The 144179-nt window shown below is 39.2% G+C and overlaps 4 protein-coding genes across 7 annotated transcripts; 3 read left to right on the plus strand and 1 right to left on the minus strand.

The window, feature by feature from the left end:
• The first annotated feature begins 16455 nt into the window (after window positions 1-16455).
• On the plus strand, window positions 16456-20882 carry LOC139590672 (alpha-1-antitrypsin-like). The gene is made up of 4 exons (XM_071428410.1): window positions 16456-17137; window positions 18068-18338; window positions 19969-20116; window positions 20694-20882. Exons 1-4 carry the CDS (start codon window positions 16489-16491, stop codon window positions 20880-20882), a joined length of 1257 nt encoding a protein of 418 aa, XP_071284511.1. The 5' UTR covers window positions 16456-16488.
• Window positions 20883-39041: 18159 nt separating this feature from the next.
• Window positions 39042-45005, plus strand: SERPINA10 (serpin family A member 10). The gene is made up of 4 exons (XM_071426557.1): window positions 39042-39830; window positions 40853-41126; window positions 41825-41972; window positions 44814-45005. Exons 1-4 carry the CDS (start codon window positions 39110-39112, stop codon window positions 45003-45005), a joined length of 1335 nt encoding a protein of 444 aa, XP_071282658.1. The 5' UTR covers window positions 39042-39109.
• Window positions 45006-47382: 2377 nt separating this feature from the next.
• On the minus strand, window positions 47383-106562 carry PPP4R4 (protein phosphatase 4 regulatory subunit 4). 4 transcript variants are annotated; one of them, XM_071426553.1, is made up of 25 exons: window positions 105726-106525; window positions 105139-105212; window positions 83673-83775; window positions 76794-76941; window positions 76026-76099; window positions 74933-75039; window positions 72275-72382; window positions 70127-70248; window positions 68465-68587; window positions 66206-66375; window positions 65060-65179; window positions 63522-63599; window positions 62615-62698; window positions 61319-61501; window positions 60498-60603; window positions 59591-59738; window positions 58948-59092; window positions 58026-58067; window positions 57860-57934; window positions 55897-55972; window positions 55399-55479; window positions 54968-55061; window positions 54463-54533; window positions 53544-53682; window positions 47383-48570 (listed from the first exon to the last, which is right to left on the minus strand). In XM_071426553.1, the coding sequence occupies exons 1-25, from the start codon at window positions 105837-105839 to the stop codon at window positions 48546-48548; spliced, it is 2610 nt and encodes an 869-aa protein (XP_071282654.1). In that variant the 5' UTR covers window positions 105840-106525; the 3' UTR covers window positions 47383-48545. The 4 variants fall into 4 exon arrangements, 3 of the variants coding, with proteins under 3 accessions (XP_071282654.1, XP_071282656.1, XP_071282657.1); XM_071426555.1 differs by lacking the exon at window positions 57860-57934 and having other exon boundaries at window positions 105726-106521; XM_071426556.1 differs by lacking the exons at window positions 105139-105212; window positions 105726-106525 and adding an exon at window positions 79117-79214 and having other exon boundaries at window positions 83673-83687.
• A 10286-nt stretch (window positions 106563-116848) lies between these two features.
• On the plus strand, window positions 116849-132075 carry DDX24 (DEAD-box helicase 24). Its single transcript, XM_071426558.1, has 9 exons — window positions 116849-117014; window positions 117428-118167; window positions 121131-121508; window positions 123168-123321; window positions 123686-124201; window positions 126292-126367; window positions 126719-126907; window positions 129346-129479; window positions 130934-132075. The coding sequence occupies exons 2-9, from the start codon at window positions 117435-117437 to the stop codon at window positions 131151-131153; spliced, it is 2400 nt and encodes a 799-aa protein (XP_071282659.1). The 5' UTR covers window positions 116849-117014; window positions 117428-117434; the 3' UTR covers window positions 131154-132075.
• Window positions 132076-144179: the final 12104 nt, after the last annotated feature.

The raw sequence follows: 144179 nt of genomic DNA on the forward strand, positions 1-144179 counted from the left end.
AATTACCCAGGATCATGGCAAAACATCAGTTAAAGCCCAAATGAAGACCAAACTAAGTAAATATTATAGTTAGCCTCATAAGCACTGAGTGGCTGCCTGCCTGGGTGGTGAAATCCCATAGACATAGTAAATCTCTTGTTTATCTTACAGAAATGAAATGTAGGAGGAATAGAAGGCCCTTTGGAATTACATGCTATAAAACCCAGAAAAAATTCATTGGAATACAAATTTTTATTGGTTGCTATGTTTACATACACTAGAGGCCAGAAGAGGACAAATGCCTTAGCAATACAAATGTAGTCTGGTCTCTTGTTTTTCATACAATACTACAAAGACAAGACATCACTCACTCTTCTTGAAAATAGCCCTTTTGCCTCCAAAGGTCTACTCTGAAAGTGAGAAGTTCTTCTTCCCTAGTTTTACTTCAAGTAAATGGCATACAACTACTGAATGGCCGATACAGAATGGAAGCTCTTTCTTCTGGGGTATTTCTCCCCTTGTGCTGTGACATCAAGGTTTACAATTCCCTCAAAGGTGGAAACTTCAGCATGTTCCAGAATTGGTGGGAAGGAGCGGGCTGAATCATCCTTTCAGGATTTTCCTCAGAATGGTCATGTTTAAGGAGCCATTATACCCCAACTGAAATAAGACAATTTCCCTTTCTTCTTACCAGAACAGAGCCTGATAATTCCTACTCCACTATGGAAAACTATAAATCTCCCTACTTAACTCCTTCAACACTCTAAGGAGCAGTTTAATTGTGAAATAGTAGTGTGTGGGGGGAGATTTTGAAAGAATAATTAGAGACATTATCTTAAAATAAGTTTGTGAATTAGTGAATAAGGGGAGAAAAAAAAAAGTAATGGTCTGGTAGTATAAACTGAAATTATCATAATAGGTGAATAAAAAGTGGGAGATGATTTCTTCATACCAAATAGGAGAAAATAGAAAAGTCAGAGTTTGGAAACAAAAAGAAGCAATCACCAGTGCAGTAATCACAAAGAAAAGCCAGTTCCAGTTCAGCCTTCAAAGGGTGAAAAAAACCCTTGGGTCTGAAGGGGTAAAAATGTATTTCTGAAGCCCTGGCAAAAAAAAAATGTGCCCCTCACATTCTGTTGTTTTAGTCATTTTCACAACAGCCTGGCTGCTCCTCCCAGAGGCAGTGGCAGCCTGGGCTCCAGGGGGGCTGGCACAGGCACACAGAGGTCCCCAAAGCAGTGAGCATCCTCCCGTGGGGGTCAGGACTGGAAACAGATGCTGTGTGTGCCAGATCACACTGTTCAGACAGCTGAACTCACAATTATTTCTGCACATGGACACCCAGGTTTCCCAGTCACATACTGGATCACTCTAATTAACCACTCTGTGTTCTCCTAACTGAGTATCTGGTATAAAGCTCCTCACATTGCACTGTGTTCTTACCAGTGAGTGCCATCCTGGCCAGCAGTTACCCTGCCTGCTCCTCTGGGCTGCTCTTCCCCAGCTGGTCTCCAAGAGTTTTTACCAGACCCTGCATATAGTTTTGCTCTCTGGGAACTCTGGGCTGTTTCCTTGTAGTCTTCATCATGCTGAGCCCTATGGGATACAGGAAGCAAAATTCTTAGGGACGTTTTAGAGTGGGCATAGTCAGACTAAGTAACTCTAGCAATATTCACCATACTGAACATCATTTATCAACATACCACTTTGAGGCTTCCTATTTAGCCTTAACTGAAGAGCCTCTCATCATGACACCTTTGGCCTAAAGGCTTAATTAATCTTAAAACCACAAACTAGGAAGTTGTTCAACACTCAAATAGAAAATAAAATAGGCATGATTTGTTATTTGTGATCAGGTTAGTGTCTGTCATTAAGTTAATTCAAAATGCCACATACAGTATGGCTTCAACTTTGTAATTATTATTTTAATTAATCCTAATATTTCTCTATAGTTGGAAATGTAACTGACTGAAGTATTGTCTTTCTAGTAATCAGACATGTGGAAGAGAATAAAAGTGATACAGCTTCAAAGGAGAGGTTGATTTTTCAAGCATGAAATGCAATTTAGAAAAGATGTCTCAGGAAGAAATGTCGCATCTGTAACAGGCAACTAGCACTATAGCTTGTCAGGATTTATGAAGGAAACAACTTTATTTGATATGTCTGAATTTTGAGCCATGCTGCTGTTGGCTTTCCTCTGAAGGACTTTAAATCAGAAAAGCAGGGGAAAGAGAGAATTTGCTACATCCTACCAGCCTTTTGCTTGAGAAGCGCTGTGAAAATCCCTCCACCCTTCATTTCTGGCATGAACCTTAGGAGACAGCAAGAAACAGCAGAGCCATTGGGACCCAGGAGCCCTCAGTGTTATTTTTGCTCTCTTGTGCTGGCATGCAGCTGTGCCCACAAGAGCAATGTCACTGCTTGCTCTACAGCAACTGTATAAACTTTATTTGCTGTTTAATGTATAACTGTGTTCACTGTGTAAGCCTGTTCAAACAATATAAAAACAGCACAAAAAGCAATAAAGGTCGGATGAATGTGATGGGGTCCTTCTGAAAGTGCCATGGATACCATTAGGTTTTAGTAGCTAAGGACATTAAACTCACATTAGTGATCTGTGTCATAGATTAACTCACTCATTTAATTAATTCATGCCCAGCTGAAGCTCATTAGGGCAATGACAATCTACTCTGTACAAAGAAGCTCTTCTTTATCCAGCTAAGAAGGCAGATGACATTTTCACTACCATGAAGATGATTTTTAAGTTAAACTTTTAAAGAAAGCAATAAAGTAAATATGGATCACTGAGCACAAATTGTAGAAAGATATAGTATTTTTGGGAAAGTCTAATTCCCATCATTAGTATATAACTAGGGTATCTATTTCTTTGGTACCCAAATGGCTTCCACAGACTTCAGCTGGTCAGAACAGAGGCATTCATGTAGCATGAAAAAGATCCAGGAAGTCTCATATCAGAAAACCTGAAGGGAGAATCAGGAAACTCAAAAGCAAATCTGCAGCTTCCAATGAATGGGCATCCTTCCTCTGGCTGGTTTGGGGTCAGAGTGCAGGGGTCTGAGGTGCATGAAAGAATTTCTGCCAATGTGGAAAATTATGATAAGGGCCTTTTCTGTGAAGGTGACTGAGAAGTGGGGAGGAAAAGGAGGGGTGGAGGGAAGATGGAAATGTTTAAGGGATAAAGATGCTTTGCCACCTCTGGGCCCATTTAACCGTTCCCAGGAAGACCATCTGACACTACAGGGGCAGCTCAGGTAAGGGAGAAGAGAGTTTCTTCCCCTGGGACATCTTCCTAAGGTTTCTGTTGCAGCTAGACTCCTGCCACAGTGCAGCTTTCACCCTCTGCCTATCTGCCCAAAGTCACACACACAGATGATCCCACTGCTCTTCTTTTTAATTCCTTTTCAATTGGGTTCAGATCCACCAGCTAAATCAATCTTCCTTCTGACCACATCTCCCAGCTCCCTTCTTATACCCAGCTCAGAAGTGTCCATCCTAAAGCCCCATCCTCTTCAGGATGAAAAAGAAAAGCTGCTTAGCAATAATTGCATTTTTCTGGAAGAATGATGTACACAAATATCCACTTTCCACTCTCAATTTCTTTCATCATATATCATCTGAATTTCAGATCACAAGCTGAGAAGAATTGAGAGCATATGGCATTCCTGGCTGTATATAAACTCATGATGCATACAGGGCACTACCAAGACAAAATAGTGTTTGTAGTCAGTGGAATCTGACAAAATCAGATTCCATGATTATTGCATGGGGACACTACTGGTACCTGCTTCCTCTACTGCTGCTATCTGAACACCTGTAGGTAGCTTCCCATTTTGTGCAACTCCACAAAACCCTTCTCCTGCAGGAATAGCTATCTGCATTTGACCCAGAGTCCTTTACAATCACCTTTGCCTAAAGAAGCTCCTATTCCCAACACCTGTGGAGTAGTGTGCTGACTGGTCAAAACATGGAATATCTAGGTAGCTGATCTGCAAATATTAAAGAAAAGAGAGGAAATAGAAAAGAACAGAGGGAACCCTCACTGGCGTCACAACAAGCCAGAACAAACACATGGAAATTCCTGATGGAGTTCAAGGTGAAAAGGTTGGCTTTGTGGTATCCTCAGTACTTGCAAATAATGCTAGAATGTTGCACTTTGCAATTATTCCTTACATCTTGTGATTCTGGTGGGGAATAGAGTCCAGGTGAGCAAACAACACCTACAGGAGAAAGAGGGGTTTGTAGCTGACAGGTCAGAAGGTTGCCAGGTAAGAAGGCTCAAGGGGTCCCACATGTTTTTACTACACTGGCAAGGCAGCACCGCATGAATTACAGTTCCACTGGTCCTTCCCTTTCTCTTTGCTCACAACCAACTGTAGGACCACTACCAGCTGGTTATTGCCAGGGAGGAGAGGGGACTATAAAAAAGTGTTATGTTTCATGTCTAAGGGCAACAAAGGATATAAATTATGTGCTTTAGATACCTACAGGTTCTACACTGCAGTCCATCGTCTTACAGGCTATCTCTGGTATCTTGTTGGCTTTCTCCCATTTCAGTTTTACTGGAAATTTCACTTCTTGATCCTAACCAGAAACACAGGCTTCTTCCTGCACTGTTTTTTTCCAAATGTGAATTTAATTTATTGAGCAAACAACTGCACATTTCACATTAGTAGATCACCTGCCTCTGCAGGTGGATAATGGAAAAACCCCAAAATGCAAATAGGTTTCATAAGAACACTACTAAAAATCTTTCATAGCAATTGATTACTACAATATTACATGCATCAGTTGTGTCAACTATTCCTTGTACTTCCATGGCATTCAGGAGTTTCAGTCCCCAGAAGCAGGACTCAGCTCTGCTGAAGTGAGTGTGCGTGGGATGGGAGCCTTTCCCCTTGGAGGCAGGCTGGTGCCTGTACACAGTCCTCCACACCCTTCCCTAACTCCCACTGGTCTCATCCCCAGATCTGCTCTTGAGAGAATGAAACACCATGCCAGAGCAGTTCTAACAACTAGTTTCAGATTTGCCCTTTGGATGAAAAATATTGTCAGAAAACCACTTTTCATTTTGTGAGTAAATGAGCTGAAAGTTTCTCCAAGAGATCAGCAGGTTTTGTCTGACCCCAGCTGAAAAGCAGCAAATTACTGAGCTGAGGGAGGTATTTTAAGAGTCAGACAACATTTTAAAGAAGCTTCTAAAATACTGTTCCAGTTCAGAAACTATCAAATTTAAATGCTTTCGTTTTCATCTAAAAAGTATTTGGGAAGAAACTATTCAGCAGATTCAGCAAAAGCTTCAGAAGTTGCTCTGGGCAGCCTGACACAACATGTCTGGATGAAGATGAGTTTTGACAGGAGTATTTCACCCTGTCAGAGCCTCTTCCCTCTTCACCATGCAGCTGACCTTCCTCCAACTAGAAATTCTCTCGGATTTTGTGAAAAAAGAAACACAGGCAATATCTGCATTATTTGCTGTTCCTCAGGAATGATTACCTGTCCCTGATCTGGTTAATGTTTATGATAGAGTCTGGGTTTATAACACTGTTCAACAGCTGAAAGAATATGAAGACAGGACACACTCTGTGCTTTGGAGATAATTGACTAGAGCAGGAATAAATATCTCCAAAAACCAGCCATATTTTGAAACAGTTACTGAGCATCAGATCTTTCACAAACTAAAAATTCAGAGCCCCAAACCCTGGCTTTTCCTTTTAGCTTGCCATCTCCAGCCACCTCCACGGCCACCATCTCCCAAAAGCCATGCTAGTTTCTGAGGAGTAATAAAGAAGGTAGAAGTAAAAATAAAACCATACAAGTCTTCTCATTATAAGCATTACAAGACTAGCAATGAAACTTGGCATGAAAATGCATTTTTACTGTGTAAGAGCTATTTCAAGTCATTTTTCTTCATCAAAAGACACAGGGTAACTCCTGTCTGCTAATATCAGTGCACTATTTGGCCAGATTGGGTTGGATGTATCTGGGTATGCCCAGGTTACTTGTGGGGATGGTCAAGAATTGCTGGGTGTGTTTGCCACATGCCCATGATCACCATCATGTAAATTGCAAAGTATACTCAATGTCAGCTAAAAACTGAGCTAAATCAGTGCTGAATTTGCACAGCTGTCTGTTTAAGTGTTAGGAAATGCAGAAATTCATGTGGCACTGCAAATGCATCTCAAGACGCTCTGCACAGATATCTTTATATTTTCCTTTGGGAAAAGCCTTTTTTGTTGAAAAAAACGCTGAATATTGCTTCTTTCAATTATATGAATATCTGTGCTTGGAAGTAACACTGAGGCCTCAGAGTTTTACCTCTGGAGAAATATCATGCCAAATCACTGTCAGTGGAGCAGGACTCCACCAGTCCCATCCTTCACCAAAAAGCACAGCACTGCCATCTTCATCCTGGCATTTCCTAACAGCAGGAGTTTGCAGTTAATGTGTCCCCCTGAGGGGTCTGGCATGTGACAGCCCTTTCAAGAGTTCCAGGTTTTATCACCTGCAGTGTCCCATTTCTGAGGTGTCTAAGTGCCTAATAATCACTAGATATGGAAGATGTACATGTACAGAAGTTGATAACCCCTGAGCAGCTTCCAGAGTTTAAATCTCTTACGGACCACATCTCACAGCTCAGGGCAAGAGGTGTGCAGACATTTTAAACCTGCAGAAGCCCAGGACCTTCCTTTGGTGAAAGAAGCAACCATTACTAAAATAAAGATCTAACACTGAGTATGTTCAGACCACATAATTTTAGAACATAGAAACAACAGGATCACTGAATCTTCCTCTTTCCTGTGGTTCTCCATAGGGAGCAATTGCAAACAGACACAGAGGGGAAGGAGATTTGTCCCCGTGAAAGGTAAAGAACTGTCAACAATTGTTCTCAAACCCACTCACATATATTTTCTATTCATTGCTCAAGAAAGAACATAAATCTACTCAATAATAAATGTATATGTGCAAGACAAACGAGTGTGTACTTGAACATTTTCCAAACCATGTTCTCCTGCGCTAAAGGATTTTATCAGAGATAGCTCTCCCCACTGCAATCACACAACTTCATCTTGGGAGATGCTTTAGCTTGTCCTAAGAGAAGACAGCAAACAATCAGACTTGTTGAGACACTTGCAGTTAAGCTTTTTGCACCCTTAGAAAGTAAATGGAATTAAATCCCAACTTCTTGAGCCCCACCACTAAGAACACATCTGAAAACTTACCATCTTAACAGACACATGAGAAAGAAAATAGCCATATCAAATATTTCTTTCATATCAACTTTTTAAAGTAGCCCATTCAAGCTCACCTTCTCCAAGGTTCACCAGTTTCCATCTGTCCACTTCGTAGGCTACAGAAAGTGTATCATTAGCAGGCTTGAAATACAGGCAGGACTAGGGAAATCAAGGCAGCTACATGGATTCCTACTGAGATTCAGTCAGTACTGGGAAGTGTCAAGGTCTCTGAGGAGAAGAGCACAGTCCTGTGCAGTGCTGCAAGTCTGAGCACAGGCAGCACCATGGAGGGGTGTGAGCCACCTGCCATGGCTGTGGCGTGCTGGAGCACGGCAGATGGCCCAGCAGATTTGTTTGTTCTCAGTGTGCATTTTGTGTGCTGAGCTCTGGCAGAGCCTGTGTCTGGGCAGCCAGGAGGGAGCCTGCCTGCTTCCCTTGTGCTGGCTCTGCTGGGGCATGCCTGAGGACCAGGGAGATGACACCTTCCCAGGAGCTGAGTGTTTCAGGGAAAAGCCTCTGGACTCGTGGTGAGAAGCAGAGAGGAGTTTCCCTGCAAGATGAAATGAAAACCTGCAGTGTAAGTGGAGACAGGGACTCCTGAGATCATGGCTTCAGAGTAATTTCTTGTTAGAAAAGTAGAATGATTTATGTTGGAAGGTATCTCCAATGTTGGAAGGTCATCCAATCCCACCACCTGCTCACAGCAGCACCAGCCTGGAATCTAGCTCAGGTTGCTCAGGGCCATGTCCAGCAGGTTTTGGATGTCTTCAAGGACAGCAGTTTCATGGCCTCACACAGAGATGTGTCCTTGTATTTCACCTCCCTGTGAACACTGCTTTTCATAGATCTCATTGGTGTTTCGCTTGCTACAGCCTGCATCCCACAACTTGCTTCTACCACTGAGCACCTCTGGCTCCATCTGCTCTCTAGCATAGTCCATTATGTAGAAGAGGACAGCAAGTGCAGTCTCTCCCTTAGCCTTCTCTTCTCCAGGCTGGAAAAGATCTGTTCCTCCAGCCTCTCCCCACTTGTCCTGGGCTCCAGCCCCCAGAGACCATCAGCCATCCTGGAGAGATGGCACGGATGCAGGGGGATGACACATCTCTGGCAGCAGCATCCTGTACTTTGGTCAGGGTAGAGCAACTGTGCACCCCAGCCTAAGAGAAGGAATCAGACTCCAAGCTGGATTTTGGAAGTGATAGAACATAACTCTCCTCAGGACCCAGAAGGTCTTGACTGCATTGCAGAAAGGAACTGATGCTGGACTGGCAATAAGGGAAGGGACTCACTGCAGGGGCTCAGGGGACAGTACCACATGTGCTTTCCCTCATTGGAGCTGGAATTCTTGTCTGAGCAAGACATTCCCCCTTGGAGTGAGCCCAGACCTACTCTGAGGGGCTGGCAGGGGGCAAGACCAGTGCACAACATGAAAGCAAAGAAGAAGGAATTTGAAGGTGAAGGTCTGCTGTATTCTCACTTGGAAGCACTGGAGAAGGCACTTGGCACAATTGCACCTGATCTGTATTAGCACCTGCTCCAGCAGGTCACTACTGACCTGTTTCATGTAACCACTCAGAGTGCCTTTCCTCTTGAAACACAGAGCTCCACAAATTAAATCTAGCCTGGCAGGGCAGAGTGGGATGCAGCTTTCACCAGCTCCATGTTGACATTTACTCTCAGAACTCTCGTAGGAGGGACTCTGTGCTCTCTGTACTCCAGAGGGCATCAGCAGAACAGCAACAACCCATTGTGTTTTAAAATGGCTTTTAGGGAAATTAGTCAAATATTTTAAAAATATGAAAGTGTTTCTCTACTAGAGAAGCAAGCATACAGTTCTTCTAATTTACATAAATAATTCTTTTTGGACTACAGTCAACCTGATTTCAAGGGAATTCATACTGGATGACTCCTGTTAATGTTGTTGATTCACTAAAAAATGATATAGTATTATTAAGATCTTTCAATAATAATAATACTTTAAAAACTCCAGAGTAACTTAGGGTTCAAAGTAATGACACCTAATATTGCAGACCAAGAGGACCAAATTGAAGGATTTCTGTCTTTCAGAATGCCACAGCAGTGCCTATCTAATCCTACTGCCTGCATAAAAAGAGAGCTACAAGTTCCTATGCAACATATTCTGATATAAAATATCGAAAAAGAGTCTCAGCAAATTTCAGGATGGCTTACATGATTGGATGAAACTGTTATATAGATGAGGAAAAAGAAAATAGCTATCACATTGGATATAACATTGGAGATTGATATAGATTAGATTTTATTTACTTCATTTTCCCTCTTGCACTCCCACACAAATTTCAGCAGGTGAATGGCACTTCCAATTGCAAGAATAAATTGCTCTTAAATAAAGTCATATTAAGTTGATTTGGTTTTCCTCCACTTTTTTTTTTTTTCCTTTGGTAGCTTTACTCATAGCTGAACTTTTGTTACTCATCTTCAGTCTGAATATGTTTTGGGTAGCTTCTGTAAGCTGAGAAGCTATTGTTCATTTGTTTACAGAAAAATGGGCTGCATATGCCTAGCTGCTTTTTTCAGTCTGTAAACAATTCAAACATTTGCTAGCAGTCTGGATCAAAACTTCTACTGAACTATTGTGCTTACCTTTGCACAGGTAAGAGGCAGAAGCCATGAGGGAAAGGATTTGCAGAAGCTCCAACAGCCCTAAATGCACAGAACCTTCCATGCTGTACCTACTGGTAGTTTCACATGTGCAGGCATACAGGCTGGAAAAGAGAGGAGAAGAAATGCTTCCATCCATTGCTAACCCCTGAGGAATGGCCCAGAGAAAAATTCTTCCAAAACATTTATCCTGTAATTGTAAAGCTTTTCTTTCTGAAAGATTCCTTCTTTAACATGCACTACAAGAAAAGGCATTTTCTTTACAAGAAGGACATTGAGGTGCTTCAGCTTTTCCAGAGAAAGGCAACAGAGCTGGTGAAGGGTCTGGAGCACAAGTTTTAGGAGGAGCAGCTGGAGGAGTTAGGGTAGTTTATGCTGGGGAAAAGGAGGCTCAGGGAAGACCTAATCCCTCCCCAGAACTATCTGAAAGGAAGTTGCATCAAGGTGGGTGTTGGTCTCTTCTCTCAAGTAACAAGTGACAGAAAAAGAGGAAATGGCCTCAAGTTGTGCTAGGACACATTCAGATTGGATATTCAAAAAAATTTCTTCACCAAAAGGATTATGAACACTGGAACAGGCTGCCCAGGGAAGTGGTGGCATTACCATCCTTGGAGGTATTTAACAGATGTGTAGATCTGGTCCTTAACTACAAGGTTTAGTATGGAGTTCTCAGTGCTGGATTAATGGTTGGACTGGATGGTGTTGGATTTATTTACCAACCTAAATGATTCTAGGATGTATAGCATCTTTCCTCCTTGAATCCCCTGCCTCCTAAGGGGATGATCCTCCAGGATGGAAGGTGTTCACTGGGGCCTGTGAGTTTTCCAGGCCCTCAGTCATACCCACATTAGCACAGCCCCTGTGGCTGCTGCAGGGGCACACCCTCACAGGGGGTCATGTATAACACAGGTGTCCTGGCCATAGGGTCCAGCTCTGTGTGAGAGCAGGCTCTGGTGTGCTGCCTGCCCTTCCCTGTCTGCCTTTTGGCAGTGCTTGCACTTTGTGCCAGCCCACACTGTGAGTACAACAGTTTGTCCTTCAATCCATTGCTGCATGAGGCATCAGGTGACACCACTCTGGCTGAGGTGTGCTGAGTGCCACGGGGTCCTGGATGCACATCTCTGCCACCATCCTGCCATCCCTACAGCAACCCCCAGCCACTACAAACATCAGTGCTGCAGCCTTAACTTTAAAGGGATGTCCCCAGAAATTGGCCCCTATTAATGGCAATGTAGGTAATTAAGTAATAGTGTATCATTTAAAACAAATATGCCAAATAAAAACTATTAAAAGTCCAGTATAGAGGAAGCAAAATACCTCATTGAAAAATACTAAATTGAGATCTGGCAGCAGCATGCATCCACAGCTGTCTTTTCCTTAGGTTCATGTCTAGTATTATGTATATGTTTCATTTCACTCACTTCAGTTACTTCTTCTGTATGAACTCATGCAGTTTACAGAAGTTAATGATGCACATGAAGCATTTCCCAGAGTGAGTAGCTAGATTTCCATTAGGAGGATGTGTAGAAATGCAGGCAACTCTTAGGACTGTTGTAAGAAAAGGCCAGGTCTGGCCATGCATATACAGCAAAAATCAAGTGCCTGCCCAGAAAAATTGTCTTCACTGTTTACTCTGCACCATTCCTAAAGTAATAACACTTGTCTGTCCTGGTTAATGTTTTCTAGAGGACGTTTTGCTTTCATAATGCTATTCAACTGTATAAATAAGGGAGGGAGCTGCAGAGTAGTCCTGGTGAAGAAAGCAGGATCCTAGGGAGCTGCTGTAAGTAGTGATTTTTTTGCTTCCTATAGAGACTTTAAAAGTGTCTCCTCTTGTTGAAGGCAATCAATTTTAAATCTATTCTAGGGTTGTATCTTATACTGACATCTGTCCTATATAATGAGGTTTTTATTGTGGCACCTGGATATAAAGGACATAGGCATCACAACTGAGGGAATGAGTTGCCCACACATTGTCAGGTCACTGGAGGAAGGATTGAGAATCTAAAAGCAGAGCAAAGTGTCTTGTCAGAAAACAAGCAATTCCTGGAGCCAAGGAATCCTAAAAGGGGGACTTTCCTTGATGTACCTCCTGCTAGAAATAGGCCCTGATTCATTAAAAGTATGACGATGGGTGCTTAGAACTTTTTTTAATATATTGGTGCTTATTTTTAAGTAATTCTGGTGATTTTTATCCTGAAGGGCTACAAGAAATACCATTGCTTAGGGAATGGTGCATCTATTGTCTACTTCTGTTTTAGATGAGCCATCATTGAGGTAATCATCAGGCCCATTGAGAGGGAAGTGGAGAAACTGGTGATTTTTCACATGTTCAGAAGATCACAGGGAGGTCAACATTTTTAATGAGCCAGAAACCAGTCTGTGGTTAGGTGTACACTGGAATGTAGAAACTGAGAACCTGGTCTGATCTGTTCTTGCAGAGAGAAGAAAATCCCCTCTATCCTAACCACTGCACTTTTTTGTCTACTTTTTTATTCTTTTGGAGTCAGTGATGCTCCATCCCTGAGTGTGTGCAGTGACTCTGGTTCAACAGCAAACACTCATGGTGGCCTGGTAGAAGAGTGAGAGCTTATGTTCACCTGTTTCCAGGTAAAAGGAGTCTTGGAGGTGAGTGATGCCACTTTCTGGGTGAGTTCTCCAATGCTAAGCTGGCTCACAGAAGATAGAAAAAACACAAAACAGCCCAGGGAATGAACAGTCACATGCATTTCTAAAGGATAATGTAAACTAGGCAACTAGGTTTCCACATTTCTGCTGCAAAAGGAATTATTTTGATGAAATATTCACAGTGGTTGGATTCTTTAAACAGTGCAATAGCCTTGGCTTGTGTTTGCAATCTCCTCAGGGGCTCAGGCATAGAGGTATCAAAACTCTGAATGACAAGAGAAGTGAATGTCTAGATGATCATTTGGAACAGGCCCTGAACCTGTTCAGGTGCATATGATTAAATAAGCAGAGCTTTCTGGCCAGCCAGGAAGGCACAGGTGAGTTTGTGGTGCTCCTTTGAATAGGTGGCCCTGGACCTATCAAGCCTGGACCTATGAAGCTTCATCACCTCAGAAGCCTAGCCAGGCTTCTGAGGTCATGGTCTCAGACCCAGGTATGGCTAGTCAAATCATTCTTTTGTGATTTTTGTGTGCTTAGGTGATTCTTTTTACAAGTCTCTAAATAGCTGATATTTAGTTCAGCAGACACCACTGGTGGTTGTGGTGCTGTAACTTGATGTGCCTGGTGCCCCCACAGTGCTTTCAGGAAACAAATTTCTCAGATTTCCTTCTTCAGAAACAATCAGGAGGGAAGCAGCACCATCTGGTGAGCAAACAGCTTTTCTAGTTATGCCTTCATATGTTTTTGAGTAGTGCAAATTTTCATGTTGCCTAAAATGAGATTATCAGTGAGGACCTCCTATGGGAGTAGTATGGGATGAATATTCATTTCCTGGAATATTACATGGGACTCTAAAGGCAGAAGGTTATCTCCAGAATCTCTTCAATCATAGAGAAAGAAATCAGCCCTAAAAAGGACAAAATACCTATATCCATAAAGAAGCAAGTTCTGTCAGTCAGAAAACTGAGTCCAGCCCACTCCCACGTTTTCTGGTGGAATTATTCTAAGGCAACTTTAGCTATTCCCAGTGTTCTCCGTTTTCTTTCTGAGTTGCACAGTGGGGCATATTGTGCTAGGGAAGAGGTAATATATTCAGCAAATGTTATCACCAAGTCTATTACAGATAAATTGCTGCAAACACTGTCTTCCAAGTGCTGGCATGCTCTTGTATCATTGTCTGGTTTGATTGAAAGCTCTTCTTTGAAGACACCTATTCTTGAACACCACAAAGAAACTGTCCTTGTGTAACACACACAAAGAAAAGAGGCAGAGGTTAATGTGTTTCCTTCAGGCTATTCAACAAGTCAGACTAGATTTGGAACTAGAATTGAAGTGCTTTTCACTCCTACTGCCATGTTGATGGATAAACTGTTTTGTGGTTTGTTTTTTTTTTTTTTGGAAATTATAGAAGTAAAGGTCTTAAAGAGCTTTCTGCAAACTTAACTCCTCCTGTCTGGAAATTTCCTAAAGACTTTACTGCACAGGTTCTCAGCCCTTTGCTTTTTAATAAATCATTAGCAACTATGCTCCATAGGAAAATCCATCAGTCTTTAAGACCATATGAGAATCTGCATCTTCAGTTTCCTCCTGAAATGGTGTCTGTTGTCAATTTGTCAGTGGTTGATCGCTTGCTAACCCAGAAGCCACAATAACATGCAATGAAATAGTAAGTATCAAATATGAAATAACAATCCACAATCATATTCTGAAGGTTGAGAAAGTGCAAATCTTATTATAAAAGTACCTTTAGGTTTCAAAACAGGGACTAATGAAGAGGACCATTTGTATCTTGAAAGCTTAAACAACAAAACAAGACCTCTACAAATCACAGCTGCTAAGTCTTTTATAATCTTATGCCTTTAAAACTAACCATTATCAAGATTTTTGTGAGGTCTGACTCATGAGTCTTGACTGTTTGTGATTGGCCAGTACTGAGTAACAGATGGATGATTCAGATTGTATTTAATTATCTGTGAATTCAGAACTGTAATAAAATGAAATTAATTCCATGAAAGTACATAAATTAACTACAAAATGTGAACATGTTGTAACTACATAGAGAAAAATATATCAGGATAAGGAAAATTGCCTTCAGAAACTGTAATTAATATTTTACAGAATCCTTACAGCAAAACCATTATGTATCCTTTCACCATAATTTTGAGGTCAAGCCAGTTAAAATCCCTATCTGCTTTGCATTCCAAATAAATAGAATTGGCATTTTGAGGCAAATAGAAAAGCCAAACTATCAGGTGTTGTCATATTTTGTAATAAATATTAAATGTGATGAGATAGAGAACAGGTGGCAACTTATGTTTAAAATGAAATGTTTCTCTTTTTTGGTATTCATGTTCTTCTTAACAAATTATGACTGCAGCTGAGTAAATAGTTCATAGTAAATAATTTATCCACAGGCAGCTTCTGAATCAGCCTGCTGGGTATGTGGAAATAGATTAGGCTTAGTTCTGATGCTTTTGTTTGGGAGTTGATTTGTCTTCACAGTCTGACTAATACACTGGCTCACTGATAATAGTTCTTAAAACTCAGAACTGGAGCTCTTGTGTTGAGTTACAAGTATCTAGATACATCAAGAATTATTTCAATGTCAAAATCAGAAGAGATCAAACTATAACTTAAAACTACTGTGTACAGTAATTGAAAATGTAGCTACCAAGAACCCAACCATTACAGTTCTTACACTTGTCAGTAATGCTGTTATTGCAAATAGGCCTTCTTTTTAAAATTACTTATAACAAACATATAAATGTTTGATTATAGCTTGAAAATGTTTTGTTTTTCTCATGAGTCTATCTGTAAGTGGATATTCAACTACTAATACAAATTGCTCCCTCTGATGATGTAGAGAAAGCAGGACCATAAGCATAGCACTTTTTGACGAGGCTCTCAAGTTGAGTCATGCCAGAGATGAAAGGTGCAATTGGTGTAATATGTCTCTCTGTGCACAATTTTAGCAAATCTGGCTCATTATCTCCTCAAACCCTGTGCAACTCTTGCACCATTTCTTTGCCCTAGATTCCTCCTCAGAAATGAGGCCTATTGGGACATTCATACCCCATTTCCAAGGTCTCTTTTTAAGAGCTTATGGAGTACAGAGTGTCAGCTCTGCAATGAAACGTGGCTACCACAGCCAAGTGTAACACATTGATAATCCCTTCACCCTTTCACCAGTGGAACAGCTGATAAAAATAAGGCCTTGTTCTTTGTAAATGGCATTGATTACTTCTGCTGTGCTGAAAATGAACCCACTCCAACAGTTTTGTGTAAGAGACAGCATGTTATTTCAAGTTCTTATTTAAAACATTACATTATTTCTATTCAGAAAAAAACCCACCTATTCCTTAGAGAGGTAGGTGCTTATATCTGGTTTGCTACTGAAGAACAGCCCCCATTATTTGTCCTTTTTTTAAATAGGACACCTTATCAGCCTGACCAAAAGTTTATTTAAAGATCTCCTGCCTGCCTGTTTGCTCAGATTCTGTTTCCAGGTAGCTACTGATTGCTGCTCACTTGCATGAATTTCCTCTTTCTCCCCTAACTCACAAGACACCAGACCTCTTCTAAGATGAAATTTTAATAAATTATTCAGACCATTAATGTCAAAAGCAGAGTTGCACCACAGCCTTTCAGCAATTAGCCAAGAGGTGTTTTGTGATGGGATATGCTCCATTCTCCAGCCTGCTGAGGGTGCTGTGTATTCAACTAATCCATGCTGAATTTTGTCTTTGCAGGTATTTAGGGTGGGGGTGGCAGAAAGAGTTGGCAGAGACTTGCCAGGAGGCCTGGGAAAATTTAAAAAAAAAAAAATCTGGCAAGAATTGGAGATCATGGAAACTGAGGACAAAAGAAAGAGATAAGACTTTTTGATTCAGTGGTAATGAGAGAATAACTCTTTCTACTTAATTAATTACTTACCTCAGTAACATCATGTCCTTTTTTTTTTTTTTCTGTAGGATTTTAATACAAGAACATGAAGACCACATTCTACCTAAGTTTGCTGCTGGCTGGGTTTCACACTGCTGCCCACAGTCAGCTCCCACCCAGTGACCACAATGGACATGACCCAAATGACCCTAAACACCACATACATCATGGAGGTGAAGCAATGGCTTGCCTCAGACTTGTGCCAAACAATGCTGACTTTGCATTCCAGTTTTTTAGGGAGGTTGCACAGGAGGCACCAAATAAGAACATTTTCTTCTCTCCTGTGAGCATCTCCACTGCCTTTGCAATGCTGGCCCTTGGGGCTAGATCAGCCACAAAGTCTCAGATCCTGGAAGGACTCGCCTTCAACCTTACAGAGATTCAGGAGAAGGAGATACATGAAGGCTTCCACAACCTAATCCACATGCTGAACCACCCTGAGGGTGGAGTCCAGCTCAACATGGGGAATGCCATCTTTGTAACAGAGAAGCTGAAACTCCTAAAAAAGTTTTCAGATGATGCCAAGGCTCTGTATCAGCTGGATGCCTTTACAACTGACTTTACCAAACCCACAGAAGCTGAAAAGCAGATCAATGATTATATAGAGAAGAAAACACATGGGAAAATTGCTAATTTGGTCAAGGACATGGACCCACAAACTGTAATGCTTCTGGCTAGCTTTGTTTTCTTTAAAGGTAAGTCTCCTCTAGGGTTCACATTCTCCCTATTCATTCTTATCAACAACCCTAATGTCGCCTACCTCAACTAAAAACTGGTCTGGGGAAAATTTCCAATGCTCCTTGCTGAAGGCCAGAAGATCCCCTAATGGCACAGTGGAGGTGGTGGAGGGGTAACAGGAGGCAGGTAATGGGCAGGCAACTGGAGGCCACACAGTCTTGTTTCTCTCTGTGACAGCTCCAGGAGCTCTGTTCCAAGCCACAGCCTTCCAAGCTGGGTTTAACTGTAACTCCAATTGTCCCATATTCTTCTCATTTTCAGTGAAGGCACTGAGACTTATATAGGACCTCATGCCTCTTTTTAAATTATGCATGATTCAATAGCCTAATTTACTACATACTCCTTTTTTTCTCCCTATCAGAGTCCTTTATACAGGCACACTAACATTTATATATGGGAGAAGCTAGTGACGAATGGGGGGAACATTTTAAGGAACAAAGCAGAAACAATGTGCATTTCTGATGTGGGTTAGATGTGCCCTTAAGCCCAACATAACACCAGTCAGATATGAGATCCTACAATATTTTATCTACAAATATGATTAAAGTCAGTAGAAATTATTGCATGCAGTATATGAGTACACAGATGATATTTACAGAAAGCCCACAAAGATCTCCTGAACAGAAAAGCTGTGGTAGGTACAAAAAACCCCATCTAATTATTTCATTACTGGCATCTGAATTATAAATTGAAAGTGGAATACAATGCACTTTTTTGAACAGGTAAAAGATCCTTGCATTACTGTGATACACATTCTAAAGTGTCACATTTGAAAATTCAGTATTTAATGCATGGAGAAACAGGTAAATATTACTAGCTATAAAAAACTTAGACTATGATGAGATAAAACATTGGATATTCAGTTAAATTCTCCTTCTCTGTATCAGGCAGCTGGGAAAAGCCTTTCAAACCAGAGCATACTGAAGACAGGGAGTTCTTTGTGGATGCTGAAACAACTGTGAAAGTCCCCATGATGTACCAGATGGGCAGATTTGACTTCTACTTTGATGAGGAGCTGTCATGCACTGTGGTACGGCTGCATTATAATGGCAGTGCTACTGCATTTCTGGTTCTGCCTGCAAAAGGGGAAATGAAGAGTTTAGAGCAAACTCTGGACAAGGAAACCATCCAGAAATGGTCAGACCATCTCTTCCAGAGGTAATCTTCTGCCAGTCAGCTGCAGTGGCACCTAATTTGTAGTATTTCTTCTTTTTGGGGAATGCAAACACTGTGATTGTGGTGATTCTGGGAACTGAGTGGGTTATTTTTGGCTCATATGCCCTAGTTGTAAAAATCTTGCATCTGGTTGGTATTTAACTATTCTTTTGTTGGTGGATGAGTGACTTGCTGCTCTCCCAACCAAAGCAGAGACCATCCTATTCCTACCTAAGGAATAGCAAGCCTAGACTAGTGTTTCTAAAATACTCCATGGACTGAAAGGAATGGTTGCAATTTTAAGTCAAATCTTCTATACTGAGATTTCAGCTAGTGTGTTTTTCCTCTCTTATGTCACTGATACACTGTGACTCAGGCATAAGTATGAACCTTAAATAAACCATAACTTACACAGTTTGTAGTAGTGCTTACAGGCATGATATGTCCTACACAATTATCTTGCAGCATTCAGTTGTTGTTAGAACAGGCAAGTGATTAATTGTGGATGTCCTGATTTTCTGGCATTTTGTTTTGAAACTATAAATATCTAATGAGTTTCTGTTAGCTTCAACCATTGACACCAACATCACCTAATGCATTTTACAACCTTGTTTGTCTGGGAGAGATCTTAGCAACAGTAGATGAGTAATATCAAGTTAATATATGCTTAATTTACCAAGCTCTGCCCTAATTCACAATTAATAAGGCTGTGCAGTTCACACCCATCTATCTCAGTGCATCATCACAGAAATACCAGCACAGTTAGTAAAAACATAATGGATAGCAAACTGAATATGAGCTAATAATGTGATACCTCAAATATCAAAATTAGAATGTATCATTTTCAGCTGCAATATCAGAAAAACCCTTATCTAAATGAATTTGTTGTGCAAGGTCATTGAGGATGAATATAGGAATAAGTTCTCCATGGGAGAAACTGTGAGAACCAAATGGCAATTTCTGTTTTACTGTTTTGTTGCAAAGCAGCAAAAGACTTGAGCTACCTAAAGGGTAATCACTGCTGTGGGTGACTGAGGACCCCTGGACAGGGTGTGAAAAGAAACCCAAGATAAATCATACTGAGCAGGAGCTGCCTGCAGACAGCTCACAGTCAAAGGCAAACTTGATCATGGCCAGCCCACAGGAGGAAGACAATTAGAGGACATGGAATCCAAATGTGCAGGCAGCAGACTTTTCCTGGGGCCATGCCAAATGCCCCAGTTATGCCAAAAATACTTATTTGATTTGAAATGCTGGGATTTGCCACACTTCTCCCCAGGCAGACTTTGTCAGGACTTCTCTTCAGCTGTCCACCTTCCTGAGCATCATGGGCTATCCTTTGTCTCTGCCTGTAAAGAGGGGCTCTTGCTACTGTTCTACTTGACAGAGTGCTCTCAGATTTCCTGAAAAAAACACCAGATAAATACTATTATGATTGCTATTTTTATTATTAAGTATGATATTGCTTCTATCACCATGAGAAGCACCAGCAATTGAATTGGTGCTCACTGTACATTCAGGGTCCAAACCCCTGGGATTTGATGCTCATGGGAATTAAACAGATTTCTCACCATCCTTTATATTGCTGAGAAATCCTTCTCACCACACTTTGTGTTTCTCCTCTATCTAACAGATCTATGAACTTGTATTTCCCCAAATTTTCTATTTCTGGGAGCTATGAAATAAGTAACACCCTTAGGAAGATGGGAATTGTGGATGTGTTCACCAACCAGGCAGATCTCTCTGGCATCACTGGCACCCCAGATCTGAAGGTTTCCAAAGTAAGTATTTTCCATTCATGCAGGAAAATCCATCAGTGGTAGCATCCAGCAACACCAGGTATCTACAGCTCCCAGCTTCCCACCTTGCCTGCAGCTGGGTCACCCAGGCCTCAGCCTGCAAGCTTAGAAAAGGAGATTGGCTCTTGGTGACACTGGAGATCAGATTGGATTCCTGCATGTCTGTTTTTTACCAAGAATAGTATTGGCCAAAATTTTTTGGGCAGTATCTGAAACATGGGAGGAGCATCAACCCCTGACTCCTCAAGGAAAACCACTAATGCTCCCAAGCACAGCACAACCTGTCCTTCTCACCCTGGAGACTCAGTTTTGGAGGTACAGACACACAATTACAGGTGGAGCCTCTATCCTTCATCCAGTACTTTGGGCTTTTTTTAGGAGATCTCCATAGTCCCATCCTAACTCTCATTTAAGCAGCCATGACCACAACAATAGAGCTCTTCTGCCTCTACTCACTTCTCAGTGGATCCCCCAAAGCAAGGCTGCTTTAAAAGGACTCTGATTAATTTCTCAAGAGGCTGTTGACTGCCCAGAGTGACTCTATTTTCCTTTTTCCTAGGTTGTCCACAAGGCTTCTCTGGATGTTGATGAGAAAGGCACTGAGGCAGCAGCAGCAACTGCTGTTGAAATAATGCCAATGTCTCTTCCTCCAACCATTGAATTCAGCCATCCCTTCCTCATGCTGATTTTTGACAGAGATACAAACAGTACACTCTTCATAGGAAAAATAGTTAACCCAACTAGTTGAAGTGACATGTGAATTTTGTTTGCTACTACTAATTAAAGATGTGAAAATGCATTACATGATTTATTTCCATTTGTACCAGCTCATATATGGTTCTTTGTTAGTAACAGTTTTTATTTTATGTCATCATCAAAAACTGTTGGTATTGACACTTGCTGAAGAGGAAGGAAGAAATTGTTTTAAATTCAGCTAGAAAATAATGCCTTTTTTACCTGACTGAAAGACCTAAGCTTTGCCAGCATTTGGAAAGAAATGTTTATATTATAATGGAAGACTCCTGCTTAATACGAGGTAGTCACAGGTAAAATTATGAACATCCTTGCAAACAAAGCAGAAGTGGTTGCAATTTACCATAAGTAAATCTGAGATGGGAAAAGTTGGATCAACATTGCAGGGTCACAGAAAGCTGAAGCTCCTAATAGATTCAGCACTGGGAATGTGAAAAGCGGCCTTCAACAGCCTTCTGTACCAGACACCTTTTATCTTTCTTAGTATCAATCTAGCAGCAAATCTTCCTGAGTTTCTTGCAGATTACAAGAGAGCAGGAGGATCAAATCTGCCTTGAATCTGATTTTCACCACATGTTACCAATTTGACAGATTTAGATGGAGTTACTGGCTCCTCACATATGTATCCATCAGTGGTGAGGAGGAGGGTGTAGCTGAATGGGAAGGTGAGGTATTTGGATGGCAATTACTCAAGCATACTGTCAGCAGAGATTTGTGGAAAACCTAAAAGGAGACTCTGGAAAATTAGAGATCTTTCAAATGCTTTTGTCCTTTTACAGACAACAATGTAAGTCAGGAGCATGCAATAAGCAAATCATCTGACCCAGGTGGGGGTGCCAGGCACGTAGGTAGAACATAGGGCAGCTTGAAGGCTGGCTGGGAACCACCTTCAATGGACTTGCCTTGGCACCTGGTATCAGAGGGAGTACAATTGGCTCTGTTTTCCCTAAAGTTGTGGGGTTTGGGAAGAAATGAAATGGTGTCATGTCATTGCCAATGATGCTGGGAGCAGTCAAAGGCTTGGGAAGCCAACACAACTTCAGCAAGTTCTTGTGTGCTTGCTGTGAAATTAAGAGCAAGTGTGATTTTATTAGTGTGGTGCAAAGCATTGTCTCCCCTGTTGCAGTCTAAAGGAAAGCTCCCTTTCTGCTCTGTGTTCCTAGTAAATACCCTCTGTTAACAGGATGCTTGAAGGTGTTTTTTGACTAAATATAGTCTCAGTATAGGTGAACATACGTATCAACAACTCACAGTATTGAAGGCAGGACTCACAGTGACAGAAATCCAGGTACTTTTCCAGCACATTCCTGCATGCTCCTCTATCTGTTTGGGTGCCTTTGTAGCCCACTGCCCACACAGCAGTAATTAATGAGACCTCTTAAATACAGCTGGAGGGTGCAGCCCCAGTGGGGTCAGTTTCAGCTGTTCTCACTCCTGCTAAACAACGGGCATCCAGTAAAGTCACAGTAAAACCTTTGGGGGGTAGAGAGCTCAGAGGCAAGATCCGTACTTATGAATTTAATTCCCTAGAGTTGCAGTTAAAAAATGGAAATAATTGATTTCAGTAGGGTGATTCTCAGTTGACATCAAGAAGTGTGGAAGAAGCAGAGGCCACAGATGAATTAAATATTCCTTGCCTTGTAAACCACTTTGAACTGGATGAAGACATAAACATAGAAATACAGCATAGTAGGAGGAAAGTTGTCTCCATGTGGTTCTGGGAGAAAATTGAAGATAATTTCTCACCTAAGCTCAATCAGCTTTTGCAGGCTGTTAATCCTTATTTTTGGAAGGAGATTCCTACCTCTTCTACTGTTAGTGCCTTGGTGCCCTGACAGACGTGCCCCCTTGGCAAGCAGGATGCTGGAATTGCGTTTCCCTCACGTATTCCAGGGAGCAGAGCCCGCTGGGCAGCAGGAGGGAGGCACAGGAGCAGCTGCGCTGCTGCCAAGAGCCGGCACTTCTAGTTTGTGCTTCTCCTCTCACTGCATCTCCTTCTTACCCGATCTCTGCGTGTCTGTAAATGCGTGGGGAGGTTACGGGGACACCGAGCGGTGCCAGCCGTGGGAGGACAAGGTGGCAGCGGTGCGGAGGGGCCTGCCGCTCCCACAGGGGATTCCTGTCCATCAGTCGGCGTCCAGGAGCTGTTTGCTAGACTTGCTTCATCAGGCAATAGCTCCTGCTGTACTGACATCATGCTGTGATTTTCCACTGCGGGATTTGCCAGAGACAGTGCTGAGAAGAGGCAGGCACCACACTTAGCACAAAAGAGCAGCAGACAGCTTGCTCTCTGCCTACAGCCGTACTGTGCTGCTGGTTATGTGGCCCCTTCTCATCTCTGCCCCCATCCGCCAAGTCCTACTCTCTTAATCCTGCTCTCGTCGCTGCAAGCAACAAAACAGGTTTTCCTCATTACTCTCCCTCTTCCCATTTCCTCTCCGGACGGGCTCCTTTTCGCAGCCTCCCACTCTCCCTCCTGCAGGCTAACATCATTTCGTCCCTCCCACTCGCCGGCGCCGTTTGTTCACGCAGGAGGGGAATGCTGCCGCCTCAGCTGTGGCGGCGGCCCCGCCAGCAGGCCCTCCTCTCTCCTGCCCAAAAAATGGAGGGCAGGAGGAAACAGGGTCCTCTGCCTTCCACAAAACACCTCCAGGGCACTAGGAAGGCAGGGCTTCAGGTCACTAGGCTATTGCCATTTGCTGCGATGGGTAGTGTGGGAATGTAAATGAGCCACAGACACATCTCAGGGACAATTAGCGACCAGGTTCATTAGCCATTGAAACAGCTGATACAGCTATAGAGTGAAAGGATGGAACTGACGGCTGTGCTTGTGGTCATCCCAGGTTTGGGTGGCCTGCCTGTCACTGGGCCGGGTGCCAGCCCTGTTTCTGTGACTGCACCCGGCAATGCCATGGGCAGCAGCCTCCAGGTGGTCCCAATGGCCCATCCCGAGGCTGCCACAGCCTCCTGGGCTCACACACTGCTTGTTGAAGCAGGCACTGAGGGATCTGCTCTTCCCTCACCATCACTGAGGCTGTACCTCCAGGAAGGGAGCCAAAAATCCCCTCACTTCCCACCCCACACCGTTCAGCCTCCCTCCAAAGAGGAGTTAAGGGAAAGATGCCCTATTCATGCTTCAGGCAGGTGTGAGCTGATAGCTCTTGCTCAGCAGGAGGAAAGACACAGGTCAGCAAAACCTCTAACTTTACAAATACAGCAGTGTTGTTGTTTCTTGTAGCCCAGTGGCCTCCTTTTTGTTAAACTAACAGTACAGGCCTTGATTCTTTGCACTTGCCAGGCTGTGCTTGGACCTGGCTGGCTGTGCTTGGACCTGCCCAGGCCTGCCTGGGGTTGTGTTTTAGCTACTTTTTGTGTAACAGTAACTATGCAGCAATTAGGTGCTATAACCCACTTTGTTTAAATTTTCCCTTAGCTTTGGATGATTGTATACAGATATTTGTGTAACCAGGAGATATTAAGAACAAGGAGTTCTGCATGAATGAAGTGCCTGTGGCCCTAGAATGAAAAATGAAGGTATGCAGACATGGTAGAATGATAGCAGGGGACTGGAGAGTACAAGCAGAGGATGATGCTGGACACCACAGAGCTGAAATAATCTTGCCAGTGGTCAGTCACTGGTCATCAAAGCTTTACAGACCTGGGAGCTGGGTGAAAACAGTTTGGGGCTGTTTACCTAGGAATAACTAGGAACTATGAGAACAGAGATTGAGTACGCAGTGTATGTGAAACACAGCCCAGGTACTGTATCCAAGAGTACTGTGGACTTGTGAAACATTGAAGAAAATCAAGGGGAAGAACAGGTGAGCAAATGTGTAACAGTGATCCCAAGCAGACCCCAGAGCACAGAGGTTACATTTGCCCCTTGTACTCCTGCTGGCAAGGATGTATTCATCCCTTTCCTGAGGTTGATGGTAGGTGAAAAACTGATGTTTTGGAAAGAAAGCATCCCCCCCAAAACACCCCTTTATAGTCAGTCGGTGAGCTCTGCCAAGTGCTTCAAACCTTGTGGATCAATGTTGGACAAAAGGCAAAAGCTGGTGCAACAGGGGGAAGAGGAATCAGAGGCAAGGAGCCAGCCCTGGGTGGCAGTCCTGATCCTCTCCCAAAGACCCTCCCCTGACCTGCCCTCCCACCAAGCCTGCTGCTGAGCGTGGGGCCACAGGATGCTCAGCTCTTGCCCACAGCTGGGCAGCAAGACCGTGAGGAGGGCTGGCAGAGGGGCAAGAGAGCAAGGCCCCAGGGAAGGAGCTGTGATCTGCAGCCCAAGGACCTCCTGGGTGACCACTCTGGGGCTAACAGGCACAGAGCTCTGTTGAGGAGATCTGTCCCACAGACAGAATTTCACACTGCTTTCTTTGTTAGTCCAGAAACTGAAGAGAGCAGTACAACAGGCATCAGCAGGACTCCTTTTTCTGTGCCTCCTTATCTTATCTATTATGCTGATACTCTGTTATTCAGTCACTAGATGTTTAGCAACTTGACCAAAGCACTTTTTTTTTTCCCCTGGATAGCTAATGATGTCATCATTATTTATTCTGTCTTATCTTCAGGAGCTGAGCTAGTCAGCTACAGATTACTGGAAGGCATGAGCATGACTCTACTCATTGACAAAGGAGAGGAGCTCACTAAAAAGAGGTGAAATCAAAGCTTAAAACTCTAGTTTGTTGCTTTCTTCATGGTTACAGAGAAAAACTATTTTAAAACAAATCTTCACATCTGTAAATGACTGTCAGTCCTGTGACAGCAACAGACAAGCTTCTGTGGCAAAACCCCTGTGTGCTCATTCACATGTGTCAGAGCTCCCAGCCTCTGGCCAGAACTGAAACATCCAGTGTTGTTGGTGTTGGGGCACTGAAAACAGGCAGCATTTTTAAGGGCACCTTGTTGCAGGCCACATGTGAATGTGGTTGTGCAGGTTATTGGTTGTAGGAGACAAGCATGAGAGTCTGGTTTGGTTTGTCATCGCTCCCTAGGATATCTGGGTATAATTTGAAGCGCTTAGATTACAGCTTGATCTAGTTCTATCCATTATTTTATATCCCTGGGTTGGCTATGTTAATTTACACAGAGAAATTATTTGCCTGGTAAATGATGCAGCTGAGAGATTATCAGACTACCTGCTGTGTTGAAATAGCTGGCTTCAAAGCACAGGAAATAACTGTTTAATCAATTTAACATGTTTGGCCACAGGTAGAAGTCTAGCATGACTTAATAATTGTATAACATTTAAAACTTTAACAAAAGCTTGGGGGATTTATTTTGTTTTATTTTATTTTATCTTATTTCTTGGTCAATTTAACTTTCAATATTCTCAAAATATATCCTCAATCCCTTATACAGTCATATGGAAAAGACCTACTACTGGAGTGGCTCTGCAGTGGAAATGAGCTCAGCCTGTCATGCTGGCCAGTGAGGGTGATGCCATCCCACAGAGCCCAGCAGCATCAGCCAAGAAAACCTGTCTGAATCAGCAGTGTTCCCAAACAGGCAGATTTTGTGTGCATGTTTCTTTGTCAAGCTTGCATCCTTTGAAGAAAACAGAAGAAAAACTTCCTAATGATTCCAGACTTCAGTAAAATACAAATGCAAAGTTCAAGGATGTGTTTAAGCTGGTGTCTGCAGGAAAGCTCAGCCTCTTTGGATAGCACAGGAGGTCATCTCACTCTGCTTCTGCCCATGGCCACCAGAACTGGCAGTGCTGGGGCTCAGCCTGGCCATGTGTGAGGCCACTTGGACAGAGAAAATGGGGGTATCCCTCCAGGGGGGCTGATGATAAGCAGGAGTTGAGGTGAAAGGAGCCTTGGGTTTGTAGCTCTCAGCCTCACTGCCAGGCAGAGAGCCACTGATCATGATACAGAATCCCAGTGCCATCCGTGGGGTGTCCCTGAGTGTGCTGTCCTTCCTTGTGTAGCACACACAAGCACATGAGGGGAAAGGAAAGATTTCCATGAAGCTGGAAGTCTGAAGTCAGGAATGTGTTTTTGCTGCCATATTTGTAGGCATGATCTCCCCTGCAGATAAAGCACCAATTTCCAAATGTGCCCTTTAACATGATACAAGCAAACCCCACAATTTTTAGGATATAACAGCTGAGATCACCTTATCACTGCAGAATCAAGAATTGACACTTGAAGACAACCAGTGCATTTTGTTTCAGTTCAGCTCTGCCTACCATGTATATCATATTGTAACCCATGCAGGTCACATTTACCAACACAGGGCATATCTCCACACCTCCCAAAGTGCATCAAGAAGAGATGAGTCTCAGACCCCTGCAGCTGGAGAAGTGAACAAAACCACACATCAAGATGGCACAAAATCTGGACATTTTTGAAATTACTGGGAGACTGTGATGACAGCACTTTATAATACAGATTTCTCCCCAGGTCAATGCATCACTGTTGAGATGACAAAAGCAACAATGGGGTTTAGGTCTCTGCTCCCTCCTGGCTGTTTCCCCACACCACTGAGCAGTGCTGGGGCTGCTTGACATATCAGCAGGGCTCCCCATGTGGGCTGTGCTCCAGCAAGGCATATTGTCTTCTGATTCCTTCCCAAGATCTGCACACAGGCTGACTTCAATTTGCCATTGTTCCTAAGCAAACCCTGGCTAATGGACAGAGAGACACAGCCCAGGTCCTCCCAGCTCTGCATCTGTTTGCTAAAGTCCTGGCACTCAGGCTCAGTGTCCTATTTCTTTCCTACAGATGCACCCACACACAGATACACTTGCACACACTGGCACACACTGATCTTTACTGTATGGTTTGGGGACATCAAAGTGTTAAATTACACTGTTAGTGTAATTGAACCAAATTACTCTAAAGGAGATGGTGGGTAAGGTCCTCAGTGCACAGAGGAGGTTCCATGAGAAAATGCTTTGCTAGCTTATACCTTTGTTTTCTGCTCTCTCAGGGCAAATTTAAGATAAGGCTCATGTTTGCTTTGCAGTGAGCATGCTGACGTTGCATTGTTCTTCCACCCCGACTCCCTATTGCTTGATTTTAAACTAGGAGATAAAACTCTGGGCAAAGACTCCATTGCACAGCTCATTTTTCTTTTCAGCAGAGCTGAAAAGAGATGAGGCATTTGCATTTCATATGTGCTTAGGACAAAATTTCTAGCCAGGCTTCAGCTTTTGCTTTTGCAGCCTCATCTGTTAGAGCTTGTTTGCTGGCAGGCTTTCAGTGTCACGCTGTGGACTGGCCTCAGCAGCTGAATCTATCACAACTTCTTGAACTAGACATGCTGTTACCAACATAAACTGTAGCATGTGCATAATTAATTACTGAAATGGTCCTTGCCTGAGCAAGGGCATTAAACCCACAGCCTGCTCAGTGGAGTGATGGAGTTATGTCATTGTACCACTGCCTCGTAGGGAGACTGTTTCTGTCACCTCCCTGAGCTGCTGAGCTGCACTGCTACAGGCACAGCTGTAGTGGTGTAATTGCTCCTACAGGGAGTCTCCCCTGGCTCAGCTCTCAGTGAGAACTCAAAACACCATGGCAGGTCTGGGCATGCCAAGAGTAAGAGCTGCTGTGCAAGTCAGCTGAGTATGGAAGTACACAGCCACAGAGGGACAACAGACTCAATCCTGTGGTGCTAGCTAGCAGTGGAAGCTGTGAGTTTTACAAGGCTTCATGTGTTGAATTTTGGTCAAAAAGGCAGAAAGAGTTAAATCAATTTCCCAAAATTATATTCAGTGATGTGCTGAATCATTCCATCTTCCATTTAACTTGATGCACACAGAACCAATGTTCTGCTATGATCTAAAGGATTGGTTTAAAATAATATAGTTCTAGATTGAAAAATATCTGTACATAAACTTTTGTTCTGACATAAGAAATCTTTTTTTATTTGTCATCTGTTGAAGAGTTTGCGAGTTTAAGCTCACCGAAGAAGTCAGTCATGCTAGAACAGAAATTCACATAAGGATTTAGGATAGTAACACTTTCCCATCACAATTCCACTGCATTATTTCCTCAGGTAAAAAGCCCTATGTCAGTTAAAATTTACTGCTATAACAATGAAACATCCACAGAGAAGGCACTGGTAGTTTTTGTCCCCTTACTATTGGAACTGTCTGTATCTTGTATGTTTCTTTTTCATATGAAGAACAGTTCTCTAGTTTTGATGTTCTGTTTCATGCTCCTGATCTGCTGCAGCCCATGGTGTCACACTTACCTGGGAGGAGCAATTTGATCTGGTCACAGCAGCAGGAGAATGAGCATCTGAGCATATTGTCACACATGATCCACATTGCTGGCACACAAACCCAAGGAGCTGAGACAGGATGCCTGCAGCAGGTTAAAAGCAAAGATGTTTGCCAGACCAATCTATATGGAGTGGTAGGGTGGATTATCATTGGGTCTGACCTCCCACAAGCATCACAGTACAATGCAATGACTGTATTCTGCCTTTAGAATGGGAGCATCTTTGTGTCTAAGCTTAGATCTTCCAATGCCTACCATGGCTACCTTGTGCTTAAGTTGTAAGATAGCTACAGTCAAGCAAAAGATACAGGTTTGGGTGGCAAGTGTAGGAACCATGATTTTAAAAAGTCTTTTCTCTTACAGTCTCTTGATAGAGTCCTCAATTCTTCGCTATTACTGCACTGTGTGTTCACATGAGCACTTGTTTGCTTTTTGGTCAGAGAGAGCAAAGTCTTGTTAAATATAGCCACTTGCTCAATAAAATGTAGCTGAAATATCATATTCACCCCACGCTTATCTTCTACTGAACAGAAATGTTGGCTGACAAGAAGTCTGACCACAGGACTGGCTGTCCTTTAGAAGGACAGTGACTGGAACTTGAAGACACCACTGCTCACTGAAGAAGAATGGGTGGTGGCTTGTAATTTAAGCCTCCTGTCAATGCAAATGCTTCCATGCTCATTACAATGCCAAAAAGAAAAATGAATACCTCCATCAAAAGCAAATTATATGATGCAGAAATCTTGCATTCATTCTATAATCACATGCTGACCAAGGTTACTATCATTTACTATAGAGCGACTTCAGTGGGATCCAAAAATTGCTTCATTATATAGGGAGCAAAATAGGTGCTTTCAATCAAAAATGCCTAAGAGGGAACAAGTAAAGATGCTAGATGAGGCCTTCTGGAAGGTAAGAAGGATGGCTTGGATGTGTTCAGGCACTTATTCTGATCTGGCCACAGCCCCAGGAAGTGTCTGAAGTAAGACTGCTCCCACACTAGAGATACCACTCTCTTTAAAGGAATATATAATACAGTGTATTATAGGCTTTTAAATGCTTCAGTTTGGCACAAAATCCTGACTGTAGGAGGCTAGGAATCTTTCCAAGAAAAGGCATAAAGAACAGTGCTGATACTGTAGTTATGACCGTAGCACAGAAAAGCAAGACTAACCTGCAGCTGAATTGCCACCGGGGTCCTGACAGTGCAGGTGCTTTGAGCTGACCCATGGTCCACATCCTGTGGGAACACAACTCTCTACTCCAAGTGACCCAGAGAGTTCCCTGAGAGACTGCATTGTCCATGCCAACCTCTTGGGAATGTGCTAGTACTAGCCAAGAAACAGACCTTGAACAGCCATGTTTAATGGATTGATGGAATCTTGGGCCATGCTTTGAGTGCCTACAAGGTTCCTTTTTCTGAGCTCTGTTTGATAAAGTCTCAGCTTTCTGCAGCCTTGATTGTCATCCTTTTCTTCTCCTTTCAGCTGTCCTATCACCCTATAGGAATGGATACTTATACAAAAACTGTTAATCATGAACATGTCTCATTACTCTTTGTTATCCTGGAAGTGAGTATTAAGATTTTATCTGCCTCTGACACATTGATGGGATTAATTTACCAGCATAAAAATAAGTATCTGAAAGCAAATGTATTTGCACTTTTTTGGTACATACAAAGAGTTATCTGGCCTGCAGATTCAGTGAAACCTGGCTTCCATAACTTCTCTGGTGTGGATTATCTGATGTCTGACAAGGATGAGCTCACCACTTCCTCCCACAGTACAGGCTGTAAAAATATCTGCCCTGGATCAGGTCATTCAGCTTCATGAGCTTGGTATATTTCAGACCTTTATCATTTTGTCATGATGGATGCAAAAAGAATACTTTCAAAATACATAAAATGCAATTGAGAGAAGGCAAGAGAGAGAGAATGAGATAAAGAAAATATAACCTAAATCTCAAAAAACCCAAGCAGAAAATGTATTGACTCAAAGTTCAGAGTTGGATGGCATTTTAACCAGAAAACATCAGGAACTGGGAAGAGCAGTTCTGGGAGGAGTAGCAGGCTAAAAGAAACCTCTCAAAAGAACTTTAAACTTAGCACCTGGTTTCCATCAGGACTGAAAGTGGTTCATGCATTTTCTCCATTTGCCAAATTTTTTTCCAATACAAATTATCCTCTCACTAGCAATGTATGTGCATCCTTAAGAAGTTCCATTTCAAAGATGAGTAAGGTTGCTAAGTGACATGAGCGCCTAAATCAAGGAAGTGAAAAATTAACACCTCACATCTGGCACTGCCCACATATTAAATGGAATATTTTTATGAAACATCAAGAAAGCCACATTTGAGTACCTATACTCAAATAGAGGTTGCTGTCCACTTAATTATTTCTCTGTCTAAATAATTTTCCTTATGAGAAAGAAAATGGAAATGTAGATACTGTAGATACTGTCTTCAAAATATAGATACATAGATCACAACACGGATACTGTCTTTAAAAACCTCAGGAAGGGCCTGGTCACAGACCAGCATGCATAATGAGTAGAATCAGAGAGGCATGGACATGTCTCATGGAAAAACAGGTAGTATAAAGTGCTGGAGCAGCTTAAACAAAGTCACCAAGTCCTGTATGAAAACTGATTCCTGCTTAAATACTTCATGAGAGCAGAGCCAAGTAGATACAAACTTTCTTGAGGAAGAAGTGTTGCTTTTGAATATCCAATCCATGCATCCTCCAACAGGAAGAGCACACTCAGTGCCAGGCCTGCACTGGTTACTGCGTTGCTAATTCTGTTCAAATGGAAAAACCCCTGAGAAGCACAAGTACCCAACCCCACAATGCAGAGCTCTGCCAGTCGCTCTGGACAATGCAGGTAGCACTAATTTGCACTCATTTGGTGCTTAGTAACCCTCAGCACATTTCACAGGTGCCAGAGGGCACCTTTTGCATGTCTGCTACAGAGGCCACAGTGCAGAGATTTCGTCATTACATCAGATAATTGCTTCAGGCCAGACAGTCAAACACTGCAAGTCCCAGGGACTTAGATTGATTATCACAGCAGTAAGGAGATGTATGTGCAGTGCATGCAAATATAGAATTTGGATAAGAAATAGTGGGCAAATATATAACTTTTCAAGTTCAGGTCATCAGAGGTTATTGAGTGTAAAATTATCTGCCATTCTGAAGGTGCAAAAATAAGGGGGTTTTTTTCCCCTTAGACACGCCAGTCTCTTACACACTTTGTCATTCCAGCCTTTTGAATTGGATTTTTTCCAGGAATTTAAAATAGAAATGCACTTGCATTTCACATCTCCTGGAGAAACTTTGAAATGCCCTCCCTGGAGAACAGAAATATCCACCAGTACCATTTTCTTAAGTTTGTGTCTCCTGCCTGCTCAAGTCCGGTCTCATGACAAAAACTTAGTAAGGCACAGAGAAGGGCAGCTGTCCAAACACACAAAATTATCCTTCTTCCCATCTGAGAACTAAAGGTTGTGATGACACCTGCTGGCTCCATGGGGACTCAGCAAACACCAGCCAGCCCCTTCTAGAGCTTTGCAATACTTGCAGGTAAAAACGGAGAATAAATAAATATTAAAATTTTTCATTGCTGCAAGCCGGAAAATCACAGGAAACAAGGCTAGGCTAACTTTAAAAGGTCATTTACTCAATTTCCTGGAAAAAACCAGGGTTTGTGCTACTTCCATCATACATCATGAATGATTGCCTCTTTTTACCTCTTACTGAAAATTGATAGTACCTCTCTGGACACAGTGTTAGTGTTTCATCATTTTTGCATTTCCTATAAAAGATTCCACAGTAAGATGTGTTATTAACATACAATTATACTTTCATTTGTGTGTTCAAGGACAGTTAGACAGCCCTTGACTGTGAAGTTGAAAGCATCATGGAGATACTTCTGCCCTATTTATGAGCTACTGCAGCTTTGCTGCTTTGTCCAGCTTGTACAGTAGTACACCCATCCCACCCCAGGTGACAGGCAGCAATAGGTGCCTTCCAAAGAGGCTTTCACTACAGCAATCCTGTCACATGAACAGTGGCACAGTTGTACAAAAGGGCTCAAGCTTATGAACAGCGTAGGCCTGGAGCCACGGTTGCATCCTGATGATTTCAATTATTATTGTGCGTTCTTGGAGTGGGAGAAGCAGCAGTCACCTTGATGAATCAGCTCGTTGACAAACCAAGTGTGTTCAGAAGACTGTATAAGGAGCTGTTTCATAACTGCTGGAGCATGTTAGTTTATGTGTTATGAGTAATTTCACAGTGAGACTTCAGAAGAAGTCCCTGCAAATCATCCCTGAAAGTCATCCATCCCCTGCACCATTCCTGGGATTTTGTTTAGTCTAAGAAATGTGGAAGAGGTTAGATCACATTCAGCCTAAATATTTTCCTGAACTGACACTTTTTACTTTCTCATCACTCCCGAGTATGGTCAGTATTTCTGACTGATTTCACCTAGATCCCTCAAGACAGTTGTAAATGCCCTGTGTCTGCCCTTGAGAACCAAATGTGTAGCCATTAGCTGGGGACAAACATTGCCTTGTTTGAGCAAGGCAAGAAATTCAGTTCCAAAAATCTCTCACTGGGAAGCTGGTACAGATACAAGTAATTAAACCACCCATCTCCTTCCTGGAACCTGCTCTCAGTAGTGCAATCGTGCCCACCATATCTCATAGCCCACTTTGAATCTCAGCTGTGGTCGAGTTACAAACTGCTAAAATGGGTCATGGAGTGTGGAACAGAGGCATTACTTAGTCAAGAACTATTGCTGCTCCAAGGAGATCATAACTGGGAGGAATCAGACTCAGCACAGGGAACCTAAGCCCCCAAACCCCCAATATTAGGATGACTGGTTTCTTCATGGTCACAGAAGGTTTCCTAAAACAGACTGAGGAAATTAAGAGGAAAAGCAGCCATTGAAATAGAGGTGTTGCCAGTCCCACAAAAACTGAAAAAGGAAGAATTCTATCTTATAACAGAAACTCTCTGACTATTTGGAACAAGCAGCTGAATCTGCCTCTGCAGTATCTACTCCCAGGTACTCAGGAGTCACAGGGCTGTGTCAAACAGATTGGTGAGAACCTGGACTACATCATCACTGCCAAGTTTTTCAGAGTTGCATATGCATCCAAAAACAGTTGTCTATTACAGAACAGACCATCTTTAGCTCAACTGCTGCCCAGCCTCAGCACTGGCACAAGCTCCCAGCAGAGACACAAATGGGCAGCAGTGCACCTCTATTGGTCTTGCTTGTTCTGGTTTTAGAGGTGGTTCTGTCCTGATGAACTGTGGAAAAGTGCAATTCTGCCAGAGTCACACACAGGCAATCCTCTCCCAGTAAATCACTCTGAACATGTATAGCTTGGCAGAGTGTTACCCATATGTTGTGTGGAGTTTAACTGCTCAGAATGCTCTGTTGAATCCAAAGGGCAACTGACAGTATAAATAGGAGTTGGTGGGAGGAATACGTTACTCCTGATAGTGCATGGTGGATACACTCAGCAAGGTGTTACCTGGCATAAAAAACTAGCTAGGGCTTTGTGAGTAACTCGAGAGGAAGACAGTTTTCTCAGATCTCTGTACACAGCCAATACATCTCATAATAGCCTCCTTTTTCCTCTGGGTAAAACAGGATTGATATGGGCTTTGTGGTCCAGCAAATATTTAGCCTAGAGATTCAAAAAATTTAAGATTTCTTCAAGCCCCTCTTTTCAGTACCACCTATTAACAATCTTAATCTTTAGAATATTAAACATCAATATTGAGTCTCTTAGCTTCCAGCAGTGACCACATGTGTCAGCATCCTGGTGCAAGGAGGAAGAGCTACTCTCATTGCAAATAACTGCTGATTTTGCTGAGCACAAAAGCCAGGATCTGTGTCCATCAGGTTTTCCTTGTATTTTATTTTGGGCCACAACCACAGCACCACAGTCTCCAGAAGACACACAGATTCAGAGGCACACCACAGTAATGCAGCTTTGTTCAACCATATCAGATGCAAATTTCTTCCATGCGATGAGAGGACATTTGAATTTCAAATCCAACTGAATTAACACAAATACATATAGACTAGGAAGTAGGAAAAAAAAGTCCAGTCACATGGACAGAGAACAGAAGTTCTGAAGTCACTGGGGCATCCACAGTAGAGCTTTTTCATGCTTAGGGACTAGACTGCCTGACATTACAGGCCCTTCAGTTTGTAACCCCATCTTATTTTCCCATATTCTGTAATACAATGCCTACACTGGGGGCCTATTATGACTGGGATTGCTTCTAAAAGGAAGAATATTTTAAATTAATTTTTAAAAAATGGAATTTAAGAAGCTAGAGCCTGTGACCTCTCTGTTGAACTCCTTAAGAGCATAAACCCCACAACTGCCCTCCAGTATGGTATCCTTGCAACGAGGATACAAATCTGCTTAAACAACAGAGGGGCTACATTCAGTTCTTAAGCCCTTCCTAATGAAATCTTGCATCTTGTAAGCACACACTCTTATAGAATCAATACTCATCAGCAATAAACAAAAGCCTTTTTTAAATTGAGTCCTGGATGCCCTGATTCTTAATGGGCTTTCTAAAATGTCTAATACATCCATTTAGACTGCATATAATATTTATTTTTTTCAGTTCAGTGGAAAATCAGAGACTAGTACCCTTATCTCACATTCTAAAGCCAAATTATTTTTCTTTTACAATCCAAATCAAAATTAAGTGTTCTATTTCATTTGGGAATATTTTTGAAAACAATTTAGGACCATGAGGAGATGATAGGGAATTCCATGTGTATGTTTTATCTGGAATTAGGCCAACGATCAAAACAGTGAAGAGTTCAGACCATCCCACTCTAGAGAAATTGTTGAATGAACTATCTGTCTTAAAGAATGTGCCTTGCCCAACTAATAAGGCTCAAGCCCAAACCTGTTCAAGCAAGACCAACTGAAAATTTAAAAAAATTATTAATGCCTACCATAGCTCTGCATAACTTTTGCAGGGATATCAGCTTGGCCCACTTTGTATTTTATGGGAGAATATCCCTCAGTGGTTATCAGGCATTGATGTTGGTAGACTGATACATCACCGAATACCTGGCATGCTCTTCAAAGAGGGACTGGAGCCCTGGCCTCTCCTCTCAAAGCACGGCCAGACTGCAGGGCAAGGATGCTGGTAACACCCCTACCAATGTTCTGGACCTTCTCCCTCTCTCCTCCCTCATGCTCCCCCTGCCTTGGTGAATACTGATATATTCTTCTATGTAAGGGGATAATTTAAACAGGATTGGATACTCTACTGAGTAGCTCAGAGCCTGCCTGAAAAATAATTCTTATGGGCTACTGGATGTGGGGGGCCACATCCTGATAGGGTGCTGAAGGGCTAAATGCAAAGAATTTATTGTTCTCTTGTTTCTCATGAAAAACAGAACATATTTACTGGAATATAACCCTCCCTTATTATGCCATTTATAGGAAACACACATTCAGTGTTTATAAAGCAGTTAATTTATAACAGACAAAACCAGATTATCTCTCTTTGGAAGAGCAAATATTTGTTCAAAAACTTCTAAATGCAACAGACATCTTCATCTCATTTTTAAACATAACTGATTGAGAAACGTAACAGAAGAGCCACCTAATAGGTAAGATAAGATTTATATGAAACATTTAGATTTTAAAGGAAAGATTATTATATCTTTTATATATATATAATGCAATTTTATATATTTATCAATGATTGTCTAGATGTGATGTTTTAAATGGTTGTAGACCTTAATTAGCTCCTAATGGATTTTTCTCTTGCTCTAATGCCTTCAGAAGAAAAAGGCATTTGCACAAGAAGCTTCTTTCTTTGATATTGATATTACTAGAAATAAATATTTCTTTAAATGGAAATAATGTTCACTTTTCTCTAACACACATTTATTAATGAACTGTCTGGTCTACAAATAAAGTGAGTTGTCTAAAATTAGTAATAAGCTTCACTCAGGTCTAAAAATACGAGTCTGTAATGTACATAAATTCTACTTTATTGTTCCCAGAACTGTTTTTCCTAGTTCTAGAGGACATGCTCTATTTGTAACCAGTAAAGGTGAATGATGCAGCTGCTTTAATGTTAACTTTAAATGTTTGCAATCTCAGATTTGCAGAGATTACTTAGTGCAACTGCAAGGTTTTTATTCCCGTGGTCATTGCGCCCAAATCAGTAGCACATGTGTATGTGTTTGCCTGAGGATTCAGGAATCTTGAGTGTTGTATAGTTTGGGAGAAACCTGTAAACAAGAGCTTTTGCGTTTGTCCCGCCCTTTCTGTCCAAAACCTCTCTGTGGTGGGAAGGCAGAGCCCTCTGGAAGGCAGCAGCACTTTGCCCAGCCGGTCCCTTCACATCTCCTGGGGGAAGCTGGTGGCCACTTGAGTCAAGTCCTGTCCCAGACCTCCCAGAGAGAAGCAACAGTGATGTCTGCCAGATGCAACACTGTGTGCAGGAATTGCACCCTGCCTAGAAAAGATGAGGAAAGGCTTGTGCTCTGCAATGCTTGGTGAGCAGTTAGGCCTGATGCTAACTGCATTTAGAGGGACAAATTGCTGCTGCAGTGATTGAATATGATCAAAAGCAAAATTTTCCAGTCCCTGCCTCTTTGCTAGAGCTGACTCTGCAGTGTCCAAGGATGCTTCTTCAAAGTAGGGATGATTCTCAGAGGAAAGAACCTCCTTCTTTGCTGCCAGGGCAGATGCAGCACTGCGGCAGGAACAGGACCCCTGTGCCTGTGCTACTTGCCACAGAAGTGGGTCACTACACAAGAAGAAGGAATGCTCAGCAGTTACTGCACTAGCTCTGAACTGCACTGCTTCAGCCTGCCAGGGGACAGTGAGTGTCCCAGCACTCCAGATGTTGCAGGCACCACTTGACCACCAAGGCAGGAGCTGAAGACAAGTCATCCCCTTCCCTACTCCAGTCCTGAAAATCCAGACACTGGGAATCTCATTAAAAATAAATCAAGGGTTAAAAGGAAAGAAAAATAAATTTAAAAATATTCACAACATATTTGCTGCATATTTTGCTCTGTTCTCTGTCTGCCATGCACTCGAGAGCAGGCATAACATTCATCGAATTCGCTGCCTCCCGATTAAGTCATAACAGCCCATCTGTGCTGCAGCAAGTACAGAACGTGACCTATTATCTCCAAAGAAAATAGCACACCACCTGACTGCCAAAAGCACCTCGTGACTTGGCACCCAAATGTCTCAGTACTCACATCAACATACCTTTTCAGGACTAACTCCCACAGCCTGAATCAGCCAACTGTGAAATTCAGCTGAACTCTGAATAAACCGGGTAAAACCAGCTTTCCCATATGCCAAATCACAAATTATACAGTGACCGTAATTTGCTGTTACAGATCCTTAGCTTAAAAAGAGTAGTTAACAATTGCCACGTGATTCTAGACTGTTGAATCACTTACTACTTTAATGATGGGCCATATAATCCATCTTTTAATCTCATTTATCCCTTTGCCCACTGCTATACAAAAGGAATCTGTGCAGGTTTGGTGGTCTTGAACATCCCGTTTCATTTATAATGGGAAAATGCATCTCCAAAGATTGTAGCCATTCAAAATTTTTCCATGAAGTGCAATTCAACACTGCTGTATGGGAGAGAATTAATATATTGCTTTATGGAAAGATGGATGATAATCATATTTGCACTATATGCAAAGTGCATTTCATTTGCAAATTTACACAATGTTTGATGCTAAGGTTTGCCTTAGGTGTCCTGTAAGATCTGCCTGGTCTTCTCTGAACATTTTGTTAGACAGGTTTGGAGTATATACCCTGAAGGTGAAGAAAGACCACTACATCTTTAACCTTTTGCATTGTGAATGGAAGAACAAACTAAAAAGTCATTTTGTTGCCTTTCTTTTTTCTAGGAAAAAAAACAACTCTAAATAGTTCATTATTGGATGTCAACATGAAAGCAGGAATCTACATACTTCTCTTAAGTGAAATATGTTTTGAATTCATCCAGGCTGATATCAAACCTAAATTTCCAACGGAGGAAAAAGAGAGTAATTTCTTGGAAAGAAATAACATCAGTATTTCCAAAGAGTGGTATCATCACAAAAATATCTCTAAGTCTTTTGAACACCAAGGTTTTGAAGACCAAGGTCTTGAAGACTTCACTCTTCACAACTTCACTGAAAAGACCACAAATTTTGGATTTAACCTCTACAGAAAAATTGCAATGACACATGATAACAATGTAATCATCTCTCCATTTTCTGTGTCAGCTCTCATGAGTGTCTATATGATGGCAACCAAAGGAGAAACGCACAGACAAATTGTAAAAGGTCTAAACCTCCATGATGTGAAGGACAGAGTGGATCGCCAACATTTACCAGCTTTGTTTAAACAACTGACAGGTAACATCACAATGAATGAAGAATTTCTCCTCATGCAAGGTGTTCTTTCTTTTATTCAAAAGGACTTCAAACTCAAGGAGTCTTTCCTGAATTTATCTAAGCAGTACTTTGATATGGAATTCCTGAAAGTAGACTTTGAAAACTTAACACAGGCAAAACTTTTCATCAATCAAAAAATTAACAAAATGACAAAAGGAAAAATCCCAAGACTTTTTGAAGAGCTGGATCGCCATAATAAACTGGTGCTTGTGGACTACATTTTCTTTAAAGGTAATTGCTGGTTTTATTATGCAGAATAATTATTTATTAGGAGAATCAAGACTCTAACGTCAGCTACATTAGGGGGAGTTTAAATGAATTTAGATGTCCTGTTTTCTCTATGTCTTTATCTAAGATTACTTTTTTCTATTAAGCTCATATAATAGGAAATTATTTTTCATTATAGGAAACCACAATTCTTCTATGCTATCTTCCATAAAATAGAGTCTCAAAGAGAACAAAAAGCCCTGTATCAAACTATCTCAGTCCATCTCTGAATTATCCCTCTTTATGACAGGAAACAATATTTTATTTTAATTCACCCATTAAAATGAAACAGTCTTTATCATAATAGTCTTAAATGCTGAATACTGGGCATAAAATCATGTACTGATTTAACATAGTACACAAAATCATTGAAACAAAAATAATTTCTCTATTTCCATCAAGAATCATCTGCCCCAGAGGAACCCAAGAATCCCATTATATCACCTTACAGGGGGAGGGAAAGAAATACCAGGGATGGTCAGAAACCATTCCATGGGGAAGTCAGTGAATCCCCATCCAAAATATTGGATAATTAAATTAAATACAGGATACTGAACAGCTGGTAGACAATTTCAGAGAAGGTTACATGTTACAAAAGGTCAACTGATACTGAACAGCTGGTAGAAAATTTCAGAGAAGGTTACATGTTACAAAAGGTCAGATGCTCACCAGGCATTGATAAAACAAAGATAACATAAATTCTGAACTTGAGTGGCAACTAACCAACCTTAGAAAAATATTTCCCTTCTTTCTGTGCAATGAAGCAGTTTATTTTGTGGATTACTTTGGGTTTTTTTCTGTAAAAAAAATTTATATGCAATAAACATAAAATATACTGAAATTGTCATCCACTTACCCCAGACACAACTGACAGCCACTTCAACTAGATGCAAAAAATATCCTACAGGTTTTTTAACTTTTAAGAACATTTTTCTGAACAAATCTAAACACATATAATGATTTAATTTCTTTCTTTCTTTCCTCAGGCAAGTGGGTCTATCCCTTTAATTCCAAGTTCACAGAAATTGAGACTTTCCACATAAACAAATACAGAAGCGTACAGGTACCCATGATGTTCAAGTCAGATAAAATTAATTCCACTTTTGATGAGAACTTAAGATGCACTGTGATAAAGATACCTTACAAAGGGAATGCCCACATGCTGGTTGTTATCCCAGAAAAAGAGGGTGACTACATTTCAATTGAAGACCATTTGACTGCAGAGCTTGTGGAATCTTGGCTTGGGAACATGAAAAGCAGGTATTGCTTTGACACCCATGGGGCCCTAATGTCTTTGATGTCCACTGCAGAAAAGCAACAAAGCCCAGTAAAGATTAGCTGGTCTTCCTAAGCCTTTTCCCATGGTAGCATCTCTGTGGCAAGAGCTATGTACAGAGTAGAGGTCCTTTAATGCCTATCCACAGCCCAAGTGGCATGTGAAAGTTGTGACTTAGAGGCAACAAAACTTCAGCTCATCTCAGTTAAAAATGTCTCTCTCTGTGAGAGAAGGCATGAGTCTTTCCATATTCTTCCTTAGGTCTCCTCTCTCCTTAAATTTAGTACTGCCAAGCAAAAACCACTATAAATCTAGACATTTATTAAACATTTCTTACTAGGGGAAACCCAGAGGAATTGATAAATTTGAATATAAAAATGTATACCCAAATGATTCCTGTGAAACATAGTTCCTGAAGTGAAAATTCTTTTCACCAGTCAATAAATTAGTGTGTTGCCCTGGTATCAGGGCACTGTGACTGCTGGTGGAAGTATTTATACAGAGAAGGAAATGATTTGTAGCATCACTGGCAGCCAACAGGTTAGAAATTATTTTCTGCAACCTAAATGCCAGCAGAAACTAACCAGTTTTTGTCCCTTCTTTTTCTGTGTAAAGCTTAATTCCTGAGTAGTGTGCATTTCAGCAGTCAAGTGACTGTTTGCATTAATTTTTTTTTTAACAGAAAAGTGGATATTTCATTTCCAAAGTTTAAACTAGAGCAAAAATACAAAATGAAGAAACTGCTTCAAAGTCTTGGAATTAAAAAGCTTTTTACACGTTCAGCAGATCTTAGTCATCTGACAGATCACGAATATGTAGCGGTTTCACAGGTAAGCCCACTAAAATTATTTGTTGTTTGGATTATAATAGTTTATTATTATTATTATTATTATTATTATTATTATTATTATTATTATTATTATTATTAACAGCCCAGCCAAGATGGTCATATAAATTTATAGGGACACTGATAGCAAAGTACCTCATCAGCCAGGTATGTGCAATCTACACATCTTAATCAGGATGGATCCCACTTCAAGTATGAGTTATGTAAGGGAAAGAGGCAGTGACATCTCATAGGTGCTCAACACCTCCCAGAGCTAACCCATCACAGGAGAAAAGCTCTGCCTCAAGAGGAATATGGTTGGCAGAGAATGAGCACAATTTCACAAAAACTGAACAAGAAAGACAATGTAAATGAGAATCAAATGGTAAAATCCAGGGCAAGTAAGGAAATTCAAGGAAAGAACTCCTCATATACATTCCAGAGACAGTTATACGTTATACTTCTCAAAAAATAAAGAACCTTAGCAAGTTTAAATAATAAAATCTCAAAAAGGTAACAGTGAGAAAGAGAAGTCAAAGCACTCCTGTTTTTCCCTCTATATACCATGGAAGAGAGAAAACACAATCTCACAGGAAAGGATTGGCACGATATAGTTGCACTCCAACCCATACAGATGTTCCACCTTGTATGCTGAAACTTTCAAAGAACCTTTAAACAGGTAAAGGCAAGGGCAGTGAATGGCCAAGAAGGCAGGAGCACAGCCCCATGGAAAAAGAGGAGCAGGAAGAGATACTTTGTACCACTGTTTAAGGGAGAGCACAGATGAAATTCAAAAGACTGATGGAAAACAGAGGCAGAATGAGAAGCAGAAGAGAATGGAAGACAAAGGACTTGTCAATCACGTCAATATCAAGAGGGAACAGGTCTATGTGACCAGAGATATCTTATGAAAAACAAACAGCTAGTCTATAAAAAGGACAATTTGCTGGTAATAGAAAATTAAAATGAATGGTCATAGAAAGGAGATGAAAGACAAAATACAAAGAGATACTTGTGCCCACAAGAATGGAGTGTGTGGAACAAGATGAAAAGCAATGAATTCTAGATACAAATTCATACATTAAAGTTAAAAAAATTTCTGGAACAAGATGAATTTATAAACAAGATCCAAATAAAATTACTCTGGCACAGGATTTAAAAATGTGCTTTATAAACTTATGTAAGGAAATTGTAGCATGCAACTGCTTGTGGTTGTGGAGGGTTGTATGGCAGAGACGATCCAGGACCACAACTCCAGGAGAGGCTTCCCAGAATCACAGAATGTTTAAGGTTGGAAGGGACCTCTGGAGGTCACCTGGTCCAACTCCTCTGCTCAAGCAAGGTCATCTTGAGCAAGTTGCTGAGGTCCATGTCCAGACAGATTTTGAATATCTCCAAAGAGGAAGAATGCACAGTGTGCCAATGCTCAGTCAGCCTCACATGAAAAGCATTTCCCAGTGTTGAGAGGGAACCTCCTCTGTTCAAACTTCCTGTGTTTCACTTGGTGCCCACTGCCTCTGGTCCTGTCACTGGGCACCACTGATGAGCCTGACTCTACCTTCTTTGCACCCTCCCTTTGGGTATTGGTACCCTATGAGAAGGAATCCTTCAGGTGCTGCTCTTACAAGTCTCCCTACACCATATCCTTATAGAAGCCTTTGTGCTTAGCCAATTAACAGGGTGGGATAATAAACACTTCTATACAAGTTTTAAAAACTCTCATGCTTGATCTAAAGGTTTTCAAAATTGCAGTGGCTTGAAAAAAAAACCTTTCTGGGAAGATCTAATATCCTAAGAATAAATATTTAATGGATAAAATTGCAGAGATTTTCAGTTTAGTATGAACTATTTCACCGTTGGGAAATATAAAGGCAATCTGCAGCACTTTTCTCCCTTCCTCTTGATCATGTAACTTTCATGCTGATTCTCAGCAGTTAACTATTGTGTTATCAAAAAATCACACTTTAACAGGAACTGCTAACTGATATTAGAAGCAATATGTGCATCAGCTACAGAGTGCCAGAGGAGCATCCTGTCCCTGGGAATTGTGAAAGACAGAAGTATTATTTAAAAATATGTAGCAGAAACCTCAACACTGGTGAAGTCCTTCAACTGTTTTCACATAAGTAATTCCTAGAATTAGGAGTTTAGGAGCTGTAAATCCACTAGATGACCAGGCAGTTCACCAGTACAGACACTAACATAGCAGAAGCACTCATAGGTATAAGCAGGCTGAAAAGAACAAAATGGAAAATATGAAAAAATGAAAAATCAGATTCTGCCAGGCTGCAATTTCAGTGGGAGTGGAAAATATTCAAACCAATCCAGGATTGTACCTCACTGTTCTACATATTTAGTCTGTGCTACCAAATGTACAAATTAGAAATATGCAGGGGAAAAAACAAAGATTGGTGCAATTCCCTAAGCTCTCACAAAATCAGCTGTGAATGACATATCCAGCCAGTCAGTGTTTGTGACTGGTGAAAACACATTTCCTACAACTGAGAAACTCCTTTGCACAGTTAGGTGTCAAAGAGGAGCACTCTACACAAAAAAAAAAAAAATGCAATGGCTTTTTCATGCAAAACCCCCGATTTCTAAGTGAGGTCTGTGCTCAGAAATGTGGAAAAGTGCAATGACTCCTGAACTGGCATCCACACTGTGAGCATTGTGGGCATAGTGGCTGTGCTGACTCCTCTACCAGTCTGACAGAGGTAGATTGCACTGAACTGCTCATTTTAATCCTTAACAGAAGCCTACTTCAACTGAATGCCTGCAGCTGGAAAAATACTCTTCAGGTTAGTATTTACTTCTGTCACATACTTATTTCTGCCTTGCACTTCAGGTTATCCAAAATGCAGTTATTGAAGTGGATGAAGAAGGAACTGAGGCTGCAGCAGCAAGTGGCTCAGAAATAATTGCATTCACATTGCCTCGGGTCATCAAAGTGGACCGGCCATTCCTGTTCATGATTTTTGAAGAAACTTTTAAAACATTACTGTTCATTGGCAGGGTGGTTGATCCAACAGAAATGTGAATAAAGGTAATAGCTACTATTCTTTGGTATGTAAGAGGCTTTATTTTTAATAATTTATTTTATAATAAAAAGACACTAAAATATGATATGTGAAAACCTGTTCTGTCTCTCCTAGCTAGCACTAGGTCATCCTAGCAGTATTTTATTAATGCCACACAACAAGCTAACTTCATTAAGGCTCAAAGCAATAAAAATGTGACTTGTAAAATCTACCTTTGGTAAAAGAAAACTCAACAACCACAGAAGTGAAATTTTTAAAATCAGTATTTTAGTGATAAATCTGAATAAAAAGCCCCATTCAAATACCAAAATATTCAGGAAGCTCATTCCCAAACACTGCAGATTCCTCAATGTTATCTTCTGTTACAAAGAGACGAAGAGACGAAGAGCCCAGTGACGTCAATGTTAGCAGAATTTTGCCAGTTATAAAAACAGAAGCAGTATCAAGTCCTAAAAGAGAATTTACAAACTTTGTCTAGAGATCTTTATTTTATTACTGTAGAAAATAAGTCTATCACGAAGTCTACCTTGTGACCTCTTTCAAAGCATTTATGCAGACTACCAAATCACCTCATTTTCTCAGAGTACATCATGTGCCTTGAAAATATTCTTTGAATTTAAAAAAATTAGTTCTGAAGAATAACTTAGGTATTCTGATTTTGGAAAATCTGGCCTGTACTATTTCATAGCACAAAGCTAGCCCTCTCCTAACCCCAGAATTTCTACCTGTAATATCATCTAGACACCAGGGTGAACTTTGTATCAGGACTCTATAACTGAAATAGGCAGACTTTGGTAGGAAAAAACATACCTCCATTAAAGTGTAATAAATCTATTCACAGAGTTGAGCCTAAAATCCAAAGGTGTTGCCATGATGTTTCAGAAAAATATTTCAGAAATATTTTCAGAAAAATATTTCCATGATCTAACAACAATTTCCTTTATTCGAATAGAGCAGTGCATCCAAGAGAATGACAAGATCTTAACATTTAATAGATTTTAATTAGCAGAGTTCTATCTATAAAGTACAAAACAATGCAAAAAGCCACTTCTAGGTTTACGTAACTAACAGATGTCAGCATTATTCTGCTTGCTCATACAACCTTCACAAAATATCTGCCCAAAAAGTAGCAAGAGGACTTTTCAAAATCATTTGGCAAGGAACTTCACAGGTGTCTATCAATTAACACAAGATAACTCTGCTAGAGAAGATACAAAAGATACATTATAGGATAAAGCTGGTAAATCTCAAAAAATCACCTCAGTCACTATTTGGTGTCTGCTCACAAGAGCCCAGACACTGATGTACCCCACTCACCAAAGGACTTGGGAGGCAGGCTCTGCTATCTGACTGGACTATGAAGGTGCATCTAACCTAGCTCCAGACTGCATTACAAACAAATCCAGAAAGAGAATCACTCCTTCCTGCCACTGGTCTATATGAAAACCAACAAATGGCACTGCACAGTCGACCTTCAGCTCTTGCTCCAGAGCTACAGCTGACCAGCAGGTATAAACAGAGCTTTGAAGGGTTCAAATGCAGTGGTGCTGTTTAACAGAACTAACCCAGAAGTAAGTGGCCCCTAAAAAGACTGCTTGGATGGAGGCCTGTAGTGCAAAGGAGTGATGAAAGTATGCACAAGACACCAGCGGTACTGCACAAGGAAAATGACCAGTCCAAAAATGTCTAGCACAGCATTTCAAGATTACATTGAAGGAATTTTAGGTTATTGAGTGGAGCACGTTATCAACATTAAATAAATTAATCAGTTTAAAATGACAGACAGTGACAGCCAAGAAGGAACAAAAGACAGACTGTTTACAGAACTCATTACCTGCTTATTAAGGGGAGAAAGAACTTCAATTTTCTGAACTTACTGGTTCTTCTGCATTGCTCTGCAAGGCATCAAAAGAGCAAACACAGTTTTGAGTCCTGTTCTACAGCTGGCTACTGATGATCTGAGTTTGGTCCTGCCAAAGGTCAGACTGAGAACAGCCTGGGCAGTCTCCTGTGGCCCACGGGGGAGCAGCTGTAGCTGGCACCTGAGTCAGCTGTGGAACTGGAGGTATCTGCCTGCATCAGTGCAGAACCCAGGAGGAGCCAGCCCAGGTCATCGGTACACCTCTATCAATACTGAATGTTAAACATCATAAAACTCAAAGAAGCTTTTAAAGAATGCTGTGATGTACAAGATCCTATGCCAGGCTGCAGAGCAAACTGAAAAATTAAGTATTTCCAGAGAACCCAAATAATGCCTGTGACTTAAGACAGAGAATACTGCTAAATCTAACTGAGGTGTAGGAAGCTTTAGCATTCAGACAGTGCTTAATCCAAAGAAACATTTTGTACTTCACACAAGACAGCACACACCCAGCATTATTAGTATTTTAAATAAATACCCTCCATGGGTAAGTGCTTTTATTCATTTTAATTATAAAAGATGCCCTGAGATTTTTCTTTCAAGAACATGCATGTACAGCATTGTCCTAGATTTTATTTTGAGTAAATCACCATTCATGTTTTTACATTATAAAAAGTAACCACACTCACATTTGCATACACAGACCAGGTCATCTTTATCATACACCAATAAATTTTAAAAACCATATATTTCTGATATCAATATATTTATGCTGCCTCCATTTTGAAAGAGAAGCTGACAATAGCTTCATAATCTCTCTCAAGTATTGGCATAAATAGAACTTTTCAAAATATGATTGCATGTTTTTCCACATTAATTTTGATAGAAACATTAGCATTAATACAAACAAATGCAGATGACATCACTGAACCATGACAGCTTGCAACAGCAGCTGATTAAAAACTAGATTCATTATTATAAATTATTAAAGTGAAAATACAATTTGAAATACTAAAATTAAAACAAGTATTTATACAACAAAACTTATGAAATACAACTTTTTTTTACATCATCTGGAGACATTTGCTTTTAGATTGCTTTGAAACTTACACAGGATTTTTATGAACTTAGTACTTGTAAAAACATTAATTCCAAATTCACAGCACAATGCTTCAAAAGTCTATGTTTTTTTAATAATGGTTCTGGACTTTGGTCTTAAATTAGGTTTGCAGATTCTTGAAAATGTGGGATTCCTTTTTCATATTCATAACAATTCCTTCTATTTCTTCCTTAAAATATGGGAGCTTAGGGTTGCTAAGATTGTAAAGAAGCCAATTAAATAATGGGTATGTGCATTCTAAATCCAAGACTTCAAACTATAAAGGCCTAACTGAAGAAAACAAAATCTCCTTAGCTGCAGCAGTTAAGAGCACATAGCTGAAGTTATAGTTCAAATCATTTCACTATGATGTTAAAATTCTGCAACCATTACATTGTTTATCAGAACATATTTTACAGCTTGGAATTTTATGTAAAAGATTTATTTTAAATTTTTAACATTGCAGGATGCGTTTTATTCAGTTCAGGCATCAGAGAGTCCCATCTGCTGCTCCCACCTTATCCCACCAGAACGTTGCTTCCTCCAGTCTCTGGTTCCCTCATTTTTCTTTCAGGTGATTTAGGAGTTTGATTTTCTGTTTTTTCTTCATACAAAAGAAGAAACAAACATAATATGTTGTTACTATATCATTAAATTGCATAACATATTAAACTGTTATTGTGTAGAACATTTTAATATAGCTCTTAGCTGCTGTACTTTAAAAGTTATGAGCTGTTCTATTGCACCCAGTGAAAAAGCCAAATGGATATATTCTGAGGGCATTCTTCTCAAGAAGGGTGAAGTTCTCCATTCAGGTGTCTACAGAAGTTCTTGTAGAGATCCATCTAAGTGAGATGATTAAGGTGGCACAAACAGTCTCTTCATGGCTCCAAAAAGTGCCAAAAGTCTGGCACATTGCACTGTGATTTCTAGCTGTTCTGTTGACCACAAGGTCATTTAGGTAATTTCTGGACTTTTCACGGCTTAATTTTTTAATCTTTAGATATACTGGTTTTCAGTTTCAAAGAGTAGTAGATGTCAATTAAAAACAATTTGTATCAGACAGAAATATTTCCAAGATGGGTGTAACTTTTAGAACTCTTGGAAAAACTAATTTGCATCAATATTTTACACTATCATTTACAAATAGCACAATATATTGTTCTGTTTCACTGCTTTAAAACTGCTGAATATTTAAAAATGGAATATATTATATGATAATATATCAGTGTCAGGATACCTACTAGTTTCATCATAGAAATGGGACACAAAACACATGCCAGTCCCACTGGAACTTGGAACTTCCAGCATCTTAAATGTGATGATGAAAACATGAATAAACATCCATAAGCAACCAACTCCAAATGTAGTAGATCAGTGGCAGAACTATTTCATCTTGTGCTTAACTTTCTAAGCAATTATAGGACTGGATGAAAGACATGACTTTAAAATAATTATCTTAAACATATAACTGGTACATGCACCAAACTAGATGTCTTATAGGTCAGTTGTGGAATCTTATAAAATACTGATATTTATTTAGATTTATTGTTGCATAAAAATTAATTTACTAATAATAAATTGGAAAATTAATTTTTACGCAACAATAAATCTACTCCCTCTTTTTACAAGATGGAAAACCTGTACCACACATCCTTGAAGAAAGTTTTGATTAAAAGTGAAATAAAATCAACCAATATTTGTATGTCTCTAGGCAAGATGCAAAATACTTAAATGCTATCTATGAAGTGGATGTATTCATTGACAAATCTATAAAGTTTCTAAATAGTTTTAAACAATTGCATGTTGAACATTTGCAGTCATATTACAGCAACATAAACTCAAGCAAAACATCTTATATCTAACAATCTCATAAAGCTGAAAACATTCAAAAGAATATAATAAAGCTACATGGCCTAATGATAGAAGATCAGACTGCTTGATAGAACACAGTGTTCATGATTTATGTCAATGTCTGCGCTAGGATGATTCATGATCTAACTGGCAACTCTTCAACAGGAAGTCAGAAAAACTTCTCTGCTCTGCATACTAAGCAAGATTTCTTGTGGGACAAAGTACTCAACCAGTGCTTTTTCTGATTCTTTCCTAGCCATCAGGTACTGGAAGCAGGTAGCCTTCTCTTTTGTGAGTCCCTCATTAAGTTATATGGGTGCTGCTTTAGCATGATTCTGGCATTTTCTATGGCCTAAGTATTACCTAAGACCTAGCAACTGACACCTACACTTAAACAATACTTTCTTGTCACCTGCTTGTGAGTACTGGATCATTATTTACTATTTTTTTTTTTTTGCAGCTGTGTTATTTTCAAAAAGAGATAAAACTTTAATTGGCACATACTTATGAATAAGTTCAGACTGAATGTTTGAATGCATGAGTGTGATAAGAAAATACTTCAGGTCTCCCCCAAAGTAACTCTGAGTTTTGAAAGATTCCTGGAGCACTATCATATATGAAATCAGAAATTCTTCATCCCTACAAACTGCACCATATTGTCAAAAGTGAACACTTACCAATAATCTGCAGAGCAATTTTATGGAAAATATTAGGCTTAAGCAATTTTATTAATTAATTGGCTTAAGCCAATTATTGCTTAATTATTAGGCTTAAGCAATTTAAACAATATTTTATCCAAACATATACCACTTCAAACAAAGAATCAATAATTTTATCTGCTTATAATTTAATTATTTTGTTACTACCCACATATTTACTTAGAAACAGAAACATATTAGAAGTTACTCTACTCAAGTTGCAGAGCCAGGAAACTAAAAGTTAGGTCTTGCCAGAATTTAGATGGTCAGTGCAAATTTTAACCAGCACATACATGAATCTGCACAATGATACAGTCTAAAAAAACACCCAAATATTATTTTCTCACCTTAGTGAGTTTTCTCCCTTATTCAGTCCACCAAAGGTGGTGCTCATTGTTGAGCATCAATTCAATTGTACTTCTCACTGTACAATTGTCAAATTCTTCTCACAGAGTGATTTCTGTCAGCTGCTTATATATTTGGATATCAATTTTTTCCATCATTAAACTTAGAAAATAATGCTTCCTTGAGACTGACATTTTTTCTGGTTTGTTGTTGTTTATTTTTAATTTAAGTGTGCAAATATTTAGCACCAGGCCTGATTTCCTGAGTAAAAGATAAAAAAGTACAGCTAAACATGTCTGTGATTGAATGCATTTACCACCAGACATTCCTGTATCTGTATCTCTTAATATCTCCTCATAGAGCTGCTTCATTTTCTTATGAAAACAGTTAAGTATTGGGTCAGTTTACAAACAAGAAGTTGAATCTACAGCACAGCAGACATCAGACCAAATTGAGAGATGTCTTTTCCTAAAAGAACACAGAATACTAAAACTCTTATTCAGAACTAAATGTAGAACATCCTAAGCTTCCTCTTTTCCCAAAAATGTTTTTCTTCCCCTGATACATCCTCTTAGCTTCTGACCCTATGCAGTTCAGGGACTTTCTGAACCTGACAAAGCACTCAGATCACTGTGTTTGATCAGATACCTACTTTCAAATACTCTGCTCTTAGGGTATTTGTTTGGGAATGGTACACAGAGACTTGAAGCTGTGTTTCTTACATTCCACTCTCCTGAAGACAAAAGTGCAAACTGCTCTGTGTGAGCCTTTTCCTATCCCTCTGTATTTAAACAAAAGATATCAGTTTTATTTTAAATGAAAGATAGAAAAACCTTTGAAATTTGGGAATGTTTTATGTGATAAAAAATATGTCTAACTAATCTTTGCACCTCATTGCTTCATGAATATTAATTCGTTCATTTTTCCCCAAATCCTTGTGGGACAGCAAGTAATTGGAATTTCAACAGATTGTTAAAAATATTTACAACATTTGAACTAATTTTCTAGTTTTAAAGCAAGGAAAAGAGGCATACAGTGATTAGGGTGAAAGAAAATGAGGTTTTGAGCACACCTGATTTTTTAAACTATGTAGCACTCCACTACATTTTATTCTCAAGATAAATGCCCCATTTACTTTAGAGATAGCTGAAAATGTCAGCATGTCTACTAATCTAACTGCTGACTTTGAAATGGTGCACTTTGAAATAAGTGACCCCCTAATGATCACCTATAAAGAGCCTGAAGTGCTGTGGGTAGTGTTAAGAGAAGCCATTAGACACTGGCAAAGACAAGGACAGAGGGCAAAGTGATTTGGCACCTTTAAGTACTACTCCTGTGAAGCCACTTACTCAACAGAGGCCATCTGCATTCACAACTTAGCTTCCAACCTTCTCTACAAAATAAAAGCAGTTTTAAAAACTACAGGTCACTATGCAAGCCTGAGTTCATTCTAGAAAACAATTTATCTTGTACAATGAAGATGGTAGAATTCCAGCAGGAAAAAAATCAAGTACACAAGGAGCTAAACGAATATTGTCCTGAGAATTTCTCTTTTTGTTTGTTAAAGTTTTTAGTGCTTTATTTTGCAATTTAGTAATTTTATTAACTTAAAATCCTGACTAAAGCTGGGGAAGATATTTTGGGTTTTTTTAAAGGGAACTGAAAATACAGAAGTGGAAAAATATATTCATCCAGATATTTAATTCACCAAAACAGACCATCACTATTGTTTCCTCTCTCTACCTAGCAAACCAGTATAAGATGTTTTCTCTTTCCTATCTTAGCTTCCAGTTGTAATTTCATTGTACATTGTACATTGAAGTCTGCTTTCCCAGACTCCTTTTCTTGCTGTAGCAGGCTCCTTCCCGTTCTCCATTCTGCCTTGACTAAGAATGCAAATCTCTGCTAGCAAAGAAAAGTCTCAGTTTGAGCCCACAAAATTACAGCTAGTCCAATGACAGTAATTTAGTTATAGTGTAAAAGGAATCTGCAGGGAATTTGCTGCTAGAGTCTACAGGGATCTGGGTGAGTGTGTGTCACAGTGATTTTCTATGATTTACAGTTTTAGCACAGGAGAAAAAAATACATCTTTGATTTTGTTCTTGCAAAATGCTGAACAGCACTGGCTGATGTTTAAAGGAAAGCAGCCTGAGGGAGATGCCTAGCATTGATTTTTGGTTTTTTGTAAATGGTAAGGCAAAGAAGTCAGCATTAATAACAAATACCAGTACCAGTTCATTGTAAGGCTCAAGATTCATGATGGAATTGTTACATAATGATAAAACATATATAAGTCCACAAAAAGAAGGAAAATTAGAAATGAAGTAGTCTAAAAATACTTCTCTTTCTCCAACTACAGGCAGCTAAATCACTGTGACTGTAGTTATTACATATCAAAGGCACTAACCTTCACTTTTTCCCATTCCACCCTCTCAATTATATACCAGCTGAATGCAAATATGTGCAGGAGAAACAATGTGAAAGACTAATTAGAAGGTAATGCCATCTTAGAAACAGTTAAAATTGCATACACCACATTTCTACCCTGCTATTTTAGTATCTCAAATTCTGTGTGCAGAAGTATAATAACTACAGGCCTAATTTTTTTTACATGGCTCTTTTGAGTTCCCTTTGAAAACGTTACCCCTAGGCTCAGATTAACATCTTGTCAACAACTTACATGCTCATCTTTCTGAGGGTCTGACTCTCCTTATTCCCATTGCTCTTGTGGTCAGCTGAGTTGAATAAGTTGCGAGAAGAGCTGGAATGGAAGGCAGCATTCCCACTATTGCCAGCAGCATGAGTCCTGAAGGAGTCATCTGAAACACAGAGGGGCAGCTTAGACAAAGAACTTTGGTTGAAAACACTGCACAGAAAGTAAACAGAATGAGCTGTTTTTCCTGTGACAATAGTGGCTTATTTCCTATGGCACTAATCCGAAATTTTAATGCAATGGTTTCTACTTAATATTTCTTCAAGTATTTTTATTAAACAGCACCACTAAATAACTGGAATACACATTTTCAAAGAAAATATTAATATATTTAATGTATGTAAAGAGTGTGATTTCTTAGGCCGAACATTAGCTGCTTAAAATTTAGCTCTTTAATGTAATTTAACTGCCTAGTGGCTAATGGTAGTGAATTGAAAGAAAGGTTTCTCTAGGAAGCCATTCATCTCAATCTTATCTTTAAGCATCCAAACTCTTTAAAATTTAGTGGACAGAACCGCAAACAGTAGTTTCTCTCTCTTAATTCAGTAGGATTTTTACATAATGTGCATTCTCCTCATGTAAAATAGGTGGAGAAAAACTCCAAACTCAACCTTTTTATGATACCTGAAATTCCAACCAGGACATGACAAACTCAGTTTACTTTTACTGTTTTTAAATGTAAATTAAAACAAATGTGTAGAAAAAAAAAAAAGAATCTGAAAAATACTTACTAGACTAGCACTTAAATGCCCAAATCCATTGGATATCTATTATTCTGTTTTCTTTAGGAGAATGATACCTTACAGTATGCCTGCCTAATTGGGCCCATATGTTCAATAACCAAGCAAAAAAACTGAAGTAAAACACATTATAGTGACCTACTTACCACTAAAGGATAACATACAACTCTTTCCCATCCCTGGTACTGAAGATGTATATCCTGTAGGAGAACTTTTACTTTAAAAAACCAAACAGAACAAAACCAAATTGGTTATTTCCAAAAGTGTTCCTCTCAATTATATCATCCTGCAGTTTAATAGTATTGGAGGTTATTTCTGAGTTTATATGAAGAAATTAAATGAGAAAGTTTGCTGAAATGTATTTAAGAAATGTACAAAATTAGATTTAGCAATTCATATTGAAAATTACTTTTAATATATTATAAAAGGTGACATTTATTAAATTAAAAGGAATTCATAACCATTTCTAGGCTTCAGCATGCCTTAGATGTTTCTTCCTTCAGTTAATCAATTAAACAGAAAGCTGAAAATATAAGTCACAATTCAATGAGCACATCACTGCTTTCAGAGATCCATGAGCACTAATTTCATAAGAGCTGTCCATTAGCAAACATTTGCCTATGAGGTAAGCAATGAAGATTATAAAGATACTTAGGGCACTTGTCTATGTTGCTGTATTTTGGATGCAGTACTTGAGTACTGAAAGATTGGCTTCGAACCAGCTTGGATTTTTTTTCTTCTTTGCCTAAAATTATAAAGAACATTTTTTAATATGAATATTGCATTTCCTCAATAATTAAGAACACTTTTAAATATATTTTTCTGTCAATCTACGGTAAATGAAGGAACGAGATTATTTAAATACTTTAATTTAAAAAAATAATCCTTAAGTCACTATTTATATATTACAGAATGAAACAAAACTAAAAACCAGAGAAAATACATTCAGTTCTAGGAGAAGTATCTTTTCCTCTGTGCAGTAGGTGTAACTTGGGTCCACAGATGTCAGAAGCAGCTTTGCTGGGGTTTAATCTGATGATGTGAAATCAAAGTGTTTCAGTGAGTTTTTGAACTCTTCTTACCTGCTGATGTACCAGAAGAGCTTCCAGAAATAGAGAGATTGATACTTTTTGCCAACACTGATGATGTTTTACTGTCTCTACCTACAAAAAAAAAAGTCTGGTAAAATCCCTTCCCTCTTAAAACTTAAATTTTTATAAAAGAGAGGACATAACATATCAGTCCTGGAGCAAAGAGTAATACTATCTAATCCAGTGCTACTAGCACTTCAGAAATACCACAGACAAGTACTTACACTATAACTCAAAATGAAAAATAACAGAGAACTAAAACTGTAATGTATTTTATTAATAAAGCCAAAATAAAATATATGGGTTATTATATATTATACATAATATGAGGCCATTTTTCATAAACAACTTCATTAATACATAGAAACAATTTTTATATCCAATTTCTAAATCTCTGTTTATTGTATAAAGTGTCTCTTTCCTGCTCCTTTCTCTACTACCTTTGTAGAAGACTAAAGCATGCATAAACATGTACATAAACAAACTTACGTTTCTTTTCAAACATTTTATCATTAATATTTGTAGATCTTCCTTCATTTTTCTGCTTCTCTTTTTCTAATTGTTCCTAAAAGAATGAATAATTTTCTTAGATATTACTCAGGTAAAAGTAAATAAATGTGTTTCCAAGTAACAGTTCATTTCTACTCTCCTGCTCTACAATCCCTGATGAATATCCAGAGAACCAATTAAGTAATACAGAAAGAAATCAGGGTACATATCTCATTTTAAAACCACAATCTGAAGAAAGCTCAGAGTTGAAGTTCACATCTATAACTTATAATTAAAATTATGCCCAGCTTTTGGCATTTTTTATATTCAAAAAGATACAGACATTGGCAGCTGGCAATGTAAAAATGTTCTGTAACACAGACACCCTGAAAACAGAACAGGCAACACTTTTATTTCATACAATTCAATGAAAATGTTTTTCTTAAATTTTAAGCTGTGTCACATATATTCAAACTTATAAAGAACTAAAATCTAAAGTTGATAAATCTTTATGACAAAATCAACTATATAAAATTGTTCAGGTTCATGGAATTTATTTGCCCTTCTGTAATACTACCCAGCCTAAAATATATTCCATTTGATGAGTAGATATCACACCAGCTTCAAAAAATTACACAATATTAGCTAATTTTCTATACCATTTTCACAATAAAAGTTAAGTGAACCATAATTGCTCTAATCTATATTTTTCATGCCATTCTAATTACTACCCAGTCAAGAAAAGAAAGAGGTAATTAATTCAGGTCAGGGTTGCTGGAAAATAGTTCCTACAAAATCAGCTACTAAAATGAAGGAAACTTACTAACATATTCAGTACTAAAATCTTTGGCAGTCAGATCATTTAAGTGGGTTGAGTGGCTCTGCATCTGTTTGGGACTGCAACATGTCCCAATTCACTGTGTGCCTCTCAGGTTCCCCAAAAGCATGGCTCTCACAGACAGTGCCAATGAGGCCTTTGTGATACAAAAGGGTGGCACAGATCGGTGGCCTAAACCATAAAAATTCAGGTGCTTTTCTAAACTGCAGCTGTAGAAACAGGGTAAAAATTGATGTCATCATACAACAACAGTAGCACTGGAGGCTCTTTTGCACCAGGCAAACCCTTTCAGTATAAAAGCATTAAGTGTATCTACCTGCAGACTGCCTGAGCCAAGTTCAAGACTTTGAGTTGAGTGTGTGTGCAGGTCTGAGAATCCAGCTGGCCCAGGACACTGGAAGTGGCAGGAAATCTATGGCTCAGGTATATTTGTTCATACTGACCTGCAATACCCATTGACAGCAAAGAGGACCACAAGGAGGAAACAAGGACATTTTTGGGACCCTCCTGAATCTCTTCTGGTTCACTACAAAGAAGTTCATTTACTACAAGTCAGATGAACCATGCTAACAATTTTAGGATCTTCTGAATCCTGTCAGCTGCTCAGCTTCTCCCACCTCAGGCTGGAGGTGGAGGGGAGGCAGCAGACAGGAGGACTGCTGTGGTCTAATTTAGGCTTTGTGGAGATGTGGTGAAGATACAAGCTGTGTGCTCAAGTGCCTACTGCACCTTCTGCTTTTCTCTCTTTCCTGGCTAATTGGAAAGCCTGTAACACAGAGCATTCTTTGGCTTCCTTGGGACAAAAGAAGTTATGAGGTTAATTTCTTTGCCTAGGGAAGCTGTATGTGAATTCCAATTCCATTGGTCAGTTTATCATGTTATACATGGTATTTCTCAAGAAACTCAAGTTTGCCTTTCTAATTGACACAGCACAATTTAGGTAGTAAAGAAAAATGTTACATGTTACTTTGCAGGACTTAACCCTATTATAAAGTGAAACCACACACAGATAATGAACCTATCAGGTCTCTGCAAAATACGCATTTCCCCTACCTTAAAATTACTGCCTCATTAATATAGAGCTAGAAACTTTTAAAATAATGACAGTGTACTGATAAAATATACCATTTCCAAAAGTAGATGTTCTTGTCTCTCTTTTTCTTGATCCAATAAATCATTTTCATAAAATCTTTTCTGAAACTTCAAAGTAAAAGCAATAAAAATAAAAAATCACTACATGAAACTGGAAACTAAGAGGAGTTTATAAGTATTAAAGTTAGTAAGTACTTACAGCATCCACAGAGATCTCCATTCTGTCCAATTCTAACACCGTCTACAAAGAAAATTAAACCATTATTTATTATTACTCTACAGCATGCCACACTATGAAGTAAAGAACTGCCTTTTCTTCCTACATATTTGAAGCCTATGCTTTTATTTTTGTGGCACAAATGCAGTTTAAAAGCTGCATAAAAGTTTAGCAGAGAGTATTCTCAGAGCCCTGCTGAGACTCACAATGAATAGATTCACAGAATATCTGTATGGAAATCAAAATACACTCAAGGAAGCACCACAGCAAGAATAGCTATAGCACAGGCATAGGAACCAGGACTGAAAAAAGCAACTCAGGAACCTGTGTCTAACTCAGAAGGTTCCACACAGGTTTTCACCCAGTCTCTCTCCTGCAGACTGGCCCTGTAAGGAAGCCATCTACTTGAGCTATTTCACTTCATGGTTTCTAAATTTGAGTCTAAGCATGGACATTCCTTAAAGATGTACTTTTTTGAATAGTCACATTAAAAAGACATTTGTAACATTTTAAAATCCTGCAAATGCTTTGTCTGTATATTGAAAAATATCTAGTCTAACAAGATATCTCTGTCTCACAAACCTGATGAGTTTTACTAGAATCAATATTCAATCTTTCTCTAGTCTTTTTTTTCATAAATGGTCATTGAGTCAAAATCCTGAATTTGAATCACTACAAAATAACTGCAATATAAGTAACCAAGGAAACAATTAACACTTCTAAATTTCACAGAACATACTATACTACATCATCTTTTAATTGTTCAAAATTACATAATAGAGAATGGAATTTTTTAATCTCCTGTTCTTACATTGAGAAAATCCACAGAAAGCATAACTTTAGTCATCTTAACTTTCAGTGATAAACCCAAGATTAAACGCTGCTTAAAAAGAAAAATGCTTACTCTTTTCACAATAGTCAAGACATCTTTGTCTTTCTCTTGACACAGAAGTTTCCTTATACATAATTCCAACTGCTGAAGTAAATGTTTATCAGTGGGAATCTTCAGAGTAGATTTGACTTTTGGCAACAAGCAGCATAGCTTCATTCTACAAAAAAAACCCCAAACAAACAACCCAAATATTCACCTTTTGATGCAGATGCTTAACATAAATCATTAATTCTCAATGCATTGCATGCTAGCACTTGACTCAAAATAATTAAGTGGTCTTATTTTTCAGAAGTGATTGTTGCTTATGTGTTGATTCCAGATATACTGTTTTCAAAAAGTCTCTATAGATCATGAATACAGTCCATAAACACATTTGGTTTGTCTGGGTTTCTTTTTAAAATCTAGAGAAATAAGGACACCTCTGGATTTTCCAATTGATATGCACACCTAACTTTATCAGTTACCTACTGACCTGCTTCTGGGATTTTCTAGCACCATTCCCACATTCCCCTGCATCTTTAGTACTGGTCATTCTGAAAGCTCTTTAAGTTTTCATTCAATTCCATTATTTAAGCAAAACATAAAACTTTTAACAGTATTTCTAATATATTATTTATAGCTCTTTTTCCTGTACACTGCTACATATTCTACATACCTGACATTTGCCACTGGGTCATGGGTAAGTTCAAGCACAGGTAAAAAGAAGTATTTACAGAAGAATGATTTTGAAAACAGTTCCATAATGAATTCACAAGTATCTAAAAAACGAAGTCTGTTCCAGTAACTTTTTCCTTGGCCCAGTTCTGGAAAATAAAAATTTGCAGATATTATCTGTCAAGTTTTCAATGTCAGATAGAAAACATTTCACAGGCTGACCTTTGACTTAAAGATGATAATCACAGGCATCAAAAGACATATTCTCAGCCTATCTCAATTCTTTCTTTTAGTAAAAAACTAACATTCTGAATTCAATTAATTCTGTCAGTGAGCACTCGAAAAAGCAACAGAGTGAGTGAACTACCTACAGTGTTAAACTAAGTCCTGTATGCCTTTCAAACCATGTCACAGAAGTATCAAAATTACTGTGTTAACATCAAGGAATGTTAATGAGAACTGTTAAAACTTCTAAGCTATCTTTAAAACACATAGCATACACCAAAACATCAAATTTAGGTGACTGATTAATAAATTAATTTCTGAGATTTATTATGCTGAAGTCTCTAGAGAATTTTACTTCTACAGCAGAACTCTGTTTTTTATATTGCTGCACCCACAACTTAGTAATTTTGGCTAATGGAAGTAGGGTTGAGGGGTCTTGGCATATTATCAGTTTCTGCATTGCCTCTTCCCCAAGCCCTTTATATAAACTTATATAGCTCCAGCTCTATTCCTCACATATGCACAGTACATTTTGCTGGTGATAATATGAGCAACTGAATGTCTTCGAAGCGTAGTCCTTCCGATGATGGAAGGAAATTACACTGAATAAATGTAACTGTAAATAGATCTTCAGCCAAAACTAACTTTCATTTCTCAGTAATGGAGGAAAGATCATCTCTTACGTTCAATCAGTTTCTGAATAACCTCGTGTCTCTGCTCCTGTTTGCGATTGTAGCGCAAATAAACGCACAGAGTCCGAGCAGCTGCTTTCTGCACTGGCAGGACATTCTTGAAAGAAATAAAAGGAACACAGTTAAATGTATCTGCAGGAGTATGACTAAAAACATTTATAGAATTAGAAGAAAAATAGCTAAAAAGTAGCCTAACTTTATGAATTTTTAAATAAATGCCATAACATAAGGGAGAATTAGGAAGTTTGGCCAATTCATGAGACACCTGCTTCTTTATTCCTTCTGCCCAACTTGTAGATTTAACTATTCCATAAGCACCTTAAAATATTCCATGTTTGGCAAGGCACCTTCTGTATTGCAGGTGTTAGAAATAAAATTTACATCATCTTCTTTTACAACAGTTTTATTCTTGAATTAACTCAGAAAAATTTCAGACTAGTAGCTCTAAATGAAAATTTATTTTAGAAATGCAGAGTTCTTTCATAAAGAACAAACGCTAATGTATGGAATCAGGAAAAAGCAGGCATATTTCAGAGGAAAAGGTTTTGATTTATCTAGAAACAAACTGATGATGAGCACAAGGAAAGGAAGAAGTCTTAGGTAGGAGAAAAACTGTCAATCCAAATTTTGCTCCTCAAATGGGGGCAAGTTTTCAGCAAAAAATCTCATAGAAATAATGACAGGGCTTGATATACCATATGAAAAGGATAGGAATTTAATACAACACAGGAAGTACTACACAGAGCAAATACCCAGTGGTCTAACTTGAATTAACAAACCAAAACAAATGAGAAAGCGACAGGTGGGCTCACATTTGTCAAAATGATTGTCAACATCCTGTGAAGAAAACGGTAATAGATCTGATCACTTGATATGATATGAGGGAGACAAGCATATTTTTGCAGTAACTTCTCATGTGTTCTCCATTTTAAAGAAGTCGCTGCTCTCTGTTCTGCTGTCGTTAATGCAGGAATCAAGTCAGGAATAGAGAGTAACTAGAAACAGAAAGATAAACAATAATTTTACATTCTCAAGCTGTGTGTCTTGTCACTATACTTAAAAAGAAAATCACAACAATAGAAGAAGGGAAGACTAATACAAAAGGTATTTTAGTACCTAGCTAAATACACTTTCATCTCTAATCCCTTCTCCTGACAAAGGAAAACTAAACACCGTTCTCTTTGGAACACCCTTTTACAGATATTAAAACCATTACACCAACTCTCCTCGGCACTCTCTTTCTCAAACCAAATGAATACCAATTCTCTTTTATCCTCTTAATCTTTGCAGTTATTGTTCTCAATCCCCTAATTAGTTCTAGTAGGAATTAATTTTAGTAGGAATTGTACACTTTTTCTCAGTAGAAGGCAAAGAATTTTTAGTAGCCAAGCTAAATTCCCTTTAATATTAAGAAAAATTAAACAAACTGCTACACCTGGCATTGCATTTTCTATATGTTATATATATTTACAGCTGTAAACAACTGACAAATTCAAATTTTTGAATTACACTGTCAACTTCTTCATGTACAAGAAAATAAATTTCTTCAGTTCTTATACTACTGCAATATCTCAATTTATCATACATTTAGGAAGTATGCTCAAAACCAGCAACCTTTCTGTTCCAACTTAGAGGTGAGGAGTCAGGGAATAAACCATCATCCAGAGCCACATACAATTAAATTAGAAAAGATGTGAGCTGAGTACAGATCTCTTAATTCAGTGTCTTCACTTCAGGAAATAGATTTTCTTCTAGCAGAAGCCTGAAAATGGCACCCATGAGCAATTGATACATCCATATGAAAAAATTTAAATTAGGTATTAGCTATTAATCCTTTAACACAAAACCAAGTTTTGTTTTCACTTACCTGTGGTTAATTAGAAAAAGAACATGTATAAACTGTAAATTTTCATATTAACTCTAATCTTTCCAAATTTTTTTAATGTTAAAGCTTATAATGTCAACAATAAAAAAAAAAAGAAATGGAAACTTTGTATCTCTTCAAAGCAGAAACTAATCATGAAAGCCTCTTCCTACAAAATTTGTCTGAAATTTCTTACTACCCTCATTTAGAAAGAAAATTTGAAAAACCCCATGAGAATACCTACCTTGCTTTCTGATCCATTGTTTTCTCCTCGATTAGTCATTAGTTCAAGGATTTCAGGAAGGTGACCTACTAGAGCATCTAATACCTATTTAAAGAAAGGCTGCATGAAAGAGGTCTGTAAATTAACTCCATTTTTAACTCTCACCAACATATCCCTGCTGACACCTTTTTCTACTGCTCTCTCATATTGAAAGGAAAATGGAGATTAGTTGCATTGATGACTGATATTTTAATGCAGTAAGTAATATAATCATTACAGGTCTCAGTTTTTATTTATGTGATCAGACAAGTTTTCTAACTGGAGTAGTCTAACTTACTACCAGAGAAACCAGTATCAGAGGAAATGGTCATTTTTTTCTTGAACATGTCTGTTTTTTACATCCTAAAAAGTCTCACTGTGCTAACTGCAATATAACTGATTCATGTTCTATGCAAGTTGCCATGGACCAAAACTCTTTCTGGAAATCTTGATCTTCAAACCATACACAACTTCTTTATCTCCTCCTCAAATGGACAATAAAAATGAAACAAAGCAAAAGACCTTGAATCCTATCAACTATTACTTTAATATAGTACCAAACCCAAAGCTTTTTAGAGTTTGCAAGGTAATAAATAATTATTACCTACAATTAACTATTAACTATTGACCTACAGTTAAAACTATTTAGAATTAGTATTTTTAAAAGCTAATATATTTAGTGTGGGTTTACTAAATTCAAACACCTTCCTATTTTCCTCCTTTTTATTCACAGAAGGCTGGCGTCTTTATGGAGAGTCTGTGCAATAGACGTAAAAAGCTGTTAATCATTTCAAATTGTTACTCTACTATGGTAGTGAAGAGTTATTAAACATGAAGATTATCTGCCTCGATGTAACAAGCAAAAAAAGCTCCAGTAAAAGTGTATTACCTCCAGTGACTCATCCTGTAACAGTGTAACCAGTTCTTTATGTATTGTATACACATCAGAATTTAAAAGCTTAGCAACCTAGAAAATGACAGTAAGATAGCAAGGTGAAACATTTAGTTCTATGGCACAACACTGCTTTCTTACTTTACAGCAAGCATGAAGAGACACAGAAAAAAGTGTTTAATATCAGCTTCCTAAAGTTGTGTACTTTCCCCCGATCACACTAAAAACAAGCTTATATAAAGAACATGAGACAAGAAACAGGTCTATTATCTAACTATGAAACATTCTTTTGGAATTAACTCTATTCACATTTAACAAGAATTTTTTACACTGCACTGCAAGGCTAGAAATTTCCTTGAGGAATATTCAAATGCTGTAAATTAGGAGAGTTAAGAGTCAGCCTGCTGTATAATTTACAGAAGATGAAATGCAAAATTTTCTTATCCTGTGCTGGATTTTAAGTTTCCCAAACCTTCCACCTGAAGTTTCCACTCCTTACTCCTTTTGGTTTTTGACTGTGACTGACTCATGTGATTCATAAGTCTTATGTAGATTTTTAAAAAACACCAGCAGTCCATCTCCACACTATTAAAAAGCTTTTATAGCAAGCATAACACAAACTTGAGGAATGAGATTTTTTTTTGCCACAAGAAATATTTAGATGATTTTTTTTAATGTTCCTTTAAGGCAAGTGAAAATAAGAGCTTACTTCCAATCAATATGAAGCTTTAAGGAAATGGCTACAAGGACTTATATTTTTTGGAAAGTAATCCAGCTAGCAGGGAATGCCATAAATTACTCATTTTTGCCTGTCAGGTGGTTGCCTAGTTAAACTGTTAAAATTAAATCAACAAGAACTAAATGTACATTTAGACTAAGGTAAAATTTTACAGGTTTTTTTTTTAATGAGCTAAAATACTTTCCTTATATTCAGACAGTACTTTAATAGTGCTATGCAGCTAAAACAAAATATTATGTAGAATTGGTGCTAATTTTACAATTTCAACAATTATGTTGGACTATCATTCATTAAAACAAGATATCAATAGCTAATGAGAACTGGAAATCCATACATCTTTCTTACAATGGTGGAAGTAAAGCCATTTTTCCCTCTACTATTCATTTAAAAGTTTTCAGCAAACTGCTTAATTTACCAATTTCCCTAGAAAAAAAATGGGATCAAAGCTAAGCTCAAAGACTGAAACACAAGTGTTATGAAACACATTTTAATTTCTGGAATTCACTCCATAGAGTTAATAATACCTATGCATTTGTACATTTTTTTCATTGCTCCTTACAATCTGACCTAGCAGTAATCTCTTGTAGACAAATGTCACACAACTTAAATAAAATAATGTGTGTAAATGGGCTATATACCGAGGTTAGAAGGAACCAAACACCCTTGAAAAACGAAATCATTTCAATACGTTTTCTCATGTCTATTTTGGTTGAACAGCCACAAATGTAAGCTTAAAGATGAAAACAAAATAAAATAAAACTATGTGAACAGTAACAAAGAACCATTGTAAACTTACTTCAAAGAAACTAATGGCCATGGTATATCTGACAGGAACTTCAGGGTCATGACAAAGGCAGAAGAATACAGAATAAAGTTCTAAATGGAAGTTCTTTGGATCCACAAAAACAATCATGGCCTGTGGAAGGATAAAGTCCTTTTTAAACTACACAGCTAAAGGATGACACTAGCAGATATTATCAGATGAACTTGAGAGGTAACAGGTTGTTATTTTACAGGGAAGTGTGGAGGTTTTGCTGGCCTTGTTAAAACACAGGCACCAGGCAAAATCCAGAGTTGAGAACTAAACTGAATTAACTTATCTTCCAGACATGCTGCAGGCTGTTTTTTTGAAGATAAAGACTAAAACCATGAGATATAAAACTTCAAATTTATAAATATTGCTAATGTTTCTGCACTCTAGCAAAAACTGCAAATGGATACTTCAAAGACAAAGAATGTTTTAGCAAGCAGCAAAGGAAGAATCTGAATTTCAATATGATTGTGTTTGTACATACCTTGGTTTTGCTCAAATAAACCAACAGATGTCTACCTACATTTTTGCTTCTGTGTTTGCCTTTAAAAGGCAGAAGAAAAAATAGCTGTCTACTGGCTCTTGGTGCAAACATCTTTTCATTGAATACAAATGCAGAATGTCAAAATACAAAGTAGATTTACAGAAATATGACTGGTGTATTTAAAGACCTCACATAAAATTGAAAAGTCTTTCTGTACTCAGGCAGGAACATGACTAAAACATCAACCTGAGCATTCAGTTTCAATCTCCAACTCCCTAGAATGATGTGACACACAATGAATGTGGAAGTGTAGATTCAAGTGGTTTGAAACTGGGGACTCTGTTTCACAGACCTTTTCCCAAATCCTTTGTGCTAAGTTTCTGGAAAAAATGTGTAAGAAAGAATAAGACCAGTAAACTCTTAGAACACCATTTCCTCAGTCTGAATTTGCCAATAATTTTCTGAGGCTCTGCAAAAAGTAGTATTTCCTAACTCTTTTGCACAAGCTCACTAACTGAAAGTTTGCAGGAAAGAGCTAAATCTAGCTAATAACTTGGGAATAACTCCTCTATCACTTGTATAGTCCTATATAGGGAACTATATGTACAACACAAATTAATATTAAATATTAAATTAATATTACTTACTGGAAAATTGTAAGCACAGTTCTTCCTCACTGAAATATACTTCTTTTCCTGTTCCAGAGTTTGCAGATGTAGTTGATTATCATTATGCCCATTTTCCTGCTGTAAACCCAGTGTGGAAAGCTTCTTGTAAAATTCCAAAAACCGCAAGTGCTGTTCAGGAGTAAAAATGCCTCAAAAAAAGAAAAAAAAAAAAAACCAAACAAAACAACAAACTTTCCTCATTACAAATGCTATTAATAATGTACCCAAACAAATCTCACTTTAAAATCTATCAAATAACTTGATTTTATCCCTCCTCTTCCTCCTATCCCCCTTGAATCTACTACACACAAGTACTCAGAACAAACTGGAATGTAATTAGCAAGAAGAATTAAAAAACTACAAGTACATTAGTAATAAGAGAATAACCAAGAAAAGGCTCAATTTTCTATTCCAGAAGGCAAGGAAAAGATATCATTGATTGGTATCAAGAAGGCTGAAATTCTCAAGAATTTTTCTTTTCAAATTCCACTAATATCATCAGGCTGAGTACAATTAATAACTCTGACAAAAATTCAAGCTTTAAGTAGAGAAACAACAGGTCAGTGGATCTTAAACAAGAGGTTTTCAAAATGTGCAGTCAGATGTGCTTCATTCCAGTACTCAAAAGTACTAGTTGTTGAAATCTTAAATAATAGAATAGAAAAGGGCTAAAGTGGTACTTATATTTAATAGCTGGAGAGGGAAAGGACAAGCCATATAATTATGTAAAGCAGGCTACTTTCACACCTTTGAAAAAATTGAAACAAAAAAAAATCTACTACTAAATACCAACATACACATACACCCACATATATCCTCTCACAAAAAATAACAGTGGCCAACATGGTAAAAGAAAAACTTGTCAAACTGATTCAATTTCCTTCTAGTATGGGATAACAGGACCAGTGAAACAAAAGAGGCAATAAGGCTCATGACTTTCACAAGGGAACAGGAATGATAGATTAAAAACTATAAAAGTGCTCCAAAACTGCTTGGAAAAACAACTAAGAGAAAACTACCCAATACTAGTGACAAGATAGGCAATGGTATAAAGTAAGTTCTATCCGAGTTGTGGTACTATTTGGTATTTTCACTGACATTCTAGATGCTAGACAAGAGACTTTGCCTATTCAGAATTCTGAAAGCATCAACCAAGGACAGAGACTGCTTATTCTTCAGGAAGACAGAGTTAAAATGATCTTCAGTAACTGGACATATGGTCTTAATACTATTATTCCATTAGAACAGCAGTAAGGTACCATGCTTGGCCTGATCTGCATCACCTGCACAAGGACAGGAAAGAGAAAGACTAGCTGCTAGATTTTTTTTCAAAGGCAATTTTTCATACTAGAAAATGTGAACAGCAATGTATTTGGCAAGATGTGTGAAGAAATCCTTTCATTCAACTGTCCTAAGGCGTAATGCTCTGAGCAAAATATGAACTTGTCAGATGGAGTTCAGAGGTGAAGAAAGATCATGAGTTAGTCATTCGACCTAGAGAAAAGAAGACTGGAAAAACATGATAAACACAGGATGGACTGTTCTAGCTCTCTGTCTCTGAAAATAACATTTTGACACTGTGAAACAGCCATTTCAAATAATCTATAGTGAAGCAATGGTCACTTTGATCATCTCTAGAATAATCATGAAGGTTCATTTTAAAGACCTGTAGGAAAGATCAAAGGTTTTAAGAGTCTAGAGGAAAATTATAATGTAAAGCCATGATTCTGTGCTCTTCCTCCAAAGGTAATATATGTGGGCAGAATTATCAAGGAAAATTGTGCTGTGCTCAAGTGAAAATTCAAGCACAGATTATGGATATAAAAGTAATGAGTACAGATTTGGCCTCAGCTGCAGCTGGGGAATCCACATGGCATCTCCTTTCTCCCCTGAAATTCTTTATGGGACACACTCTGCACTGTGCCTTAAAAAGGAGATCAAGCCAACATCATAATGTTTTCAGAGGTTTCTAGTTTCAAAAATTCAATCATCCAAATAACAAGCTCCAGAATACCCCAAAAAATCAGTCAAACCAATAAAGATGAAACACCATGTTTCCATCTTTGACCAAGTCTAAACAACACAAAAACAATAATAAACAATATGCAGATAGTCACCCGAAGAAGAAATTTCCAAAATCTAACTAACTACCATTTCCTTTTTCTCCCCATTCCAAGGGGTTCAAATTCTCCAATCTTCCCTCATGTTTCAGATTTTTAAAAAGAGATTAAATCATACCATATAATCCATTACACAGTTTCCCTAAATGGAAAGATAAAGAAACTAGGATAGATTCATCTGTTTTGAAGGATTTTTCACAGAACGATTTCACTAATGGGAGAACAGTTTGACTCCGATCATCTGAAAAACAAAAGAAATTTTTAGAGTTAGCCATTTGTCAATATTTTAAAAAGAGTACAGAGACTGAACTTCTGTAATAAATTGAGAAAAATTTCTTTTGACATTCTCAGGATTACTTCTGGCAGGCACTCACTGAAGGTACAAAACAAGAGGTAGAGAGAAAGATCCTAAATTTAGTACTTTCCTGTTATGTTCATTTTTTGTTTGTTGTTAGTGAAAAGGCATCCCCCAGCAAAGGATGAGGCAGAAAATAAATAAACAGTGACTACCTTCTCCATTCACCAAGAATATATAGAGAAAGACTACTGCAGTACTCCTACAACAAGATTTCCCACAATAGTAAGAATACAGTGAGATCAAGACTGAACAGGCTGTGACAGTAAATAGAAAAATCAGGATATTCTCTATGTTAATTTTTTAAACCTACTGAGAAGTGTTTCAAAATCTTTTGGTATACAATCAATTCACAGAGAAACAAAATAATTAAGGACACAGGAAATAAATTAAATAATTTGGAAATTAAAGCCAAATCCAAACACTCTCTGTTCTCATAAAATAAATGAGCAAATGTTTGAAGAAATTTTTATCTTTAGACTTATTTTAAATAAAATCATTGTATTAAAATGTTTGAGTTTTAAAGGGATAATGATTTTTTAATGGTAGATCAACTGCAAAATTCAGCAAATAATTGTGTCTGAACAAAGTTAGATTGGCCTGAAGAAATATTTTAATATTGTGGGAGAGACACTCTAGGATGTAATATTGGGTCATCTGCCTTCAAAAGTGTTCATTTTCTATTTCAGCCATGAAAGCAAAACCCACACAAACCCAACTTCTAGAAACATTCCTTAAAAACCTGTAAATAACCCCTGATTGCCATCTCTAAGCTTCTCACAGTAACTCAAAGCAGTAGTTACAGCAGGGAGTGCAGGAGGAGGAGTGAAGGGTGTGAGGTGCAAAGAGAAGCACAAACTTAACAGCACCAATACAGAGGCTCAAGAACTAGAAAGTTAACCTACTATCATACTTACTGGTGTAAACACTCACTGCTAAAAAGTCCATTTACAGTATTCTCCCCAAAGCTATACTATATTTTTCTTTTCCTTATCTACTCCTCTAAATGGCTTAAATACATATATTGTAGTAATTCATCACCAAGTTGCTGTACAGTACATTTTTGTTGAGCTAACACTTTGTATTCTGTGTACTGATAGCACTACATTAATTAGTTAAATGCTAGCAACACAATATTCCCATAATTTATGCAATAATTTTACTCATTCTATTTAGGTGTACTATATTAGAAATTTGGAATATGATAATTAATTTCATGGACAACTAGCTCACCTCCCTTTAAACTTTCTGCATATAAAGCACTGCAAGACATGAAATATAAGGAAATACAAAGGACAAAGCAATGAATAAAATAAAATCAGAAATGTCTGAATAATGCAGTTGGAACAAAAAGCATTTAAATACCATTATAAGATGCACTAGAGCACTAAGAATTGGGCTAGGAAGCCTAAATTAGGTTTTTACCTGCATCAAACATATCAAGCAGGTTCACCAAGGTCTCAAAAGCTGCCAGGCGTACGCTGCTGCCCTCGTCTCTTGCCAGCTCCACTAACTCAGGAAGCACCACAGTTTTCGTTAGTTCTGTCCTGCAACGTGAAGCAAGCAGTCAAAAGAAAACTTACAATGAAACAATACTGCCACTGAAAAACAGAATTCTGCCTTGAAATATTCATTTAGATATTTTTTGGGTAGCCAAGAGGAAAAAACAGACCAAGTTCTAAAGGAAATTAAAGTTAAATAAAAAACCTCCAGCAAATCTCAGGACTTTTCTTCTTTGTCAACCAAGGAAACATGCAAACTTTAAATGCAGAACTTCATCATTAAAAAAGCATTCAAATTAGCTCAAAATAAATTAGAGAAAATGTAGTCTGAAAAAAAAATCAAAGGACTCCAGCTATTTCACTGTATCACTAAGAAAATTCCTATGATCAAATATGCTCAATATGAGGGTCCAAAGTCAAAATTTAATAAATATGAGCCATGTTGGATTGAAGTATCTGGAAATTTTATAAATCAAAGATGAGCCTTCTTTACAGAGAACATCTACTGCTCAGAAAAAATGCCATTTCCCAACTAGTCTAAACACTGACTTTTGGCCTTGGTTTAAAGTAGTAAAAAAAGGGCTCTGTTTGTCCTTTTTTTGCCTTGGTACATACTGACATACTGCTGATACTTAACTCCAGGATGCTGAAATAAAAATGCTCAAAATATCCCTTCCAATCAGACTAAAGCAGTAACAGCTGCCCCTTTTGTAAGTCAATATAAACAATAATCCTTTCAAATGTTTATAATCAGCAACAAAGTGATTTGCATCTTATAGAGTTTATTTACCTACCAGCAAATCAAGAGGTGTTAACAGTATTCTTCCAAGAAAATGATTAAATATTCAAAGAAAATTATGATAAAATAACAGATCATTTAAGTGGCAATAACCCTAACTAGTAAAAATAAGTATTTGGACTGCTGTCACATTATACCTTCAATGTTTACCTGAAAATTTGCTCATGTCTGTTTAGTTACTTTTTTATTTACCTACTACTTATTCATCCTCAACATGACACATTGGAATACCTTCCATAATGAAAGCACTCAATGTCCACCATTTCTCATGAGATGATTAAATCACCTAAAGCACTGAGAAGGAATTAAGCAAAAACTTCAGAGTTAGAACAGTCTATATGAATACATTAATGCTAAAAATAAAAGTTGGTGAGGAAAGAATCAAAGGAAAAATACATAGGAAAGATCAGTAATTGATAACAAAGTTTTTAGCCCTATGAAACCTACTGTTCTAAGGTGGGGTAAATTACCAGTAGTGCTGTCATTTGCCACTGCATAATACATATGATTTTTTTAAACTTTCAACTCCCAGAATAAGTGAAATTTAGAATAAATGAAATTTAGTTCATTTTAAAGACACTAAACAGAATTTAGAAAATTTCTTTTCCAGTATGGTTACTTATTAGTATAAGATCTAATCTATATCCCTGCTGTCTAGCACTGGGTAAGGAATGTTACTTGATAAATTTTCAATCTCTAAAAGAAGTTACTGGTTTTTTTCCTCCCTGACAAAACAACAGGTAGAGAGACCTCAAATTTTAAAATATTTGTTCAGTCAGAAACCAATCCTGTATGTAATTAACATTTTCTTTTATTAAAATTCCAGACTTTTTTGAATCCTATGTGTGAATATTGAAGGCCCTCAAGGTTTGAGTAAAAGTTGATACTGAACTGAAATTTGCTTACAAAAGCCATTTAGCATTTTTTCTCAAAACACTGCACAATAATTATTAAAACTGCTAATACTTGTCAGAATTTTTAAATAGGACAAATACTACCAATGGATAACTGAGATCATTTCAAGAAGCTATAGATTAAGTCATTATTTAAAAAATCTGTTTGGTTTATGGTTCAGCAATTTTACTATAAAAGAGAAAGAAAAATCTAAAAGTGGAAAAGAGACAACTGCCAACAGCCAATTACTAAGAACATCTGTACCTTCCAAATTCATTATTGAGTATGCATTAATTCAGCAATTTTAAAAGGAGTTGTTAGGTTGACATTTTAGAGAAATACTTTGCATTTTAGATCAGTCAGGCAAATTGCACTCACCCTATTCCTCGAGCTACATGTTCCAGCTGCCGACACATGCAAGCTCTAACTTCATATTCCACATCCTGGCACAGTGATTTTACCAATGGAAGCACCTCTCTTTTAACACTAAAAATGTGAACATTTTTTATTAATATATAGAAAAAGAATATATAAAATCTATTGAATAGTACTGAAGTTATACTCACATATTATTTGTTTATCCCATATAAAAAGTTAATAATTTATCACACACAGTAAAGGATTTTTCTGATAATCAGCAATTAGAAAAGAATATTGTACATTGGATGCAAATATGTGTTACAAAGAAACAGGAAAAGGAATATTTACTGTCATTATAATTTGCTCATATTCATCTATCATTTCTTATAAATAAATAATTTCTCTACAAAAACAGTAGGTAGGCTACTTTAGTAGGATGCTGTCCTCATTTAATAAATTCTAATCTTCAGTACAATTTCTGAACAGCCACTGAAACAATAAAAAGATTATATAAATGGAAATGCAAATCCCAATTAAATGTCTGTAATACCTCATCTTTGATATGCAGGTATCACCCAAGACATAATTAGGAAGAAAGGAGAAAAAGAATTTAAGATTAAAAGCTTGAATATTGCAATGCCTTCAGGCAAGTAGATCAAGTATTCATGTAAATCAATGGCAGATACAAAATAAAAATTTTCATTCTTATTTCAGTAAAAACATATATTACAACTTGGCAGAATCAGTTATTGTGTTTCCTTTCAATGCTCAAGGTTCTGTCATAAGTATTCATAAAATATCCCTATAAAAATCCTTATGTTATTGCAAAACTCAAGATAAATAATATGTAGACCCTGACAAGCAAATTTTCAAGCCAGCTTGCACAGCCTTTATTCATTTCAGTGGAAATTAATTAGCTTCTTACAGAAAAAATTTAGCCTCAAGTTTCAAAAATTGTACAGTCTTGGAAGTTTGGCATTCTAGAATACACTAAATTAGGGGCTACATAAAAAGAAAAAAATACTTTTTAACCTGGAACACTGGAGGGTACAAAAACTAATGCTCCGTGACAAGGACAGGATATAGAAAAGACCTAGGAATAACATCAAATATGAAGTTTTTAATTATAGCATAAATTTTATGAGAAAAAACTGTGCCATTCTGCAGAAGAAAGTGAAGATATGCTTATATATTGCCTACTCCTGAGGATAGATATGTCTTCTGGGCCTGTACCAAGAGCCGTTCTGAAAGGGGAATGAGAGTGTGCCCTGAATTTTACTCAGTCTGCCACATTCTAAACCTGAGGACCCAGCTCTAAACTGCACTCAAGAGCTCTCTACCAGAAAAACAATATATCCCAGAAAATTCTGAGTTATCTTCCTAAAATGTAGTGGCTGTGCAGAAAAGGTGCTAAGACCTGTTTACTGAAATGTGGGGATTCCTGCTTCTGAAGAGCAAGGAATCATGTTGAAGAAACATCACAAAAGATGTGATTGTTATGGCTACGAATTAACACTACTATATTTCACAGAAGATTCCAAGTAATCCATAAAGTCACTTATTTCCATGAGATTGTAGCATCAAATAAATAAATGCAGCTACTATTCTGAAAGAGTCCTAGATATTTGGAACATAAAGATTTGGTAACATTCTCAAAAATACTACTCTACCATTTTCATTAAATTTTGCATGTTCAACAAGTATATATATATATATGTATATATATATATACATACACATATATATATACAGCAAATGATGATTTAGACAGTTTCCTTTTGGGTGCTTCTAGCTCTTTTTTATTAAAGAAAAAACCCCCATAATCTAAAGAAATTTATTCCTAAATGTCTTGTCATATTGTCCTGTTCTTCTTTTCTGTTATGCTGAATCCTTACATTTTCAGGCAGATCAAAATCATTGTTAGAGTGAGCTTCCTCAACTAGGTAGTTTCTGAGCATTTGGTGGCCCACTGTGGATTTCTGTTGAAATTCAAAGTCATGTTGTGCTGGATTATCCAAAGTAATGTTGTGCTGGATTGCCCAGATACCAAACACATCTGGGGAAGTGGTCCTGCTATCACAGGCCTGGGTAAACTGACCAAGGAATTTACCACACCAACTGCTTTGAGCAGATGAGTGACTCAGATTTGCTTTCATCACTGCACTCTCTCCTGTCCAGGCTCACAGACACTGAATCTTAAGGGCTGGAAAATATCAGGGAATAGCAGTAGTTCCTCATATATCTACATTTTAGTTAGGGATAAAAAAAAAAAAAAAAACATATCTACATGCTAGATTTGGTTACATAATAAAAAGTTAGGAATGGAATTCCTCTTCCTATGACAAGAAACTTAAAGGAGATGAAGTTGTGTTTTGTGCCTGTAAGTTTGCAGAGAAATCCACAGTGTGACTTATTTTCTAGTAAGAAAAACAATATGGAAAAATGGCTTGGAAATGGTATCCATTCAAATCTGTGAAAGAACATACAAACTCGAGTTATAAAATGATGAACATCAGCAAATCTAAACATGCTAGTTAAATAATGAAAAGGATCTGTGAAAAAAAAAAGTATTTCATTTTTGCAATGAAGTCTACTTTTCTTGTAGTAATTTGTGTCCACTAACAGAGAAATACTGGTTTACACTGTAGAATGAAAATATATTGACAGTCTACTTACATATGAGCTTCAAATTTGTTAGCTACTTTTCCCATGATTTTACAACTAACTAAGCGGGACTGAAGTGGTGGAGAAAGCTGTGCTTTGGAAACAAGTGGATTCAGAATCTACATGGAAAAAAAAAGAAGACATATGAGTGGAAAAAATTGTGAGCATCAAATAAAGTATTCCTCTTCTTAAAAAAAAAAATCTACAAAAACGTATCCCAAATGTCATTAACCTTTTCACTGAATTAATCAGTACTAGCAATAATGGCACTTACGCATATCAATAGTCAATTCTGTTTAAATTACATATTTTAAATTACATTGCAATTAGATTTTGAAGATGACTAGAATAATTTCTCTGTGTTTGTTCCAACCTTATGTTTTACCCTTTATAAGCTGAATTTTTAAACAGTTCTGAATTTTACTCTTATTTTAATGAGGATTTCTATACTACACAAACAATCGTTTATTTAAACCTCCATATTGTTTTAAATTATAAAAACAGTCAATATGTCTGTTGCAAAGCTTTTGAACTTAACAAAATATGAACACTTAAAAGTGAATAAATTAGCTGACTAAAGGGGACTGGCATTATAGCTTAGTGACAGATTTTCCTCATTCTTTCTTGAGCTACACAGGGAAAAATGAAGAGTGTTTGCAGTGCATTGGAGTTTTGGTACACCAAGAACTACTGAAATACACTAAACAATGGATCTCCAGCATTCAGTTCCATTTAGCAGATATTGGAATTTTAGTCCAATAGTAAAAAAAATGTAGTTTCTTCATGAAGACATAGATTGAGATACTAACCTGTAAACCAAAACAGGGTGCAGGAAAACATGTTACTGAGAATACAAAGTGCAGTGGAAATGTTACAGTGGAGTGTAAATAAGTGTTGACTTTATTTGCGGAAGAACACTACTTTTTTTAAGGTGACCTCCCTGTCTCGCTATTTCACCCATTCATCTCTTACAGTGTGTTCCACAATCATTACCATTTTCACAGGTATGGAACTGCCACAAATCTGACTGAGGTGAATAAAACTTGCAAGGACATACAATCTTACAGTCTTAATTTTTTTTGTGATCATAAGAAATTAGTATTACCTCATGTCTGACAGTTTCTTTTGGTAAAGCTTCTATTACAGCAAGAAGAGTTTCTAACCATGCATTGCTGACACCTGTTTAAAAGATATGAATTACATGTGATGTCTTATATTGTACATGCAACAACTAAACAAAAACATGTACCAGTTTTACAAAATTTGCTCTAACTTTTTGCATGCATCTTCAAGGAGCTATGAATCTGAAAGCCACCATATTAACATTCAAGGCTTCAGAGTATGAAATAGGATAGGTAAGAAGCAAGGTCTGCCCCCATTTCTTTTCCCTTTCCAATTCCTACATAAAATTATTAACTACTCTAATTGCTTTATAAAGCTAATTTCCCTCATTTCATTCTTTTCTTACGCCCACTGAAACTTTCTAGTTGCACAACAGTCCTTTTCTTTCCTTTGTATTCTAAAATTAGTGTCAAAGAAATTAAGAAAAGATAATCAACACAGAAGAAATGTCAACCATCCTCCCTCCATTTTCTCAGCCGCAAAATGTTGGTACTTCAGGAGAAGCTCAGACTCAGAAACAAGTATGGGATTTAATCCTTCAGACAAAGTGAGAGGGGTTTTTCTGCTTCAATCAGAATTACATTTAAATATCAGTATGAAAGTGGTCATCATGCAAAAATCTTTCCATTCATGCAAGTCCAGATACAAAGTCACAGTGATTGCACTCACTGTTGACACAGTATTGTAGGGTCACTAAGGAAACAAAACATATAGAGGTCATCAGCCATCAGAGTGGCTGTGCAGCCCTGACCTGCATCTCTGTGTTCCAGGTTCTGGAGAATGATGTGTAGGAAGGAGTGGGAGTATGTATGAATGGACACCGACTCCTCTTGCAGAACAGTCAAAAAAGAAACAGCAGCTGTTAACTGCATTTCCACTCCTGCAACATGCAGAACCTCCTGTATAATTACAAATTATAACAATTTAGAGAGTGAGGCAGAAATGTACTGAAAGAACATCCAAATTTTTACATTCACTTTTAGAATTAATATGCAACAACCAGGATAAACGACAAAAATCGCTGTAAAATTATTTTCTCTTAATAGCAATTTATTGCAGAGATTATATTTTCTTATGATATATCATGAATCTTCTAAGAAAAAAAAGTTACTTTTAATATTCCTTGTGACTTTAAGTTTCATCAATGCAATGCATGGATTTTTCTACTTTACAAAACAAGAGGTAGAAACAGACCAGCCAACAATTGCACTCCTCTTGTTTATGCACATGAATTAAAAATAAGTATTTCATTCATTCATTCAGTAGGACATACTAAAATAGCAGAAGGCAATTTAAATTTCATCCCTTGACTAACATGGAATGCAAATAAAAAGTACATATATATAGTCTTAAGAATAAAGCAAGAATATTTATCTAGCTAACTAAACATTTGTATTTCTGAGCTCTGACACACAAGAATGTCATGAATTATGCTGTTTTTAAAATCATCCACTCAGAAGTTAAACAAAGTTAATATGTTGAAGTGAAATGAAATATCACTATTTTTTAAAATTTAAAAACAGGCAATTTAAATTTTAAATTTCAGATTTATGCACAGACCTTGCACGATGCAATCTTTGACACGGCATTCATTGTAAGTTTTAGTAACTGTAAATACCTGTCAACTAAGTGAACATTCTATTTGTTTACTTTTCTAAGTGTGTCTTTCTATTTCCTGAGAAAATAAAAAGTTCATTATTCTAATACTAAAGCATTACACTCATTTTACAAATTACTCCAAATTCAGTAGGAGTCTAAAGTCCATACTTCCTAATTAGCATTTTATATATGTGGTTTTTTAAACTGCTTGATATGAACAGTGTTTTCTCAGATCACTCACCAAAAATCAAAAATAAACCAAAATTAACTGAAAATAAAAATAAGCCTGGATCAGATTAAAAATATATATTCATTTTGCAGCTAAGTGCATAGTTGCTAATGGATTGTACTCTTCACTGGGTTACAAACTGTCTGCATGGCTGGGTCCCGAGTGTTGGTGAATGAATTACATCCAGTTGGCAGCCAGTCACAAGTGGGGATCCCCAGGGCTCAGTGCTGGGGCCAGTCCTGGTTAATCTCTTAATTAATATCAAGGCCAAGGCCAATGGTTTGAGGTTCAACAAAGGCAAGCACTGGGTCCCACACCTGGATCACACAAACCCCTGAGTGCTACAGGCTGGGGACAGAGTGGCTGGAGAGTGGCTTTCCTCACTCAAAGGCTGGTCAGGCACTGGAACTGGCTGCCAGGGACGTGGTGGAACCACTTCCACCATTCCTGGAAATGTTCAAAAGGCACCTGGATAGGGAACTCAGAGACATGATGAAAATGGTGCTGCTGGGTAAACAACTGGACTTGATAACCTTAGTGTTTTTCCAGATTTAATGATTCTATGACTCTAAACATTGCATATCAGAGGAATTTTGCTGAGAAAATAGTTTGTAGAGAACATCTGAGAAATTACTATTTGACTTCATATAAAACAAGTTCTTATTCTACAAATGTCAAACCATTTGTACATACAACTGTACAATTATTAGCTATTTCAAGGAGAACAATAACTTATCTTTCAAAACCCGTCCCAGTTTACAACGATGTTTCTTTCTCAAAGGATTCTCTGTGTCCTTGCTCCCACAAATGAAAGAAAGAAACAGCACTGTGCTGCTTTCCAACAAAGTATTTGCATTCAACACCCATGGAAACTGCCTTCTTCTTATTTCCACAGACTCTGACCTTGTTCCACCACTGCTCTTACAGCCACAGCCAAAAAAGAATAAGAACACCTACCAGTTTTGTATTTTGAATATTTTTGGGATCAGAATACATGTCCATACTTTTCTGGGATTCTGGCTTAAAATTTGTTCAAAAAAACATCACCAAGAGAACCAAGAGAACTATCCACACACTGTAGATGCCAACACAGCAGTGCAGACCAGAAAATTATGGAGCATTGCCAGGTTAATAGTTGGACTTAATGAACTTAAAGGTCTTTTCCAACCTAAATAATTCTGTGATTCTATGAATTCAGTTTTCCGTACATATTTACTTTGTACGCAATACAAACAGGGTTACTTACCAACAAACAAAGTTTCCAAATAGTCTCCTCCACTGATCCACATAACTCTGGATAGTCATGTGTGAGAACACATTCTCTGGATGTGCCTCCTCATGGACCTCGGGAGACATTGAAATATAAATTTCTGCTTACACACCTGCCTGCACTGATGTTTACACTCAGAACTATACAGTTCTGCATTTGGAAAAGCATGGGTCTCCTCTTTCCATTTTCATACAACCCAAGCTGAGTAACTTAAATTTACTTAATATAAATTTATTTATTTAGAAAGTAATGTATTTTTCTATACATGAATAGTCCAAAAATTTTCACTCCAAACTAAAAAAGTTCTCCCTGTCTATCTTATTCAGACAAGCATTAAGTATTTAATGGAATTTAAGGGTATTAACATGTTCTTAACTATTCTAATGTCTACAAGTTAAACTCAGGCCTCAAAACGTAAAATTTAGAAAGCCTAGTTTATTCCATTAATTGGAAAAAGGAAAATTCATCTCTAGTTTAAATGCAGATTTTCTCCTGCAACAACAGAATTCTCTTGAAAGAATGCTGCAAGCAGAGACATAGTCAAATCATTTTAGTAATTGCATTGGTATGATAGAAATTTTAGACTAAAAGACTAAGAGACACAGAAATAATGGAGATTACAGAAGTTGAAGGATATAATGAGAATGGACCTTGAAATTAATGTACAGTATAAGGAAGGATAAAAATCACCCCACCTTTTCTTAAACCATAAAATCAGCTACAGAAAAAAAAGCTTTCAAGAGGAGGCTGATATATTAGGAAAATAAGTAACTCTGAGAATTAATTTGGAATTAATGAGACAACACTGAATAAAGCTTGATATATACACAACAACAAGAATAATCATAGTTTGCTGCAATCACAGCATTTGGAAAAATCTTATTAGTTATTCGGATAGACACCTGCAATCTCCCTCCATCACTTTTGGTTGCAGAGCTCAAAGATGGAAAGCAGGAAAAATACTATTAACATCATTTGAAAAGAGCCATTTTGTGCACAAAGAGAAATGCTTTTAAGAATGTCTAAGCTTTGCCTAAATCTGCATTTCAATGACTTCGAAGGTTCATGAGGAGGTGCATGCAGAAATCCAGAGTGGGCTTCTCTATGCAGAAGAACACATACAAGGATGCAACTTCATTTAAACAGCAGAATTTTAAAAGAAAACTTCCTAATCTCATTCCTACATTAACATCTAAATTATATACTGTATGTTTGTTTAAATAGCATAACCAAAATACTGACACTTAATTCAATAATTACTTATGTATGTCACATTTATTGGTGTATTGATTTTACTCATCTCAAATCTAAAATATGTTAACCATATAGTGTCTTTGACACAATTTTAATTTAACTAGATTTCACAAAATGATAAGCAATTTGCATACACCCATTTCTATATTTCTAGAAGTAACCATTTTTATCAATTTTTCACAAATGAAATACAAATTTGCAATGTATTCAGACTGAATATTCCTTGTATTTATTTCTTTCTTCATCTGCCTTACCCTCAGCTCTAATAAAAACATTAATTTTGCTTTGGGTGTCTGCAAGTATGCTAAATAAGTACACTGGTTTCCTTATGCAATTATATGGTAACAATACCTTCAAAGAAACAGCCCTCTGAAACTATTACACAATTCATTTTTCATGTGCCAATTTGATTTCACAAATGATTACTCCCAAGCTAAAGAAGTAAAACCAAGTGCAGTAATTTAAATCAGTTTATTTCTCTGCAATGGCAGATTACATTTGCAAGACTCTAAGTGCAGTGGAGTTCAATTATCCTTTTACAGACTATAAAAGTTTCCATTTAATGGTCAGAATGATTCCTCCAATAAAAAACAAGGTTAAGAAAAAAATAATAGGTCAAATTAATGATGTCAAACTCTGTTTTGCAATTAAAAGTGCAATGCACATGGTTACAACATCACTTTACTTCTACTACAGATAAATTATATTAGATAACAGAACACCATTGAAGGACTGGCTTTATAAGAGCAATGGCACAGACAGGAATTTAATTCATACACATTCCACAACATTTCAGTTTATAAAGCTTAAACTTTAAAGGAACTATTGGATTTAGACTGACCTCATTATATTTTACTTTTTTACCTCTGTCTGGAGCCCATTAGCTTAGGTTTCATTTAATTTATCATCTATGAAGACATCCAGTTTGGGTTTAAATTATACTGTAAGATGAAATCCACACTACGTTTCTCAGTAATTTGCTCAAAGATTGATTGCATTCATTATTAAAGTTGTCTGCTTCATTTCAAATGTTTCTATCTTCAGTTCCTACTGCTTCTTTCTTCCTATACTGTTTTCAGTTGAATGTCTTCAATATTATACAGGAAGACACTTTTACAAAGTAACTAAGTACAGCCTGATCAAATACCACACTGAGATCCAACTTCCACTGTACAAATACTTTCCTATTCATGCAAATGATTATACTTCCAAATATTTTCTTCATCCCTAAATAAAAAACTTAAAACTAGAATCAAAAACTGTATTCCCATACTAGACTTTTTATTGAAGGCAGGCCAAGACCAGCATTTCTCTACAGCCTGAAAAAATAAAGGTAGAAAATCCCTAGTGTTTCTTATTACTCCTTAATTTTAGGAAGAATTCTACTCTCAAAGTAGAAAACTAGAGGAAAAAAAATGGATTTGGTATGGTAAAATTCAGCATAAAAAAACCAAACTAACTTTTCTTGAAGCCAGTAGGTTGGTTTAGAAAGACTGCATTACATATGTCAGGTTAATTGGTGGTTGTAACTGCAGATATTTGGTGCAAGTTGAAGGGTTACCAATTACTTTGCAACTTCAAGTCATTCTTCTCAAAGCACTTTTACACTCATACATATTCAGAAAATGCCTATTGACCTGCATCTCATAGTGCAGAATGTAGCCAGAAGCACTTTAATGTTTTCTAAATCATCGGTCAGTCTGTACCAATCCTTAGTCCTGAGAAGAGCTATTTCTTGACCATTTGCTAAATCTAAATAATTAGATAAAAGTTGAAACAGCTCCTTTTAAGAAACAAAATTCTCCTGAGATCAGGACAGGCAATTTCAGGACATAATATGAAGTTGAGAGGTGATGTCTGATATTCACAGAATGCTTGAAGGCTGGAAGGCTCTTCTGGAGGGCATTTTGTCCAATCCCCCTGCTCAAAGCAGGGCCAGTTACAGCTGAGACATGCCCAGATTGCCTTTGAATACCTCCAAGGAGGAAGACAACAACATCTCTAAGCAACTTGTGCCACTGCTCTGTCACCCTCACAGTGAAAAAGTGATTCCTGATGTTCAGAAGAAGGCTCCTGTGTTTCTGTTTGTGCACATTGCAACAGTTGCAGTTCTGTCACTGGGTACCATTGCAAAGAGCCTCTCTCTGTCTTTGCTTTGTCAGGTATTTGTATACATTGATAAGGCCTTCTCCAACCCTCTTCTTCTGCAGGGGTCCTAGGGGTCATTAGCATTATTAAGTTTTACATTTGCATTTGTGATTTAGCTTGTTCTTATTTGGCCAAGGCACTCCTAAAACCACACCTTAAACGAACTTGTACATTTCTTCTGGGTACATATCTGGGATGGAGTGGAAATATGGAGACAGGTATCTTCTTCACAATCACATAATCATAGAATAGGTTGGGTTGGAAGGGACCTTTAAAATTCAGCTAGTCCACCCCCCTAGCAATGAGCAGGGACACCTTCCACTAGACCAGGCTGCTCAGAGTCCCATCCAGTCTGACCTTGAACATTTCCAGGGATGGGGCATCCATAACTTCTCTGAGCAATCTGTTCCAGTGCTTTACCATCCTCATGTCAAAAGAATGTATTCCTTACACCTAGTCTGAATCTATCCTTCTTTAATTTAACCCCATTGTCCCTTGTCATATCTCAAAAGGCACTGCCAAAAATTTTGTCCTCATCCTTTTATAAGCCCCTTTTGAAGAACTGAAAAGTCAAAATAAGATGTACCCAGAGCCTTCCCTTCTCCAGGTTAAACAACCTGAATCTCCCTTATGAAAACATATCTCTATATAAAATTACTGTACAACATTACATGGTCAGCATGTATTTATCACAACTAGCAGTGACTTGCTAAAAATGTGGAGGGTAGAACATGAAATTGCACAGACAGCTAAAAGCAAACTATACTCTTCTGGACAGCACCATGAAGATCTTAATGTTTGGATGAAAGGGGTTTCAGAACATCAGAATCAACCATTATGACTGGATAGTTCTCAAAAAGAATTCTCAAAAAAGCTGTCAAAACACTGGTAAATCTTTTAGAACATTTAAATAGTACTAATTCTACTTTTGTTTTTCCCTGTCATAACAATTTTTAAAAAAACTATAATGCCTGTAATACTTCGTAAGTTCAGTGAATTAATGCAGAAGACCTACTGGACATACACCACCTAGAAACTGAGTTTGCAATAAAAGTGGATTTTTTTTTCTTTTTTAAAATAATTAAACTGGCAGAAAAAGATACATTCAAACCTCAACACACAAAACTTACTCTGATTTTTGGTAAAACCCGACGAAGTGTTTCTGCAGGATTCTGTCGCATAAGGACTGGAAGATTTGCCACCACACTTGTTCCTTGGATATCCTGACCAGAACTTACAAAAACATAAACATACAATACATTACTCACTATGATGATTACAAGCTCATGGCTTTCATTAGAAAACAAAACAAAACCAAGAAGAACAAACCTACACTATTCAGGTTTTTCACGCAAGCAATGAGGCTTCTTTTTTTTTTTTAATATGTGGTAGAAGACCACATTTAAAAAATCAACCTATCAAGCTATTATATATCATTTCCTACATGGAATGTTTTAAATTTTAGTGTAGCTGTGCATAAAAATGTGAAACTTTTGAAAGATCTTTTCAAACCAGATGATCAAGGCAGTGGTTTCATGGAATCTTTTGCCTTATGGCAATACAAAGGAAGGGGGCAAATAGAAGATATACATGAAAATAACACACAGGGTACAGCATTTTACCAGAAACCTACCATTATATCCTTTTTGTAGGGAAAGCAGTCAGATGTATAGTCATATGCACACAAACATGATTAAAAAAGGATGTAAAAAACTTGGTTAAATTACAGACCTTGTACCTTTCTCCTCATTCTATCTCATTCAATGGCATCCCACTTGAATTGAAATGGAATCCCAATTGAAAAAGGAAACAAACAAAAAAAAAAAAAAGCAGGATGGGAAAGAAATGGTAGGCAGCAATGAAAAAAGTATGAGGTGAAAAGAAAAATTACTCAAGTAGATCAACTCCTAGAATAGAATCAGAAAGCAAGAGGGTCTGGATGCCAAAATTAAAACTAAACATCAACACATCCTTTTCCTTTGGCAAGGCATGCATATCTTTGTGTTATCCAGTAGTAATGCAAAAAGCCAAGGTAACTTGGAGAAGCTTTTTAATTTAAATTTTATTCATTTTGTATCAACATGGAAGAAACCCTAACTGCTAAAAAATGCAAACAAAATGCTACCCTTATCCTTCAAAACGTAAAGGGAAGCATTTCCCTTTAAATCAGAAATTCTTAGTATCTGGCCAACTGCCAATTAAGAAAGTGAAGCAGGAGGCATTTCAACACCTACACAGTCTGTAATTTTCCAACTGCAGAAGATTTCTATTTCTACCAAATGAGCTGCACCATAGATTTTCTTTAAATATCAAAAACTCCAGAATTATAGTGAATTGTTGCTAAATGCTCAGCCGTACACATTTTTGTACTAATAAACAAATTTAAATAAATCCTGTATCTTTTCTTCAGAGTCACAATAAGCTCAGTGTTTTGAAGGCACTATTCCTTTATTAACAGTGCTAACTATAGAAGAACACAACAGAGCCCTATACTTAAAAGCAATTCAGCTCAGCCTCTTTTGTGCTAGCAAAATCCACACACCATTTAAATATAAAACTTCAGGACTCATCTTCTGAGTTCATCCTACAGGAGATCCCAGTGACTTAGCAATGATGGGAATCCTCATGCAGGGAGGGAAGCTCTCAGGCCCCAGTGCTGCTGCCCAAATACTTCCTTCCTCTGCAAAAGCAGCTGCTTCCTGCTGGACAGTGGTACCAGACCTGGCCTAACTGTAAGACCCCTTGTAAAGCAGTTTTCAAACACTTCTCAAGCACAAGCATAGCACTAAGCCTTCTCCTTCTAGCCCCAGCATTTGCTTTTACATTTCTTTTACCATCATAAAATGAAGTCCACATAACCATTGTGGTTTCTTGCAACTGAAGTAAATCCTCCTAGAAACCATTTACAAACATTTGAAGGACAGAAACGTGCCTGCAAGCTGTCAGCCTGGATTTGTGAAGGGGAAGTCAATCCTGACCAGCCAAGTTGACAACATGTGACTGGCTGAGAAGGTGGAAGTTGTTTAACTTCTTTTAGCAAGGCTGCTGACATTGTCTCCCATCATATCCCCATAGATAAACTGATGAAGTACAAGCTGGACAAATGGAAAGTGATGTGGACTGAAAACTGAGTGAACTATTGAGCCCAAAGGGCTGTGATTAGTGGCAAGGGAGCCATCCACAGGTGGTTTACCTCATAGTTTACCTTACTGGGGGCAATAAAGTTTTCATTAATGACCTGGACGATGGGACAGTGGGCACCCTCAGTATGCAGATGACACAAAACCAGGAGGAGGTGTTGACAGACCAGAAGACTCTGGTGACTCAACAAACTGGAGAAACAAACCAACAGGGATCTTATGTTCCAGCAGCAGGAAACTCAAGTTCTGTAGCTTTGGCAGAACAGCCCCATGCACCAGTAGAGACTGGGGGCCAGCCAACTGGGAAACAGCCTGGCAGGAAAGGACCTGCAGGTCTCAGTGGACACAAAACTGAGCTGGAGGGAAAGGCAGCTGACAGCATCCTGGGCTGCACTCAAGAGCATCACCAGCAGCTCAGGGAACATGATTATTCTTCTCTATTCAACAAAAGAATCTCAGACAGGTGGCAGTGAGTTTGTCGCAATATTTGTGCAGAAGCTTAGACAAAAGGGATTTTTAATCTTGAGAAGAGAAAGCCTGGGGGCCTTATTTGACATGTATAAATTCTGATGTGAGACAGTAAAGAAGACAGAGGCAGATTCTTCCCAGCAGTGCCCAGTGATAGGATGCAAAACAATGGGAACAAATTCAATACACAGGAAATTCCACTTAAACCTTAAAAAACCCACAAATTCTTCTGTGTCAGAGTATTCAAATATTGGAAAGAGTTGCCCACACAGGTGGTGCAGTCTCTATGCATAGGACTCAAAATCCTGCATTCAAGACAAGACTCTGAATACATTGCCACTAATTGACACTACTTTGAGCAGGAAGATGATCTCCAGAGATCCCTTCCCACTATACTATGATTTTATTCAGGGTATGTGTTGCCAATTTTGCAAATTTTCATGAAGCTCAAGGAAGACAATAAGATTTCTTATATTAATTTTTAAAGCATTTTTAAAAACAGATTCTACAAGGTAAGAACAAAGAAAATTTTAAAAGTCCCAGGGTACTGAATTAGAAACATTTCTATTTGGAAATGGATGGAAGGACTACTCCTTCTGCAGCATGAAGAATGAAGATCAGTCACTGAAAATACTGCAAGACAATATTATCACAAAGGAATTTGAAAAAGAAAAGACAGATTTACATTTCTCTCTCCTTCATTCACACTAGCCTACAAAACACAATGGCAGGAGCAGAATACAGTCCTGTAAAGAAGACTGAGGTACAATGTTTACCCAAGCTCTAACTGAAGCTCTGTTTGTGTAGAGGCTTTTCTTTCACACTGTGGCTAACTGCACCAGTTTGGCAAAAGTGGTTTGTTAAATAGCCATTGTTGAATCAACCACTCAAGTCTGTGTTCTGTGTAAACAGAAGTTCTGATGAGTGGTTGCAGGGAATTACAGCGTTAACTCAACACCCCTTAAGTGACATTATTTTCAGTGTAAGATTCTATAACATTCTGTGTTGGTCGAAATCTGAATTTGTTGAAGACAGAAGTAAAAATTTAGCAACTTCAATGAGTGAGGGATTAGAACACCACAATTAAAAAAAAAAAAATATTAAAGCATTCAGTAACTAACTGGGTATTAGGAAAATGAAATTCACAAACACTCAAACCTGAAAAAGGGTGTCCACAGTTGTGGGAATCTTTGGACACATTCATAACTCATCTGTACAATGTCTTGAGCAATGTGAGCTAACATCAAATGGCATCAGACTTGGAAGCTGGCTCTGCTTTAACCAGGGCATTGGACCAAATGACTTCCAGGGGTCCTCAACCACCTGAACTATTCTGTGACTGGGATTCATAAATCCTAGACTTAATTTCCTATTTGTATAAAAGCTCAGTATCTGACAGGATTTAGCCTTTTCAGAATTATTCCATTTCAATTCTCCCCCCAGGATTTCTGTTTTCCTGTGCAATCTACAGTTGCCGAGGCAAACTAGAAATCCAGATAAATATTTCTGTCAATAACATAAAAGTGTGTGGCTCATAAGACTTCCTTGGAGAATCATCTTCAGTTTATTGTGAAAAATCTACATGGTCTATATATTAAATAAGAAAAAACTAATCTGATTTTAGTACATATCTAAACTTACACCACTACATGTGAAACTTCTGTTGTAATTAAAGTAAGAATCGAAACCCAAGATTTAGCTGTACAGTAGTTCTGTATTCATAGCAACCTTGTTCACCAGGATAGGTTTGGTCAACTGAAGTCTCTTATTTTTGTTTCCTTGCTGAATATCTGTCAAAGAGAGAAATTAGAATTTCTAACTCATACAGATACCCTCTTCTGTTTCTGAACCAAACCAAATACATTATAATGACACAATACTTTCATTCTTCTTAATATCATCAGATCCATGAGTTTATACATTAATTATTATGAGTAAAAATTGAGTTTTTCTGCCTTGAATTTTAAGAAAAGTTTCAAGAATGTAAGTGCCTCGAAGGAACACATTTTTCCTCTCAAATATTACCTCAATATCAACATTACAATCTCCTAGAAGATAAATGTTTCTTCTTCCTTAGAGGACTTATAACACATATTGCATTTTATATGGTTTCTAGGTAGAATTCATTTTGGCATTTTTTATTTTGAGTCTGAATGTAAAAAGTAAAGCTGGTCTTTTTACTTCAAGATCAAGATAATGCCATTTCCCATTCCTAGGTGATACAGCAAAAATGAGCTATGAGCTGGTATTATCTTTCATTCTGCCAGTCTTCATTCACTGACCCAGAATTTATAATTTTCACATTCAACCAGATTTGTCATGTTCACAGCATGCATTATGTGTTATAAGAAGTCTTCTGAAAAAGTACAAGGCCTGTAATTTTTCTAAACTGAAAGTGAAAAAAAATCACAGATGCTAACAGAATTCTAGAAGGGTAAATTACTTCTGTTGACCTAAATTTGTCTTATAGTCTAATTTAGACACAGGATATCTTTTCATTCTCCAGTCTTATTTTTTCTATATCAGTATACTTCATTCACACAGAAAGGAAAACTTTAAATGACCTAATAAATGCTAAAATCTACTTAGAGTCTTCTTCAGTTTGTGGGTCTTACCTGTGTGGAGAATTATAAACACCAGATCCCAAAGCTTGCCCTTTATTACTGTGTGTATTTCTATCATGCCTTCTCAGCCTTTCTGACTATAGCATATTCTATCTTGAATCAATTCCATACTTCTTTTTTCATAGCAACTCTAATCTAACAGTCCTAGAAGCTGATGAGAATTTTTTTTTAAAAAGAAAGTTGTAATTGTACATTTCAACCTCTCCTTTCTAAACTGACTCACAGGTCTAAAAAAATTGTTTATTTCTTCAAGATTTATTGACAGCTCTAACAGAAGCTGCCACTTCACCTCAACCCTTGCTATGAGTCTCTTCAATCATTTAAAAACAAATTATGCTATGCTAAATCCACTTGCAATTCCTCTGCATGCTATTAAGAAAAGCACATTAAAGGTTAGGAAAGCAACTGTTAACTAGTTTCTGCCTGTATCTGCTTGGCTTCATAAAAAAGTGCTTTCTGTATTTGCAAGAGTTGAAGACAATGGTAAAAGCCTGAATAAGCCTAGCCTTTTAGAATCAAAGTACAAGTAGAACTTCTTACTAATCTTTCAAAAAATTCAAACTTTTTACAATAGGCTTATAATCCCCATAACAAAATCCTACTAACAGTAGAACACAGACAAATGGTAAACAAAACATACTTTGTACATGAGTTGATCAGCCTTTTTCAAAATCACAGGGACTGGGTCAAAAGAAAATGCAAATATAAAAGAATCATAAAGACACTAAAAAAAAAACTGAGTACAGAATGAAACTACAGGGTATTAGTACAGTGATTGAGTGAAAATCCACAAGAAAATAAAAATAAAAAACGCTAAAGAGAGGGTTTGAAGCTTTTGATCACAGCATTTTCCTCATATACAAGAAAACCATAACTAGATATCTTAGATATACTTTATATAGATATCTATATATTGTAAGTAGATAGGCATTATATCTAGTAATACAATCTAAGCTTATGTTCTAAATTGATAAATATAGGAGTCAAATTGTGAGCACTGAAAAATATATCTAAAATTTTAGAAACAATTTGAAGTTTTAGCTGTAGAAGCAGCTTTATTCCCAGCCAAGGAAATTAACTGTGAGCTCAGAATGACTTTCAACAGTTCATATTAAATTTCTATCAAATTACTGCTGTAAGGGCCTGATGACTCAAAAGCAAAAAATAATTAGGAAATGAAGATGAGCAGTGAACTTACTCCATATAAGAGCTAGATTTTAGACAAGTTAGAAGTGGAAAGCTTTGCTGGTTCACATTCTATTCATTATTCAAGGAGTATACATAGCTTCAATACTCATACTTTCAAGTAATTTGGACTCCTATTTTCAAGTATACTCATATTTTCAAGTATATTGGACAGCTCCTTCAGACTGATGCAGTTCCAGACATCAGCAATACAGCCTCAAACAGCTGACTCTAGTGCTGCTTTCTCATGTATCAAAAGCAACCATAGATCGAAGGCAGCTTTCTGAGGCAAATACACAAATAACTAAAAACTGCTTCAATTTCAAGCTGTTCCTGATTCATGTTATGTCAAAAAAAAAAGTGTTTTACTTGCTTTATGTTCACTTTGGAAAGTAGGATAAAATTCGGCTACTTAATTAAATAGAAGAGTTAGAGTCATGTCTCTCAAACAAACATAACATTTGTTCCATGTTGGAGTGGACAATCAAACCAGGTAATACATTTAACATAATAAATTGAAGTAGTGACACAAATCTTTCAAATTTCCAGCTCTCTGACAGAATAATTTCAGACAGTAGATAAAAACGAGCATTACATATACAGATAATTAATCCATATCTGCATTCTTTGTAAAACCATTATCAGCACACCATCAGAATCCTCCTGCCTACCTGTGCTGGTTTGGCCTGGGGTACAGTTAATTTTCTCCCCAGTGGCTGGTACAGGGCTGTGGTTTGGATTTGTGCTGAAGACAGGATAGATTATAAAGAGATGTTTTTGTTATTGCTGAGCAGGGCTTACACAGAGCCAAGGCTTTTTCTGCTCCATGTTAGGGAGGAGACTGGAGGTGCATGGGAGACTGGGGGGAGACACAGCCAGGACAGGTGATCCAAACTGACCAAAGGGATATTCCAGACCATATGGCATCATGCTCAGTATATAAAGTGGGGGGGAAAAGGAGGAAGGAGGGGACATTTAGAATGATGGTGTTTCACTTTCCAAGTCGCCATTACACACGATGGGGCCATGCTCTTCTGGGGCTGGCTGAACACCTGCCTGTGGGAAGCAGTGAATTTGCTTTGCTTTGCTTGTGTGCATGGCTTTTGCTTTCCCTAATAAATTGTTTTTATCTCAGCCCACAAGCTTTCCAGCTTTTACCCTTCTGATTCTCCCCCAGTGAGTGAGTGGCTGCGTGGGGGCTTGGCAGCTGCCTGGGGTTAATCCAAGTCACTACTCAATTATGTTTAGGTAACTGTAGTAGTCCTAGTAACATTCCCTATCTTCAAAATCACTAAAATAATCTTAAATAGCCTTTTGCTACACTATTTTTTCCTCACATATTAGCTTATTTTTTTAGTGATATAGTTATCCCAGAAAGAGTTTGACGTTCTGCAATGGAAAGAATAAACAAAAACATTTACCAGTAATTCCACCCACATTTACTAAAATTAGTCCAGAACCATCTCTGAAGAAAAGAATATCTCTTTCCTTTGAATACATATCAAATATGCTCAGCTGCAGAGATCCTTCACAGCATATATTCAGTGTTAAGCATCAGAATTTCTGGCTTATGTATTTACTATGTTGATATCAATATCATTCTATGGAAGAAAAAGTAACACAGAAGAAGAAAAATTATGTTAAAAAGCATCCATTGGTACAATACTATTTGCATGCCATTCCCCTGGCCTCCTCCCCATGGTTTGTTTGTTACTGAAGAAGAACTTTAACTGATCACTGAAAGGTTTGGGACAATCAATCTTTAGTCTAAGTTCATGGTGTAGAATTAACACAATATATTATTTTCATGAACAATACTTTTGTTAGCTATGTGAAGAGGCATCCATGCAAATGGATATTGACTGGCAGAATTTGCCATAAACACAGCCCACAGTGCTGAAGCTATCAATATTATTCTAGTGCATAAAGAACTCCAAAGTTCTATACAACTTCCATTGTTGTTAACAATGGGCTAACATAGTCTTTACAGATGTCACAAAACCCATCTCAGTTGGTATTCACTGTGCAGTCCCCTGAAAATAATGAGTTTAAGGCAAACCCCCAGTCGCAGCAATGAAGGCAAAGAAAATGAAAGTGAGAAAGGGAAAGGAATAACATTTGGGGGAAAATACTCCCAACATCCTTTACCAAAAGGCAGGTAAAGTGAGTCATGAACATCTCAAATGACCTATCAAGTACTAAACTCTAGTTAGAATCTTTTTCAACTTGTGGGTTTTACAGGTGGGGGACATTATACCCAACAGATCAAAAAGCTGCCACATTCCAACTGTTCATTTAAAAAGACCAAAACCACCTTCTTCATTTAATAAGGAAGATGAGATACTGAAGAAAGTTTTACTTAATGCCCTCAGAATTTGCAATGAATATGTAAGATATAAAGATCTGTATATCAATTTTATTGATCTATCTACCCTCTAACACATCATTCTCAAACAGATGGGAAAGTTTAAGTGATCAAAGCACAAGTGTATTTATCCACAATAAGAGTTGATTTTTACATACCAGTATGCATCTAATGATTTATTACAAACTTATGGTGCAAGTATTTTCTTGCAACACAACAAGCATGCACAGTTCAAAAGAATTTACAAGTAACCCTTAAAATACACTTAAGTTTGCTTTACATGGTGATAAAAACAAGAAGAAATAGATATACTCTTGGGTTAAAACCTGTAGTAAATAAGCAGGTTAATTTTAGGTATCATTCTTTTCTGCATTGATTTAGTGACTATCAATTGCTGCAGTTGGAAAAAAACAAAAATAAAATTGAATCTTGCCCTGAATGTAACTAACTATAGTCTAACTAACTTCTAGTTCCCAAAATGGCAGAGAAATAGGTGTCCTAGTCCTGAGCTTTGAAATGAAAGTACATAAAAGAGATTAACTGTTTGTAACAGAAAAAGTTTGGTGCAAGCAGCAATCAGGCAATGACTCATGTTTTGCTATTTAATATGGACATAAATCCTCCCCCTCAAAAAGCTCAGTTACAATTTCAGCAGTGAAAATGGGATCTTTTCTGTTTCTCCATTTAAAGATAGGATTTTTATCTCCAAGCCTGCCCAAGAATGTAAGCAATATTATCATACAAAAAAGTGTATTAAAGCAGACGCCTTTCACATTTCTCTTTTACATATGTTTATTCTGCTAGAAACAATACAATCAACCCTTATTTACAACAAAAATACAATTAGCATGTTTAAAGCATTTTCCTTCTGTTCCTAGTTGAGCCTTCTCAATATATGCTTGGTAACAGAAGTTACCAAGCAATTTCACTAAGGAGGAAGAAAAAAAAGCCAGTATATACACTTCAGGAAATCTGACCACAAGCTGGTCAGCTGCACTTCTCATGCAGCACAGACAAACAGTAAATCATCCTATTTTGTAGGCATAAACTACTGCAAGCAAAATGCAATGGTTTTATTGAGTGCAACATCACTTCTGCTGTGCAGTTCCTATCAATTGTATTATCAAATGCTTTGATCCACCTGGAATCCAACTTCCTTGTCTATTCCAACTGATAAAGAGAAATGCTTTGGAATTAAGCATTGGAATTAATGCTTTGGAATTAAGCAGCTTTGAACAGCCTTTATTTAATTGTAGCATAAACTGGTGGCTCCAGTGCTTAATGCTGTTCTTTGTTGTTCAACAATAGCCATGGGGAGGCAGCAGGGGTGGGGAGAGAAAGAAGCAAATTAATACCTACCCAAATTAATTTACTGGTTTTACTTCAAAAAATGTTGAATTTTTACTAGAGGCATAATTGAAAATTTGGACACAAAGCTACTTGGATAAACAAAAGTCCTCCAAGATTTTCTGTTTATACCTTTTCTCTTAGACTATCACATAAAACCCCGTGGAAACTTATGCAATTTTATTTAAAGTTGCATTGCTTTGCCATTTAAAAAACTAAAAAAAAATTATAACATTCTGATTTAAGATAGATTTCGGAAAGAAAAAAAATATTTTTTCCCCCCAACAATCAAACAGGAGATTTAACTCTAAAAACTTAAGAGAAAAATGCCCTAGGAAAAAATCCCATATTGGTCCATTTCCAAAGTTAGAAGTATTCTCTTCGGATGATTCTTGAAAAATGGATAAGGACAAGAAGAATGCATAAATTGCTTTTTCTCCCTATTTGAAAGAATGTAGGACCATGCTCTTTGAGACTGCAGCCTTTCTTCACCACTACACATCATATTGACTTAGCAATGTGGGTCACCTTCATTTATAGAATCTTACAAACATTGTCTTTTAAAAAAAAAATATCTGAAGTCTTATAACAAACCTCTGTTACTATACTCAGCTTGGACTCACACACACTTAAAATGATGGAATTCCATTCATGCCAGTTGATCTATCCCTGCATGCACACTGCCTACACCTGACTTTCTTATAGTAAATTCAAGAACAAGTAGAAGAACGTGAAAGTAGGCATTACATAGAAACACTGAGGCTAAATTCACACTGTAACATGTTTCTGTAAACAAAGCAACTGCAATTTTGGAATTATGCAATGACTAAGAAGGACTGTCTATATGTAGCCTGTTAGGAAAGGTAATATATAAGGGATAGATGGGCAAGACGTTTCCAACAACAGTTAATGAGTTCAGCAAAGCAGAGCAATTACCCTTGGTCCTGCTCTGAATTGATGTAATTGACAAGGAATGACTCAGCTACACTGTACATGAGAGTTGTACACATTCTCACAGCCCACAGTCACGTAACATGGAATAAACAAAACTGCTGCTAGAACAACTGCTACCAAGATACAGGGACATATCCCAAGCCTGATATTTTCATTTCTTAACATTAACTCCTCACAGGGTAATGTTTTGCAAAGAGAAACATGCAGAAACATTTATCTGAATGTAAAAGAGGCTAACTAGAATAATTTAAATAAGAATACTTGCATCACCAAGAGTCCATTCAAATAATAACACCGATGTGAAACATCTGGTACTTTCTGCTTGTGTAAAAGTATCAGGCAGCAGCAAAAAAGCCTCAGACAGATGCATCCAAGAGATCTAGCAAAAGTTTTCAAGTAGTTCTTTGTCCCTTTCTTCATTCTGTTTAATTATCACTCTTACACCAGAAAGACATTTTTCTTCCAGATACAAGGGTGGATAGGCCATAGGGAATTAGCATTCAAAGGCAAAGATTCCATCTTGTCAAAGTTTGGTTTTCAAAGCCTGCAAAGGATACTGTTACTGTTCAGACTGCAAAGACACATCCACAACCTGATCTAGGAAGGTAAAGATTCACTGGGGTAAAGGAGAGAATCAAGATCTAAGAATGCCAGTGACACATTAATTCTCAAAGGGTAAATTACAAGAAAAACTCAGTTATGAACAATTCCCATCAATGTGCTTTTGTATTACTGGTGTTTTTTAAAAAAACCTTGCCTGAGGACATAACTGTCTTTGGCTAGAGATGCCAGTTCTGGCATCAGTTTTTGAATCTGAAGTGACCTTATTCAGGTACAGAGTCCCATAATTGTGTATCATGAAAACAGTTCATTCTTTAGCTGTAATACGGGTTTTGCCAGACTATGTCAATAGAAGCCCTTGCTATAGAAATCACTTCAATTTCCTGTTCTGTTTGTCCTCAAGAACTAAAGAGAACTTCTCTTACACAAAAAACTGCCCCTAAAAGATTAAATAAGATGTTCCTACCAATGTTGAAGATCTTCTCAATGAATAATGTAGACCTCGTTGAGTTGCTTAGTCTCAAGCCCAGTCTACATTCACATTCTGTTTCCACTGTGAAAAAATTTCTCTCTAAGTGATTAAATGATCCTGGTTTTGTTTCCTGTGACATAAAGCTTTGGGCTCCAAGGCTTGACAAAATCCAGGATAACTCAGTGCTGGCACTTAGAGTACCAGCTGGTGGAACAAGGAAAAAAACATTAATATTACTAAAGTTAACTCTAAAAATAGCTAAATGAACCATTATACAAGTTTACCCCAGAGAGCAGGATTAATTTTAAATCTCAACAAAGCTATTTCTTGTCTTGTTCCAAATTCTTCTGTCACAGCATATCTGCAAAGGCACAGATACAGGCCCAAGACTGCAGTCCTAGTTCCTGAAGTCCTAAAATTATAATCAGAATTTCCCCTTAGTAAAACAACTTCACATAAAGTGTACAGTGTAGCAATATGAACCAATATATAGTGGAGTTCTATCTACCTTGCTTTGCAGAGATTCAGAAAAGATTTAAACAGCCCTGAATGCAAAAATACTAGGTGTATCAGCACATCAGCACTGAGTCACTCTTCTGAAGAGTCTCAAGAGTACTCAGATGTTTTGGGACAGGTAGTGGTGCATAGTACTAACCTGCTTTTAGGGAAAGAGTGGCTGAATCAGTACTAACTCCTGTCTCTTCTTTGTGCTAGCAACATATGGAGTCAGAGTGCAGGGCCACGGAAGCATCACATCATGACATGTGAAGGGCTTCCAATGCCTACAACAAGGTAGTCCCCAAAACACCATAAGGAATTTGCAAGAAAGACATGTTCAGTAAATAAGGAATCAGTGGGATGTTCACATTTAGAGGATAGTGGTCATTGTTCCAGAGTCTCAATGGGCATCAGTGATGAGTGGTGTCCCTGAGAGGTCTATACTGGGACCAGTGTCATTCAGTATCTTCGTTAATGGTACAGACAAAAGGACTGAGTGCTGCCTCAGCAAATCTGCCACCAACACCAAGCTGAGCTTTGCTAGAACATCATGAGGTTTAACAAGACCAAGTGTAAGGTGCTACACCTGGGTCAGGGCAAACCCTGGTGTCAACACAGGCCAGGGGATGAACAGATCAGAGCAGCCCTGCTGGGAAAGATTTGGGGGTGTTTGTGGGAGAGAGTCTGGATGTGAGCTGGCTACTACTGCACTGTGCAGAAGCCAGAAAGCCAATTGTCTCCTGGGCTGCATCCAAAGCAATGTGACCAGCAATGCAATGTGACTCTGTACCCTCTGACTCTCATGAGAGCCAACCTGGAGTGCTGGGTCAGGTTTCCTCAGCAGAGAAAGGACATCAACGTGTTTGAAGAAGGGTAACAAAGACCCTGTTCAGAGGAGGGTCACAAAGACAACTAAAGAGATGGAGCATCTCTCCTGTGAGGAAAGGCTTAGAGAATTGGAGTTGTTCAGCCTGGAAAAGAGAGCAGCCTCTTACAGAAGCCTTACAGTACCTAAAGGAGTCCTACAGGAAAGCTGAAAAAAGACTTCTTACAAGGGCATGTAGCAATAGGACAAAGAGAGATAGCTTCAAACTGGCAGTAGGTTTAAATTGAGTATTAGAAAGAAATTTTTTACTGTGAGGGTGGAGAGGCACTGGAAGTGATTGCCCAGAGCTCCCAACCCTGGAAGCATCTACAGCCATGTTGGATGGGGCCTTGAGCAAAGAGGCCTAGCTGAAGGTGTCTCTGCCCATGGCAGGGGGTTGGAATTAGATGACCTTTGATCCTTTCTGACCCCAGCCATTCTATAAAAATTGACTAGAGATTTGTGTTTCAGTCACTAGCATACAACAGTCATTATTTTACAGGGTACTATCATGTGAAAGCATATTCAGACTAGCCAAAACTGGACAGCTCGATCTACTCTTTGAAGAGTCTGTACCTTTGATGTATTCTAACACAAAATATTATATTTTCCCATCTACATAGATGCATTTCCAGGACTTGACAAAAACCAGTCCAATATTATCATCTCTTGCCAAAGCAGGCAAATGATAAAATTTAAATTAGTATTATTGAGCAAGGATTAGTATTATTGAGGAAGCTCCTTATGCGCACAAAATGTTTTTTATAAACACTTGGAACTTACTAAGGAAGGTGATATAAAGAAGAATTATGTTATTTATACATTAATTATGTGACATCTAAAATGAATTGTGCAACTGTTTAACCTATTTATTAAATGCCAGTGCTCATCCAAACAAAAACAAAAGAAACTCACTCTCCTGCTGGGCGACGGGCTATTTATGTATGGGATACATCATGTAGGAAGAAAGAAATATGGGAAATATTTTGCTGGATATTCCTATGTCAAACATTTCTAGGAGAGGATGATAAGGTTTTCCTAGGACAACAGAACAATTTTTAGAAGTTAAGAAAACCCACAGATTTTTCAACTGTGTTTGATATTCAAAAATATCAAGCTAGATAGTTTCTCCTTATTATGTCATGAGCAAAGATGCTCTGAAACACAAATAAAATTGGCATCTCCAGAGAAGAATCTGACAACACATAAGGAAGAGCTACCTGGTCTCACACATCACAGCTCAGGCAGACTTCCAAATCTCACACAGAGCTGATCTCCCTTTCATGACCAGATGAACCATGTAGGAATGGTGTAGAGTGTGGGTCTTTGACACTGTTTCCCACATCTTTCTTCTGGAGAAGCTGACAGCTTACCACTCGGATGGGTGTGCTGTTGGCTGGCTTAAAAACTAGCTGGAAGGCTGGATGCAGAGAGGGGTGGTGAATGCTGCTGCATTCATTTTGCAGATGGTCACTAGTGGTGCTCCCCAGGGCTCAGTGCTGGTGACAGCCCTGTTTGATAACTTCATCAATGATCTGGACAGGGGATCAAGGGCACCCTGGGTCAGTTTGCAGATGACACCAAGTTTGGTGGGAATGTCACTGTGCTGGAGGGTAGGAAGGTTCTGCAGGGAGATCTGGAGAAGCTGGATCCATGGGCTGAGACTAGTGGTATGCGGTTCAACAAGTCCTAGGGTCAGGTGACCCACTGTGCACTGGGGTCACACAGTGCCACAGGCTGGGGCAGAGCGGCTGCAAAGCTGCCTGGTGGAAAAGGACCTGGGGGTGCCCTCTGACAGCAGCTGAACATGAGCCAGCTGTGCCCAGGTGGCCAAGAAGGCCAATGGCATCCTGGCCTGTGTCAGCAATGGTGTGGCCAGCAGGACCAGGGCAGGGATTGTCCCCCTGTACCCAGCACTGGTGAGGCCACACCTCAAATGCTGTGTTCAGTTCTGGGCCCCTCATGACAAGAAAGAGATTGAGGGGCTGGAGCATTGAGGGCAACAGAGCTGGAGAAGGGTCTGGAGCACAAGTCTTGTGAGGAGCAGCTGAGGGAGCTGGGGTTGTTTAGCCAGAAGAGGATTACTCTTCTGTATTACTTTCCACAGCCACCTGAAAGGGGTTTGGAGCCAGGTGGGGATCAGACTCTTCTCTCAGGCAACAAGTGGCAGGATGAAAGGAAATGGCCTCAATCTGTGTTAGGGAATGTTCAAGTTGAAGATCAGGAAGAATTTTCATTAGTTAAGGCTGTTCAGAGCAGTGGTAGATTCTCCATTCCTGGAAGCGTTCAAAAATTGACTGGACATGGCACTTAGTGCTATATTTTATTCGACATGGTGGTGTTTATTCAAAGGTTGGACTCAGCGACCTTAGAGGTCTTTTCCAACTTTGTGATTCTTTAAGTCCATTTTATGTCAAAGGCCTTGTTATACAACAGCTGATACTTTCTATCCTCTGCTCATTTCAGCCAGTACTTAACTTCACAGATTCAAAGTACATTCAGAATCAGAGTAACAAGAACCACATCTGGTTTGCTATTGACAGCAGAGTCATCTACCAGCTGTGACTTCTTGTTTACACTCCCATTTATAGCAGCACAAGCAGTTGCATTTTGTTCCACACTTTGCTGGAACCAAGCATCTGAAAATTTTGTTAGACTAAGAATGTATTCCCTTATGAATGTATTATCTGACTGTGAGATTGTGTGGCTGCAACAGCATCAGTGCTGGAACACAAAACTTATGAGTACCATGCAGTCACATAATGAGAGTTGAGCTTCTCTCTGATATCAGGAAAGCTTCTTTCAGCTTAACTTGACTGTGAAACCAACCACCAGGAAACCATAACTTCATAAATACCATAAGCCAGTCAAAGTTTCAGGCATTTCACCCCCTCCCAAGCACTGTTCCCATGCTGCTATTCAATTCCTTTGTGCTGGCACAGGTCTTCTTTAAAGTATACAAAGTCGTGGACCATACAGTTGATCAGTTTTAAAACTAACCATCATTTTCAGGGTTTGCCTCAGGTGAAGTCCCCAGCATGCTGTGCAGACAAAAGGGCAAACATAGTTCAAACACTAGAACAGGGAGAGGATTGGCACTGCCATCTTCCTTCACTGTAGCCTGAGAAAGAAACCTGAAATTTTTCTCTCTCCTTTTTTTTAATGCTTCTCAATGCACTACAGTAACTCTGCTCTGTATATTCACAGCTGGCTCAGCTGCAGTTTCAACTCAGCAAACATGAGAAGTATTTGCACCAATCTAAATTTAAATAAAGGTATGTGACTTAGCAGCACTTTAGGAATCTACAGGTACACCTTTTACTTTAGGGTGAAAGAATCAATATTATACTCATTAGTTTATTTGCATAACACATTTAAGGTCAAACAAATTGTTCATCTGTCCAAGTAAGTGAATCAGAATGAAACTTTTATAAAACTTAAAGTTGCAATTTGAAAAATAAAGGATGGGAAAAATGAAGAAATACTTTTTAGATTGATATTTACAGCTTGACAGGACAGATGGAAGAACTATTTTCCAATATGCTGAGCATTACAGCTGGATCATTAGGACCATAAACTGTATAACTGGAATAGAATAGCCAGTTCTCATGATTATGTAACACACCAAAAAAATCGATACAATGCAGAAAATCAGCTCCTAAAGTTACATGTAAATGAAAGCTTTCATTTAAAATCAAATTATTTTAAAGTGATTTGCCTGAACCTACAGAAAAGTTAAATTTTCCAAAATTAACACCTTCACTAAAAACCAGACCAAAAAAAAAACCCACAAGCTTTTAAATAGTAGTGGTTTTGACATTCACAATCAACAACATATAATGCATTAAAAGATGTTTAGAATTTGAGAATGCTCTAGCTAATCAAGGATAGCTTGTACAATACAGTACAATTTTTCTTCTTTTTACTGTGGCCTTTTTAAGACATCATAACTTTAGAGGCATTGAATTCTTTCCAGTCTAGACAGAGTATCTATTGTGTCTTCAAGAACTGTGTTAAATGTTTTAGAAAGGGATTGGATTGTTTTCTACACTGATAGATAGGATCTCTCCAAAAACAATAGTTTTGTTCCTAAAAGGGTGAATAATTCAATCTTCCACCTTGATAACTCATTATTACTGTGTTATTTTGAGTAAGACACAAATGTCAAGGTCTGGAAGCTTTAACACTAGCAGGCACAAATGAAAAAAACATAGCTGAACACAAAATCATACACTACACACAACAATGCAAAAGCCCTAGGGAAATCTATCAGAAAAGTCCTCAGAAAACAAACCACCCTGCAGTGGTTATGCCAATAAGCATCCAGAACCAGATTCTCATCAGGCAAAGAATACTTTGGGCTGTATACCCAAGAGTGAGCTACGGTAAGACAAATTAATATAAGTAGTAACACCAATCAAGCATCAGAAAACATGGAAAAACTAATTACAGGCAAAAATTCACAGCAGGAATAAAAATTATTGTCCCCAAGCTGCTTATTGCCACTGTCCTGGTACAGGTCATGATGCCCTGTGGTGGAATGCAAACTATTCAGTTGCTTCAGTGTGTTCCAGCAGCTCCTCTTAATCTGCTGATGGTTTTATGATCAGCCATCAATCTTGACACTGACTCGGTTGAGAGTCAGTGCTGTTTTGCTGTCTTTGTTCTTCTCTTGGGCCAGCATCATACAAAGTACAGACAGAATACAACTCTTCAGTGATTCCTGTTAGAGGCTCCAGAAACCACCAAACACACAAGTTGAAGCTCTAATACATAGTTCTGAGACAATCAAATCCCTCTTCCTCCCTAAGTCCCTAAACCCATTTGGTTTCAATGAAAAGTTCATAAACATCCCTGAGAGTCTGGTCTAAGGAAGCCCAGTTCCTCTACCAGAATCAAGGTTAAAATAAATTACAGTCCACTTTGTTACCACATTCTTATTAAATTAGAACTTGCTCAGTCTAACTGCAGAATGTTACCTAATTAAAACTAAGTATTCTGGGCGTCAGCAGTTTAAAGCAGAAGTTCATTTATACTCAGGTCATATTAAAGTGATCCTAGCCACCAGGAGAACTGCTACATCCTCTCCTTTTGCTTGCAGAACTGTTTCTATATCCACATGATGTAGCAAATCGAAGAGTTGGATTTATCTGACAATTAATGCGACTAGAAATTATCAGCTTTACCTAGATCTTCTTATCAATCCACCTCATTACACAGTTATCTGAAAAACAGTACTAGCAGAAAAGGGGAGACTGAAAGCAAAGACATTCACTAGCAATAATAATGAGAGAGAGATTAACTTTCCAGGATTATCAAAATTACAATTATCACTTTAGAATGTGAAACCAAATTATGATAGGCAACAACAAAAAAACAATTGCAATGAAATCATGTCTCTATGGAACTGAGATCTCACATAAGATCAATCTATCAATGTACTCACCACATGTTAAAAACATTTGTAGGTATATAAATACATCACACTTAAGAGAACACAATGAACTGAAATTTACAAAATCTGTGACCATACATCATGGCTAGACACAGACAAGACATTGTGGAAATATAAAATAATCATTAGATGGTTACAAATACATACAGGATGAGCAAAGCAATTAACTTCACAATGTCAAGTAAAAGTCCACACCAGAAACTGTATGGTACTACTGGCAAATGAGAAGCAAAGAACACAAGAAGTGAAAAGAGAAGAATAACTGATGAAACTCTGAGAGCTGGAAAATTAATACCTTCTCATATATACAGTAAGCAAGAATCAGTCACTAGGGAAAAAAAAGAAAATCTATCTCCAACCTGGATCTTAGTGCACCCATTTTCAGACTACTATAGTAAAAGATTCAGGAGCAGAAATCTTCTAAAAACAAGTATCTAACAAACATACAACAACTCTGCATATAAGCAAATATAAGCAAATCCAAGTTCAAGGGTGGGGAGGAGAAGTTTGGGGGCAGGTTTTAGAAGTAAAGGATGTGAAAAGAGAAGAAAGTGGTTGAGTTTTTGCTCAGAATGAAAGCCTTTAAAATGTGAAGACTCTTTCTGAACTTTCCCAGAAAATCACTAGTAAACATTAGCTTTGCTAATGCATACAAAGCTTCTACCCATTACTAATCAGTTCCATTGCACTGTAAAAGCAACCCGAAAGATACTCACCTCAGTAAATTTAAAATCTTCAACTTGCAGATTAGGGTGCAATAAGTAAATGACAATACAAAAACCATTGTGACAAAAGTAGTATTCTGATGCTACCTGTAGATATTTAAGATGAGAGATCCGCTTTCCGTTACTGTTCTTGTATATTTTTAATGTATATGGAGATACATCCTTTCCAAATGGGATACAACAGATACAAATTGTCCTTAAGAATTTGTTTCAACCTCAGCAAAGCTATTTCTATAGATAGACTTTCAGAAAAGGCAGTGGCTTTTTGGATTAGATCAAGGTTAGTCCCACATAAGGAACAACGTGAAGGACAGTGAATAATGCATCTGTGTGAGAAAATGAGGCAAAGAAAGACTGGACTGATATTACTATCAAACAGCAATAGGCAGGTATATTGTATTAAAACAGAGGAAAAATTCCTGACAAGCCAGAAGTACATACTCTTGTACATTATATAAAAGGTACTACTAGGTTACAGGCAGCTTTTCAACTCTGCTTTTACTCCATTCAGTATAAGGACAGCAACATGCTATTCAACAGCAACAGCTTCCACTGGATGACTGTATTAACATACATGCACAGCAAGACTAGCTTACAAAAACCATATCAAGCAGATTGAAGGTTCCTTTCAGCAATGAGAACAATGCAGAGGGAAAAATGAACGCTTCATTAAAAGAAAAAGAATGTTATGTGTCGAACAGCTGCTGGAGTAGAGAAAATCACATAAAGATGTCAGGAGAAGGTCAAGGCCAGGTTGAAAAGCAATTGATAAGATGAAAGCTATGAATGCCATTTAAAAAGGCAATTATCTAGTTAAGACATATATGCTGGAAACATGGATTTTTAAGTGGAAAAGAAGCAAAGAAATTTGCTACACATTGGAAAAGAAAAAAATCATCTATGCTGGTTGTTGTAAGGTAAAACCCAGAACAGATACACGTCCTTTCGGTGATATGTACCACATGCAAACGGTTTACTCTGAATTTCCCTGCAGTCAACAGACTGCTTTGATTACAGCAACTAAGAGCAAAGCAAGTTTTAAAAGCCTCTATTTAATAAATTCCAGTAGTCAGTATCAAAAGCAGTATCAGCAGTCAAAAATTATTACTTACAAATACTGCCATGCACCCCAAAAAGAGAAAACTATATCACCAAGAATATCCATTCTAAATACTGAGCACAGGCTTAAGACTAGAAAAGCACTTAAAATAGCAGAATAAGCAAACTGAGAGGGAGCTGCAGCTGGTTCTCCAATTACTAGGTATTGTTTAAAAATGCATATTCAACTCAAAATCCCCCAGAACATTTGTACTCTCAAAGATGAATTACACAGTAGTTGAAAGATCCATACTTTAAACTACCAAATTTAAGTTATTCAAATAGCTGCAAATAAATATTTTCAACAAGAAGGAGGAGGTAAGATGATGAAAACCAGAACAGAGGGAAGTATTAACACAGTATTTTCTACAGTAATTTCTAAGGACTAAAGAACTAATGTCTCAAGTTTTTTCTTCTGAAAGTCCAAACACACAGGATGCTAGAACAGCTCTGTTACCAGCTTGTGTTAACTGCCTATGAGTGAATATTTGCTTGGAGTGAGTATGAACTCCCTGAATTATTGGTATTAATAACATTGACACTCAGGGAATCTTGCAAAATCAACTACAGGGGAAAAGACGATTAAGTACAACCCTGTGATGGTGAGGAACATATTAAAAGATCAGAAATTCTTATAAATGTACACAGACATCCCATTATAGGGTGATTTTTTTGGAAATTACAATACCTATTTTCATCTTGCCTAAATGCTTAACATAGTTGAAGGCAAAAGAACTACTAATAGACTGAAAATTAAAGGAGTGAAGAGTAAAACACTAAAAAAGCTGTATGTAAACACAATGGTCAGCAATGTTTCACAGCAACATTTTAGGAAATACCTGAGTAGATAAACAGCTCTTTCAATATCACTGAGCTCTTCATCAACTGTCAATCTTTCTATTTCTTCTGGTGTCTGTCAAGTGTGAAATAGAGATTATGAGTTTACAATGCTTGACTACTTCACTGTTTTAATCTTAAAACAACCCGCTTCTCCCCACACATACAGGGATAGCTTCATGAGTAATCTGAATTTATTCATGAAACCTCCAGCCAACATTTCAAATTCAATCACATAAATCTTTTACCAGGAAAAGATGGAACGTCAGAGAAGTACAGTTTCAAGTCAGACACTATCACTATTAAACAAGTGGCATATAATTTAATCTAAAGACCCAAGCTAGTCTATTTGTTCCCATCTTAATATTCTTATACTGAAAACATCAAATCCCTGCTATATGGAATTCGAGATTGTTTATTATAAAATGACTGAGAACGAGGTTTCATATCCTGGTGCTGTTCAAACAAACAAACAAACAAACCAAAACAAACGCTAGAAAAACGGTCTTTTCACTTATTTGTGCATAATTAAAACAGACCCAATTTAAAATAGATTTTAAAGCACCGTTCTTTTTCGAGGTATATATACCTTCAGGCTCCTGCGTACTGGCCTCTCTATAATAGTTAGTTCCTGCAGGTCTTCTATGTATCCAAAAAGACTGCTATGACTAAAATCCATTTTGGAGAAGATTACTGGGCGCATGTAACAACTAGAGCCTTCGGCAGCCGTCGCTGTCCCCGAGCCTCACATCGCAGCGCGGGCGGCAGGAGCGAAGCCCCGGGGCGCTCCGGCGGCCGGCAGCGGCCCCGGCTCGGCGCACACACTGCGGCAGCGCCGCCGGCCGCCACCCCCGCCCGGCCTCCTGCCGGCAAACTTTCCGCTCCGCCCGGGCGGCCAGGCGGCGGGGCCGGCGCCCGCAGCCCCGAGAGCCGCTGCGGCCGCTGCTGCCTCGGCGGGCGGGAGTTTCGAGCCAAGTTTGCCCTCGTCGCTGGCCACCCCGTCCGCAGCGAGGGCGCGGGGACCGCGGTGCCCCCGGGCGCCAGAGGGGCCGGGCGGACCCCTCGGCCTCAGCTCGTTCCTCAGCAGCGGGGCAGGAGGGCAGGGCAGGGCGCGGAGCGGAGCGCAACAGCCCCGCTGCGGTGCCCGGGTGCCGCCTCCCCGCCCGCCCCGGGAGGAGGGACGGTCGCTGTGGTGCAGTGACGCTCCCCGCCCCCGTCCCGCGGCGCAGCCCCTCGCCTCCGTCCCCGGTGAACGCCGCAGCCCCCGGCCGGGGCAGCCCCAGCCCCGCCGAGCCGGTCTCCGCGGCAACGCGGCGCTACCGCGGCCTCCGCGGGCAGGGCAGGGCAGGGCAGGGCAACGCCGGGCGCGGCAGCGCCGGAACGCGCGGAGGCGCGGCCCCCTCGGCGCCCGGCCCCGCGGGGCTGCCCGGCCCCCTCGGCGCCCGGCCCCGCGGGGCTGCCCGGCCCCCTCGGCGCCCGGCCCCGCGGGGCTGCCCGGCCCCCTCGGCGCCCGGCCCCGCGGGGCTGCCCGGCCCCCTCGGCGCCCGGCCCCGCGGGGCTGCCCGGCCCCCTCGGCGCCCGGCCCCGCGGGGCTGCCCGGCCCCCTCGGCGCCCGGCCCCGCGGGGCTGCCCGGCCCCCTCGGCGCCCGGCCCCGCGGCGCTGCCCGGCCCCCTCGGCGCCCGGCCCCGCGGGGCTGCCTGGCCGCGTGGTGCGGTCCCGGGGGCTTCCCGTCGCACGGCGGCAGCGCCGCGGCCGCTGCTCCTCCACCCCTCCCCTGGGGGGCGCCAGCGGCACTGGGACCCCCACCAGTGTCGCCCGTCTCACCGCTGTGTCAAAGCAGAATTACACCGGGGAAAGTGAAAACAAGTGCTGTTTTTAATGAAAAGTCCAAACCAGTTTCTTCCCCAATGAACACTTTTATATTAATGCTTAAAAAAAAAAAGTACTTCTTTGGCAGTAAACTAAAACTCTGACGAAGACATCATTTGCACTCTTCATAAATTCTTACTCTTCACCTTTTGCATTCTAGACCCAGGTTACACACTAGTCACACTCACAGCAGCAGCACAGATTCCAACAGGAATAGTTTTCCTGATATGTGCAGTTAGGCCTTGGATGCCTTAACCATTTCGGCTCACAAATGTGGAAGGCCTTGGGGGCTTAAAGGGAGAGTGCTTTTTTCAAAATAAAAGTATCCTAATTACCTCTGATTAATATACAAATAAGCATGGATAATCTTTAAAAACTTAGTAAGAGAGCTTCTTTTGGGGTGGGTAAGTGATGCAAAATGCATGCAGGACAAGAATCATCATACAGAGTTAGACTCAGCATTTACTGACATAAGTAATTCACCAGACCTCTAGACAGTGGACTTTGCAATGGTTATGTGAACACATCAGTCACACTCAAACCAGAAATTAGAAAACCTGTTGTCGTGGTTTGAGAAGAAGTTTTCTGGGATGCTGTGGTCACACCAATGGGTGCTCAGATTTGAATATTGGCACCTTGTGTGGCCACTGGGAACATGGATATGCCTCTGAGAACACAGGGGTTAAAAGCAGAGCACGGCGGGGGAAGCTCTCTTGGGTTCCAGTGAGGAAAGAGTTCGGATCTCTTCCCTGTCCAGCTGCTGCTGCTGGGCGGGGGAGGGGAGCCATGCGGCCGGGTGAGGTAGGCCGGGGCTTGGACAGAGATGGGAGGTGAAGAGGCCCCCAAGGATGGAAGGGTGGGAGAAGCACCAGGGGGGCAGCCCCCCCAGGAGAGAGAGAGTGTACAGCCTGTGTTTGGGACTGTGCTACCTGGAAACTTGATAACATGTGCCGGCAGCACAGCCGAGAAGGAGAAGAAAGGGGGGGTAGCGAGGTGTCCCAGTTCCTGAGCAGGCAGAGCCCGAGTTTTTAACCCTACTTTGGACAATGAAAACTTTTGCAGAACATTAACCTTTTCTAGAAGAGAGATAGAGATGAAATGGAAGAAGGAAATGTGCAAGTGTGAAGGTCTGGGCAAGTGAATGATGTCGGAAGAGTAGGAAGAATCTTAGGTGGGAAGAGATGATGGAGTGGCCTTAACTAGACTCTTCTTGTTATAGCCATGGACAGAACCATGTTCCTTGTGACACAGAGACTGCATCCAGGGGGAGGCAATAGCTCAGAGCCAAGAGGGTTCAGTGTTGAGACCCCTCGGCCCCAGGGGGTGAAATTTGAAGGGGACAGGTGTCCCAAAGGTGAGACTGTGCTCTTTTTGGAACGGGACAAAGCATCCTTAAAAGGACGACCCTAGAAGCAGCTCTGGTCCGTGTTCAGTGGTGAGAGCACTGGACATGGAAGGAAGAGGTCACGATGGCAGATGTTCTCCAGGCAGTGCCACGAGTGACACGGAAACACACGAGGTTTCAGCTGTGTTTCCAGGGGAAGCCTATGGCACAAGAAGGACTCCTCTCCTCTTGATGAACTGAGAATTGATTGTCTGAAGGGTGGTGATGGACCGAGGCTTGGTGATTTGGAGGATAGATGTATGGGAAATTTGGTGGGGGGAGGAGGAAACATTTTTGGAAAGTTTTCATTTTCCCTGTGTGTTTCTTGTTAATTAAGAGTTGTAGTTTAGTTAATAAAGTTTTCTTTATTTCTAAGGGGAGGCCTGCTTTGCTTATTCCTGGTCACATCTCACAGCAGACACCAGAGAGCATATATTTTCATGGGGGCACTGGCATTGTGCCAGCACCAAACCATGACACCTGTAAATATTTCACAAGGGCTTGTTTGAGGGGGTGTGATGTTTTTTTATCCTTGAGAAATGCCCATGTGACCAAGTCAGTTTTGTTGATAAAAGATTAAAATTCCAGCAGTCATAAAGATTATATGATACTCTGTGGTATTTTACCCAGAATTTTATTAATTTTTATTCTGTGACTGGAAAGCACCTCAGCTTTTATCTAGCAAAAAAATAAACATTGTCCCCTATGTGTTACTTCTCTGTCTACCAGTTAGGCCAAATCCTGTGCTTGGACAAACCAGTAAAACATTAAAAATTAGAGGATCTCCATTAATTTCAAATGTACAACAGAATTATTAGCAGAAAAATCTAATCCAATACACATATACATAATTAAAGTGTTATGTAATAGAAAACTAAAACCATTTGGAATTTTTCAAGGTATGATGATGAATTAAAATAACAAACACTTTTTTGAACACCTCCTTTGCAAAATCTTTTTAACCAGGGAGCATCATTAACCAGAAAATACAATAAATAGCTGTAACTGAACCTAAGTCCTCTCGGAGTTGGTAAGGAACTAGCTCTACAAGAGGAAATAAAAAAAGAGTTTTAGACAATGTTCCTTCCTCAAATATAAAATCCTGGCATGCAGGCTTCTGCCAGTGATAAGTATTAGGAAAACATATTGAAATCCCAAACACAGTTAGTTAGGAAAATCCTTTTGCAAGTTCTTTCACAGCCAATCTGTGGTTACTTCACCTGGCAAGTAGTTCTCATGAATCATAGATATCTTCTGAAATCAAAGGTATTTTCTTCTGAATGCCTTGAACCAGGAACTCAATGCAGTTTTCAAACAAGGAATTCCAGAATTCAGTTTTATAGACTGAATAATACAGAGTTTAAATATGCAATTAGGCTGATTACTCATGTTGTATTTTATAACGTTTATTATAAACTTTGTAAGCCACTAAGGAAGAGAGTTTTTTATAAATGTGTAAACATTTAGAAAAACATCTCTTCCTTACTGCCTTTAAAAAACTGTCCTTCTAACTCAGTCCAGGAAACACTGGAGCAGAAACGATTCCATTAAATTTAAAATCTGTAGATATGTCAAAGATATCTACAAATATCCTGGAAATATGAAAAACAGAATTAAGAAAAAAAGATTTTTTTTTTTCCACTAAATATAGTACTGGACTAGAATAAAGAACACAGAAGGAATTAGATTAAATATAAACATATCTCATTTTGACCCATACATTTGACAGAAAACATAAAGCTTGCATATTTTGTTCCAAAACCACATACATAAAAATGAATCCCCTCTGATAGTAAACCTGCAGGCAAGTGGTCTCTCATTCTCATCTGTGACTAAAGTCACGTATGACTTCCCTTCCACTGCTGCTGCTTTCAGCTCCTCCCTTTTCCACTCCTCTCTTCTCTTAAATAAACTCTACTCTCAGCTTCATTCCAACCTTGTCATAGCTATTGTATTAGAATCAAGAGCTATTTCATGCTGCTTTAATGAAATCCAGAGTGAATTGGAGCCTTCATTTTAACACAGGGGCTGTGTAACCTTGGAAAGACAGTACCAGGCTTTTTATTTGAATAATCCTTTCTTGAGGAAGACAACTGCAGAGCACCTGGGGAAGTGGTACCCATACTTACCTAGTGGAAGGAGAGAGTATTATTCCTGCCTTCTAAAGCAATGAGCTCTAAATTCAATGCAGGTGAAGATAAAAAAAAAACAAAAAAAAAAAAACAAGACAACATACATAGAAGGACTTTGTATCTGAAGGATTCTTTAGGTACCCTGACTCTACCTCAGGATTCTGGGGTGAAGTGATTTGTCAGGTTGGACAGATGCAGAATTCTTCTTTGCTACCCAGCAGTGAGGTGTCTGCCTTTTGCAAACTGCTCTGAAAAAGATGTTTTTCTTACCATATCTGTTACATGTACCAAAAGAATCTACCAGTAAATCAAACTATTCACAGAGAAATTGAAAACTTGTGAGGTCTCAGAATGCACTGCAATGCCTGAATCAGCTGAAATATGAAGGCACTGAGGAACTGGTTTGGGGGATACAGAAAGACATGCCAAAAAATGCTTTCAGGCAAAATGTGTGTGCTCCTGATTAAGAGTCAGAATTTCTCATTCAATAGCCAAACCAAAAAAGAAGGAAAAATTCAGCAAAGTATTTTTTAATTATGTTGGGAAAAAAACCAAAAAACCCAAAAAAAGGAAATCATTCTTCATTTCTCATTTTCCCTAATTTAACAGTCCAAAGAAAAAATAAATACCACTTCATAATGCACACAATGTAGGTTATGCACTGTGTAATTACAATTCTGCTCAGGACTCAGCACCTGAACTGTGCAGAAGTTCAATTCAGAATTTTGTCTGTTTGCCACCACTGAGAGACAGCCAAAGCTGCAGCAGCTGTTGCTCACCATTTCCAAATGAGTGACCTCTGACTGAAATTGGTTTTTACAGTCCACCAGAGTCTTAAAAAATGCAATTTTGATGTTCAATCTAATCCCTTAGCCTTACAAAACAAGGTTGTTTTTATTCTATTTGTACTCCAAGTAAAAATGTAGCCATGAACAGTGGCTTTTCAGGAAATCTCCGTGTCAAGGCAAACCTGTAACAAGAATAATATAAAAGAAACATGGTCAAAAATATTAATCTACTTCAGAACACTGCTTGGAATGTAGCACACACAAACCTCAGTAGGAAAAAGATATTATTTAGTGTATTTTCCCGTTGTTGCTAAGAAACTGTTGCTTCATTTCACTATTGTCATTTGCAGAAAAATTTTGATTGTTCTTTTGCCATTTTGGTCATCGCATTGTAACAGCTATATAAATAAATGGGTTATAAAGGGAAAAGCACTGAATTGTGTTCCATGTGCTTTCATCTGTAGCCTGGTCTCCCATATTCTTTCCTGTAACTTAGTTCCCACCAAAAAGATTTAAAAAATTAAATAGATTATTTTACGAGAACACATAAAAGATCCTTAAATTTATTTTTATGTAACATATAAAGTCTGCAAGATCACAGTCATTGTGCTCACCCTTTCTTTGAGAACTAGGAATGTGTTCCTACAGTGTCTAATCTGCTGCCCTCTGTCCAAAAGTAGTTAAAAGCACATGCAAAAAGATAGAATAACAACAGAGAAAACAGAAAGTGTTGTTTTTCTTCAAATCTTCCAGCTATTTATGATTTTTTGACCTGGCAGTAGGACCTAATACCCAACTACTTTACAAAGTTTAAATGAATGATTTTCTATTGTAAAAACTGGCTCTGCCATGTTCATAAGAGGAAGCTGATGAGTCCAGTTCCTTGCTATGACAACCATGAACACTGTCACACTCATGTCAAATATTATATTAAAACTAACAACTTTTTGTCTTCAAGTATTCTTTACTCATTAGTTGTCATAGAAACTTAAGATTTCCTACATAAAATTACTGTTGGTGAGTTTACCAAGTTTTTTCATATGTTAGTGTCCTTTATTCTTCCTTTCCTGGTATGTAAAGACTGCAGTCATATCTGCTCTCATCCTGGATTAAATAAGCTAAACTCAGAATTTAGTTTTCAGTCCTAAAACAGGCTCTTCATTCTCCTGCCCACCCTAGTAGTTCCCTTGGCATCTGCTGCAGTTTGACTTCACCTCTCTTGAATTAAGGTGATCAGAATACAGTATTGAAAATAAAAAATATCTGGGCAATAATGCCTCTTGCAAAGAATGAATATGTTTACCAAATATACTATATTGGCAGCTCACAGTTAATCTTGTAGTCAATTACTACTGGCATCCACAGTGACCTAAAATTAATTAAGTCCCATCTTAATGGTATACATTCTCAGGATTAACTTTAGCTGAATAGTGCTGTACTTTGGATAATACAATTCATCCAATTATACTGGTCCTCAAGGTCCTTTCAATCGGCCTTGATATCATAATTCCCCTCTGTATTAATAACTGTGTCATCAGCAAATTTAATACTGTATCACAGTTATTCATTAAATAAGATTAGTCCACAAGACTTTAAGAAACTCAAGCAAACTCCATATAGCTGATAGGTTAATCTATCAATATGCACACCAATGTGCTATGCCAAAGGAAACATACATTTCCCTTCCTCTTTAGCCAACTTCATTCCCCTTGAAGTTCTGTCCTATTCCTTTTTCCCCTATGAAGAATATTTTGAGGTTGTACAAGATTACATGCACTTTATTTCTCTGCCCAGAAAACCAGTTACCCTCTTAAGGGACATGGCCTGATTTTCCATTTCCCCTTGGTTAACCAATACTGACTTTTATTTAAATTCCTGTTATCTTCATAACTTCCTTTAGCATTCTTCCCTTGAAGATACATTCTGAAGTATCTACTGCATCTGACTGCATTTGCAACCATTCCAAATGTTTCTCTCATATTAAATGGAGTTGTCTTTGCTATTCTTCAATCACACAGAAACATCTTCACCTTTATAAATCTGTACTTGAAAAAGTCTTTGCTACTAGAACTAGAGTTAAGCATGCCAGTACTCTTAAATCTCATACTTGTTCTCCTGGCTTTATGAACACATTCTCTGAAGGAGAGCATGATGCTTGACAAAAGTAAGAAATGCATTTGTGAAGTTGGAAGAACAAACAGAGAAAAAGTAAAAAAAGGCAGCACAGGCAAAGGGGTATATATTTTCAAATGAGGTTTAACAATAGAGAGTTATTTTTTCCATGGTGCTATGCCATAAGATCTTGTCAGTCCTAGAACAATATTCCAGAACTTCTGAAAATGACAACAAAGGCCTTAAGCCCAAGAACCAAGGCTTTACCTTGCCACTTAAGGACCAGGACAACAAGCCTCATCTGGCTGCATGACAGAAAAGAGAGAAGAGCAAATTTTACAGTCTGCAAAGCACAGGAGGCATCAGGTCCCCCACTGGCCAGCAGCTGCATGTTCTTCAGGTGTACAGTGCACTGTGAGTATTAATATAAGTCACAGTATGGTGACACTCCTTTGTTAGCAGAAGCAGCTATCAAAATCAGTAATTAAGCACATACTGACATTCCTGCAAGAGACAAAAAAAAAAAAAAAGAGAGAGAAACCAAAGAATTTGATTACTAAGTGAAAGCCTACATCAGTTGCTGACATGCACATTCAACTGTTCCTGGTGCTGAATTCAGCTACACGAATCCCAAAATTAAAGGTACTGGTCAAAACATTCTCTAGCTTACACTTCTTTAGGATAATTCTTCCATATTTTATAAAAAACTAAAATATTCATTGAAAAAATATATAATATCTATTATGTAATACTGCACAGTAGGGACCAAACCACCATCCCTGGGCTACTGATCTGCAGGAATGCAAATTTACAGCTGGGAAGAACAGGATCTGTTACCAGGTAAAGTTCTGTAATGAGGACATCAAACCCTTCAAGTTCTCTTGGGCTCTCAGACATACTAGCTTAAATACCTTGGAAACTATTGATAAAATAACAAAATATGCATGTACTGACATGAGTTATGCAAACAAATGACTTCTTCATTTGGTTATCTTCAATTCACAATTTCCTGGTATTTAAAGAACTGTTGATCTAAAGAAGCCCTAGGGGGGTAAAGCAGACCTGTTTCATTTGCCATTTATAGTTTTACTAAGAACTCACTCTGCAGTGTTGATAATGGAATTGTATTTACCAGGAGTTTAACAGCTGTTAGACATGAAGGTGAACTTCTCATTGACAAAGCCTTGTCACAACATAGCAAAGCTGGGCCTTTTTCAGGTCACAAAGGCTCAGAAAGATTAATGCTACAAAGGCTTAGCAAGATTATTGTTACTGTAATACTGAGCAAATGTTTAGTTCCCTTGGTTATCCCATTTCAAAGCAACTCAAATAACCAAACAGAGAAAGTTACCATGTCTGTGCAGGCTGTTCTGAAGCTATTGCTCATTACAAACAGGCATGTCCCTTCTTTCAAACTGAGATTTAGGGCCTGCAATTCAGTCCCTCAGTCCAGAATATAGAGCTCAGTACTGCTCTAGAAGAAAATCAGCTGCACCCCTCACGTGAGTTCTTACAGAAAAAATCAGAGTAGCCCTTTCTGCCGTAAAAACATGTCCACAACTACACTAGAAAGCATAATTCAACATAATATGGCAAATTATTTCCATATTAAATCTTTCTTTCAGGACAAAGCTGGAAATTCTACAACTACAAAAGGACATGTAATTATACCTAGGAATAACAGGTAAGAACTCTTCTGTCCAAACTTTCAAACTTTCTCATTATTTTTATTCAGTGTCAGTGTTAAGTCAACCACACCAGAATTTCAGGGTAATCTACTTCTTTTGCTTCTGCAAATTTACTTTTGCTTACATGCAGTAAAAAAGATGAGAGAAAATGAAAAATATTGTCAAGAAGCTTTTTTGTCACTTCTTTTGAATCTAAACAACCTTTAAGGAAAGGTACTTTTAATGAAGGAATGCATGAAGAGTGCTGGGAGCCTTCCTTAAGGCTGGCACGAGGATGCAGTCCCAGCTCCTGTCAGTGAGACAGTCCTGTTGGCCATTGCTGCCTCCAGCTCAGCACTACATCAATAAGGTTTGATGCCTGTATAAGGTACCATGTACAACATGTAAACCATGCACACCAAGAAGGGGGAGTCTTCTGAAAAAACTGAATTCTCCAAGTGCCCCAGAGCTGAGCCTGGGGGTTTTTGCCACGTGCCAAAGTCACTGCCTCAGCTCACAGGGCAGCAATGCTCGCTGTGGTGGCACAAGTGACTCTGCTCCCTCCTGACTGGCAGCCTGACCTTCCCCTCTCTGCCAAACTCCCCTCACCAGGAAAACTCCTGCAACATGTCCTCTCTGCCACAGAACGAGCAATTTACTCACTGGCATCTGTTCTACACACAAAACCCAGCAGCACTGTCTCCATCTCCACAGGCACATTGCTCTGGCATTTCTGTGTGGGAAGAGTATTATTTTACACATTTTTGAGGGAATTTCTAAGTATTTGAGACATGTTTACTGTGCACATCACAAGACATTACTTACAAGCAAGTAAACTCAAGGGTGTGTACATATTTTTTTCCAGACAAGCCCAGGAAAAATTCTAACAAGACTAAGTAGTGCCAAAAAAAAAAACTTAATACTGCTGTAATAATTAGATTATTAATAAACGACACTGACATATTTTACATGAACTACATCATAAATGAATTACAGGGGAGTCCCTGCTCCCTGAACTCACTTCCTGACTGTCACTGATTTAAACTCATCTCATACAGAACATCAGGACCAAGCATCAAAAGCTCTTTAGCCTGGCTCACGGAATATGAATTGGGAGAAACTCCTCATATTGTGCATTGCTAAGTCATTAATGATGACTACCTGGAACTGAAAATGTCATTAAAAATATTTAATATGCTTATTTCTGCCCTTGGCCTTAAAACATTTAAAAGAAAAAAAAAAAAGTAGAGAAAACAATCCTCTGGTTTCCCATCTTCTCACAGAACCAGGAAAGACCTGCAAATACCAATCAGAAAAAATAATTATAACTGTTGTTGTAATTGTACTTGAACCAGTCTCTATCGCCTACAAAGCTCCTGGTTTTTAACTCACTCTCCCCGTCTCATAGCAAGACGCTCTTCTGAACATCAGCCGACCTTTTAGAAGAAAAAAACCCTTCCATTCTATTTATGCTGAGCTCTTCCTACGAGAGGATCCGGCTGCCAAGAGCATGGGTGACACAAGAGGAAAGAAGACCCTTGCTGTGACCTCGGTGGCGTTCGCTCCTTCCCTGCAGCTATTTACAACACGTAACTCTGCCTGTAGAAGGCATTAAAACAGCACCACACGCACACCCAAGCAAACGTGAATAACAAATCTCGGTGTTGCGGCAGTGTCGGTGACCCCGAGCAGCCGCAGGAGCGGACCCCGGGCGGGATTCCCGGGCCCCTCACGCCCCCTCTGGACCGCACCCGGCCGGCGCCGCGCACTGACGTCACGCACCGGGTGACGTCACGCGGCAATGGCGGCGCCCAGGGGCGCACGCGGGGCGCAGCGGCGGTAGCGGAACGCCGGGCCTGGATAGGGTCTACTCTGTGTCCCTGTGTCCCTCTCCGTCCCTCTCCGTCCCGGGGCTCCTGAGCGCGGTAAGCGCTGGGCGGGGCGGGGGGAGCAGGCGCCCGGAGCTGCCGCGTGTGGCGGCGGAGGCCGTGCTGGGCCCCGCCGCGGCTCCGGTGCTTCCCGGGGCGGGCAGGGCTGGGAGCGCTGTGCGGCCTGGTGAGGGGATTTATCCAGCGGTCCTGCTTTTATCTCCGGAGGTGTTCCAGGAGGGACGCAGTAGGCCTGGCCTGCCTGTAGTATTTCGTTATATTATAGCTTAAGTTATATTTTAGCTATATATGTATATTAGCTTGAAGTTATATTTAAGTTGTGTTATTGATATATCTAAAAAAGAAGTAATATAATTATTCCATGGATTCCCGTTTGCGTGAATATCAATGTGGTCTCCATTCTTTGTATTTGAAGGCCTTTTTTTTTCCTCCCTCGGTTTCATTTTTAGGTAAAAAATGAAGGCCAGAAAAGGAGGGAGATTTAGATCTTCCTTTAAATTGAAGCGAAAAGGCATTGAAGTAGTAGGAGAATGGAAAACCGTGCCGATCGACCCCAATCTGTTTGCTGAGGAGGAGTTTCGAGATATAGTGTGCTTGGAGGAACTCACAGACTACAAGCTAGTCAGTTCTTCCGAAGTGGGGAAAGTAAAAGAGAAGAAGAGAAAAGCTGAGAGTGCTTCTGAAGAAGGCAGTGAGGAGGTGGAAGAACCTGTTGTTCCTCCAAAAAAGAAAAAGAAAAACAAAGATTTGAGAAGCCAAACAGATAAAGGCAATACTCCTAATGCAGCAGAAACTGATGTGCTGGTTGATAAAGAGGCAAAGTGTAATGAAATAATCAAAGAAGAAGCTAATTGTGAAGACCGTGGTCATGTGACTGAGAGTATGTCAAGCAGAAGAGACACTCCAAGGAAGAAGAAAAAGAAGGTGCCTAAAAACAAGGCTTTTCAAGCACAGGAAGCCCTTCCATCAGTAGCTACTTCTAAAAAAGTCAAAAACTGGACAACAGAAGTTTTATCTGCCTCAACTGATCAAAAAGCTGATGTGTCTGCATGGAAAGACCTGTTTGTACCTGAGCCAGTGCTGCAGGCCTTGAGCTCCCTGGGGTTTAGTGCTCCAACTCCTATCCAAGCCTTAGCCTTGCCTTCTGCCATCCGGGATAACATGGATGTTCTTGGTGCTGCAGAAACAGGTACAAGTCTGTTCAGCTGATCCTGTGTGCTGGAGCATCCCTTTCTCTCCTTAAAATGTAGCCCATGGCTGCAAGGTTTTATATGCAGAAGAAGCAGCTTTTCTGTATTATAAAAGAGCTTTTGTCTTTTACATATCCAGAGTATTAATGGAGTGTTAAAACTTTGAAACTTACATGTTTGTAAGCATGGGAACTTACATGCTTGTGAACTTACATGTTTGTAAACATGTGAACATTCCCATCTTTACAAAGCATGCAAAGCTTTGAAGCCTCAATGAGTTTCTGTGCTTTTGGCAGAAGTCTCTTTTCCTGTTTCTGAAACTGCTTCCTGTTTTGGGAATGGTAAGGTGATACTCTGCAAAAGGCAGAATTAATGAAGCAAGCAGGGTCATTTCTGCAGCAGCCAAACACAATCTGTGGAGATAATTCATGCTAGTGTGGAGCAGTGAATGAACCTTGGGCACAGTGTTAAGTGTGAATATGACCCAGGTCCTACTCAGAGCAAAACGTGCCCACCCTGTGCTCTGTCCCCCGGCTTTGCCCGTTTGTTGTCAGCAGCCCTTCTCCCTGCTTAAAATGAGTTATTGCACTAATGGTTTGAGAGGTAGATTCACATCCATCTTGTGCTCAGCTCATGCTTTCAGTGTTGCTAGCCTTCATGAAATTTGTAATAGCTTCTTGTTTACTTAATGCTATGAAGTCTCAGAACATTGTGTTCCCTCAAACTTTGCAGTTCATACCTTTGAAGTTTTGTCTTTAGCAACATTTTTTCCCTAAAACACCTAGAGATAGGAAGTACAATTGGAAGCTGCCTTGGTTTAAAAGCTTCCTTTAGACTGTCTTCATTTGTTCCAGTTGCTTTATCTCACTGCTTCTCTGTAAAGTCATTTACTGCTCTCCAGCAAGAAGGTATAGTAACTAATAAGATATGCAGTCATTTGCATTTTTATTTTAATTAGAAGCTGCGTTGATGCTATTAGGTTTAGTAAGATTAGAAAGCCCCACAGGGAGTGTTTTTAAAAATGGAACTGAAAATTTAAATGATGTTTTGTACTGCAAAAAAGTGCCATTTTGCTGGTAAGCAAATTCCTCTCTAGCTGCAGAATGGCATGCATGGTTGTTGGCAGGCTATGTTGTTGCTTTATAATTTTGTATAACCCTGAGGTAGTAGGAATGTGTTTTGCTCATTTATTCTTTCATGAGTAAAATCCAGATTCTCCCCAGAGAGTCCATCGGATCATCATGTTCCTGTAGAAACTTGGGAGATCTGGACAACTGCCTGTAAGGAGGTGCTGCAGGGGAGAGGTTGAAACTCTAGTTCTTTTCTTCTGCATCCTGCAGCACCTCTTAACATTGGGCCTGAGGGAGAAATATGCAGAGTTAAAGAACTAATAAAGAACTAAATAACTAATATTTTCTAGTAGCAACATTGGGAAGACTGGGAAGATTTTGATACGGCAGTAGATCCATGTGCAGATCAGACAGAGGGAATGTCAAGACTTGGTTTTGCACTGGGTCTAACCCTTGCTGTTCATTACTGTGTAGAACCAGTGAAGTTTCTGGTTAAGGACCCAAATCTATGTGAAATTATACAATATGAAACTGCTTAAAAGAGCACAAATTGGCTTGAACTGTAGTACCAATATATTCCTTCCTTGTAGTTTTGCATGCCTGTATGTTTATAAAGATAACATGTCCCGTGAGGTGATAATTTGTTTAATTTGTGGGTGAATCTATTGCCTGTAGAATAGCCCTGATTATCACAGCCATAATCTATCTGGGTGCAGTACTGACATTTGCACCAGCAAACTGCATTACATTTAATTCAAAATCAGCAGTGCTTTTCACCTTAAAAACAGATATTCTGTATTACCAGAACCTTATTGTATAAGTGCTCTAAATACAGGTTATAAACATTTTCCACTTCAAGTGCAGGCAGAAGTCATAAAATACCTCCTAGCCATGCAGAAAGGTAAGTGGATACCAGACTTTGCAGCAACACTGGTCAGGATGATGACACTGGGCTTATCTGTATTAACTCATATTAAGGTTCTCCCCTTAAACAGGCAAAATTCTGTGTTGCTGAATTGGCAAACCTTTACAGCTTTTTGATATGGAAGGAATTGAGATGAGATTTCCAGAGGACTGTTTTCCAGCAGTGGCCTATTACAGGCATGGTGTAATAGTGTCTTGTACTCTGGATGCTGCTTTCATGTTTAGTGAACTGCTACATCTGAAAAGCTTAACTGGGGTGGATGTGCTACCAGGCTTTTCCTAAAGTCTTTATTACTGACAGATAGTTCAGAAGGGAATATGTGGCAGGGATGTAACTTGCAGTTAGTACAGTGAACTCTTGCAATTAAACTTGCTTTTGACAAGCCCTGTCTCTCCAAAGTGGATTCTTTCTTTTAAATTAGATGCATGTATTCTGATTATAAAAATGTGACCCAGTGCTAGATCAGGAAATTAGACAATGGAGTGTTTCAAAATACAGTATCTTAGCAAGTTGTAAATACAGGACTATAAATTGAAGATGGAAGCTAATAATCCTTCAAGTGCATTCCAGTTTGTCCTTGGCCTCATTTGCTATTGCTTTATTTGGAGAATGTTGATTAGAACTTTCAATTAGGGCATGGTATTCTCCTTATGGGCATACAATTCTTTAAAAATATCTTGACTGCAACTGCAGCTTTTTAAAAACACTTTTAGAACAAATAAATATGCCTGACCTGCTAGAGATTGGAAAAATACCTGTTCCCCAGGAACAGGGGAATGGAGATGTATAAAGGGAACAGGAGAAAAGATGCTACTGCTGCAAGTTTCTGGTCTTCTAAAGATCATGAGTTTGCATCTGTTACAATGCTGTGTTTTAAGAACAGTGTGTGATTGGCTGTTGCTTTTCTCATCTTTTCAAATAAATGACTTGTCAGTCTGTGTTATTATTCTTGTTTGTTTTTTTTTAGGAAGTGGCAAAACGCTTGCATTTGCAATTCCTATGATTCACTCTGTGCTGCAGTGGCAAAAATCAAATAACTCAACAACCAGAAATGACAGTGTTTCTAAAGAGTCCCATCAGCATCATGATGAACCAAGATGGGAAAATGAGGATGAAGCAGAAAAACTAACCCATCAGCAGGTTGAAGATAGCGGAGATGAAGATGATGCATCTTTCACAAAAGGCTGTGTGAAGGTGCTGGAAAATGTTGAATTTGATTCCAATGACGAGACACTCACTGTTGGCTCCGATAAAAACAGACCTCTTTTAGGACTGGTCCTTACTCCCACAAGAGAATTAGCTGTACAAGTAAAGCACCACATTGATGCAGTTGCAAAGTTTACAGGTATGTAAATCCCAGAGGCCATGATCCCCAGCCAGATTAGACTGTGTTCGGATCTTGGCATTGGTGTTGAGCCAGCATGTGTGCTGCACTTCCTTCCATAAAATCATAAAATTAGTATAACTTTTGAGGGGTTAGAGTTTTTACCACTGATGTGTGAGAAATGCATGGAGATTCTTCAGTGAGATGCTCATCGAGGTAAGCAGTTAACGTGAGCTATTTTGCTTTAAAGTGTGTCTTCCTTCAAAGAGGTATTGATTCATGCTCTCATAACACAGAATCAGTAATAGATACCTGGCGACAGATAACCTTCTTCTAGTTTTGGGTAATGTAGGCTCTATATAATTAATAATTTCATTATATATAAAATTTTTTATATATATATATATATAAATAATAATAATTTCATTTTTAACAAGTATATAAATCTTTGTATATACTGTATGTGTATAACTTTGTTTTGTCTAATAAAAAAAAAGTTATGGCCATAAATATTTAGGGTAGATAGCATTGCTGGATTGTCTGGCTTATCTCCTGCAGCAGTCAAGCCACAGAAGTGTTACTAAATAACATGCCTGACAAAAGCAGTTCTCCCCTCTTCCTTTCCTTTCCAAACCAGAAGTCAGTACATCTGTTAAGTGAATGAGTGAGGACATGTTGAAGACAGAAAGTTTTTCCCAATTCTCTCTACTTCTCCAGTACCAGTAATTGTTTATTTATTAAAGAGGTTATGTAGTGCAACACACTACTTTTAAGCCCATCTTTATTTGGTGTCTGTATGTCCTGCTGTGCTCCTCAGTCTGCATCTGATTACAAGGCTTATTTTAACTGCTAGGCTGAAATAATCAATTTATGTCATACAGTTCTGATAGGAGCAGTACTATTTATGTATAAAAATCTGCTGCCCAAGTGATAATATAGTTGCTGCAGCAGGAGAGGCAATATTTTGATGTGGACTTTTCATTGCCTCAAACTCACTTTGGGGAAAAAAACTGCTGAAATGTTTCACAAGTAGTCCAGAAGAGAGATCAGTGGAAGCTGGGATATTGTAAGGGTCTTGCACAGTAGCATTGAATTTATCAGGGGCCAGTGTGTTCTTTGAAGAAATAGGGTGAAATAAGCCATGTGTGGAGTCTGCTTCCAAAGATAAACTCCTTTCAGTACCTCTGCAATCTACTTAAAGCTAACGAGGTCTGTGCTACTGTGCAAGAATCAGTAATCGGGTGAGAGCATACTTTGTAGGATTATTCCATAGCAAATGAGCAGCTGTTTAGCAAGACAAGCATTTCTCAGTTTCTCAGTCTTATTCTTGAAAGGATCTTCTGGTTATTCTTAACAGGAATATGTTTGTTCATGCAAATATAATTGAGAAAACAGAAGACTCAGAAATTTGTGTAAACAAAACTAACAGCTATGGATGTGATTCTTCATGCTGTTAAAACACCGGTGCACTAATTCTTGGCATCTAACTATAATGAGAATTCTGTAAAATTGAGTGCATTTCTGTATGCTCAGTGTTACATAAAACCCCTGAAGTTTCCTGGCCAAAATGCTTGTTGAAAGTTGTGATGTAGACTGTTTAAAACACTTCATGAAGCAGATATATATAAAAACATTCGCTGGTAAATGAGTGGAATAAAATCTGTTATTTATATGTTCTAGGCATTAAGACTGCAATCCTAGTAGGAGGCATGGCTGCACAGAAGCAAGAACGTGTGCTGAATCGAAAGCCAGAAATTGTAATTGCAACCCCAGGCCGTCTGTGGGAGTTGGTTAAAGAGAGACACCCACATCTTTCAAATCTTCGTCAGCTCAGGTAAAAGGGCCTTTTCAGATGACTGCTGGATACTGAAGTGGGCAGCCCTGCATACTGGTTAGGTTTACTGACAGATTAAATAATTTAGACTACACAAGGTCACCTATTTCTGTGTCTGTGTTTTATTGAAATGCACATTGGTTATTTTGATGGAGGGATATGTCAGTTAAAGACAGTAGTAAAAAACTGATTCTTCACAAATATGCAGAAGGCTACTGTAGCTGCTCCAGCATACCTGGTGTTCCTTTTGGTTTTATATGCATAACATCCTTTATATGTTTAGCAGGAAAAGTTGTTCTTAAATGTATCAGGTTTGTATTTAGCTGCACAAGTGTATTTTTACTGTGTGTTTTCTACTTGACAGGTGCCTTGTGATTGATGAAGCAGACCGAATGGTTGAGAAAGGTCACTTCTTAGAGCTGTCTCAGTTGCTGGAAATCTTAAATGATTCACAGTATAACCCTCGACGACAGACTTTTGTTTTTTCTGCCACTTTGACTTTAGTCCATCAGACCCCTGCAAGAGTTTTACAAAAAAAGAATGCTAAAAAGATGGACAAGAAGACCAAACTAGAATTGTTAATGGAAAAAGTAGGAATAAAGGGCAAACCCAAAGTAATAGACTTAACAAGGAAAGAGGCTACTGTTGAGACACTGACAGAAACCAGAATCCACTGCAACACAAATGAGAAGGACTATTATCTCTATTACTTTCTTCTCCAGTATCCCGGAAGAACCATGGTCTTTGCAAACAGCATAGACTGTGTAAAACGCCTCAGTTCTCTCCTCACAATCTTAAATTGTGATCCTCTTCCTTTGCATGCCAACATGCACCAAAAGCAAAGGCTGAAAAACCTGGAAAGGTTTGCTGAGCGAGAGAGGTGAGTTGATTTTCAACTTCCTAGTAGAGAAAAAAAGAAATTTCATGAAGGGTGGTGGTGAGGGGAAACAACTCTGTTAGAGTAGGAGCAGCTTGGGGAAGTTCACTGAGGATAGGAGTCCCCTGTTCATGAGCCCAAGATATTAATGATTAAGGATGAGGTTTCACAGTTAAGGTGATGAACTGGAGCAAGTTCAGTGGAAGGCCACCAAGATACTCAAGAAGCACTGGCTCTGCAAGAGAAGAGGCTGAAGGGACTGGGTGTTTGTATTATCTAGGAAAAGTATTTTGTGGGGAGCTAGTGGCAGCCCTCTGGCACCATAAGAGATGGTTATCCAGAAGATGGAGCCAGGCTTTTCAGAGTGGTGCTTGATGGGAGGATGAGGGGTAATGAGTGCAAGTTGAAATAAGAGATTCAGGCTGGATATGAGAGAGTTTTTTCTCTGTGAGGACAGTTGAATATGGGAACAGGCTGCTTGTCTTGGAGTTTTTTGAGGCTCAGTTGGATAAAAGCCCTGAGCAACCTAGTCCAGTCTTGCAGCTCACCCTGTTTTGAAGAGATTTTTCTAGAGATCTCCTGAGGTCCACTAGAGCCTGTGGTCTGGGAGCTTGTTCATGCTGAAGGAGCTGTCACTTGCTTTGTTTTCTGACATTATTTTAGAACTGTCCTGCACAGCTCTGCCCAGGTCTTGGCTCTGGAGCTCATTTGATCCTCTGTAAGTTATTGAATCTCCCTAAACCATCAGAAAACCACTTATTGCTTTTTGCTTATTTGCAGGTTTAATTATATAAATCAGTATCTTGAGGGTTGAGGAATCTTTGAGCAATGCAGAAGAATGGCAGTTGTGCCTTTCAGCAGTAGTGGGCAGCCAGGGCTTACCCAAGCAGACCCATCCTACCATTGTAGGAAACATTGTTTGGGGTGTCTTTGGCATGGCCTTTGGGAGGAGATTTTTAGTGTCATTACTTCCATAGTGCAGAAGCCTCACAGCTGAGTCCTGCTGTGAACTGCTGCGTGCTGTCTGGGAGTTTGTACCTTGTTAATAGATCCAGGCATGGAGAACAAGGTAGAATTGCTGTGATGGAGCTGCAGCATCCCTTGGCAAATGTATTGATAGCATTTGCATAGGTCAGGTGAAGTGTTTTCAGAGACTGCAGATTTTCAAGGCAGGAAAGAAATTTATGAGACCATCTCTCGTGGCCTTGTGCAGATTGCAAGCTGTAGAATTTTCTGTTGTTATTTCTGCTTTGAACCTTGTAGCAATAGAGTATGCAGTCAGATGCTATAAAATCTTAACAAATTTCTGTTACCTGAAAGCTACTCATTTCAGTTGGTGGGAGATGTTTTTAAAACAAACTGTTCCATATCCTGGGGAGACTGCTGTCTCTGTAGAGACTGCTTATATAAAAGAACAACTTCTTTGAGTAGTTCATTTTGTCTAACAATAAAGAGAAATAGTAATTGTTAGAACAGAACTCCCCCTTTATTTCTAGGTTTTAATTTACTGAGAGTATATTTGAGTACAAGTTGGTAAAAGATACTTCACCCCCAAAAACCTGTTATTTATATAGATAATGTTAATAATGTGATTTTTCTCAACTGGTGAAACTTTTAATAACATGTACTGCCAGAGGATCAATTGTGTTGTTGATGGTGGGGTTGTAGCAAGCTAAAGAAATTCTTTAGAACCTAGACAGTGCACTGAAAAGTGTAATGCAGGGGCACATATCTCCCCTTCCTCATTGAATAGCAATTTTTTCTAGCATTCTTGTGAACTTAGAGAGAAGAAAAACATAGGAAAACAGGATCCAGCAAGGTAGTGCATTTATTTATTGAAAACAGAATAGACCTGCTGAAGGCAACACTTGCATTTTAAATTTTACTTTAAGAATTATTGTTTCAAGACCACCCTTGAGGTAAATTGGGAATCATTTCTGTAAGGGCAAACAGAATGCATATGTCCTACAGATAGTACAGTATAAACTTGTTTCTTACTGCTGTGGTAGAATTCTTGGTTGCTGTGTTTTATGTTCCTTGGCAAATTTTTTGCTCTTCAATTTTACATTCATTAAATTTTGTCACTTTCTCAGCTGTGTCCTCCTGACAACAGATGTTGCAGCTCGTGGTCTTGATATTCCTAATGTCCAGCATGTCATCCACTACCAGGTTAAGCATTTTTAATATTTTTCCTTTTACTATTCTGGTTTGATAGAAGTTTTTGCTAATCCAAATCCTGAACACAGTAAAGCTGTAATTCTTGGACCCATATATAGTATAGTCCCAAGTACAGAGATTAAATCATTCAACTGTCCTTAGTGCTTTGTACTTAAAGATCTCATTTCTGCAGTGACTGTAGGTAGCATTTTATGAATGTGTGATTATGTATCAGAAATGACATAATAGATACGATCCTCCTTGCTTTTTGCTTACCTTTGATATCCAAAGGTGTCAGATTACTCAGCCTTATAACTCTTCTCTGAAGACACATAAAAAATTGGGTTCTCTGGCTTCCCGCAGGTGCCTCGCACCTCGGAGCTCTACGTGCACAGGAGCGGCCGCACGGCCCGAGCGGCCCACGAGGGGCTCAGCCTGCTGCTGATTGGCCCCGAGGACTTGATCAACTTTCGGAAAATCTATAAAACACTGGAGAAGAGTGAAGAGCTGCCATTTTTCCCAGTTGATGCCAAGTGCATGACTTCTATTAAGGTAAAGAAATAACATTTTTTTTTGCAGCCTGAGTAGTTGCTTCCTTATTTATATTATTGATATAAATTTGCCTGTTATATTATAGCAATAAATTATATCAATAATTATTTATATCAATGTTATATTTATATCACTTAATTATATTTTTGATATAATATTGCCTGTCGCGCTTTTTCCAGGTTTCAGATGAAATTTACTCTTGAGGATCTGGATTAGAAAATTAAGTTAATTGCACTTTATATTTTTTTAGCAATATCTATGATTTCTCATCAATAAATGGCCCAAGAAAGTTGTTCAAACATAAACATCACTTATGTTTTTCCAGAAACAGTACAGGGAAGTGGATATGTTTTGTGGCTGTGCAGCTGGGATGTCTCTGCTAAGTACATTGTTTGAAGCCTCTTATGTTAGGAACAGACTAGAGAACAGTAGCAGGTTCAGGGATATTCAGTGGTCTTCACCTGCCTCTTCCCATCTGAAGTTGTGAGTTGTCTGCTTTTCTAAAAGTTTTTGTACTGTGAGGCCACAGCTGCCAAGGAGTCAAACTGTGTTTCCTGTCAAACTGTGTTTCCCTTTCCTAGGTTATTGCTCATTTTAAAGGTGATTCAGCCACTAACTCACAAGATACACAATGGTTAGAATTTACAAAACAGTGTGTTTAAGAAAGCATCTAGCTAGCCATTGCAGATTTTCTACTTCTTTAATAAGAGACTATTTCATGTCTCAGCATTGTCTTAGCAGTTTGGATGGTCAGTCATACACAAATGGGACATATTTAAATACTAGATTTTAAAGGAATCCAGCTGGGGTAGAAATGTCTGAATATTGCACAGTCATTGAAAACAGGGAAGAGTGCAAGCAGTCAGATAATGCAGCAGGTGTCTTCCTCATGGTATTTTGATTCAGGCTTACCTACTTGGATTGGACTGAGCCCAGGGTCTACCCCAGTGGCAACCGCAATACTTGGGAATAATGACAGGAATTTTCAAAACCCAGGCTTGCTGGTATTCCTTTCAGGAATGCAGCTTTCTGAAAGAGGAAAGGAAATCAAATAGATGCTTCCACAGATTCTTTTTTTTTCCTCTTGGTAGTAATGAAGAGAATCTGATTCCCACCCCTATCTCCCCCATCGTCCCTTCCACCCACTAAATGTTACTAGTTACTGAGAGAAATCTGTTATTTTGAAGTGTTGCTTCAGAGGTTCCTTCTGTGTTTCTTGATGAGTAGTTGTTGGCTCTTAGCATGCTCTGTCAATTAATGGGCAAATAAATGTTGTTTCTACACTTTCTTTTTCCTGTCACCATCTCTATCTGTAATAGTGCTCCTCTCCCCAGAAGAGATCTCTGTAATTGTAGTTGCTGGACTCCAGCCTCATAAGCCCTTGCAACAGTCCTATCTTGTTTATGCTTTGTCCTGGGTTTAACCACAAAGTCAATGTAGTTGGGACTAATAGTGCTGCTGGTTCTTTGTCTGTCCTGTTGGCACACTCCTTTTCTCCTTTTGCATGCCTTCATTCAAGTTCAGGAAAAGTTTGAAGGGGTTTCACTTGAGAGGAAAAGAATTGTTGAACCAGGATAGATTTAAAGAGGACTTAAATTTTACAGAGATGGAAAAGGTTGCTTTAAATTTCTTGTAATGATCTAACAAGTGACTGACTCAGTAGTCCACTGCGAGTGTTAGTCCTTCTCTCACTGCAGTAATTACCCTGGCAGTCCTGGCTGCTGCTGTTACTGTGCAGCACTATTCTGATTCCTGCATGGTTTTGCTTTATGCAACTTCAGGCACATTCCAAAGAGCAGAACTTGCTTCTAGTTGGTTCATAATTGCTGTTAGTGCAGATTTTCTTTCCACAGAGAATTAGTTATTTGTTTGGCCCAGCTGGAAGCCTGCAGGTCAGGTTAAGTTTGCTGGACATCTTTGTTCCACCTGTGTGCAGCTGGGAAGAAGGACAGGACATTCTGTCCTGTGCCTAAACAAGATCCAGGTGCATTCCTGAAGATATGATCTGTTCCTTCCATATGGCCTGCAGGAGTTTACTTTCTTCAGAGTGGAATGAAAGTACTGGCTTCTCCTTACTGCTGAGACTAATAACTCTTAGATCAAGCTGTACTATATAAGTATGTAACTTGGAAATGATTGGTGTCTGAATCATGGTTTGTTCTTGATGTCTCTCAAGTGTTTATAATGATTCATTCATAGAAAGTTGAGCTAACATTCAGGTATGTTTAGTAGTTGAGATGTTTAAGAAGTCAGATTCTATCATGGATCTAAGGAAGGAAAACGCTAGTGAATGATGATGTGTTTAGTAGGTGGGACATGAGTAGGGAACAAAAGTGTCTCTGCACCCCAGATGCATTGCAGTGCATGCTCTCAAACACTCTGCTGAAGTACCCCACATTTTAACCTGATCATAATGTCTAAATGTACTTTCATTGCAGGAACGGATGAACTTGGCAAGGCAGATTGAGAAGGCAGAATTTTTCAACAGTCGGGCAAAGCAACACAACTCCTGGCTCCAGCAAGCTGCAGAGGCTCTTGAGATGGATCTTGATGATGACATGTTGATGGGCAAGTAGAAAATGTTTTTTCCATGGATGTGCTCAGTAGGGCCCATAGTGCTGGTGTCCAGAAGAAGCCTCACCATGGCAGAGAAGCTTCAAAAGCTTCAGGGCAGAAGTTGGGGGGAATGAAAGGAGTGTTGTTGGTGCATGGTGTTAGTGCTTTTTCAGGATGGTTGTGCAGCTGGAGCTGAGGAAGCAAAGTGTGACTGTTCTGACAAGTCTGCATGTTGTAGGACCAGAATTGGTGAGCTTCTGGCAAACATTTCAGAATAATCTAAGCAGCCCAGTATGTCCTGATTTGAGTCTTGTCCCCTCTTGTCATAGAGAAGGCTATTTCCACACTTCTGCTTCTCTCTCCCACTCTCTTGTAGTCAGGCATCAGGACAGGAGCCTGACAGCTCTGTGTGGGAACAAGCAGGAAGTGCTAGGGAACACCAAATATTATGTGAGCCTTAAGTAGGTTGAGCTGTGTGGGCTAAGTGGCCGATACATATATTGAAAATGATGAGGTTTTTGGTGGTTTGTTAGAAGTAAATAATTTCTTACATTTTTAAAATTAAATATTTTTCAGGCTGTAGCTGAGAGAATTTGTAGGGTTGTACAACTGCAAGTGGCTATTAGTTCAATGTCATGAAATTTTGCAAAGCTTAGAAGCACTGTAAAATGCCCCATTGTTTGTTCATATTTCAGGAGCTGTAGGTATGATTTCCCACCTGTTCTTTGAAGGCAGGCTGAATAGGGTTGCTGCAGAAGTCACTTCAGATTAGTCTGGCACTAACCTGTTAGATGCTAAGTATGCCAATGCCTTTATTTTGAAACATGTTTAGATTAATTGTCTTTATTCATGCCTGGACTAGCTGCTTCTCAAGTAGCAAGCAAACATTAACCATCTCTGTCTGCATTGTTCAGGAGTGCTTTCAGATAATTAGCACTCTGCTGTCTTGTTTTGACGTAATCAGAGTATGCTGTGTTTTGGAATGAGTTTCCAAATAGCACATCCAGTCCAAGTAAGTTGTAACTCTCAAGTGAAAGACTTTGTAATTGCCAGCCAGAAACTTGCCAGGTTTATGCTTTAAAGTGTACTCAGTCTCTAATTCTTGTGTGCCTTGTTGGAGCCCAATTAAACTCCCAGTCATTCGTGCCATAAGTGAAGTGCCTCTTACACAGTTACAAAAGATTTAGTAATTTGCTTTCAATTTTACCTTACAGCAAGCTTGATTTCATTTTTCTCCTCAGTTCAGGCCTTAACTGTGGTTACTCAGTAGTCAGGATTCTTCTTGATCTCATTATCTGGTGAACAGCCTGGGTGATCTGAAAATGTCACAGATGACTGGGGGTTGAGTGACCTTGTTAGAGAGAGAAAGCTGGGGTCAGCATCTGCCCTTATCAGGTCTTACAAACACCTGCAATGCAAGTTTATTTCTTGTTGTAACATTCTGTATCTTTGATTTCTGCCCCAAGGAAGAAAAGCTAGTGAGCAAGAAGAAAGCCAGAAGCAAAAGATGCTGAAGGGGATGAAAAACCAACTGAAACATATGTTGTCCCAGCCACTGTTTAAAGTCCTTATGAAAACCAAGTACCCAACACAGTCTGGAAAACTACTCTTGCCTCAGACATCAGAGAGCATTTCAGCTCTAGGTGCCATGTCCAAAAAGCAAGCCAAGAAGAAGAAATCAGTAAAATAAAATTAGATAACAGCAAGATCATTCAGTGTGACAGAAGCAAGGACTATCCTCAATCAAGGCTGTCAGTGCTTGTGGAGGATCCCAGCTAGAAGACAGATTGTGTAAGGATGTTGCCTGTGTATTGGTTGTGCAGGCACAAAACAAAATGCTGATTTAAAGGGCTTAATTAACATCTGGTTAGTTACTGTTGAATATTGTCTTGGATCTTGGTTTTTTATGTTCTTATTTTTTTTCACAAATCTCTATATTAATAGAAGTTAATTAGTTTTTACATAGTTCTGATAATTACTCCACTTTGTGAGATGGGGTAAGAGTTACTGAGTGGAATTCACTGTGGGCATACTCTAATGGTAAAACTTGATTTGAATTTTAATGTTTTTGAAGGACAGGGGAAGGTCAGCTATATACAGTGCAAGTACAGACTGAGCTGGTGGTAGTGGGAGGTTTGGCTTTTACTGCCTCCAGCTCAGTGTGGAAGGCAGAAAATACAGATAATGTTACCAGTAAGTCTGCAGTTCTGGTTGTGGAAATGTCCCTGTTTTCTTTCTCCTCTGATAATATTTCTGCTCTGTTCTCACCAGCTTTAATTCTCTTAGTCCTGTGTTAATACATTTGAATGTGCAAATAAAAAGTGAGGGTGGCAATGAGTCAGGACTGATCTTGGGAGATGTGTAGATTTCTGAGGAGTAAATGTTGCTACTCAGTGTTTTCTTGATTAATATTTGAAGTTAAGCCTGTATTTGAAAACATGTTAGAACCATGACCTTTACTGTAATAGAAAAAATGATGTTTTGAAATGTCACTTTTAAAGATTGCTCCATGATAATTGTGCTTTTAAATAATTCTTACTTAATCTGGGCAAATATTTTTTAAACTGTTTTTTAAAATATGTCAGAAAAATATATTTTGAATTTTTGTTAAATTATAGCTGCCATAAACTTCAAAGCCTGTGTCTGTTTTCAGTTACTTGAAATTTCTAAATCCCTTATGGCTGATGCTGTTTACACTTAGCAGGCAAGGAGAGGGGAAAAGTACCCAAAAGACAAGACAGTGGAATCTGTATTGGTGGGAGGACAGGTAACCTTCACCTTCTGGCTCTGGGTGAGGCTTAGTTTCTGTGTCTCAAACTGTGGAATGAACCAGTGTCACTGCCATGACAAGAATCACCAATTTACTCAGCTACCCAGGGAAATTTGTCTGTGGAGTTGAGACTTGCTAGTTATGTGACAATAGCAAACTCTTTATTCTTTCATGTGTGTAAATAATTGAAGCCCTCTGTCTCTGGAGGGCTTTTCTTGTTTTCATGCATTACTGAAGAAGAGACAGTGTAATCATAAGCATACAGAGCTTGTCAATGATGTATGAGACTTTCCTTGCACTGCACTGCTTGTCTCATGCTCTTGGGAGCAGAGGGGAAGGTTCTGGGGAGAAGAGATGGGAAGGTTGTATTTCCTCTCTCATGTGAGGAGATGCATCTTCGGAGTTAATGTGACATCTGAAAAATAAAAACAATTTTATGACAGTTCCTTGTAAGGAAGGCTGAAAAAAGAACTGAACAAAGGTAAGCATGCCCTCATTTTTTTTGCATGCCATTTTAATCAGACTCTTATAGAATGATATGGAAACTTGTATTGGTTTTGCATCCTGAAGGGTTAGAAGACCAGGTAAGTCTTTTCTGAATCTTATGATGCATTTCTGTTTCCATTTCATTAACAAAATCAAGGCTGGATCCTGACAACAGAGCTCAGCATCTCCCCATCTGAATCTGCATGAGTTTTGGCAATTTCTACTTCCATGAGATCATGAGGAGAACTGAGTTGGGGACAGAGAGTCTTGTTATTTAATTTCTATCATTGCTATGAAGTTTTTCAGCTGCTTCTGTTTCCCTGTGTTTAACCCAGCTCTCACACTCTCAGCCCACTGTCTTGCCAAGTCTCCCCAGGATGGAGCATGGCACTTGTGCCCTCCTTGCTGCTTTCATAGAATCATAAAACCTAATTCCACCATGCCCAATAGCAAAGTGCCACATCCACTTGTTTTTTGAACACTCTAGGGGTGCTGACTGCACCACTTCCCTGGAGAGCCTGTTCCAATGCTTAATGGTTCATGTTTGCTTGTGGGACATGCTCTGGGACTGGTTTTCTTCTGCAGCCTCTTATGTGCTCTGCATGAACTCTCAATGCTTAAATCTACTGATGCTGCACCCCCACAGGAACTAAAGCAGAAATTGGACCCTAAAAATATCTCAGTGTCTTAAAAAGAACACTTGTCTAGAGCTCTGAAAGCTCTCTTGTGGCTGCTTGTTTTGCCTTGTCATTACCTTAGCAGGATACCCTGAGTCTTCTAGCTAGAGGAAAAACCTAATATTTGCTTTAGCTAATTTTGAAGAATTGGTAAATCTATAACTGAAAGATATTACCATTTAGCAGCCCCACTCCTATGTGAATGAAGTTACTCCAGAAAGAGGACAGTAAAGTGGAATGTTTTCTCTATCTCTGATTTGTATGTGTACTACTGGTGCATATTAGACATGAAGAGTTTTACATCAAGTCCATATGGGCAATGCCATCTTCCTGTTTATCAAATATGTAGTAGCAAATGTTTTCTCTAACGCTGTGCTGGCACAGCAGTTACAGTGAGGCCTCTAACCAGTAATCTCGTGTTTTGTGGCAGCTTATGTCTGCTGAAATACCCATAATTAAAGGACTTATTAAGTCTCTTTAAGCTGTCAAAGCAACTTCCAAGTAGTTTAATAAAAGCATGACTTCAGCAGAGTGGTGGTAGGCTTCAAGCTGATACAGAGCAACCAGTACTACCTAAAAAAGAAGTGAAACAATTGCTTCTGAACCTTCTTTTTTTTTCTAAATGCATGGGGCCAGTTGATCTCATCCCTGCCACAGAGTTCCTGCTCTGTCATACTCTAAAGAAAAGGAAGAGTCCCTGCAGTTTAAGGCATCTGCTAAGGAGATAGTTTGGACAGGATCTCACATATTAGACAAGAGAGTTTCCTGACATTCCCCATGCCTTTTCTTTCCTCCCCTGTATGTTAATAAAACAGTAAATTAGCAGAGCAGAAGCTGGAGTGGTGCCTTGCCATATGCCAGCAGCCCAGGCACAGGGCTGGCCATGTGGCACAGGGGAGGTAATTCACACCTTCCTGAGAGAGGGCTGGGTACCCCACGCTTTCTGCAATTAGTCTGTATCACTCCCTGAGGGACAGGAGATAGGAAAGGGACACTTCTTGACAGCCTCACCTCACACAGCCTGACACAAGCAGGAAAATGTGGTTTGTGGGTGCCTGAGCTATTCCAGACTTTCTGATGAATGGCTTGGTGAAAGAAGGAGCTCAGAAGACATGAATGACTGATATATAGCAAGCAACAATCTGTAAGTAATACCCAAAAGTCACTGTAGAAAAGTAGGATGTTGTCAGTGGTCATAGGTTTGGGAAGTAGAAGGGAGGCACAAGACAGAAGGGGTCTCTTTAGGAAAATTATCCTGGTTCTGTAACCTCCGTAGATGCCCTCCATGTAGCCCCCTTCTGACACTCAGGAAGATGTCTGATACTCTTCTGGCCTGTGAGAGATTTTCTATTTCAGCTTCTTTTTGTTTTCAGCTTCCTCAGTGTTTTCTCAAGTCAATCATAAGCTCCTCCTGGGGTTGGCCTCCCAGAGTGAGTAAGAAAGAAGAAAATAATCTGTCACTCCTGTGGCAAGTTTATTGGCCTGGGGAAGCAAGTGAATAAGAGCTGCTGTGCTTCCTTGCACTGGAGTTCAGCAGCTCTTGCTGTGAAACTGGAAGAAATTGTAGCCAGTTTCCAGAGCAACCAACTTTAGATGGTAGAAATTGCCAAATTTCTGTAGGTGAGAGCTGCACATACAGAACATAAATACAAAACCTGGCTTGAAAAGCAGAGCAGGCAGTACAAAGTACATGTGGGCTTTAGTACCACTGGTCTAATTAAAGGTCTGATTATTTTTTATTATTGATGTGATTATATCAGTCTAATCACTAGTGTGGATGGTTTTTTAGAAGTTTCTTTTTCTTTCCTCATGGCAATATCTATAGCAGTATGAACTGGCAGGTGTTATGGAATTATACACACTGGCCATCTTAACAGGGTCCAACCCTAGGATCCCACTGATTAAGGTCAACTCCAAGTGAAGGTTTCCAGTTCTCTTTTGTTAGCTCTCAGGTTACAGGTGTGTGCCTCTGGAGAGGGACCCACTGCCTAGACCCTGCCCCTCAGTTATACCCATACCAAGCATCCCCCAGTCTACACATCACTTCATTCTGCTCAGTGGTCTCTCAATTTCATATGGTTTTCACTATTGCTGGGCTGGCCCTTCTTAAATTACCTCATTCTCTTGTAATTGTCTCCTTTGTCCTTGCATTCTAGAAAACAAAAGGAAGTAAAGCATCCATACAATGAAGAGTTTAATTCTAGTATCTTAAGGTATAGAAGACAGCCCAATAATAAAACTGGTTGAAACCATCTGTCTTGTAGATGTTTTTGTGTCCCTGGTATAAATTTGGGAATTCATTCCTCTCCATCTAAGGGGCTGATCATAGCAGGGACAGTGGTGGCAGCTACAGCTAAGTGCCTGCCAAACACTATTTCTGCTGGTGGCAGGTATTTCTAGTAGCCTAAAGGCTGTTTCAAAGCTACCTGACTACAAATTCAAGTCATTTTGTCTTAAGAGAGTCTTACTCATTTTTTCCCCTCTCCTGAGGACTGTGAATGACCTTGAATGTGTAGTTGTCACTGTGTTCCTAAAATTTTATAGATGTTGTTTAGTATTCCTGCTGGAAAGAGAACCTCTAGCAGGTTCCATGTTTTCAGGTATTCCATATCTGATAAGGATGTTTTAATCACTCCCACAATAACAGTTTTCCTGGTGGGAAAAGCTTCTACCCATTCTGAGAGCTGGTCCATGATTACCAGTGCTCATAAGAGGCATGTCAGCATAACCACTTTGAAAATGGGAAAAACAAACATGATCATACTTCAATCTCTTGTTTGTGTTAGAACACTTTCAATATGTTGGACAAGAAATCACAATACTTTTCATTGTCATATATATTCTGGGGACTGCCCACATTTTTTCCATCTGGTTAACAATTGCTATCATCTCTCCAGGTATTTTATCATGAAACCACATAGCCAAACTCATTAAATATTTTCTTGGTAGAATAGGTTATCTCCCAATAGTCCAAATTCCAGTTTTGTCTTTCACAGTCTTCTAACTTTCCCATCAAGCCCATTCTTCCTGAGTAACCTCTGCATATATTTGGGCTGGATTACTGATCTCTAGTCAACCACCATCAGAGGGAGTTATTATGGTGGCACACTCATTATAGGTTGTTGGACAGCAGTTTTAGTTTCTTTATCGGCCAGTTCATTATTTGTTCTGCTTTTGCTGGACCCTTTGATTTGGGCTGGACAGCACACTACAGCAATTTCCCTTGGAAGCCAAATAGCTTCCAAGAGCATTCAGATTCAGTTCCATTCAAAATGTACCTCCTTGCTGAGGTAAGGAACCTTCATTCTTTCCACAGCATACCCATTGCATGACACTCTCCAAAAACTTAGAACAAGAATAAACACCGCTGATGTCCCAACCAGGCTGCTCTTGCTAACGCAGTTAATTCATCAAGGCTTGTGGAGGTTCTGCTTCAAGTACCTCTGGCTTTTTCACCACTGCATAGCCTACATATCATTTTCATGTAGCATAAAGATCTGCCAGAGATAAGGGTTAGATTTGACTTCTCTAGAAGCAGATCTAGCAGATCTTCCTGTGTGCAGTTGGAGTGAAACACAGCCTTAGCACAACCATGACAGGGCCCATCACCACAAGGAGCAGGCAGTAAAGTTGCTGGATTCAAAACTACATCTCTTTAAAATAACATTACTCTCATTTAAGATAATTAAATTATTTTAAAACATAGTGCTGTGCCGTTTATGGGGACAATGCTTGTGTAGCATGTCGCTTCAGCATCAGTTTTACTTCATGGGGGGCACGCAGGGTTGAGGGGCGGGCCGGGGGCGATGCTCTGCTCCGCTGCTCTCCGTGCCGGCCGCCGCTCCCGAGGCTGCGCTCCGCTGAGTCTGCCCCGCGCAGGGCCCGGCGCTGTGCCGCTGCGGAGGAGCTGCGCCCGCTGCTGCCTCGCTCCCACACTTCGTTCTGAGGACCTGGAATAATTCAGCAACCCCAGGGCAGGAGCAGAAGCTCCTCTTATACTTAGGAAATCCTTTCCTCTTTCTGGATCCCACGGTATAGTATGTACAAAATATATATATACACACACATATTATATATATAATATACTTGTACATATCATCTATAATATATAATGGTTATATATATTATACCTATAAGATATATAATATATAATTTTATATATTATATATAATATGTTATATATTATATCTAATATATATTTCTATATATAAAAATATATTTTATATATATTATTGATCCCCACTGCCTCTGCCTTTGTAGCTTCTCCCCCAATATCCAGGGTCTGCAGTATGCTGCTGTGCCTAAAAATTCACTCAATATCTTTAAGTAATCTTTAAACAAACTGAAGAATACAGTAGGAGAGCCAGTGAACTCTGGGAGCAGGAGGGTCCATGTTAGTGGTTGATTTTTACACATAAATGCAAACAGGAGCTGGCTGCTTTCTGCTGCAGGAATGGAGGAACCCCTACCCCAGAACAAGCCCCTCAGTTATACCTGTACCACCTACTACTCAATCCATACATCCAGTCCCTTAACCCTGGTCAGTTGTGTCTTGATTTCTTATTAATTTTCACTCTTCCTGGGCTAGCTTTCTTCTGAAGTTACCTCATTCTCTTGGAATTGTCTCCTTCCTCCTTGTCCTTACCTTCTTCATTTCACCCACATCTGCTGGATCCTGCTAGTTCTGTGTTAGGAACAATTGTTTTTCAAAAAACTTGCTCTCAGTCAGCCCTTGCAGCCTAGAGCTTCAAGTGCTTTAATTACTGGTGCTAAGCAATTAAAGCTAAATGAGTCTATTTAGAAAGAACAGTTAAATGTCTTCTACAACACATGAATAAGGTATAAGGTGCAGTCACTGCTCTTTCTTATCAAGTTACTTGTAAGCTGGCTCAAGTGAGACCATTTCCATCATTGCAGTTCTCTTGCCAAATTAAAAAAAATGTGAGAATTAATTTGCTTAAATATTTCTCACTAATTTTCTTTCTTTTTCTAAGTCTCTAAATCTCCTAAATTCCAGCTGGGAAAAAAGTTTATTCTTGCACATTTATGCAGGTATAAACATGATTGGAAATAATGTCCCTTTCATCAAAAGTTTTTCAAAAGTCTATTTTTCTAGTACATCATTCAACTATATATGTGTATATACATGGACATGCTGTGACTTCTTAGCTAATTGAACTACATATTTTTATATAAGTTATCATTATCTTCCTTGCCCTAGGAGGTGTTTTTTCATTCATTAATAAAATGAAGTAGATGTTTACCAAATGATAAATGAACATAAAATGGAAAAAGTGTTGCCATCACAGATTTCAAAAGAAACAAGAAATTTTCAAAGTTCTATCTCAACTAAATCCGAGCCAAAAAAATGCAGCTTCCTTTAAGCCTGGAAATATGATTCCTCTTATTGTCTTACCTTTTTTCTTCCTATTTTCTATACAAGGACAACAAAAATTACATTGATTTATTGGCGAAAGAAACCCAGGAATGAATACCTGATATTTGACATATAAAAACCCTAGGACAGGTTTATCAAGTTGAAATTTAATGTTGTTTTTTTAATTTTTAAAATATGATCAGTGTGAGCACAAAAATAAACACTGAGTAAATTTATCAGGAACTGTTTAATTATAAAAAGGTACCGCCATTTCTGTACACAAAAGCATTTTTCTGTACACAAAAGTCTTGGTGTTACCCATAACCAGGGACAAATTCCTCCTTCAAATAAAGAAAATGTTTGCAGTTTCCATTATATGACATTCATATTTTACTGCAATGCCTTATTATTTAAAAACAAAGCAAAAACAAATAACAGCCCAAAACCCTAGACTGGGAGAAGTTTATCTATTGTATATAATTGGAAGCTGTCTGTTATTCCTGTATTTTAATTAAACTGTTTCTTACACAGATGGTGAAACCAGAACCTAGTTTATGATGAATTATGGCCTCACAGAGCTGAGTTACTGTGCGAGAGCAAACAGCCAGACACTGACTCCACTGCTGGGCAATCAATGCTGTAAATTAACATTTCTGCTCCTTGGTCTACTTACATTTGTTGTCATTATAGTGCAAGAGTTCTAATGCCATTACATTGCAAGGGTTCCATATTGCTAGAGTTTTGTACCTCCTTGAGGTGTCTCATAGGCAGCTCCTCTAGGCACTGACTCTTCCTTGTCCCCACAGCAGCCAACTGACTCCAGTTCCCCCCCCAGCCAACCAATCCACTCTTTTATAGCACTCTTCTTATTGGCTACAGGTGCAGCCTGTTAAACTCAGGCCTGTTCCCAATCTCTAATAATTAGCTCAGCTGCAATTCATTATGGGGTAAGATTACTTTCTATTCTACCTTTATTTACTTATATTCTATCCCCCTACATACATTTATGACCATTTTATATGCTCTGGAAAGCAAGTCAGGCACTTGCATATATGGCCCTGTTTCCCCAGCAGAGGATGAATGGACATGGCACAGGTACACACAGGGCTGGTAAATGTGCCTTGCTCTACACAACAGCCAAAGCAGAGGAGTTAGCAAGGAAGCAGTTCAAGAAAACATTTCTGTGACCTTGCAATTACTGGAACTTCATACTCTTTTTCTCTGTTTTATTTTTAAACTATTAGCATAACTTTTAGATGATTTAATGTGAAAAGTAAACACTCCTTTAGAAAAATTTATTAAATATCCCTAAGGGTGCGGAGGGAACTAGATTTGAGTGACAGCTTTATAAGTGGTGCTTGTGAATTCCTGACAGCTCCCACCAGTTACTGATCCAGTACTATTAATGCAGCCAGAACCACCAGCTGCAGACCAGGCTCCTGTGTGCTTGACAACCACGCATCAAAAGGCTGTTCACACCCCCTAAGTCAGAACCTGTTTGGGTGCCAAATCATTTGTCACTTTAAACCCCTGTTTGTTCAGCAGGCTGCATGGTGTCCAGGGGATAGACAGGTGTCTTCCACTAATATCTGGTGACTGGTGAATATCAGGCATTGTGTCCGTGTGCCCTTTGCAGAAAAATTCCATGATCCTTCAAATCTTTTCACAAGTTTTGAAGGAAACCATCAAATTCAAAAGGCTGCTGCTGTGACCAGTAAACAGGTCTTCTCTCTGCTTTAGCCACTGGTTTTATCCATCCTGGCAAATCTGATAGTATATTTTTCCCTACCCAGCTTAAAGTAAACAAATTCCATTTGGTGTTGCACTATAAAATGCATAGCACATTGCAGCAGTGGATACATTGAGAGGTAAAGCTGGTACAGTGATTAAGTCCTGCACTAATTTCACACAAAGCTCTTTTGTGGACATACTGTTTTGTCCCATGTACAAAATTTAACCAGAGTGATGCTGCTGCACAAGCAGTGGTTATCCTGTGTGGAATCCTGCCTCCTCCTTGCAAGAGGGAAGTGAAATCCATTAAGATGAAAGGAAGAGCCTTGCTCTCCTTGTATGGCAAAGTCCCTCACCACTGCCTGTAGTTACCACCCACCTTTCTGCCTTGCTTCCCTGCGCCTTATCACTATAGAAATCCTTCTCTTTTTATATTTTAGCCTCCCTTATATTTATTTGTTCAGTTATTGCACTAAAACCAAATCTTGCCAAGTGTTGTTGCATTGCAGTGAAGGAGAAGTCTGGAAAGATGATAAATACTCATAGCAAAAACATCTGTTATCTCTTGTTAATATGATTTAAAACAAAAATTGTAATAGGACAGTGTTGTTTAAATTTAAGTGACTACAGCCAGGGAATTCCTACTCTGGGTGATGTATTTTCCTTCAGTGTCTCACTCTTTCAAGCAAAATGCTCTGTACCTGTCTGTCAGCTCATCTCTGAAAAGAGTCTCTTCCTTAGCCCTTTTCCAGTACGCAGGAGCACAATAAGAGAGGGATTAGGTTTGGCCTTTCTCCTGTTAATCCAGCATAAGGCAATAGCTATTTATATTGCCAGAACCTCCCACATTTTATCTCCTGGACAGCTGGCACACCTTGAAACGCTGACTGCTGTTCCCATCATCCTCCCACTGGCAATGGCTGTGTTTGTGCTGGTGGCTGCTGCCCTCTGCCAGCACACACCTGTACCTCCCACAGCAGAGAGAACCAAAATGGGGCAGGACTTGGGACAGAGCAAAGCACTGATAGAAAAAGAGAGAGATTTTCACAGGACAGTTAAGTTTGTTTCAGATCTACAACATGGCTCCACCTGCCACAGCTGTAGTACAAGTAGGAGAGTTTCCAGGAGTCTTGCTGATTTCTTGAAATGCCTTTGCTCACATTCTGTGTCATTTTCTGCATCTGTTCATTGTTCCTTGTGTCAAGGAGGTGATCCTCCGGGCAGTTTGTAAGGCAGAGCTGCAGCCTGGTCTGGAGGTGCAGCCACAGCAGTGCTCAGCTTAGCATGTTACTCACCATGGAAGGATGAAATCAGCTGCTCTGCCCATAAACACCACAGTCTGCTTGGGCTGTCTGGTGCTTTTTTCCAACACACTGAAAGCATCACGTGGCAATAAAGGTGTCTCAAGCTGCTGCATGTACCAGCTTTGGCATGTTCTTTAGGTTCCCATCAAAACATCAGCAGTTTGCCGTTTTACTTGGTAGGTGATTCTCTGTTTCTGCCTGTGTCAGGCAGTGCTCATCGATGGCTTCTCTGGCCAGGTCGCCTGAGCCACTCTCCTGTCTCCTGCAGGAGGCAGCAGGCTCCATATTTCAGTGTACTGATCGTCTGCCAGCCTCAAAGGACTGTTCTGTAATCCCTAAGCTTTTTTGTGTGTACTGAAGCCATACAGATGTGATGTCAGATAAAATGCTCTATTCGATTGGACTGGAAAAAGAATTCAGAATTCTGATGTCTTGTTTAAACAGTTAAAATTCAGGCTAAATTAAATTGATGGGTTGGCGGGGGGGGGGGGGGTGTGAATTATTCTGGGCTGTTTTGGGGTTTTTTGTTTTGATTCTTTTCTTCTCTTCTCTGTGTTTTGGAGTGTGATTACCTTTTAGGTGAAAATGTAGGATCACAAAATTGCTGGAGTTGGAAGGGATCTTAAACATCATCTAGTTCCTGTCCTCCTGCCATGGGCAGGGACACCTTCCACTAGACCAGTACCTAAAGGGCCCTACAAGAAATTTTAGATTAGCTATTAGGAAGAAATTCTTTCCTATGGGGGTGGTGAGGCACAGGCACAAGTTGCCCAGAGAACTTGAGGATGCCTCATCCCTGGAAATGTTCAAGGCCAGACAGGACAGGGCTTTGAGCAACCTGGTGTAATGGGATGAGTCCCTGCCCATGGCAGAGGGGCTGGAAAAAGCTGATCTTTAAGGTCTCCTCTGACCCAAACTGTTCCATGAGTCCACGAAATAACTGGCCAGCATGCATCCCTGGTGCTTAATGTCACAATGGCCGCGTGTCTATTGAAATAAACAAAAAATATGGACAACTTTTTACTCATAACATCTATGGATGCAACGGAGCTTGTGCTGCTTCTGTCTCGGATGTATCTTCACCCAGCCAAGCTCATTAGCACACAGCCAGCTCACTCCCGACTCCTGCCTGCCTGCTCGGGGCTGCTGGCGGCCAGCGGGCGCTGGGTGGCACCGCTGCGCTGGGAAAGCAGCGGCAGTCCTGGCTGGGCCTCCGCAACCCCCTGCCCCGAGCCTGCCGCAACCCCCTGCCCCGGGCCTGCTGCATCCCCCTGCCCCGAGCCTCCGCATCCCCCTGCCCCGAAACTCCGCAACCCCCTGCCCCGGGCCTGCTGCATCCCCCTGCCCCGGGCCTGCCGCATCCCCCTGCTCCGAGCCTCCGCATCCCCCTGCCCCGAAACTCCGCAACCCCCTGCCCCGGGCCTGCTGCATCCCCCTGCTCCGAGCCTCCGCATCCCCCTGCCCCGGGCCGAGCCTCCGCATCCCCCTGCCCCGAAACTCCGCATCCCCCTGCCCCGGGCCTGCCTCATCCCCCTGCCCCGGGCCTGCCTCATCCCCCTGCTCCGAGCCTCCGCATCCCCCTGCCCCGGGCCTGCCGCATCCCCCTGCCCCGACCCTGCCGCATCCCCCTGCCCCGAGCCTCCGCATCCCCCTGCCCCGAGCCTGCCGCATCCCCCCGCCCCGGCCCGAGCCTCCGCATCCCCCTGCCCCGGGCCTGCCGCATCCCCCTGCCCCGGGCCGAGCCTGGGCCTCTGCGGCCACAGCGGCCTGAGGGGCTGGCACCAGAGCCATTGCGAACCCCCAGCATCATTCCCTCTGCTCCCGTAATTCCCCTCTCCCTGCCTCTGAGAGGTGTCCCTGGCCAAGTTTACCCCTCTGTAAATCTTCCTCATTTCGGTTCACGAGTGAAATGAGGAGCATTGGGTATTTGCACTGCCCCTTTTACCTGGCCCAAATCTGCCAGTTTTTGGTAACTTGTTTGTCTCAGCAACAAAGATGAAGCAGACAACACTTTAACCTCATGTAAATCCTCAGAATAGTTCAGCCATTTTGTTCTTGTGCCCTTGCGATGATCTGGTTGTGTTTAGTCCTGGGGATGACAATGATCACAGTTGTTCTTTATGTCCTCCCCAGCAAGGAAGGCTGAAGACACTGGAAAACTGTGGAGCCAGACAGCAGTGTGGAGCAAGCAGATGTGGGTCCAGACAGCAAGGACTGGCATTTTGTTATCACATGGATAAACCTGCTTCCTGTCCCAAAGCTGTGGAGACACAGCAGCTCTGGATTGTTTACTCCATTTGCCTTCTGCCTGAAATAAAGACTGTTTAACTCTCCTCACTTCTGTTCATAACTAGTCTCAGCAGACCCTTCT

This window comes from Agelaius tricolor, unplaced genomic scaffold, assembly GCF_023055355.1.
Source record: "Agelaius tricolor isolate 1412-34295 unplaced genomic scaffold, bAgeTri1.0.p SCAF_5, whole genome shotgun sequence".
Lineage (NCBI taxonomy): Eukaryota > Metazoa > Chordata > Aves > Passeriformes > Icteridae > Agelaius > Agelaius tricolor.

Bases quoted from the DNA above. Each gene is read 5' to 3' on its own strand.
- LOC139590672 (XM_071428410.1), top strand. From the start codon at position 16,489: ATGAAGACCACATTCTACCTAAGTTTGCTGCTGGCTGGGTTTCACACT. The intron at 17,138-18,067 runs GTAAGTCTCCTC...TCTCTGTATCAG, and splicing joins TAGCTTTGTTTTCTTTAAAG to GCAGCTGGGAAAAGCCTTTC. The intron at 20,117-20,693 runs GTAAGTATTTTC...CCTTTTTCCTAG, and splicing joins CAGATCTGAAGGTTTCCAAA to GTTGTCCACAAGGCTTCTCT.
- SERPINA10 (XM_071426557.1), top strand. From the start codon at position 39,110: ATGAAAGCAGGAATCTACATACTTCTCTTAAGTGAAATATGTTTTGAA. The intron at 39,831-40,852 runs GTAATTGCTGGT...TTCTTTCCTCAG, and splicing joins GGACTACATTTTCTTTAAAG to GCAAGTGGGTCTATCCCTTT. The intron at 41,127-41,824 runs GTATTGCTTTGA...TTTTTTTAACAG, and splicing joins CTTGGGAACATGAAAAGCAG to AAAAGTGGATATTTCATTTC.
- PPP4R4 (XM_071426553.1), bottom strand. From the start codon at position 105,839: ATGCGCCCAGTAATCTTCTCCAAAATGGATTTTAGTCATAGCAGTCTT. The intron at 83,776-105,138 runs GTATTTCCTAAA...TGTTTTTGTAAG, and splicing joins AGAGCTGTTTATCTACTCAG to TTCTGGTCAGGATATCCAAG. The intron at 55,480-55,896 runs GTAAGTTTGTTT...TTTTTTTTGTAG, and splicing joins TAAAATGTTTGAAAAGAAAC to GTAGAGACAGTAAAACATCA.
- DDX24 (XM_071426558.1), top strand. From the start codon at position 117,435: ATGAAGGCCAGAAAAGGAGGGAGATTTAGATCTTCCTTTAAATTGAAG. The intron at 126,368-126,718 runs GTTAAGCATTTT...GGCTTCCCGCAG, and splicing joins AGCATGTCATCCACTACCAG to GTGCCTCGCACCTCGGAGCT. The intron at 126,908-129,345 runs GTAAAGAAATAA...CTTTCATTGCAG, and splicing joins AGTGCATGACTTCTATTAAG to GAACGGATGAACTTGGCAAG.